Below are 142,744 nucleotides of genomic sequence, written 5' to 3' on the forward strand. Positions count from 1 at the left end.
TAAAAATGGAACATTTGGTGTTATAATGCACTGAAATCCTACGGAATGTCTAGGACTGTAATGCTCTAGAGAATCCACAGAAATGTCTAGTGGAATGTCTAGTAACTCAAGGACTATATGGACTATCCAGTATTGTAATGCTCTAGAGACCCCATGGAATGTCCAGTACTGTGTCTTCTAGAACGTCCAGTACTACCCTCTAGAGACCCCCATGTCCAGGAAGCATTGTTCCATTGTGAGGGAACTTTATGGCTCCAAGGAATACAATTTGAAATCCAACCCAGATCCCAGTTTTTACCTATTCAGTCTCCAATGGCAGTGGGTGATTTTTCTCATAGTGCTCTTGTGTCTAAAGAATTGATGGTTATAAAAATAATCTTAAGGTCCCTTCAGGCAACCGGTTCTCTGAGTCTTTAGTTTTTGGAAATTTCAAAGTGGGTGGTGACATTTAGAAGTGGCGTATATAGTTGGGCAGTGGTGGCAGCACACATCTTTAATCCCAGCAGAGTCAGGCAGATCTCTGAGTTCAAGGCCAGCCTGGTTTACGGTTCCAGGACAGACAGGGCTATACGGAGAAACCCCTGTCTTGAAAAGCAAAAACCAAATAAAAACAAAACAAAAAAAAGAAACAGCATATGTTGAGTCATATCCAGTCATTAATCTGTAACTCCTCTTCCCATTGGCTGGCTTCCCCCTTCTCTGCATTTTCTCCTCTCTGTAGAACTACAGAGCTCAGTTGTGATTCTGCAAAAACACATCCATGTAACACTTCTGCACACAGTACTTACAAACTGAATGCTTTCTCTTCTTCTCCCCCAACCCCTTTAAAAAAAAAACAAACCAGGCAGCTAGCAACAGAATGTTCTAATTTGAGAAAAGATGCAATTTGGTGAGAGTTATCAGCCCTTGTCTTTTGTGAGCCTGGCCCCATCAGCCCCTTTCTGGACCTCTGTGTGTGTGTGTGTGTGTGTGTGTGTGTGTGTACACCAACACCTTATAAAGCATAAATAACGTCTGTTCAAGGTGTTCAAATAGTTGACTTATACATTGCAAGTTGCTCCGCACTGAAAACAGTACTCTGCTTGGGTGTGGTGGTGCGTTCTGGAAGGTAACATAGGGGATAGGAGTTCAAGGCCAGTGCAGGCTGCAAAACGATACTCTATTTGGACAGCTGAGAATTGGGGATGTAGCCCAGTGGTAGAGCACTTACTTAGTCTGGAGTTTGAGCCCTACCCGCCTCACAGACCCCCCCTACCCCCCACCCCCTTCAAACCCACAACAATACAAAACAGAATTCTGTTTTTTTTCTTCTATTTACTGGAACAAGTCTCAGGATGTTGGTGAGGTGGCCCTCACGTGCCAAATCCTGCCTCAGTTTCCCGAGCAGCTAAGTTTGCATGCAGGTGTAGGCCATCTCGCCCTGCGGATTGTTTCTAAGTTTACAAAACCCTTTTTCCTACGGTCACAGGTGCTGGGGCTGGGCTTCAAAACTCATGTTGAAATGAGGTTGCCCTTCTGGCTTTCTCTTGGGAGAGGTGCGGTCACTTTAAGAGGGATTAATACTTTTCTGAGTTTGCTCTTTTGCAGACAGCATTAGTCATCCCAGGAGCGGATTGGCGCAGAGCCAGGCTGTGTCTACCCCCTCCTGCACACACCTGCATGCCCTTCCCTCTCAGGCATGTGGTGAAGCAGCTTGAAGACAGGGTGAAGCAGCTTGATGACGTCATGCCCTTGGACTTCCCAGCCTCCAGAACGGTGCACCAACACCTTTAGAAGCCCGTCTATGTTGGCATTATGAAATGATGGTGGCTCTTTTCGTTTTCGGACTTAGCAAGCTAGGAAGGCACAGCCTGGCTCTGGGCAGCAATACCTTGTTTGTGAACACTGTCCTTTACTAACTCACACACACCTTCACTTGTGTGCTTTTGGGGGATGATCTTGGCAAATAAACTGACAATACCTCAATCCACGTCTCTGAATCTGCTGTTGGGAGACCGGAGCTAAGACGACTTCCTCATCACAGACCTGCCAACACCCACCGCCTTGGGAGCAAGGGCAGAATGTTGGTCCCTCCTAGAGCCCACGGCTGCCCTTTGGTATATCTTCTGTAGTTCATACTGTTGACCCTGTTGGGTGTTCCTCCGGTTATCTCCTTTAAATCCCAATGATCTGATCAGTAGTTTATCTTTTTTTAATCTTTATATATTTATTTTGTTTTTCGAGACAGGGTTTCTCTGTGGCTTTGGAGCCTTTCCTGGAACTAGCTCTTGTAGACAGAGCTGGCCTCGAACTCACAGAGATCCGCCTGCCTCTACCTCCTGAGTGCTGGGACTAAAGGCGTGCACTACCGACCCCCGGCTTGAGCCACCAATGAACGCCTGGCTCTGGTCAGTAGTTTAAAGTGGCTTGGCCTTATCTTTGAACGATCAAAGATGTTTTCTTCTTTGACAAAGTGTCACTCTGAACATAGACTGGCCCGGAACCCTGATTGTCTTGCTTTTGCTTCTCTACAGCTGGAATCACAGGTGTACCTCCCTACTCCCTGGCCACCGTCTTCCCTTTCCCAGTGCCGAGGACACGACTCAGGGCTTTGCACATGCTTTGTGAGTGGTATGACACTGAACCGTACTGACAATCCTTCAAGAACAGATTTTCAACGTGGGGTCTTGCTGCCAAACTTACAGTATTCTCCATATGCTGTATTTCTGTGCATGGCATTGTCTCGTGCGTGACTGACAGAAATCGGAGGCTCTAAGAGGATCTGTCAATCATTTTTACCCAATTCCCCAATTCTGTGTTAAAGAACTGAAGATCCAAGAGGGCAGATATCTGTTCAGCACCTAGTCCACCAGAGAAAGGTCTCTGGCTGGTCAGCCTGCTTCTCACATTTCATCCTTATCTGAACACTGTTAGTTCAACATCTTTTCCCTTGTTAGATCCAATCGCCTTGGCTCATTAATACTTTTATTACTTATTTCTAATCAACCTACACCCTCAGTGACCTTGAGTGCTCAAATCACATGCTGTCTACTACCCTATTCTAATCTTGAAATTCCCCCCCCTTTTTTTTTTTTTTTTTTTTTTTTTTGAGGCAGGGTTTCTCTGTATTTGCTTTGGAGCCTGTCCTGGAACTCACTCAGTAGACCAGGCTGGCTTTGAACTCACAGAGATCCACCTGCCTCTGCCTCCCGAATGCTGGGGTTAAAGGCGGGCGCCACCGCAGCCCGGCTACTCCCATTCATATGCTGAAGCTTTATCTCCTCTCTACAGGTTTGTACTTGGAGATAGGTTACTTGGGGAAGTAATTAAGTGGGGGTAAGTCAGAAGAGTGGCACTAATGCCACTTAAAGATGGCCTGGAGCTTAAGACCACTTGCTGCTCTTGCTGAAGAGCCTGGCTTGGCTCCCCAGATCTGTGTCAGATGGCTTACAAAGGCCTGCAATTTCAGTTCAGGGGCACTGATGGCCTCTTCAGACACTTGCACACACATGGAGCACATACCATCAAGCAGGCAAACACACACAAAAATGCATAAAAATAAAACAAGCAAATAAAAGGTAACAAGATGAAGCCTAGAAGGCAAGGACATCGCAGAACACACTCTGTTCTCCTTAATCAGGCACCTGGGTGGATGTCTTCCAGACAGGAAAAGCCCTTAGTAAAAACTGAGTACTCAAAAACCTTCATCTTGGACACAGTCTCTAGAATTATAAGAAAATACCTTTTGTTAGGGTAGTAACCCATCTGTACGGGGTAGCTGCCAAGATCCTCAGTAGATGTCTGAAAATGAAGATAATATCTACACGCATGCTTCTGCGCGTGCTCACATACACCACACACATCATTTCCTTATCCACACCTGTGATAAACTTTAATTCAAAATGTAGGCACTGTGATTTATTAAAAGCAACAATAATAAGGTAAAACAATTATAACAACATACTGAGGTAGGTTGTGAAATTTGTTATCGTAATATTCCATTTAACATTTTTCAGACGGAAGCTGTCCTCAGGTAAAGGATGTCTCAGAAAGGAAAAGCACAATTCATGGAGGGCTACCATATGAAAGCTACCTAGCTCACGGTATTTTGCTGTGGTCACCTGAACTGATACATGGCTGTTCACTTTCAGCAAGGCCCCTACCCACAGAGCTAGAGTTTCAAGTGGAGCAGGTATAAAACTGCTCGCTTTGATCTCTGTGAGTTCCAGGCCAGCCTGCTCTTCAGATCAAGTTCCAGGACAGGCTCCAAAGCTACACAGAGAAACCCTGTCCTGAGGGAAAAAAACCAAACCAAACAAAACAAAACCAAAACTCCCCCAAAACATGCTCTGTTTACATTGGCTTTGTGTGCAAAAGCAAACATCTGGTCATTGTTATCTGGCAAACCCCATCTTGTCCTCTGTCCCTGGCAATGTGGTAGGGAGTTTAAGCACAGTTATGAGCCTCCAGGAAAGTGTCTTACCTTTCCTGTCCATGCTGCTTTCTGGAAACCCTTCAGGAGTCAGGTGTTTGGAGGTCTAGCATCCCATGACCTCTGAGGTCACCAGTCCCCACTACTCTGACCTGAGCACCTGCTCCTCCTTCATCCTCCTTATCTCTTGCCTTTATCTCGTATTTGGAAGAGGAAATAGTCTGGGAGCGAGGTTGCGGAACTGATAAATAATAGAGCTAGGGTTCAAACCCAGTTCCAGCAGGCTTCCGGTACCGTTGCTTAGTGCTCTTTCTATCTGGCGGGGATTACACTATTCTGTGCTATGGGCACTTATGAAACTGTCCTATGACCATCACTCACTGGACATTTTCCGAGGGTACCCTGTGATGCTCTTTCTGACACCCTGGGCTCTGGCTAGCCCTTTCAGTAATACACATTTCCTCGGACAGTGGAAAACGGTCTCAGTGGAGATGCTGGCCATTGCATCTCAGGACAGGCGTGGGGCACTTAGGGTAAACCTATAGTAGGATGTGGTGTCTCTGAAGTGATGGGAGGAATTTGCGTAGGTAAGAAGGAACTGGTATGAGGTAGGCTTCAATACCATGGGTCTGACGCTAACCCGTGGAAAGAACGGCTGTATTTACACAGTGATCATCTGTGCACGTTGGGGAAGGTCATTCTTCAGATTCCATTTCCCTTGAGTGTGAAGGACGACAATTAAGCGTACCCTATTATTAGTAATAATACTATGATCTGAAATTCCAGAGATGCGCACCGGTCTAGTAGTAGTTCTCTGAGTAAATTAACCTTCTCAGGTATCGGATAACTTAACACGTCACCGCTGTTGATCAAAACAAAACCATTTCAAAGCACTCATAGGCGCTGGAGAGGAGGTGCAGAAGAATAATTGCCTAGCATGTGAAAAGCCCTGAGCTAGATCCCCAGCACAGCTTCAACTGTGCACAGCTTTAATCCTACCAGGCTGGGAGAATCAGGGGTTTACGGCCATATTTACCAAACAGAGTGAGTTTAACACCAGCCTGGGCATTCCTGACACTTTGACATAAAAATCAATACACAACCGGGTGGTCATGGCACAGGAATTCTGGGCTCAGAGGCGGGCTCTGTGAGTTCCAGGACGGCCAGGGCTGTTAGTTACATGGAGAAACCCTGTCTTGAGGGGAAAAATACCCCCCCCCCAAAAACCAAAATTAGTTGTTACTGTGAATTTCCTAATAAATGCATATCAGGAGTTTTGAATACAACCTAACTTTACGATAGGGTCTCCTCAAAAATCTTAGCCGGGGCTTTGTTAGACATTCTCTGGACACAGCTGACTTGAACTTTGGGGATAGCCGGCCTGCAGAGCATCCGGCTCCTTTTCCACACTAGGCCTGTGTAAAACACTTACTAGTATTTAGTTTTTCTACTCCCAGGCTATAATGTGGCTACTGCTTAAGTCAGAAGAGTTCACGAGTGTGTGGGAAGGGAGGTAGCGGCAGACTGCCCCCAGCAATAGATGCCCACCTCTGTGAGGCTTAGCTACAGAACACGGTGGATTTTGATCTCGGTGGCACCGTGGAACACGGAGCTTAACTTCATCTGCTAACTTGCCAGGCAGGCCCATTGCAGGCCTCTTGCCTCAGATTGGCGACCTTGCAATACCACCTGGTCACTCTGGGGTATCCCGCTGGAAGGTAGCAGGGGAACACCGAACAGTTTATCTATTTATTTATGCTGGTCCGGAAAGATGTCAAGGATGACTCGATGAAGAAATAGTATGTAAGCTGGCTGGCTGGTTTCCTTTGTGCTGCAAGAAGCCTGCTTTGGTGACCCGTGGTGATGGGCAGGTACTGAGCACTGTCCTGCTTTGGATCCCAAATAGAGGGCCGGCTGGCGGGCACACACAGAAGCAAGCAACGGATTGGGGTTGCAGCGACTGTTTGGGATCCGGCCTGGCTGGCAAGCGATGCCTGGCGAATCCTCTAAGTGCAACTGCGGTGCCACGGACTGAGCGTGGAAATAAGAAAGGAAAGGGAAACACCGTGTGTGTGTGTGTGTGTGTGCACGTGCATGCACGCATGTTAACCAGCGTGTGAGTATGTGTGCATGTATGCACGTGTAACCAGCGTGAGTGTGTGTGTCTGTGTCTGTGTGAGTGTGCATGCATGAGTGTGTGTGTGCATGTGTAACCAGTGAGTGTGTGTGAGAGGTGTGTGTGCATGTGTGTGTGTGCATGCATGTGTAACCAGCGTGAGTGTGTGTGTCTGTGTGTGCATGTGTGTATGTGAGTGTGTGTGTACAAGTCTGTGTGAGTGTGTGTGTTCGTGCATGCATGTGTAACCAGCGTGAGTGTGTGTGTGAGTGTGTCTGAGCGTGCATATGTGTGTATGTGAGTGTGTGCAAGTCTGTGTGTGAGTGTGTGTGCGTGCATGCATGTGTAACCAGCATGAGTGTGTGGGTAAGTGTCTGTGTGTGTCTGAGAGTGCATATGTGTGTATGTGAGTGTGTGCAAGTCTGTGTCAGTGTGTGTGTGTGTGTGTGCATGCCTGTGTAATCAGCGCCCCAGGGCCGCCGGGCGGCGGAGAACTGTGCAGCGGAGGGTGGGAACCCGGCTCGGGCACACCCTTCCGGGCGCGGCGAGGGCGCACGGCCCTGGCCGGCTCCTCCGCGGTCTCCATTCATTGTCGGCCGAGGCAGGGGCGTTTCCCGGGGCCCGCACCTCCTCCGCGACGGCCGCGAGGGCTGCCAGCCCCACCCTGGGCCCTCCCTCCGTCCCTCCTCCCGTCCTCCCTCCCTCCCGTGCCGGCCGGGCGCCCCGCCATTGTGGCAGCCCCACCCCTGCTGCATATTCACGCGGGCGGAGAGCCGGGTTCCGCCCGCCCGCCCGATCGCCCGCTCTCGGGGCGCAGGAGGCGGAGGCGGCGGCGGGAGGGGCGCGAGCCGCTCGCTCCTCCCCGGCCGCGCCGCTCGGTGCCCCGCGTCCCCGCCCCCGCCCCCCGCGGCGGCATCTTTGTCTCGCGGCCTCGCGCTCGCTCGCCGCACTCTCCGGCGGCGCCGCGGCCGCAGCTCCGGGCGGGCCGCTCCTCCGAGGCGGGTGACGCCCGGGGCTGGGCAGGGCAGGGCAGGGCAGGGCTGGGCAGGGCTGGGGGCTGCCGGCCGCCGCGCCATGGAGTGAGCCCCGCGGCCCGCGCTCGCTGCGCCCCGAGGAGGCCGCCGCCTCCGCCTGCGCCTCCGCCGCCCTCCGCCCGCCGCCGCCGCCCTCCTGGCCGCTCTCCTGTCGCGGGCGGCGGCCGGGGAAGATGGCGAACGACTCGCCCGCCAAGAGCCTGGTGGACATCGACCTCTCGTCCCTGCGGGTGAGTGTGGCCGCGCCCTGCTGGACACGGGCGGCGGACACCCGCGGGCGCGGCGGCCCCTTTGTCTGTCTGTCCGTCTGCAGGGCGGGCGGGCGTGGGGTCGGGGTCGGGATCCGGGTCGGGATCGGGGTCGGGATCGGGATCGGGACCCGGCGGGGCCACAGCCTTTGTCCCCGCCCCGCGCGCCCCCGCCCCGCTCCGCTCCGCTCGCGGGCTGCGCACTGGGGACCCCCCGGGTTCTTCAATGCTCGTCTCCCCCCGTCCCCCTCTCTCCAGGACCCTGCTGGCATCTTTGAGCTGGTGGAAGTGGTTGGAAACGGCACCTACGGACAAGTCTACAAGGTCGGTGTGGGGGCGCCTTTGTTCCCCGCGGCGTGCGCAAACTTCGTAGGGGACCGACGGACGGACGCGTGGACGGACGGAGGGAGGGAGGGGAAGGGTGGCGAGGCCCTGACGCCTGCCCGAAGTTGGGAGAGGGGTCTCGAACGCCTGGCTTCTTCCTTTTCTTTTTCTTTCTTTCTTTTTTTTTTTTCCCCCTTCCCCTTCGCCTGTGTTCACACTGGCCTTAAAGGACCTCATTTCCTGGCTTTGAGATAAAGGAAATAAGCTACACTGTTAGGCATGCACTTTGCTGTAGCAGGATGGAAAAGGAATTTCGAGTTCAGGGATGACCAGATGAGGGTCTAGCCCCCCCTCCGCCCCTCACCCCACCCCTCCTTTTCCTCCAAATCTGGCCTGCCTGCACGCGTGTGCATTTGTTTGTGAGTTTACAGTTGGTGCAGACAGGCAGGCCCTGTCTGTGATCGCCCCTTGCTCGGCCTTCTAGAAAATTGTCATCGTGCTTGCCACAGGACTTGGCGTGGGAGAGTTTGGTGTTGCCTGCTACTGCTTTTAAAGCTCTGGCCAGCCTACCCCTCTTCTTTCTGGTGGACAGGGTTTTTTCTTGGGGGTGGGGGAGCCGGAGGAGTGTGTGCGTTTGGGTCACAGGAAGAACTACATACAGAGTGTGGGGATTATAAAATCTGGATTCCAGGAATAACCTGTGTAACAGCTGTAGAGCTGGGGGGGGGGGAGCAGAGAGGTTGCCCGGTTCCACACCCCCCACCCCAGGTCTTGTCTGGTTCTCTCTGCTTTGCCCTCCTAGCCGGGCTACAAGGGTCCTGTCTGTGCTGGTGCCCAATGTGACTTAGCCGCGTTGTGCATTCTGTTGAGTTGTTGAATGTGCTTTCGAGAGAGAGGGAGAGAGAGGGCAAGAACTTTAAATTGTCTTTTTGGTATCTTTCTTGTTACTAAACGTTTTGTGGAGGCCGTCTTTGCTGGGGTGGGGGCTCTCTAGTTGTTAGGACTGACTGGGTCAAGGTTGAGCTACAGAAGATTATCTTATGAAGGAGGGCCTTTGTGGCTCACCATGAAGAATTGTGATTGTCTCAGTGAAAATTGGGGTGGCGGTGGAAGCTGAGGCCAGATTAAGTGTGGCTTCTATTGTCCCCTTTTCTGTTGTATGAATAGGGTTCATGTGTTCCCGATTGCTTTAGCTCCCTCCCCTCTCCCCCCCACTGGGACCTGGATGGTGGTTTTGACAGGCTTGTGGTCTGAACTAGAGTCCAGTATTCTTAGGTGATCTCGAGTGAATTAGCATGTTTTGTTGGTTAACTTTTGGGGCCTGGGCCAGATTTTTGAATTATAAAGGCAGCCCTGTTAACAGGCTGCTGCTGCTGGGCCCAACTTGAGTTTGGAAGGCTTTGGAAAATTTTGGGAAAGATTGTGTTGCAACTCTCTGAGTGGCTCGTAACTGGCTTGAAGACATTCTTCCCAGATCCAGTGTTTGTTTAAGCACCGGTTGGGTTTTTTTTTTTTTTTTTTTTCTAACCCAGTTTCTCCAGCCAGATCTAAGTGGTGAGTAGTCTCTTCCAAGTGAGTTAGCCCGAGCTTGTCGTTGACCTGGTTACACAGTAGTTGGATTGTTTGTGTCTTCCAGGGTCAGCGTGGAAACTGTGGGTAGTGAAATAAACTGGAAGGCACTGGTGAATTTTAAAAGGCCAGGATGAATTAAATGGATTTTAAGAGCTGGGCTCTTAGTGCAGCGAATTTGGGCAGGTTCTGTGTTGTCTCCTTTCTCCTCCCCTTTACTTTTGACCGACCCTACCCCAAGGCTTTGCTCGGTTAGGGATACTGACCGACCCTTCCTACCCCAAGGCTTTGCTCGGTTAGGCATATGTTCTCCAGTGTTCTTGGATTCCATACACACTGTGCTGATGAAATATCCTCTATGCAAATCTAAGGAGTCGAGACATTGATGTAAAAGTTGCTTGTGATTCCTAACAAGACAGTGCTTAAGGTTTTGCCCTCTAGGCCTTCACACATCCCTGTCCCCCCCCCCCCAGGGAGTTTTCAAGCACACACAGATTTTTATAGTTCAGCTTAATAGCCCGCCATTGATTTTATTCATCCATTGATTTTATTCATCTATCGTTGTCTTCTTTCTTTTTTCCTTGAAGTCTAGATAACATTTTATTGATAAATACTTCAGTGTGTCCTCCTTCCTTTTAGACACAGTGCCATTCCACGCTTGGCTTTCTTTAGGGTGCCATGCCAATCCCAGTTCTTGCCACTGGCAGGTACATCTCCCCTAGAAATGGCATCTGCTTCCTTTTAAGTGCATACTTTCTAGATCCAGTACTGTCGCACAAAATGGTTGGGTTACTATTTAATATTTATTAACCTGTTTATTTATATTTGGTTGCTTCGCATGGGGTGGTTTTGGGATTAGGCTATTAATAGTAGAACTTGTAAAGAAAAATTTTAAGAAAAGCATTTTTTTTAGGTAAAACATTAGCTGAGTAGCTTTGAGTTCTGATTTATTTCGGTGTTGTATTTTCTACTTATATATGTGTGTATTTTTATACATATAAACACATACATATACACATATATGTATACACACATGCATGCATATATATATATATACATGGATGTATCCACACACATGCATATATATGTATACATGTATGTATCCACACATGTGGGCACACACATCTATTCATGTGTCTCTCTCTGTGTGTGTATACCCCATGTAGGGGTATGTATGTGGGTGTCATGTGGAGGGCAGAAAATTGATAATTTTCTACCTTGTATCATCACTTAAGCCCAGGGCCTGCCAGTGCAGCTAGCTTGTTCTAGGTCCCCTTGTCTCCTGCATGCTGGGATTACAGTGGGTCTCCATGACTTCATGCTTGCTCTGTAGGTGCTCTACCCCCTGAGCCACCCTGCCTATCCCTCTGTTTGTGGGAGCAGAGTAAAATAAGTGGCTCATTTATTTTGATGGTGCTGTGTTTGAGTGGGGTAAGAGGAAAGAGAGATGCCGTTGAGATCTCTTTTTTTTTTTACCTTTTTGAGGATATGCTCTGGCTTTAAAACTATTTCTAACAAGGTTGGTATGGTTTGTCTTTTCTTTAAAAGAGGAGTTAAGGTGCGGAGTGACAGACAGCCCGGCAGGCAGGGATGCTTGCTGTGTTAGTACAAGGACAAGTTCAAATCCCTAGCACCCGTGTAAAAAAAAAAAAAAAAGCAGGATCACTGTTTCTGTGGGGTTGGAGGCAGGCAGGCAGACCACTGGGGTCTGCCTTCCAGTCTAGCTCCAGATTCACTGAGAGCCCCTGTCTCCAGGGAATGAGGCAGGGTGTCACAGAGGAGGACCTCCTCTGTCTCTTCTGTCCTCTGAGTGGTGACCACAGGTACGTGAACCCAAACACACATGCAAACACTTAACACATGCACATGACATCTCTACCCCAAAGGTAAAATATATTTTTTTTTTTAAAAATTGAAAGACAATATATTTCCTTCAGAGAAATTTATTTCTAGCCTTAGGTACCCGAAGGATTGTGTGGAAAGATACTCATAAATTAAAGCTTAGAAAAATAATTTTTGGGGTACTTCCTGGGTTTAGTGAGTGTTTGCCTGCTATGAGGTGGGCCCACGGTTCTGTCCCTATGTGTGTGGTTCTGTTTGCAAGGTTCTGTTGAGAATACCATGTAAGAGAAGTATCTGTAGGAGTGGTCTGTTTATTTGCTTACTAGTTATCCACATTGGATAAATGGTGAATTTCCTTTATTTTCATCAGTTTACAGCGTGGGAGGTTAAGACCGGCCAAAGGCTTATTTCTATGTTACCTTGGGTTTTGTTTTTCCTCAGAGTATTTGGGGATTTTTGTTTTTCTTGGGTAACTACTATTATTTTGTATTTTGAGGAAAATTCTGCCTCCTTGAAGGGATTGTAATGTGTTAGAGAAGAATTCAGTAATACGCATTCCTGGTGTGTGTGTGTGTGTGTGTGTGTCTGAGAGAGAGAGAGAGAGTGTGTGTGTGTGTGTGTGTGTGTGTGTGTGTGTGTGAGAGACTCCACCAGGTACACTGTCTGAAGTCTGGGTGGCCTCAGGCAGGTACTGAGGAGGATACAGCCCCTGTTTGGAGAAGAGGTGTCAGGTAAACCCCAGGTGGCTAAGCTGGAGACTAGTTAGGCCAAAGACCTTGATGTAAGGAAGGGCGGCTAACACTGAGAGATTGCGTTTGCTAACTCTGCCCCTTCGGCTGTTTAAGAAAGGCAGAGAGGGCGGAGGGTGAGTGGGGGGCGAATGAAGGGCCAAGAGCCAAGAGTGACTTTGGGAATGGCAGTGTCAGGAAGGCATTATTTTTCTTTTGTGGGGGAGGGGATTGGAGTTGAGGAACAACCTCATTCCTTAAGCCCCGAGAAGCTGTTAAAAGGTTTTATTGGGCTAGGGGCTCCCTAGGAGTCGGGACCTTCATCGGATGATATTCTGGGAAGAACAGGTCAGATGCTTGGCCCAGGACCCGAGTCCCGAGAGGGGTGGCGAAGGTCTGAAGTAAGGCAGTGGTGGAGATCTGTATTTTACTTGGGCGGCACCTACTTTCACGAAGGCTCTTCTTCTGACTTTCAGTGGGAGTTCTCTCCACTAGATTGGGTGGGGCTCTGATGGACTGGGTAGAAGGGCTCCAGCTGATTATAATCGCTGCCCAGGGAGGGATAAAGTACCCAAGAATTGTCTGGCAAGCAGAGCGTCTCTTGTTCATTCCTGGTTGGAGGTGAAGCCACGAGGTGGGCATTGAGGGTCTGAGCGCGATGGTTCGTGAGGAGAGTGTTGTGTCAGTCAGCTGATCTGTAGCCCGAGTGGCATGTCCAGACTTGTCCTGAGACTTGGGTTTCCTTCATGCTGCAAGGATCCTGCCTGTGGGTGAGGTGAGGGTGGCAGCCTGTTGGACGGGTATTGCTGCACAGCTCCTAAGACTGTGAGCCCCAGACTAACACACGCGGTTTCCCGAAATCGGGGACATGAAAGCTTGACAGATCAGACCAGCGGGCCCTGCTCGGGTGGGATTTTAACACTTTCTGAAACACTGTAGTAAATAGGGACTCATGGACAGCTGCACACTTGTATTAACACAGTCTGAAAGTATCATCCATGCCTTTTTTGGATAACAGTGTGTTCACAAGTTGAGCCTGAAAGAACAAAGAAACATTTTTTTTTTCTTTTTTTTTTTTTAAAGGCAGTTCTCCTTTTGGAGTAATATGTCACAGCAAAGTTGTGCTGGGCTGAGGAATAGTTAAGACAAGGAGCTTCCTTCTTAGGGAGTGGAAACCATTGCTAGACTGCTTTCAAGGTGGATGCTTTAAACTGAGTTTCTGTGTGGTATTTTGTTGGTTTCTTTGCGTTTACTAGTAAGTACTTACTCAACCCACTGGTGTGGGCTGCTGCGTGACCGCCCACGCTTGGGCCCTCAGTTCTCATTTCTGTCTGTTGTATTAAGTTCACAACGTCCCTGTTTTTGTCCCTACTTTCATTTCCCCCGTCATTTACCCAGGTAAGCAGTAGGATATGTGATTGGAGAAATTCACACGTTCTGGACACAGAAAAGGCCAGGTGTTTGAGACTCAACTGTGGTGAGAGGTGCCCACTCCCGTGTGGCCACCTCTCAGGTTTATTCTCTGGCTTAGATGAAGGGGTTTAATGGACAGTGAAGTAAGTGTTCAAAAGCATAGTAGGTGGCTTCTCGGGGCCCGCGCCTAGAGTGTGTGATGGTTTCCAGGGTTTGAATTAGCGCTTATGGGTGCTTCTCACAGGGTAGACAGGTACCTAGTAGATTGTACTATGCAGAGTATCTGCAAGCAGTTGCTTTGAGAATTTACGCAGACTTTACACTGAGTGTGGTTTCTCATCTGAATGATTAGGGTTAGAGGATACCAGGGCTGCCTGTGATCAGGGTAAGGATCCCCAAGTACTTACCTCACTGTATAAGACTAGGCTGACATTGCTTTGCTCTGTTAGTAGCTAGTGCAAGGTTTGAATCAGGATAAACCGCGTACGTGGAAAGATGGCTAGGGAGAGACTGGATGAAGAAGGGCAAGGAAATGCATGCTCCTGGGTTTTAGAGTTTTACACCACTGTTTGCCAAATAGAACATGATCTGCTGTCATGGGATTGCTTCAGTACCACAGACTGCTGGTCCTGTTTGGGTTAGCAAAGTAATGATTTAGGATGCATGTTTTCCTGAACAAATTTTAAGGAGCAAAGTTGTAGGACTTAATGTTTTAAAACGAGAAAGATTTTATATATGGGGACCATTAAGGGGAGTGTAGAACTAACTTGGGGAGTCCAAGGGAAAGTGTGTAGCTGTGGTTTGTTGCAGGTGCTTACTGTACTGTTTCCTCAGGGGGCTGCCTCCAGCACAGTTCGCTGCTTGCTGTTACCGGAGACAGGGTCTCTCCGTGCAGCCCTTGGGTGGTTTGGAACGCACTGTGTAGACCAGGCTGGCCTTGAACTTGTAGATCCTTCTGCCTCTGCTTCAGTGCTGGGATTAAAGGCGTGTGCCTCTACACTGGCCAGTCGTTGCTTTTAAATGAGGCGCAGTCTTAGTTTATCTCTGTAACTCAGTCTGGCCTCAGGGTTTTCCTGCCTCAGTCTCCAGAATAGCCGGACTGCAGGAATGCCCTTACACCCAGCTGAAATGTTCTTTTTGAAATCCAGGCAGCTCAGGAACTGTCCAGTGAAACACAGTAGGAGCAGATGACTGGGAAATTGACACGGAAGACACACAGAGAGCGAGGTGCACAGTTTGCTAGAGTGCGCGTGCCGTTTCAGGAACAGTCTTGTTTTGCATCCTGGTTGGTGCACTGTCCTTTGAGATGTATGAACCTGACGGATAGGGAGTAGGGCTCTCAGCTCACCTTGCTTGGCACATTCAGAAGGCTGTTGTCAGACACCGGCAGCTGACTTCCCGCCGTGGAGAAGCCAAGCCAAGGAACCTGTGCTTCCGGCCTCGTGCTGATCGCCAGATATCGCTGATTTCTGGCATTAGGTCTCAGATATGGCTACATATGGACAAGTTATCCTGTTACATTTAAATAATTAAAAGAAAGAACCCTACGTTTGAATCATAACTTTAAAAAATAAAAAAAAACATCTGTTACTTATGATAAGGGCCTTAAAATGTATTACGTTACGAGTAAGATAGGGCTTTAAAATCCCCAGATGTTTCTTTTTCAGCAAGTGGCAGGACTATCCTGTCCTGAGAGGCATGGACTACCGGATTTCTGTCATAGCACTGAAAGTCTGCTAGTCAGTGGACAGCAGTGGCTTGGTCCGAGGGTCAGAGTTTTTGTGGGGAATGGGCTTAAGGCAGAGAGGAGGGATGTGCTGACCTTTTGGAACAAGGAAGCAGGACCCGGTTAGGGTTCTCCGTTCTGTTTTGTGATGACTGTGCTTGAAAACAAACGGTGCGCTAATTCTGCGACTCCTTCCATCATCTGGCACCCAATGTGGGGCCCAAACCCGTGCTCTGCAGACTGAGTTAGCTGCTGTGGTTCGCGCACATCCTGTGACATTTGTTGCCGCTGCTGAGCTACTGTAGTTCAAGAGCAGTTGAATACTTGGCTGTTGCTCTCGCTCCTCTCATAAGCGAGTGTGTCATCATTTGGGGGCTAAAATGATAGTTGTTTATGTTATCTGTGACTTGCAAATATTTCTATCTGTGAGCCAACTGGCATATGATATTTCCTTTTTTTTTTTTTTTTTTTAATAAAACAGTTCCCTGCCTCTTACATTGCTTTCTTATTGCTCAGTTCTCACCATTACTTTCCCATTCACATACTCTGAAAGGTTAGCCAAACGCCTAGCAAAGTACGGCCTCCCTCAGCCATTTCCCCTAATGCTGAGTACACACATTTAATTGTTGCAGATAACCTGTTCATTCCAACTTTTCCACCCTGGAGCTACCTCAGAGCTGGGCAGATAAGGCTGCCCTCCCTAGACCTGGTGTCTAGCTATGTCCTGGAGAGCCCTGTTTCTTACACGCTGAAATAGATCCTTTGTTGGTTTTCAGGAAACGGTATACGGGGTGTGAGGTTGTCAGTCACTCCAGGCTCTTAGCTCATCTTCCTCACCTCTGCCCTCTGCTTGGCCTCTGCCCTGTCTGGGGCGTCCCTTCCTCTAGGGACTAGCCCTGTGATTCGCCGTAGTATGGAGGTAGTCACCCAGCCGTGTGAGGCAAAGGACTACAGACTTAGCTGAATTCTCTCGAGTTTAGCCTTACTCGGTATGGGTTGCTTTCCAGTGGCGATGTTCTCTGGGCCCTCGAGGACAAAGCTCCTTGGCTTGCTTCAGTGCCATCTCTCCTGGCACTTGGGTGATCAATGCCCGCTCTGTCACCTTTCAGCTTTCAAAACCTGGTGGCAACGATCTGTGCCGGAGTCTCTCTCCCTCAGTCTTTCTCACTCTTCTGTTTACCGTGTGATTCTGATGAGGGTTGTATGTAGCTCATGGTGCGCGCCTGTGGCCGCCGCCACAGGGTTAACTTAACTAGGCGTAAGTGTCTGTTTTTTAAACTTGTGAATGGGCTCGGGTGTTTCTTTTCACTCAGGGCAGGCGCAGAAACAGCATGGAAACATAAGGGAAGCGGCCAGCGGTGCCTTGTGCAGGTCCTGTGCTGGCCCTGGAGGGAAGGCGAGGGTGGGGGTGGAGGGGGGGGTATGGAGGAGGAGGGGGGATGTAGGAGGAGGGAAGTGGGCAGCAGTGCATTGAGCGCCCAGGGCGGCCTGGGACAGCTTTTCAGGACAGTGAATTTGGGGATTGATTTTGAAAGGTCTGTCTCATTTTCTGTGACGTTTACCCAGGCGAAGCTTGCGTTTCAGTGACTTTTAGCTCACGTACCAGCTGAGTGACACTGAAACCGTTTTTCGTGTTTGGCTCTTTTGAATGGTGCATTTGGAAGATAGTTTTGCCCGGCATCCGGTTCTTGTTCAGAAGGCTGCCTGCTGGGATTACCTGTAGGAGAGAAGAAGAGAAAGGGACAGGAGTTTGTCTGCTTGGGTCCTTCCCATCTCCATCAGTTTAACCAAATGCCCTTTCTGGCTGACGTCTGATTCTCATGACATGGCTTTTTTTTGAGGGGAGGGCATTTGAAAGCTCCCGTTTCCTGAAATCTTTACCTTATCCACTCCTGATGTAAGGGTAAGTCATGTTCTTGAGCTGTGAGGACAGTTTCTTACTGTTCCAAAGACAGACTTTACTATCGCGGAATTCACTAGCATCAGAAACCACATTTCCCCTTCTCCGTGTTTCTTAGATTTCATTTTAGCCAGTGCCATGACTATTGTCTTCCTTTATCCCAAATAGGAGCTGTGGATTCACCAGGGCTAAAAAAATAAATAAATAAATAAATAAATAAATAAATAAAAGAACGAGGTTCAGGATATAGAGGAACAGGCCGCATTCTACTCTGGGGTCACACAGGATGACACATGTGGGTCACCTCTAACATTTGTGCACAAGCTTGCCATTGGACGAAAAATGTATCCCAAGTTAAGGAACCGATTTTCTCTGTTATGTGTGAAGGGGCGAAGTTTACTTGCTTGAAAGTTGCTTCGGAATGTTTGATGGGGGAGTAGGGGTTGTACTGCGAGTCAGGATCATGCTAAGTGAGCCACACTGGTTTTGAACTCAGGGTCCTTCTTTCTGCATTCCCCTCCTGAGCATCTGTCTGAGTGTTGGGATTATAAGCAAGCGCCAATTTGTACAACTCTACATTTAGACAGTGAAAGAATACTGTTGCTCCTCAGACTTCTTTGCCTGCCTCAGTGATGCTGTGGGATGCTCTTTGGGTAGTTACTATGTAGCTTTTGTTATAGCGGGTTTGAGATCTCGGGCCCACGATTGTTATTTGAGAAAAGACTGTGCATCAAGGGGCAGGCTCTCCTAGGGATTACCAGTGAGATGCTGGGTCCTGGGTATGGTTGAGAATGTGCCTTCAAATGGCAAACCGTTGCTGGTTCAAATCCCAGTGTGAATCTGAGGCTGTGGGTGCGTTTTCCCGTTACTCTTCTTACTCTTGGTTGTCAAGGAAAAAAAAAAAAAAAAAAAAAAAAAACCGCATCCTCAGTTCTTACCGGTGATTTAAAGGCTGAGTATTCCGTTTCTGGTTCACTGTCCGCAAGTATTTCGAGCCTGGTCAGCTGGGCGAGATCTCTTATTACTGCAATGCTTCCTGTGTGCATAGTGTGTGCCAGGCATCGTGTGGACACAATCTCTGCCATTGTGTAGCTTATAAACCCAGTGTTAGGCATAAAACGAGCAGTTTAAGAGACTGATATCATAGACCGAGTCCTGCAGAGGTCACGAGAGAACACGAGACTAACAGAACTGCATTTGTTAAGTAGATACAGTGGTGTCCACAGTAGAGATTCTTTGCATGAGGCATAGATTAGTGAGGAGAAATAGAGCCCCTCGATTCCAGAGAAGCCGTTTAGTCCGTGATTTATCTATCGTCTTGGTTAATACCAGATTGGAGGCTTGAGTTAGGAGAAAGAATGGGGAGGGGCCTACATCTGTCAGGGTGATTGATTGGCTCTCTCCCTCAGTCGGCTTTGAGCTACTGTGTCTTGGGAGCCCTTGCCTCCAACAGTGGCTCCGCTTGGGTGTGGGTTGTTTTGAGTCCTCTCTGTCAGTTATCTGCGTCAGCCTGGGCATCTCTTCAGATGTAGGTCTCGTCAGGCCTGGAATGTCCTTTGGGGAGTATTTGGGGGACCCAAAGCAGGCCATGCGTGCCCTGTACACAGAGAGGACTGCTCTGTCAAGTGCTGGCCCTCCTGATCTAAAACTGGAAAGGGGGGGCCCTCTGAGATTGGTTACAGGTTTTGGGGATAAAACCATGTACAGTTTTAAAGGTTTCTGCAGTTCCCGTTAATTATAAAAGTAAATGATTGGAAGATGGGCTTTGCAGTTCTTTTTTAAGCTGCTGTGTGCAGTTAGTTGTGGGTCATTTAATGCTGGGGTGGGGGGTAGAGAATGAGAAATCTTGCTCTGGAAGGCAGGGCTCCAGGGGGTCTGGTCACATTGCAGGACAGCCATAGTGGGGCACAGAGCTGTATCTGCTCAGCTGGCCTTCTCTTGGGTTTCAGTCTAGGATCCCAGTCCATGGAAAGAATGGTACCCAGTCCATGGTATAGCTGACATGTTGGGTGTGTCTTTGCATGCCTAGGCATGCCTAGACCTTTGTCTCCCGGGTGGTTCTAGATCTTGTCAACTTGACAGTATTGACATCACATGACTGTCTTGGTCAGTGTTCTATTGCTGTGAAGAGACACCATGGCCATAGCAACTCTTATAGAAGGAAGCATTTCATTGAGACCTGCTTACAGTTTCCAAAGTTTAGTCCATTATCCTCATGTCAGGGAACATGGTGGCCTGCATGCAGGCAGATACAGTAGCCGAGAGTTCTACATCTGGATCCCCAGGCAGCAGGAAGAGAGGCTGAGAGTTTTACATCTGGATTTGCAGGCAGCTGGAAGAGAGAGACACTGGATTTGCCTTTGGCTTTTGGAACATCAAAGCCTACCCCAGTGACATCCTCCAGCAAAGCTACAAACAAGGCCACACCTCCTAATCCTTTCAAGTAGTGCCATTCCCTGATGACCAAGCATTCGAATTTAGGAGCCTTGGAGGGGGCATTCTACTCCATGGCCCCTGATATGGCTTGTCACCATACATATCAGAATGCAAAGATGCATTCAGTCCGAGTTCAGAAGTCCCCATAGTCTGTCAGTCTCGTCATCGTTTAAATGTCCTGAGACTCACGGCAGTCTCTTTAACTGTAGCCTTCTGTGAAATCAAAATTAAAGAAGCAGATCACACGCTTCCAACACACAATGGCACAGGATAACCATTACTAGTCCAAAAGGGAGGGAAGGGGAGGGAACATTCAACCACATCGAGGCCTAAATAAAACCAGTAGGGTAAACCCCAAATTCTGCACGTCCATCCATGTCTGATGCCAGAGTGTTCTCCGGCCATCTGCAACCCCTTTCAGCTTTGTGGAGCGCACCGTATTTGTCTCTTGGGCTGGTTCCCAAGAGATTTGCAGCTCTTCTTGACAGGTGTCCTACGGCTCAGGACTCTCCAACATCTTGGGGGTCTCTAATGAAATTAGGCTCCACCTTCACAGTTTCATGCAGGGGCCTCTCTGGGTCTCCATTCAGGGGCACCCCTGACCCATGCCTGGCCCCAGCAGCTTTCTGTATTCGCAGAGGGAGAATCCATAGCTCCTTGCTTGTGTCCTTGAGTTTCGTACAGAACCATGTGGCTGAGGCTGCCAGGTCCTGCTGCTTGGTGGGCTAGAACATGGCCCTCTTGTTCAGTTACGGTCCTACCAGCTGCCTGCTGATGTTTCCTTCACCGTCTAAGCTTTTCCTTCATCTCCTTGAGCACAGGACTTGGCTCCATTACCCTTCCTGGCGTTCCTTTTCTCCTTACACTGTGTGCTTTGTAATTTTTCCTACTCAGATTTCTTCATAGATCTGCGTTTAAGACTGGCTACCGACAACCACGACTGAATCAGTACTAGGTTGTCTTGAAATCTCCTCTACCAACACCATTAGTTCAAAACTCTTCCTTTTAGCCTTAGTCAGGTTTTTTTTTTTTTTTTTTGAACAAGGGTTAAAACAGCCACATTCTTTGCCAAAACATCACAAGAATGGTGTCTAGTCACTTACTAATACTCTTTCACCTCTGTGCATTTTCTGTGTAGACTGTTGGGACTGTGGGAGTCTGTGCTGCGTATGAGTTTTTGAGGAACTGCAGAGTGTAGTTTCTCTGACACACCCACCAGTAGCATAGTAATGTATGTTTTCTCTCCCTTTTTTTGTTCATTACACACTTGCTAATGCTTGTTCTATGTCTGTTATTTTCATTATGGCCTTCATAACAAGTATGAAGTGTTATCTCGTCTGTGGTTTTGATTTGCATCTCAATGCTGACTAGTGCTGTTGAGCATGTTTTTACTTGCTTTTTGGCCCTTTGGATATTTTATGGGTATGCTTTTCAAGTTTCCTAGCTGTTGTTTAAGTTGGGTGATATGATTTCTGAATTTTCTGCCTCAGAGTTCTTTGTATACGCAGGACTGCCAGGCATACGGTGTGTGTGCAGCATCTTTCTGAATTCTGTGATTGTATTCTCATTTTGATGAAATCAGAGTTTGCCTCATTTGCTTGTGACGTTGGAGTCATATCCAGGACATTTTTTCCTAATGCACGGTTGAGAAGGTTCACTCTTGCCTTTTCTGCTTTGTTTTAAGCTTTTGGGTTCGTCTTTAATTTATGTGTGCTTCAAGTCGGGTGCATATTCACCCATTTGGACATGGATATCTGATTGAACTCCATCTCTTGAAAAGACGTTTCATCTCCCATTCCATTATTCTTCCTCACTTGCTAGAAATTAGTTGATTTAAACGTGAGAGCTGCTGGATTCTCGCTTCAGCGATTGCTTTGTGTATCCCATGCCAGCTTCACAACATCGTGGTTACCGTACCTTTGTAGTTTCTGCGGTTAGGAAGTGTGAGCTTTCTTCCTGAATAGTTATCAAAGACAGTGGACCTTGCTCTATGACATACGACACATTTTTAAGGAACGCTGTTAGCAGTTGGTATAAGTTTTTCCATTCAGTACTTGTTCCTCTCAAAATTACCATTTCGCCATTTCTGTAGACTAATATGTATTTATATAGCCAAACAAATCATGTATATAGTAGACCACCGTGTTTTGGTAAGAGGGCATCTAGAAACATCGCTAAGTTTTGCTTGCTTTACATGTACTCCAAAGAGTAATTTGATAATGTCAGTATTTCAGGTTTTTTGTTTGTTTGTTTGTTTGTTTGTTTGTTTTCCCAGTGACAGGGTTTCTCTGTGTAGCTTTGGAACTTGCTCTGTAGACCAGGCTGATCTTGAACTCACACAGATCCACCTGCCTCTGCCTCTCAAGTGCTGGGATTAAAGTCATGTGCCACCACCACCGCCCAGTGATTTCAGGATCTTAATGATCTTATAAATTATGAACCATACAGTATAAAAGAGGATAAAATATTTCAAAGAGTGGGAACCAAACCAATATCTAGATGTAAAATACCTTCAAAAAAAAAAAAAAAAAACCATGCTGTAATACATTTCCAGAATATGTACCAATTCTTTATGTAGATGACATGCCTCTCAGTGTCACAGAAGTTAGTGTGATTTGGGGTAGATCAAGGAGTGCCCATGGAACATTAAGTAATAGTTGGCTTTGATTTTTCCAAAGCCAATTAGCTCTAAATTTCTGTTAAGCCCAAATATTCAATTTGCTTAAAATATTTCCCATAGTAGGAAAAAATGTGCTTTGCTATTCCAGTGTTCCTGTGACAAATGGAAAAGTTCTTAGTCTCCCATCATCTGACCCTTACCAAAAATACCATACAAGGGGCTTCCCAGTGCAGTTGTCATCCTGAATGCCTCATGAAAAGAATAAGTTGTCTAGTAGTCTTGTCTTAATGCTCCACTCATACAATACAGAAAAACCTCAGCTCTGATCCAGAGCAGATCTAATCCAGAGCTCTAAAGAACAGTGGTGATCATCCCTCCCCCAAGACAGAGTCTTACTGTGTAGCCCTGGCTGTGCTGGAACTCTCTGTATATCAGACTTGCCTTAAACTCAAAGAGATTCATGCAACCATGCCTGGCTCTTCTCACACTTTTAAAGAATAGTTTTCATTTCATTTGTTCAGCTGCTGGTTTATAAATATTAGTAAAAGAGGAACCACCCAGAACACAGATTTCACCAAGCAACCTGTTGAATCCAAATTGCAGAGAAGGGAGTTTTTGCTAAAATGCATTTCCTTTACTGTGAAGAAACCTATGTTGAGAAATTAACTTCAGCTCTGAGAAAATGGTGGCATTTCTGTGCAACATGTAAGGAACATATTTTCTGGCATTTCAGTTAGGGTCTTTGAAGAAAATTATTTTCTCCCTACTACAGAAGTATAGGAGACTTGTTCTACACCGATCCTACATGACTGCCTACGAGACCTCTGTGGTGGTTGAAAGAAAATGGCCCTCAAAGAGAGCGGCACTGTTAGGTGTGACCTCGTTGGAGGAAGTGTGTCACTGTGGGGGTGGGCTTGGAGGACTTCTATGCTCAAATTACCACCCAGTGTCTCAGCTCACTTTCTGTTGCTTGCAAATTGTAGAACTTCTGGCTCATTCTCCGGTACCATGTCTTGCTATGATGATAATGGACTAAACCTTTGAAACTGTAAGCCATCCAAAAAGATGTTTTCCTTTATAAGGTCATGATCATGGTGTCTCTTCACAGCAATAGAAACCCCAACTAAGACAACCTCTGTCTTCCATTTATCTAAAGCTCAGAGGAAGCTGTCTTTCAGTGAAGGTCAACTCTGATGCTAGCCAACATAGGATGAAAAGTTAAAACTGCTTTCTAAGTTGTTTTGCAGACCATTCTGATTTCCATGTAAGCTCACTTAGGGTTAGGGGAAGTCTGGGAGCACATTTCCTTTGAAGGCCGATCAAAGAATGGATCTTCTGAAGACAATAGACCTTTTCCAGATTGTAAAATCCACCAGTCATGGAACTAAAATTTACCTCCTGCTATTTAAAAGAAAATCAGTTAAAAAATGCTTGTCCCCAATTTCTGTGAATTCCACTTTGTTTATTAAGAATCTTCCCCAGTCCCCACCCCTTGAGACGGTGTCTTGTTATGTTGTCCTGGCCAGCCCTGGCTAGCTTTGAACTTTAGTAAGCTCTCCAGAGCTGGGATTATTGGTGTATGGCATCATGTTTAGACTAATCCCTTGATAATTTCTCACCATGCAGAGAATGTGGTAACAATGCAAGGCCTCAAGAATGAAAAGAACGGATGGATGTGAGTAAACCTCTGGGTTCTTGGATAGCTGGAGCCACCATAACAAAATGCCTCTACCCGGGAGGCTAGACAGTAGAAACCGAAGTTTGGGATTGTGGGAAGGACGTTGCTGGTGTCTCCTGAGGCCTTTCTCCTTGCCCTATCCAGGCTCACTTTCTCTGTGTCTCCCACAACGTTTACCCTGCATGCCTCTCTGGTGTTTCTCTTAAAAGGATGCCAGTCAGATTGGACTGGGACTTCGAGTTTCAACTTATTTGCCATTGTGTTCCAAGGTACTGTAGCTTAAGACTTCCATCTAGGAATTTTGGGAGAGACTCAGTTTGGTTCATAACAACACCACCCCCCCCCCACGCCCACCCTCAAGACGGATTAGTTGCTGAGTACTAATACTTTATTCCCTGATCAATTTGGAGTTTTATTTCTTAAAATAACAAGTAACAGTAACAATAACATATAATCGGGTATGTAGCATAGTCATTTAATACGGGAATTGAATTCCAAGTGCTTATTCGGGATGATGCAGATAGAGAATTGTTGATTGACAAAGAGACGCCCTACCTGTTTAAGACAGAGAGGGTGAAAAACCACCCTCCAGACTGACTGGCCTAGCACATCATTCAGTTTTCTCATGACCATGTAGACCAGAGATTGGGCTGGGCCCACACTCAGCGTGATGGTTCGTTCTGGTGTCTGCTGTGACCTCTCGGGCAGCTGCTGGAAATCCTGTGCAGTACCATGGGGATTGGCAAAGGTCTGAGGCACCTTAGCCTTCTTCAGCCACATCAGGTTTCCCTTCGTTGTTTTTGCAGTAGTATTAAAACCACACCGACTGTGTGGGAGAGCCGATGTGAGGCGTTGAAGTGGCCTTTAAGAATGTCTTCGTTCTAGCAGAGGGTCTAGTCACCATTAACTGTACTGTTAGCACATGAGAGCTAGGAGTTTTCATCTGTCCCATTAGGTAGGGCAATAGCACAGTGACCAAATGGGCGATGAACTTCGCTTTGGTGTAGGCACTTCAGTTCATGCACGGCAGTGCTAGGCCCTGCTTTTCTTAGCTCAACAGGAAATGAGCGTGGCGCTTGGTAGGAGGAAGTCGACTCACCCAGCTGCAGTGTCCAGGTTTCTCATTAGTGGTCTAGGAGAACAAAAAAGTTGTTCTTGCTCAAAAAAAAAAAAAAAAAAAAAAAAAAATGCTGGTTTTTGAAGAGGAACTTAGGTAGATTCTGATTCGGTAGGTCTGGTTAGGCCCGGTAGTCTGCTCCTGAGTGATGCCAGAGTGATCCACACTGAATACTGAGGCACAGGAGACTGAAGTTAGCTCAAGGGTGTTGGCGGTTAGTTGTTGACTTAGGTGTTTCACTGGAGCAGAGCTAGTCCATTGTCAGTTTGGATTCAGATTGTGCAGGCTGAAGTGCCATGTCTACCACACAACTGGGTGATGTGGATACCTTGTGGCTTTTAGTGAGGATTCTAGTTTGGGGGAGGCTCTGTTGTTAGTAGAGAACAGGATATTTGAGGTTGCAGCGTCGGGCCCTTGAGTTCACAGGCGCAGGTGGGGGCTTTGTGTCTGCTCACTCAGGACCTGGGTTATAGAGATCTGGGGTCTCTCAAAGTCTTTGCTCCTGTTGGGAGTACAGATAGGTTCTGCTGCTTCTTCGCCACCCGGAGTTGGGGATGGGGTGACATTGATAGCATTAGAATTCATGATGGGCCTCAAACTCCACTTTGGTGTGTAGGGCATGTCTACAGCAGAAGTAGATGTGTGTGGGGGAGTGAATGGACAAGAGGTCTGACCTCTGAGCGAGGTGGCCGCAGAGTAGGCCCGGGGCCAGAGTGGCCTGAAAACCGTGGCAGAGCGTTTCTAGTAAAAACAGATGAGGCCATTGTGGTGGTGTGGAATAAAGCTCCAGAGGACCCGTACAGCTGTGTTCTGTCTGAGTCAGCGGGGTTGGGCAGGTATAAACACAATCAAGTGTGTAACTCAGGGAAGAAGCTTATGCAGGCCCCGCCCCCTTTCGATGATGTGCCCTTTCTTGCATCTAGGAAAGCAGTCAGGAAAAGGTGTCATTGTTAGAGTGAAAAGTTGGGATGGGAGTTGTGGGAATACGGATGTCATACAAAGCAGTGGGCAGGAGGTTAGGGTGAGCTTGATGAATGGGAGATCAGGAGAGAAAGAAGCAGGTTAAAGATTAGTCCTGCAGAGATTTGCACAGTGTGCTTAAGCATGCCCTTTGAGGGCTGATGGGTAAGCATTGCCTTTTGTGGACTCTTATGTTCAAGCTCTTGAACTACAGAGTGGTAGTTCTGGGGGAAACTTTGGGAGCCTGTATGTATTCTCTCCCCTTTTTTCTAGAAATTCCCAAGACCCAGTGCGTAGAGGGACTTGACAGAAGTCAGTGACACGCAGTGTAAATTTCCTCCTCTTCCTCACTCCCCCCGCCCTGACTGAATTATCTTTGTCTTACCACTGATAGTGTTACCTGAAATAAATTACGTTCCAGAGTTTCCAAACTCTGGTTTGGAAGTAAAGGAAAAAAAAAAAAAAAAAAAATCTACTAAGCTAAATTGAAGACTGACTAGAAATTCCTACAGTCGCTCAGTGATTTACCAAGACTGTTTCCTGTTTTGTTAAATTCATATTCACTGCTGTTTTGGATAATGTAGTTTTTGACTGTAAGTAACAGAAGATATAGCTGAATCCCAGCCAGTCACAAAAGTGGCTGTCCAGTGACACTATGACTTAGGGTTTGCTGGTCTTCATTTGTCCGTCTTAAGGATGTGGTATCTGTTATCTTAGGTGCAGATACTGTAATGTTATTTTTTTATGCTTTTTAAATATTTAAATTAGAAACAGTCTTGTTTTACATGTCAATCCCATTCCCCCTCCTTCCCATTCTCCCCTGACTCCCCCCCCAATACCCCCCTCCATCCCATCCCCTTCCTGCTCCCCTAAATGTTATTTTTATCAGTTCTCTGTTTTTTAGGCTTTGATTTCTTTTGCTTTTAAAGATTTATTTATTTTACTGTATGTACGTATGTATGTGTATCGTGTGTGGTGCTGTCTTTGCAGTCTCTTAAAATGGTTGTGAGCTACCCGTGGTCACTGGGAACAGAGCCCAGCTCCTTTGCAAGAACAGCACGGTGCTGTTAGCCATTGAGCATCCTCTTGGTCCCCTCGGTTGTGATTTCTCAAATTTTACTCATGCAACTTAATGATCTTTAGAGTAGAGCACGATAGACTGGGATGTGATCCCAGCACTTCGGACGCTGGGACAGAAGATGTGAGTTCCAGGCTAGTGTGGGCTAGTGAGACCCTGCCTGTTTCAAGCCCCTTGCCATTAATGTTTTCTTGATAGGGGAAGGATTAGTGGGTCATTTTACTGTAGGCCATTATGTAATTTGGAAAAACAAGTTGAAGTGTTTATTGCTGAACTTGGGCAGAGTTGATACAAATTTTGCAGTTTGTTGCATCAGGCAGGCCGGTCTTCAGAGAATAAGAGTTTTAAGACGATTTCCTATGATTCATAGGAAACCAAAACCAGATTTATATTTTGACCTTTCAAAGCACTGCAGTCTGTTTGAAATGCATTTAGATTTTATTATAGTGCTTTTTCTAGCACTAGTTCAGATTGTCTTAAGTTATCTGCAAGTGTAGACTTAACATTTCGGTTTTACAAGTGACGTTGGTAGCTAATTTCCGTAGTCAAGTTAGCAGGTTCAGAGTTAAAGTAAGTGTGGCTGCTGTTGGATATTGTCAATGCAGTTCACCTTTCCTTCCTAGGCCCGTGTGAGGAACCACTTTCCAGGGGATTGCTCAGGCTTGAGAAGGCAGGAGGAGGGCTGTGACTTGCCCAGGACTGAGGAGACTGCTGGGCTTGCCCTGTGAGAGGAAGTGTGATTAATGTTGAGTAGGAGACTTGTCATGAAGCTTCACGCCCCTCAGCGGGGTTTAGAACGATGTCCCCTCCCACCTCATTAAAAACAACCCGAACCTAGCAACCCATGGGCCACACAATAACCCTGCTTTCAGTGAGTCACAACCGCTCAGGTTAACTGCGCGGGGTCACCGACCCCTTTTGTAGCTCTTGAGTGCATGTCCACATCCATGTTTGTTTTTGAGTGTGGAGACTGCTGACTGCGCTTTATAGGGAGAAAGCAGTCATAAGAAATTAGAAGGGAAATTTCGGACAGAATTGCCCATGTGGCTTTGTATAGTTTGTCCAAAAGAGTTGCGGTTCTGGCTAACTGAGAACCTTTCCCCGGTACCTGGAAGCAGCAGGTCAGGGTCCTGCTTGCAGTGTGGTCAGTAGGTAGACCAGAATAGAACGGATGCCTGTGCTGCAGCCCCAGGATTCAGGGCTCCGTGGGCACTGGCATTTTTAGAAGCACTTAGATTATCTTGTAGTGCGCCGATGCTCCTAAACCCTGAGCTTCAGTCACACCTGTCAGGAGTCAGTGTTGGTGTGAGACGCCAGCGGATATTGAATTTGAAAGTCCTTACACGCACGCGCACACACACACATGCACGCATTCACGCACGAACACGGAGGGAGGAAGGGAACCGAGTGGAAGGGAACCGAGTTTGGAGCACAGCTAGGGAATAATTAGAACAAGTGGACTTTGAAGGCTGCCAGGGTGCAGTTGTTCTGAGTAGCCAGAGTAGGTGACATTAGGTCCAGCTCTAAACTGGTCTCCCAATTCAGAACACTGCTGCAGTTACACCATAGATGCTGAGGGCAAAACGTGCCTGGCGTTTCTACGCGGCGTGGGGGAAAGGGTTTCTGCTGCACAGGCCTGTGCGCATGCGGCATTGGGCAGTGTCCGCTGGCAGTTTCTTTCTTTAGCTCTTCTGCTGGAGCAGGGGTGGCGCTGTTGGGGAAAGGGCATTGACTTAGAGACGTTCACAGGTTGCTTTTGTGATCCTCAGAAGTCTGTTTGGATCCTAGACACAGCAGCGTTGACTCATCACAGTGGATGTGTGGCACCTGGCAAGCATTTTATAAAAAGCTGATGAAGTCTGATAAGAATTCTTTACCATCTTTCCTTTTAATATTATTCTGCTGATTGGTAGGGAAAAAAAAGTTACCCAAGTAAAGTAAGCTGGAGTGTCTGGAGTAGGAAAGATTGAGGGTTTGAAAATGCGTTAATTGAAAAATCCGTGCCAGGTCAAATCTTGAAAGTGTAAACAAATTGACCTGGTAGAGGTTTTTAGCTCATGTGGATCTGGAGGCCAGGAGTCAGAAGTAGCTTAGACGCAGTTAGCCATGTGGATTTGTTGTGGGTCTGGTGCTGTTCATAGAGACACATTAAAGTACCCTAACTGCTGAGCCATCTCTCCAGCCCTGAGCCCTAACTACTGAGCCATCTCTCCAGCACCGCGCCCTAACTGCTGAGCATCTCTCCAGGACCGCGCCCTAATTACTGAGCCATCTCTCCAGCCCCGAGCCCTAACTGCTGAGCCATCTCTCCAGCCCTGCGCTAGTCACTTTTGCCAAGGTTGTCTTCCCGCTCGGCTCGTTTTCTTTCTCTCTGGACTTTGAACGGCGTCTGAGTGGACGTCTTCCTGAAGCCAGCACAACGTGTACACACACACCTGTTCTCTCTGTCTTGCCGTTTCCTGTTGGCATTGCTGGGGAAAAGCTTGGATGTTCAAGCAAACACAGAATATCCCAGTTATTCCTCCATTTGGGCATGGCCAGAGGCTAGAGGACTGTTAAATCAGCGAATCCAGGCTTTATCCTGAAGCTTCAGGGCTTCTGGAGAGTTTGAAACCGAGGAGGGAGGGAGGGAGGGAGGGAGGGAGGGAGGGCCTGCCCCAGCACACTGGGTAGGATGGATGGAGCTGTGCGGCTGAGAGGACCGCTTGGGCTGCTGGGGTAGGAGCCAGGAGGAAGAGGACCATGGACCGTGGAGGTGCCTGGAAGAGCAGCGCAGAGGCAAGGCGTAGCTGCGGGCAGCCTGGGGTTTGGACACAGGAGCCAGCAGCTTTGAACCACTGCTGCTTTGCAGGTGCTTTCAGGACAGTTGATGGGATGATGATGCTTTTTCTTCAAGGAGACACCCACCCGCTTCCGGCTTTTGTTTGCTGGTGGTGTTTGCCTGTTAGACATCTCGGAAGACACCTACTTTCCGGGGCGTTTTCTCCACTGAAGCATGTTCCCATCGAGCCTGGTTTGAAAGCCAGGAGGGCAGGCCTGCCCCTGTTGCTGATGCTGTGTGGTCAGGGTCCTTCGTGTGTCTATGAAGCCCACCACAGCCATACCTTCATCTGCCTGGCTTGACTGTTCCCTAGTGCTGTGACACTCTTCTGGACACACTCTGGCTGACCCTGGTGTGGCACACGCCCACCTGGCATGCATTCCTCTTTGTTGCTGTCTCTCTAGCCTTCGGCCAGGCCCTGGTTATAAATACAGGGGTTTCGTCTATTACCATAGCACGCTTGGCACCTTCTGCAGTCTTTGATTTAGCATTAGGGAGGACTCACCACTACACCTCCTGGCTTATCACACCGCTGAATTCAGCCTCACCTGGTACGAAATCCACTTTATTGCTGATTCCTAATAACCCTGAGACGGTTTATTTGGTATGTGTTCTTCTAATTATCCTACGGAAGTAGCCCCTTTACACTGGGCTCTGCAGTGCCTGTTCTAATTTTACAGTGTCTGCGTGTTTTCGTGTCTGTGGTGGTCTTTTGGGTGCAGAATTGGTGCTTCTGACATAGTAGTCTTTGGCACCCACTGGGGTGCCACATCGAGATTTGTTGAGCAAGAGATTCCCCTTCAGAGAGGTATTTCTAAAACCGAAAGCCCGGCAGCAAACAGCTTCACCAGGCCTCTGTTCTCGCCCCCATTTTTCATTCCCCTCATTGGACGGCTGGCTCGTTTTCACTCTCTTAGTATGTGCTTGCGTGTTAGTTACCGTGAGCTGTCCACACGCAGGAAAGAAGGGACGTTGGGCAATTTGGAATCGTGGTTATGAATGTTACTCACTATGATGAGTCTGTGAAGCACAGGCGATAATGCTGCTCATAAACTCTAATCTTTGAGATTACCTGTCGTGGGGAAGAGCTGCCACTCTGACAGCTTTATGGCTGGAGAGCGAGTGTGCTTTCGTTTACTACATAGTAATAGATGGCGCCCTGCTTTGGTGAGGGGCTCGCTGCTTTCCTCTTGACTTTTAGATTAAATTGTACTGGTCACATGGTTCCAGAGAGTTTAGCAGTGTACAGCATCCCTACAAATGACTGGTGAGGCGAGGTGTTTTTCCTTCTGTTCCCTCCGCCCTGTGCTATTACTAATTGTTGTCTCATTTGATGGATCAGAGTAAGATTGGGAAACACTGAGTAGTTAGGTTTGGAGAGAGACAGCTCTGGGGTAATCTGGCAGGACTCCCCATTGTCTCATTAAACATGTTGACGAATGCTCACAGGACAGGCCCTGTACTTCCTTCCCACCCTTGAATCACTCAGGATCAGGGTCCTGTGCTTGGAGCAGGTGACTCAGATGAAGGAAAGTTTGCAAAGTAAAACTGCTCCTTAGCTTTCTTGGCCAAATTTATGAATGCCTTTCCCCGTGCTTTCTCTTCCCCGGATCACTCCGAAATCCTTGTCTCCTTTATTTCTCTCTGCACAGTCTTAGTTTTCCAGGAGTGAGTGGAAACGACAAGGGATGCCAGCATTAATATCCGTTGGCCGTGCTGTGTGGCAGGCTTTGGCAGTACTGTTTTGAGGTACAGAGAGGCCACCTAATGTGCCAGCTTTGTTCCTGCAGCTCCTCCTGTACCTGGGCTGTGGCAGAATTAGTGGAGATGGTCGGCGACCGTTGAGACTGTCTCTCTCCAAGAGGAAGCCCGGTTTCCTTCTGTAGTCTCTAAAGGACACTTCACGGGTAAAGAAAGGTGGGACCCTTGGGACTAAGGACCACATGAGTGTAGAGCTCCCTAATCCATCGGGTAATTAGAGCTACTAACAGTGCCCTCTGGGGCTTGAGTATCGGCTAAACCTGTGGGGTAGAAAGGCCGGCCTGTCTGGCATTTGACAGAGGACTGACGGGTGCTGGTCCACACTACAAGACTCTGAGCTTAACCAGCAGATGTCTCTTTAGTTTCGGTGGCTGAAGTCAGTTTGAACTGAACAGAACAGTTGGAAAAATGAGATGCTCTCCAGAGAGGCTTGTTTTTTAAAGGCCGTTGGCATCCTTCTTAATGTGTTCCCCTTTTCCTGTGCTCTGGAGTCCCCTGTTTGCATACACATTTGATAACTGCCCTTTCCTGCCCCCTTTGTGAGCCCGTGTTCTCTGTCTGTCCATATTTTAGGTTTCTGCCACCAAAGCGGTGATGACCTGGAGCCAGGAACTGAACCCAGCCAGGCAAAGGCCATTATTTTCCAGTGCCCCGTGAGGACTAGTTAGGGTACCGCACAGAGTGGTTGTGAGGGTTGCGCGCTCCTGAAGTGACCCGTGTGACGGCGTAGGTGGCAGTTGTCACTCCATGGCGCCTCCTGTAGGCCATGCGGTTGTTACTATTACACCGTGGTCCTCGTGGGGTAGAATCTGTACTTTATGATGTGGTCCAAGGCGAGGCACGTGGATGGAGCTGCTGGTAGTTCGCGGCCGATCCCATGATGACCCTTGCTGGGGATCCCTCAGAAGACAACAGAGCCTTTTGTAAACACAGTTATCTTTGTTTAGGAAACACACACCCTAAATGAAGATGACAGTCCCTGAAGATGTTCCTTTTGTTGCCTTCAGGTCACACAGCATGGATGACCCCAAAGGAAGAGCGTTGCTAAGGATGTGTGTCGTATGTACACGGAAGCGCGCTCTTCTTGATGCAGGAGTCCCGAAACTTTCCTGAGCTGCCACATGATTCTAAACACTTACAAATCTACCTTCTGGCCATTCAGTACAATTCACGAAATGAATTCAGGGCAGAGCCTCTCGCTCTCTTCTTGACATCACCTCCCAAATCCCTGTCTCTGTGGCAGTCTTGCTGTGAAGCCCACGTCACCCTGGAGCTTTGCTTTAGCCTCCTGAGGAGTGCTCAGACTGTGGGCACTAGCTACTGGGCCAGCAGGACATTGTTTTGTAGGAGTTTATATGCTGTGTACTAGGTTGGTTGGTTCATATATTCTCTCTCTCTCTCTCTCTCTCTCTCTCGTTTATATCACTGCACAGGAGTGGAGATCAGTGAACAATTTTGTGTAGGTTCCAAGGAACAAAGCCAGGTGGCCCTGTGTGGCAACAAGTGTCCTTACTGGTTGGCCCAACTTGGCGGAACTGCCAGACCAGCTCTTAGTATTTTTAACGTAAGTTTCCTGGAGGTTTTTCAACTATGTTTTTAGCAGACATGGTGTTGTATAGAACAGGACTGATTATATATATATATATGACATTTCCTTTAAAGTGGTTACATGGAATTGGCAGTGAAACCTTCATTAAAGCCCCAGAAATTAATTGCAAACTTACTCAGTTAGAGGCAGTTACTTCTTTGTTATTTATTTTAGAAGCCAGCTGTAGACGCACTGGGAGAGCTAGGCTCTGGGCCATCCCAGAGGGTCCTGCCTGCTCCCGTGTAAGAAGACGTTCTCCCTTCCCGTGCTTGGACTTGGGCTCTGTTCACACCAAAGGCAGTAGAGTGAGGGCAGCGTTATCGGAGCTTTTGGGAACACAGGTCCAGACTGAAGGCAGTGAGTTTCTTGGGAGGATAGAAAGTTCTGTCATGGCTTCAGTGCAACCTCTGTTGTTTGGGGCTCATTATCATGATGATTATTTTCTCCCGAACCATTGTATCCTGTCTCTGTTTTAGACTGTGAGTCTGGATTAGTTAGTCCACTGTGAATTTACTATCCAGTATATTCATAATTTGAAACTGTGCTTGACCTTGACGTGTACAGCAGTTACTATAGTTTTCAGGTGTGCTGAGTAGACAGGAATGTGGACATTCAAATGGGAAAATAAACATTGGAAGATCAGCCTTTAGTTTTCTCCATTTGCCCTGTGAGCATACGCAAAGCCTTTCCCGTGCTCGTGCTGAAAAAGGGTGCTGTAGGGTAAGGGAGGGAAGAAACAGGCCTGCTCGGAAACCCTTGCTAGGTTTTGTGAAGTGGAGCATGCCGTCCTGTCTCCTTTGCTGTAGCTAATCACAGAGTGAAGACGATACCAACACTGGAGTTTCTGTGGCCGGGTCCCCCTAAAAACACTCCTGTTGCTGCGGGCGATGAGACTGAGCTATAGGGGCTGTTGTCTCACCCAAGGCAAGAGAGAGTTAAACTCTCTGTGGTTCTTCAGAACTCTGGAAACACTAATGAGTGTACACCTGTAATAGATATTTTTCTCCCTTAAGGATATCACAGATTCTGTCTTAATGATGGAATTCTGACTCAGACTGAATTAGATCAAGGGCATTTTATTCTGTCTTCTTCCCCTCTGTAATTACTCAACTTTAATTTGTCATGTAAGTGTAAAAACCAAAACTGGAAACAATCATTGGCCTATGTTTTGGGACATATACTGGGTTTGTCCCCTTTTTTCAAGCATTAGCTGTGGGGTCCTTGTGATATTTATTTATTTATTTGACTCTCTGTGCCCTTACTGAATAAAAAAAAAAAAAAAAAAAAAAAAAAACAAAAGAGCCAATCATAGTAAGGTTGTGAGGATGAAGTTAAACTTAGACACCAAGCGTCTCTCAAGGCTGAATGAAATAGCCCTTAACTGCTGCTGTGCTAGACACCAGAGATAGCAAGAGAATTTGTCCACCAGTCTTGAAGAGCATGCTGTCATTCTGAGGCAGATTTACATGCCAAAAGATGAATAAACAGGAAAAGCACTCACTACTGTAGGGGTATAGTGAACATCTACTGTTTGAAGATGTTGCTGCCGGAGTTGTAAGATCTGGTCCCATGCTCCAGTGGTCCTTGCCACGTGGCCAGAAAGAAATGTAGTCTTCAAAGTCTTGTGCCCTTGAGTTGATTTCATCCTACCTCTAGAGGACATGCCATCCAGCAGACTGCGAACCTCAGCCTCTCTCTGGTCCCCTGGAATTTCTTTTGGAGGTCTCCTAGGCATGTGCCGGCATGTTCTGAGCTCGATTAGTTCAGGTCGGATGACAAGGAATTGTCCAAGGGCTCTGGGCGGGAAGCCTTTTTGGTAACCTTGGGTTCAGTGATCACTTAGGGTTGTTTCCCCTGATCCTTTGAAATTAAATTGCTTCCGCCCGCGCTTCCTGTGCCGGATTCGCTCCCCGCTCGGATCCCTCTGCTTTCTCGTCCGTTGCTGTCCCAGTCCCTTTGTTCATTTTATGTGGCTCACAGAGAGGAGTATGTGCCAACTTGGGAATGCGTTAAAGGAGTGAACACTTGCTACCCACCTTGTTACAGACAAGCAAGCGCCAACATGGCCGGTGGCACACTGAGTGTACAAAGATTTTGCTCAGTACTTGATGGCTCAATCGTGCTTTACAGGTGGCAAGCAATCTTCCTCACACTCTAGAAGTGACAGGAAGAGAGTTCTGTGACTGCAGCTCACAGGAAGGAGAGCTCTGATTGGTTGGTCATTGAGGTCAAGCGTGTACTCACGCAGGCTCCAGTTCTCAGCCATGGTAACCCACTTCCACAGATTGCTCCCCCATGTGGCAGGGCCGTGGTGAGCCCTGCATGAGGACTTGCATTTTGCTGGACAGATGATGTTGTCACCTTTATTTATGTCCCGTCTGTCCTACTTCAGATACAATAACCATTTTTTTTTTTTTACCAAGGACAAAAATATCCTAAGTCCCTTCACGCCTGTGCCAAGAATGCAGCTGATCTGGCTGCTGGGTGCAGCTCTACTGCATGTGCTGACACATAGACACGCAGTATCGGAGGCATTGTTTGTGGCCTTCACTGGTGGGCAGCGGTGGCCACTGGGACTGTGGTAGGAGCCACGTGCTGTTTAAACCTTCCTAGAGTGCACATAAGAAATGTGGAAAGAAATAGGTGAATTTGATTTTAATACTAGGTTTTGGTTAACTTATTATAGCCACAGCTGCTGCTTCATCATTTTTAAATGTCATTATTAATCAGGTAGTTTTCTTTCTAAAAAAATAAATCCACTGTATATTGTGTATTTATAGTCCCTTTCCTGCCTTCCCAAAGCTCAGTAGCCCCCTGCGGATAGGCAGAGCAGATTTAGGGAACTTAACCTTACCTTACTTCTCGGCTTTTTGGCAAAAATTGAGGGTTGTGAGAAATTGATTTATAATTGAAATTTGTGTTTTTTTTTTTTTTTTTAACTCAATGGATTTTAGATAGTAGATTTGCAGATTTGCCCTTTGGCTGCTCTGGAGCATTGAGCTGCCGTTTGTGTTGGGGGGCCGGAACACGTCTGAGTTCTTTGTGCGTGTGCAGAGTGCGTGGTGCTAGGGAGTACTGCTAGCTCGACCAGGTAGCTCTGCCGTCCTTGGAAAAGGCCCGCCCACTTCATATCCTGGGTGCGGAGCAAATCCTTCATAGAAACTCGAGATTTCTGGTCTGAAGTGTGTTGTTGTCGAAACAGACGTGCTATTCCCAACTCCCGCCGGCTAACAAAACATTTCTGTGTTGCCACCCTTTCTCCCAGACACATTTTGAAGTTGGCATCCCACAGGAAGAGTTGGCTCTGAGGGTGTAGGACGGAACCAGCTAGCAAATCTAACAGCTTGGTTTTGTGTTGTTTCTGTGCACTTCAGTTAGGTCAGGAATGGCCTGTATTTCCCTGGGTCTGAGGAGTGTGATGCCATGAACTTGGTCCTCCCTAGAAGGGCATAGGCATCTCAGAGCTAGAATAATTAAAGACTTCTCTAAAGGAGCAGGTATTCCCAACTTCTAATTAGGAAAGTCTGTACTGGGTATGACTGCAAATTAAAGCAGCTCAGCTGGAAAAGGAGTCTAGATGGCGCTGCCCAACAGCCTTGTTTATTTCTCCTTTTTCCAGACAGTTATTTTTCCTTCCTGAGCTTTATATAGGGATTGGAGAAGCTGCTGCCGTACAAAGTTACCAGAACACAACCAAAGCTCCCAAATGTTATTTCACTACAGGTTGTGCCTGTGTTGGGACAAGAAGCAGGCTTTGATGAACCTTTGCAGGCTTTAAAAATAACCGACTAGGCTTGGGGTAGACTAGTCTCGCTGTGGCCATTTAAAAAAATGATGCCTGTGAAGAAATGCTTTGGAGACACTTGGGAAACTTGGAGCAGTTGATAATAACTTTGCCATTAGCCTCAGAGGAACACAAGTACTTGAAATGTCTCTAGCATATTGGTATGTTGGGCATAATTGTAATGTATTTTCCATCTGTTCAAAGGAGCAGCCACACCCTGAGGCTGTGGGTGTAAAGCAGTGTCATAGTGATTTACTGAGTATCCCAGAGAATTTCAGTAGGCTTTGCACATAAACCTCTACCTTGCTTTTTGGCTTCTGAGTAGTCTAAACATTTTAAGTAAAGCTGTTGAGAGCGCGTTCCATACCCTAAAAATGTAGCTATGGATGGGTATGGGCTGTAGTAGACTCGGAAGGGACATGCTTCTGATAAACAAGCAAAGCAAAGCAAAACAACTCCACTGTCCTGCGTTGGAATCAGAGTTGCTTACTGTGAGGGTGAACTTACTGAATCTTTCATTTGTCCATGCAACTTCTGTTTGTCCCTCTGGACCCTGAACTGAGAATAGGAGGAGACTCCATTTAGAAATAATGTGTGTGTGTGTGCGTGCATACGTGCGTGGGGTGTGTGTGTGTGTGTGTGTGTGTGTGTGTGTGTGTGCGTGTGTGCGTGTGTGCGTGCGGTGTGTGTGTGTGGGGGGCAGAAGTGGGCATCTGGACTCTTCCTCAGTTGCTTCCCACCTTATTTTTGAGACACAGTTTTTGTTCTCGATTTTATTGACCTTGGAACTTGCTGACATTAGCCTGGCTAGCCAGCAATCCCTAGGGACCCCCTGTCTCCTGCCTCCCCAGTGCTGGGACTACGTGTGTGTGCTGCCACACCAGGAATCGTGTGTGGGCTGGGCCTCTGAACTCGGTGTCTCCCACCTTCATGAGCTGCCTTCTCCGTCCCTCTTCCCGCCATTTTGGTATTGTAGCTGTCTCCAGGGCAGCCAGCTTGGCTATAACCCTGACAAAAGCCGTGACAAGTGCCGTAGTACCGTGCCCTTGCGTCGCTTGAGTCCCAAAACCTTGGCTAGGGACACCGGGGGGATGAAGACATGGCAGACACAGGGCACAGACAGCTGGGATGCGGTGGTCTGGGCCTCCTGGAGAAGCTCCAGCACTCCGAGGCGCAGTGTGTGTGTCATATGGATCTATCTGAACGGGGAAGTGGGGTATTGCATGCAGCTGGGAAAGGATAAACAACAAAGCGGGGCTACTTAATCTCTATAGGACCGGTGTCTGTCAGGGGCTGTTTCAGGCTGTAAACCTCAGGGCGGGGAGCTTCGAGGGACATCTTCTGCACTCAGTCAGCATTTGCACTCGGATCCAAGGAAGGCTTTGCCAGTCCATGTCAAGGACATGGCTAAGCTCACGTCGACGCACATCCACTCAAGACTTCACTTGCGCCCGTTGGTGACATGCCACTTTCACTTTGCTGACAGTGTCCTGGAAGTGTGGCAGGGCTTTAATAATAGTGTTTGAGTCATGAGTAAGCAGCCCTGCGAGAGATCCCTGTATACTGTAGGGATGCATACGCTGTTATCGGCGTCAACGAAGTCAACGAAGACGTAGACTGGAGAAATAGGGAACTTGAGTGGGCGTATGAAGCAGAGCACCGCCCTCCCCAGATGCTGTTCTGGTCCTTCCTCTTTCCCGGCATGCTTATCCGGTGGAGAGCTATGACCCGAAGAGTGGTCCTTTCCTGCTTCCTAATTATTACAGCAAATAGCATCGCCCTTAGACCTCATCTGTGAGTGCAGTGTCTCTGCTGGGAATGGCCGTCAGGCACATTGCTTACTCCACTTACAGGATGTGGCCTCTGCGCTTCTGTATGGAGCAGACAGTATGGTGAAGTAAGCAGGCATAGAGCATCATTCCACAGTAGGTGGCGAAGCAGATGGTAGTTTCGTGTAGACATCGGAGGGTTGGTAGAGATCTGACTGCTGTCCCCAACAGAATTTAGAGGCCTTAACTGTGTGTGCGCTGTTTTAGTTGGGCTCCCTGGGTTTGCATAAGTCTCATGCTTCTGTACCCATGGGAGGTAGGAGAACTGGGTGTTGAGGTGGGCAGCAGGGTATAGATGACTGGATGGGCGGGCGGGAAAGAGTTGAGGTGACAGGGTATGGAAGGGAACATACACTTGTAACTCAGAAAGTTTCTTTAAATGTCATTTCATACACTGAAATCTTCGCCCCTTGGACACCACCAGTGGCTAAATTTAGTGGGCGCCGTGTATCACAGCCAGCACGTGTCCCGTGCCCTTATATACTCAAGCTGCCTTGTTTCCTTTCTGTTTTGTCTCAGTTCGGGCCCAGAGGGGCCAGCATAGCGCTCATCACTGAGCAGGCTGAGCGTCCCTGCTTCTTTGGTAGTGTTTTGTGTTTTGTGAGTAGCTTCCCCTCTGCACCTGACCTTGGTGCTGAGTCACGTGAGCACTGCTGGGCACCAGAGAGGGTGCTCCGGTGCCGTCGCTCGATTTTCCGGTTAGGTTTTCCCTTGGAGCCACTCCCCCTGTTCAGAATTTGAAAGGTTGACACGCACAAGTCAAAGTATAGGAAGCCTGGTCTGTGAGTCAGGGAGACTAGTGGCATGGATAGGGTCACCCCGGGCCGCACGGGTTTGAGTTTCTAAGGCTGTGCCTGCACTGTCCCCGCTTGCCTCGCTCTGAGCAGTTCACTCAGTGATTCATGTGCCCATCTGAAAGGGGCAATTACATCATTGGTTCATTCTTGGCTGAGGAGGAGATGCCACTCCCCTTATTAACCTGAATTTTCTCATGATCACAGCCATGTGGCAGAAGCTCCTCGGTGTTAGACAGTTCAGGAGGGAGACGGACGGGATGATCTGGAAGGTTCGCACTGGGTAGGCATCCGGCCAGCACTCTGATGTGCATATCTGTTGGAGGTGTTGTATTCTCAGTGAGCTGAAGAGAACATGGGAATCTGAGTAAAGCTGACTTACCTGTGTGTGATGGATGACTCAGCTTGAAAGGCGCTGTCTTGGGATTCAAGGTTGTTCTGCTCAATAGTACTCACAGTTTCCAGCTAAATCCATGGCCCGTGTCTGTGTCTGTCTACAAAACCATGGACAACTGAAGCGCCCCTGTCCTATTTTTCCTGTGCCGGGTTCTGCCCATAGAGAGCATTGGCAGCCTTGTACTGATAGAGTCATGGCACCAAGTGCAGAACAGACCATGGGACAATTCAGGCTCTGTCTGCGTGGTAAATTATAACAGTAGCCCTTACTGTGTGCCCTGTGCTTGCTAGGCATTATAGAGCATGCTTGTACTTAATGCCGTTCCATGCATTCTTCAGATACTTTGTTGTCCATGTCTTAGGTGATGAAATTTAGGCTTAGAGCTGTTTATGAAATTTGCCCCGAGTTCTTGCAGAGCTCGTCGGTGGCAGAGTTGTGGTTTGAGGTCTTTGTTTGAAATAAGAGCTTTTGAATGTGCTCTGGTGTTTTTGCACACAAACATTTTCATCGTGCTGCCTGGAGGAGGTTATGGAAATGCATTTCCTGGAGAACTTAGCAAAATAGGGTGGGCAGACATCTTTTTTTTTTTTTTTTTTTTTTTTTTGCTGAGAAGCTGAAATAAGAGAAGTAGTTGATACAAAGGCCTCATCTGGCTCTGATCTACGAAGCACGGTTCTAGTGATTTCAACAGGTGGTGCGTAAACCATGTTTAGCATTTTCCTGAGTTTCATTTCCAGGCATTTTGTCTACAAGTATTCACTCACCAAGTCTCATTTAACCCAGTAAGAACATTCCCAGACTTTAATCCCATTTCTAACAATGTTCCCTGTAGAAATGGCCAGCACTCGAAGGTGTTTTGCTGTGGATTTAATGGGATGTGTTTTTTATAAAGTTCCCTTCACTGTTGTGGTGTAAAGAGTGAAATTACCTGCAGGATTTACTCCTTAGCAGGGCATCTTGTCTCCTGTCCCCTGTGTGTGTGTGGGGGGGAGGGGGAGGGAGGGTGGGGGAGGGGGAGGGAGGGTGGGGGAGGGGGTAGGGAGCTCCGTATCCTTTCAGGGATCACTGGTGCTCAGCTCTTACCACTCTCCTGCAGAAGGGGGTCCTAGTACAATTGAAGGCAGGTTCTAGGATGATTAGCTGGCCCAGCATGGCATTGGGGTTTCTTTCTCTCAAGGGGAAAGGGCTCAGAGAGTGATATCCCCGCCCTTCCTTTGTTTTTGGTTAGATATCTATGCACATGGCCTTTGTTTTCTCACTATGGGAAAGAGTCTTGTGCAGGGCACCAGTTAACAGTAAATGCATTTTAATGCTCTCATGTCCCTGTCACATGCAGGAACTAGGGAGAACTAGAATTAAGTTTATATCAAACTTCAAGTTGAATTAAAGCCCTCAGAGAATGCTGTGTGACAGTTAAGCTGGCGTTTAGTTGGTAGTCAAACCAGCAGCTAGCCCAGTGCTGGAAAGGGAGAGCCTTCTTTTGTTTTATGTGTTTTCAGGAGGGTTGGAAAGGGTTTCCAGAAGAAGGCCATACGGCGTAGTAACATTAACGAGAGACTGGCCGTCAAATAGTGTGTTCTGTCTCAAGAGTGAGCAGCAGGGTTAAATGTGTTTGTTTGCATTTGTGCGTTGCTGTTGGGAAAGAATAAAGGTGAATATTTCCCGCTTAGAGTAACCCATTGAAGGTAGTTGGGGGTATAGACAGCTGCTCTTTTTTACATTGTACTAAGGAAAGTTACTGAGGAATTTGCCTCTGCTAAATGTGTGGACCATGAATAACTTAAAATGACAGGGTTTTGTTAGATGTTTTCTAAAAAATGGAATTTATTTTGAAGATTTTGTTTCAAGTAGAGAAAATTCTGTATACTGGTCTAAAATTCATAAAGGTTTTCTTGTAGGCTTCATAGAAAAGGCTTTTGTCTGTTGTGTACACAGAATTCACATGACCAGGACTAGGGAATAAGTAAGTACTTAAACCACAACACTGTCCTGTCTTCTCGATCCTGTTTATTTCCCACCCTGTCCTTTCCTGACTTCAAGAATCTGCTGGATGAAAAGTCTGGAGAAGCCAGTGCTGGCCTAGGACACAGTTGGAGGGGGCCGAGAATGTCATTTCTACCAGAATAAGTGTCTGGTCCCTAGTGTAGTGTCCATCCATGCAATCCGTAGCTGAGCTTGGCCTCCTTCCCTGTTCAGTGTGGGTCCTTGTTGTTAGACAGGACAGACTGTATAAAGAAGTATTTGTGTTCCACTAAGAAGTGTGTATCTCAAGGGTGACCCCAGCTGAGACTCCTAGCAATAATGGAGAGGGTGGCAGTACTGGCCTTCTCCTGTAATCAAATTGGCGGGCGATTACCCTAATTGTCATCAGAGAGCCTTTATCCAGTAACTGATGGAAGCAGATGCAGAGACCCACAGCCAACTTCCGGGAGTCCAGTTGATGAGAGCAGGCTGTGGCCCGTGGGTGGAGGGGTCATCAAGATCATGGTCCGTACTCTGTGCGACAGCGAGGGAGGCGTCACAGGACTGACCTGTGTGTGTGGGTGACGGTTGTGTAGCTTCGTCTGTCTGTGGGACCCTTAGCAGTGGGATCGGGACCTGTCTCTGGCACATGATCTGGCTTTTTGGAACCTATGCCCTATGATGGGCTGCCTCTCCCAGCAAGGGGAGGAGCTTGACTCACTATGCTTTGTTGACTCACCATGCTTTGTTGACTCCCATGGGAGGCCTGCCCCTTTCTGAATGGAGACAGGAAGAGGAGTGGATGATGGATGAGAGGGGAGGGGAGGGAACAGGAAGACAGGAGGAGGGAGGGGAAACTGTGGTTGGTATGTAAAATAAATGAAAAACATTAATAAAAAAAGAAGTGTGTATCTTACAGGAATGTTGGCCATACTTTTGTGCATGTAGGAAACCTTACCCATAGCCAGATTCTCACTGTAAGTTTGATAAACCAGGACAAGAGCCAGTTATTTTCTTTAGATAACTTTTAGATAAAGTTGTTTGTTCTAATACGCTCATAATTAATTTATATTTTGAGGGGTAGTTTTTGAGGAACGAGAGCCATATGAAAGGACTTAGAACTGAATCTTGTGTGTTAACATAGGAGTAAATACCTGTGTCCTCATTAGTCACTGGCCTTTTCATTATTAGTAGTCACGGAAGATTTGATTGTGCCTGCTCTTGGTTTTGTACAGTAGGAAAGAGGCATTAAAATGCAACTCACCACTTTTGTTGGGAGCGAAAATGTTTGCACTGTGAACATTTCGGAGCTTTGAGTCCTACAGGTACTTCATAAAATAACATTAGCGTTTTTCCTTAGTTGACTTCAGAGAGGCAGGAAGTAAATCCACATAGGGTTGCATTTCCTCTTCCTGCTTGCTGTGCTGGGAAGGGGCTGTCTGGCGGGCTTTCCCAAGTTCAGGGCTAGCTCATCACACTGTTGGGAGCGCGCTGTGTGCCCGTGATTTCTGTGCTGTACATGAAACACAGCAACGCCGTGAATGCTGCTGTCTCGGAGAGGTAGTGCTAGCTAGCTTGGCCTTTTTGTATTGTTTTTGTAGGTTGTGTCAACGAGGTTTAAAGCAAGCTTAATTAAGTGAGCAACTCTTGAGCAGAAAGGCATGCTGTCTTTCTGCCTACATATCAAGAGCAGGACAATGGATACCACCCCTCTCTGCGTCTAACCATCTTTATTTCAGGGGGCCTCGAAGATGTCTGCGATTGTAGTTTCTCAGAGCCTCCTGCAGGGTTTCAGTGAGGGCATAAAGAACAGTTGTAGCTGACAGGGAGACACCATCTAGTCCAGCCTGTTGTTTGTAGCCGGGAAAACCGACACCCATCCTATAGGGCCAGTGATGCTTTACGTTGCTAGGGACAGGATTGAACCCTGGCCTGTGTCCTGCCTGTTCCAGGTCATCTTTATCATGGCTGTACCATACATATTACCATAGTGGCCTCTATTAGAAGTACAGCACTGTGTGAGTTACTTTGACTTCATCTGGTAATAGTGAAGCTGTGTAGTCTTATCACCATTGTTATTTCATGGAGAACACAGAGATGCAGGGCTTCCGTCCTTCCTAGGGTTTCTCAACTGTTGACACCACTTCAGAAGTATTTGTGCGTAGCTTTGAGATGGAAGGTAAGAGAGAGGAAGAGCATAGGCCACAAAGAACCTTCCACACTTAGTTAATGTAGTCAAGTGGCACCGGAAACTCACTGACTACTGTTTGACGGGTGCTTTTGATACAATGTCACGTTCTATTTTTAGTTCATCCCCTTTTGGCAACTCTAGAATACTTGTTACAAGTTTCAGAAATACTGTACATAAACTGTTTCTGTCTGTTCCTCTATGCAGACTGAAAACACCATCCTACTGTGGTAAACGGAATTTATAGCATATTTCAGGATTTTTATTCAGATGTCTTAGTTAAGGTTTCTATTGCTGTGGCAAAACACCCAAACGTAAGTTGGGGAGGAAAGGGTTTATTTAGCTTGCACTTACACAGCACTGTTCATCACTGAAGGAAGTCAGGACAGGAACCTGGGGGCAGGAGCTGATGCATAGGCCATGGCTTGCTTTCCCCTGGCTTGCTCAGCCTACTTCCTTATAGAACTCAGGACCATCATCCCAGGGATGGCCCCACCCACCCTGGGCTGGGCCCTCCCCCAGTGATCACTAATTGAGAAAATGCCTTACAGCTGAATCTCATCAAGGCATTTCCTCAACTGAGGCTCATTCCTCCCTGATGACTAGCTTGTGTTAAGTTGACACACAAAACCAGCCAGTACAGCTGTGTTTCCTTCCATGACAATCGATAACGGACTGAACCTCTGAACTATAAGCCAGTCCCTAATTAAATGTTTTCCTTTATAGGAGTTGCAGTGGTCTCCTCATAGCAATAGAAACCCTAATGATGACAGTCATATTCCATTGGATTTAATCATAGAACCCATTGTTCTGGAAGATGGTAAATCAGAGAGATTTTTTTTGTGTGATGTGGTTGTGGTGATAAGGCAGTCTTACATCCTTTTTGGAAAAGGGATGGCATAGAGGGTCTTAAGGACACCACGTCCCAGGTTTCAGGCTGGCTGCCCACTCACTTTCCCCTTGGTGTCCATAGTCCTGAGTTCCTATAGCTTTGCCTCAGGTGCTTTTCCTCGTGTGAGGAAGCAGCTGGCCAGAAGAAAGGGAGGAAAGGTTTGGGAAATTCAGCCAGTGTCAGGGTTAGAGGCTTTAGAAATGACCACACATCTCGTCAGCTTGTTCTCAAGTTAAACAGCAGTCAGTCTCCTTCTGGGACTCCCTGCTATAAAAAAGGGTCGCTGTTTTATTTAGGCTTTCTTATTTCAGTGTCAGTAGATTGAAAAGGCTCATTAAACCATATTAAACATCTTCCCCGTGTGAACAAAATTTGCTGCCTTTGGTTTCCTTGGACACTTTTCTCCTAGAAAGAGCTCTTTAGCTGTTTCTTCTTTTGAAGACCTCTTGCATAATACCATCTCTTTGGCATTTCCTTCAAGCTTGCAGATTTCCTAAGAGGACAGAGGGGGAGGGAGAAAGAGAGACCATGTAACTTGAGTATTTTAACTCCTCACTCCCCCCTCCCACTGTGTTTTGTGTCCATGTTCTCATACTGTGTAGGACCTTTTGCCGACTCCCAGACATAATGATAACAGCACCATATTAACTGGGTAAAATAACACAGTCAGGTAAAATGGAAGTAAAGCGTGGTTAGAAAAATACAGCTGAAGCCCTCGTCCTTTAACTAGATGAGTCAAAAGAATCCTTTGTCTCGTCTTAGACACAGGCTCACAGTGTAGCTGAGTGTGGCCTTGAACTACTGATCTTTCTGCCTCTACTGCTGAGTGCCGGCTGGGGTTATATGTATCTCCTACTCAAAGAACCAATTGATCTTATCATTGGGATTGCTAAGTCTTCTGGCAGCAAAATGTTCAGGCGATAACAGATGTTAAAGCAGCGTTTGTCCTTTACCGATGCACTATAAACATCAGGTATCCCTGATGGAGAAGCTGCTCTTTTCTGCTTTTCAAAACACTTCATTTCAAGATCATGTGAGTGACGATTCTAGGATTTTTTTTTCTTTTATGATTGTGCACACCGTGATAGCTTGGCTTTTTACGGTGACATAAATGAGGCATTGCTTAAGTAGTCCTGTTTGTGTGTCTGGCATTATTGCAGGTGCCACACCTGCCATCTGCATTGAGTTCATGCTGCATGGGTCTGGATTTAGGACGGCCGGGTGCAGGGCAGTCATGGCAGGGAAGCTCTGGGTGAGGGCCTCCTCCTCCCCACCGTGGTGAAGTCCCTTGACTGTGCCCGATTCAGCAGGTCTGTGGAGGTCGGGCAACTTCGCCTCTTTTAGTTTGTTTTTTTGGCTGGAAAAACAGAACCAGGAGCTCCTGCCAGGCAGCAATTGTCAGGGTTAGGGAGTACGTGATGGGAAGTGAACTTTTAAGTAGACACGCTGCAAACGGCGATGCTACGGCCCGTGATGGCTTTAACGCCAGGGCGTGGCGTTCTTCATCTTAAGGGTCTGGAAGAAGTGTTCGTCCGGAGTATGTAACATGGTGTCGCAACTTGATGTGACGCTTGATCTCCCCTGGCTTCAGCTTGGCAAGTTGTCCGCGGCTGGCACAGGTACAGGGTTGGTGCTGTCCTCTTCCTTCTGTTTCTTTCCCTCTGGGCAGTGAGGGTTTTCCTCCCTTGTGTTGACTTGAATGCTTAGGATTGAGAACACCAGAGGCGTTTTTTCAAAGGAGGCATTTCTGAATAGAGTCTCTGTCTGGCCGAGGTACTCCCATCCAACTGAGTACAGAGGTAGTTTTGATGCCATCTGCTGAGTTGTCAGCTCTTGCAGAGGTGACGCAGCTGAAGTGGTGCAGGGGGATGATTAAGGGCACAGCCATCTAAATGGGAGCCCTTTAACAAAAGTCTGGCAATAGACGTAATTTCCTCATTCTAAATTCGTTTGGAGAGGTTCCCCCCACCACCACCAAGCACGTGGTTCACAAAGCTGCCCTGTTGTCTCAGGGGGGCTAGCAGAGGGCTGAGGGGTTCTCGGACTCAATACAAATTCCCTCCTCTTGGGCCCTTCTTGCTTGGCCCTCCTTCTGTGTAAGTGGAAGGAGGAGGAGAGGAAAGGATTGTGGGAAGCAGTGATTTCTTTTATGCCGGTCCTCAGCAGTTGCTTTGGATGGATAGTGACTGGGTATGTACAGTAATGAATTTTAGTGGCTACCACGAATGGAAAGGTGACATGTGGCTGTTGTTTGATAGGTAGCTAGCTGTTACACGAGGAAGAGAGGCCGGAACAGTATAGAGACAGAAATTCAAATAGCATTCTTAGACACCTGCTTTGGATTGACACCAGGTACCTGGGAGCCTAAATGCACTTAACCACAGCATATGGCTCCAGAGAAGAATCCAGTAAGGATAGGAGAGGCATAACTTCCTGAACATTCCCACTTCAGCAAATGGATGGGGTCCCAGTTCTTAGAGCTGGGATCAGGGTTGGTTCATGGTATCGCCATTTTGAAAAGAGTAAAAACCCAATCCCCTCAATCAGGTGACTTTGATACTATGTAATGAATTCTTGGATCCTTTTCTGCTTTGTTGGATGTAGTTTTTCCAGGGTTTTTTGGTGGTTGAGTTGGCGGGTCTTATAAAATTTTCACCCAGTTCATTTGTCCTGGATACAGAAGAATCCGAGTGGTATCCAGAATGTGCACAAGTGCCCAGAATGTGCACAAGTGCCCAGAATGTGCACAAGTGCCCAGAATGTGCACAAGTGCTCAGAATGTGCACAAGTGCCCAGAATGTGCACAAGTGCCCAGAATGTGCACAAGTGCCCAGAATGTGCACAAGTGCCCAGAATGTGCACAAGTGCCCAGAATGTGCACAAGTGCCCAGAATGTGCACAAGTGCCCAGAATGTGCACAAGTGCCCAGAATGTGCACAAGTGCCCAGAATGTGCACAAGTGCTCAGAATGTGCACAAGTAGTCTTGTGTTTTCCAGCCAGAGGAGTTGGCTGAAGCAAACTTGTCTAGAGTTTTTAAACTGGTAACATTCAGTTTAAATAGACTGGAAAACACAAGATTTCTATAGGAATCAAAGACTCGGAATTACACAGTATTCTGGTGTGAATGAATCTGTGAAAGAGTTGGAAATATACCTTAGCCTAAGAAGAACTCTCTGGATACGTTTACAGTATAATTTAACAAAACAGCAGAACTAAGGTGTGCCAGCCCAAGGCTGAGGATGGAGCGCTGTGAGGTTTTTGTCTGAGCTCACAGGAATAGACTCTGGCCTTTCTGTTACCGCTTTTATTTGCCATGAGGAGCTGTTGTGACATGGTTTTATGTACATGGGGAGTTCTGTGGGTTTGATGCGCCTTAAAGAGGGTTTGTTTCACACACTTAGAAATGCTGTTTGCTCAGATAAGAGAACATTAACACTAACAAAAACTATGTAGTTTTATGCACTACACATATAGCATACATATATAGTTTATATATAGCGCATAAAACTGTACCTTTCATTTAAAAAAAAAAAAAGAATGTGCTGCAGTGCAGTATCGCATAATTATTTGTGAGACATTGTATACCAGTTGAATCTTCCTTCAAAATCCATGCCTCAATTTATTAGAAAGGCCATTTTATACCGAGTGTCCAGTTACTGGAAATTTAACCTTAGCTTAAGCACTGTGTTGCAGTCCAAGTCTTTCTTTGCTTTTGAGCTCAAATTTACATTGGTACAATGAGGTGAGAACACTTAGTCTCCCCCGACCATTAAGTGGCTGTTAACAGTGACCCGGTGTGTGTGATGTCTGTGTGGATGCGGGTGAACACTTGTGAGTTTGAAAGTATATGGATTCGAAGGTGGCATATCCATTTGCATTGTATACGTTTTGAAATATATTTTAATGCTATCCAGAGAACTAGCTGTAGGATTAGTTTTTCAGTGTTAACTACACAATGACTATATGTGCTTTAAAGGCCTTAGATTGTTGTAAAGCAGACGGACGACTTTTCTGTTTAAATTTGTCACTCATAACCCAAACTCATATCCGCAGGACCCTGACTTCTGTGGTTGTGGCTCATTCACTTCTCTTACCCTTACTAATATTTCTTTTTTTTTTTTGTTCTTGTAGTCTCTCACTTACGGGGCTTGTAGGTGAAAAGATCTTAGATCAGGGTGTTGATGTGAGTACTTAAGTATAGTTAGCAGCACAGCAGCACTGTGGAAGCAAGAGCTGCTGTCCATAGAGTGTTCTTAACAATATTAATTGGAATCTAACGGGGGTAAACTTCTTCTGGCCAAGAGAACAAATGTATCAACACAGGTAACATAAGAGAACAGCCCAGTAAATTCAAATCATGGAACTTCCTATGAGGAAGCTTCTCTGCTGTATTAGTTACTGTGGCTCTGACCACCCACTTGACCAGCAGGGAAGTGTTTATCTTGGCTCGCAGTTTAAGAAGGGCTATGGTCTCTGGTGGTAGGTAATGTGTGCTGGCAGGAGAGTGAGCTATTTATTTATACCGTATTTATAGTTAGCAAGCAGAAAATGGAAAGAAACTGATGCTCTGGGCTCACCTTTAGTGACATACTCGGTCTGGCAAATCTCCAGCTCCAAAGGGTTTACAACCTTCCCAGATAACGCTCCCAGCTGGGGACCAAAGGGTCAAACACACCTTGTGTGTGGAGGGAGAGATTTCACATTCAGTGTGTGTGTGTGTGTGTGTGTGTGTGTGTGTGTGTGCGCGCGTGTGTGTATAGATTTCACCTTCACAGTGGGGGGGGGGAGGTCTCACCTTCACAGTCAAAAGAGTAATCGGGAAAGATTGTTTAGAAGCAGTCTAAAGTATAGGGTGTGAGAGAGTATTTACTGGGTGACATCTGGTCACCACTGTTCTCAGCTGTGAGAGTGTATCTGAAAACTGCTGTTACGTCCCTTTTGGATTTTGGAAAGGGCTGTTTTCATGTCTCTGTCTTGAGGCAGTCTGTTGCAGTTACCTATCTTATTAGAAGGAATAGATCAGTAATGTTACTGTTAGCAGGTGTGTAATCTAGGTATTAAACCATCAGGTAGTCATTGCATAAGGCCATTACGTTAAAGGAATGGATTCATTCCTTTAACAGAATTTCTCGTCACATTACCTTTAGCTTAATTTTAAAAGCCTAAACAAAACTGGACCCATGCTGTGGCCCAGGGCATGGGAAGTTCTAGCTGTTTCTCTTGGTCTTTGAGCAGCCTCACGGACTGCTCCCTCCTGTGGGCCCACGGTCCCATTTTGACTGTTTCTGGGCAAAATTTCTCCTTTGGCCAGTAAATTTAACTAATGTAGCTTCCTAGTGTTCTGTGCTGCAAGAATCTTTGACATGGAAAATAGATTTGACTGATTTACTTATTTATTTTTTAACCTCTTTCTGAGTGATAGGGTGAAGCTGTCCAGGGGAAGAGGGTGGTGGGCATGTAGAGTTAGCAGTCGTCAGTCAGCCAAGGAGTTAATTTTTGCCTTAAGATAAGCAAGGACATAAATGACCTAAAGCTGGATGTCAGAAAGGTTCTGGAGGCCTGGAGCAGGGCCTGGCTCTCAGTCATGACATGGCCTTGGCCCCTCCCCTGTCTTCCCCATAGTGTAAATACACAGGAGCAGGATTGATTGGGTAGTTTGGGAGGGAATAAACCTTAAGCCTCTTACTACCAGCTGTTTTCAGATTTAGAGCCTTCTCAGAATCGAGGGTTGTCTTTTAAGTTGGATGTTGGTTGTGTTTCCCTAATTTTGTGTCCTGTTTTGGCGTCTTTATCTTCATTTCCCTTTATTTTTCCTGTACTAGGAGATTGTGTTTTTAAACTCTGCTTGTATGGGCCAGGCTGCTCCTTCGAAGGGGAAGGGATGCTTCCAGAAGGGGAGCAGCGGGCACATGGTCTGCCCTGAAGAGAAAATGCTACAGAGGTGTGTCTGGACTCTCCTCTACAAGCTGACTCCATAGGCTGTAATTTAACCTGTTCTTAGCGCCGTCCCCCCCCCCCCCCCCCAGGCTTGCTCTGGCGCCTTGGCATCCTCAGACTCCGGGAAGCACAGCTCGGGCGCTTTTTCGGTGTGAGCCAGTGTCACCTTTGGCGGGCCACCTCCCACTGTTTCTTCGGGGCTGCAGCTGGCTCAGGGCAGCCTCCTGCCGGACAGAGATGCTGCTGCCTTCTAACCAGGGCTGAAGGGAGGAGGAAGGCAGGGTGTCTTGCCTTTAATGATTAGGTAGGAAAGTTGCTGATACAGTTGCTGTGACACACGCTGCTTTTATTCTCCCACAGGCCACACTGCCTTCCTTCTGCGTGTGGTGGCAGTCCCGTGTAAAGCTATTTATGAACTTTATTTCGAAAAACTAGGCGAAACAGATTTCCTTAATTTTTTCCCCCCCGTAATGGTTACTTGTGTACTTTCCCTTGACACATACCTTATTACTGCAATTGTGTAAGCCGTTTAACTCCATTACTGTCTTAATCACCATCATAGCAATGTCTCTTACACGTACACTCACTCACACACATATTTTTGAGCCAGCATTCTCATGTGTAGGAGAGGCCTGGCCTCAGGATCCCTGTATCTAGCACACTGTCCTAACTGCTGGGATGACAGACATGCACCACCACACCTGGCTCAGTGTTTACCGAACGAAAATATTACATTGTAAAGCTGTGGCAATGCAAACCATGTGATTGGCAACCGCTTGCCTTCCTCCTGGCCTTGTTTCTGAAGAAGAGGGTTAGGGCTCAGTGTTCTCCTTTGGCCATCTTCATTACATCAAAGTGAGCTAACCGGGGTCCTTGGCTGTGTGTCTGGCAGTCAGTTATAGGAGCTAAAATGGTTATAATAGGCAGTTACGCTGGGCAGACAACTGATACCGGGTGGCGTGAAGTTGTGACCAGGACCCAGCTGAATGTTGATTGCATATACGTCGTTCATATTGCTGTTTTCCTCTGATTCCTGTGATGAATCAAGAGCCATTTGAAAGTGGGAAGAGCCGTAGGCACACTTGCCCCGTACTAGGTGGCCCGGGTGAGCTCAGTAGGTTCCTCCCTGAGCTTAGCTTTCTAAGCATAGTATGGCATGGCAGGGCCAGGCCTCCGGTAGAACCAACCGCCTTCACCCTGAGATTGTTTCTTGGCTGGTTCAGTGCGCATTGAAAGGACATTGACCAGTGAAATGGTCAGGCGTGGCCCCGATGGGGACCGGAGGAGCGCAGACACGTAATGGCGTCCAGGCCCCCAGCCGTCATTCAGAACCATTCCATGTCCTTGTCTCACCAGAAGGGCAAATCGTCTCTCGGTTTATGGCCTCAGGGTGAAATTTAATGAATTTTGCAAAGATTCTCATAGAGTATTAAATTAGAAACGCACTTACCCATTAAATAGAGCAAAACCATTAAAGTAACTGTTTCCGCAAAGACTCTGTTCTTTTAAGTTGAGGACAGTTGTGGCGTACTTCCCAGGGACCTGGGTGGCATTACTTTATGTTTCCATGTAAAGAGGAGGAAGGAAAGTTGCAGCAGACATTCGTCCCAGCTTTACTTAAAGGTGTAGGTGCCCAGTGTGGGGGAGGCTGGTGATGGGAGCCTAGGCTGCTCACCTCCTTCCAAGCGGTATCCTAGCCTGACCGGTACAGTTGACTGATTTGCATTGTGTTTTCAGAAGAGTGTGGACATTCATGTTGATGTAGGGCAGTGTTTACAGACGGTTCATGTTCTGTGTGCATCACCAGACCTCCAAGGACGTCACTCAAGAGTCCAGCACTGCGGTAGGAGCTCTGCCTGTACTGGTTCGATAGTTTCCCATCTAACTCTTCCTTTTGAATTTCTCGAGTGACAGTGTAAAAAGAACAGGAAAAAAGAGATGATGCCAAGGAACATTCTCTGAGTACATGTGTGTGTGTCTCTCGAGGGGCCCTCACTGAGCGGATGTGTCTGTCTGTCTGTCTATCTGGAGGGCCCCTCGCTGAGCGGATGTGCCTGTCTGTCTTGAGGAGCCCTCACTGGAAAAAAGGAAGAGAACCCAGGGCCGAGGCACTGGGTTCTGAGTTATTGCTGCTTCAGTTCAGCTACTTAAGAAACTGTCAAGTAAAAGTGGCTCCAGTTTTCTTGTGTGTGCAAGTCTGAATAGGGCTCTTAACCATGTATGAATTGTCGAATCTATGGTCAGAACTACAGGTCTGAATAGGGCTGTTAACCATGTGTGAATTGTCGAATCTATGGTCAGAACTCACCCATCTCCCTAAACCCTTCCTTCCTGTGTTCTATCTTCCTTTGATTTCTCTCCCTCCCTCCCTCCCTCCCTCCCTCCCTCCCTCTCTCCCTCTCTCCCTCCGTGTTTCCTGTGAAGAAGTTGTATCTCAGTGAGCTCATCCCTAGATGGTCTGCTGAAGGAGGCACTGCTTATATCCAGTTGCCTGGGGACCTAGAAGGAAAAGTCATCTGAGGGTTTGAAGGGTCTGGTTCCTGTTGCGATTGTATATACAAAGGTTTGTTTACAGGCCACCGCCTGGGTGTCTCTTTTTTTTATTATTTGCTGATTTCCCGCTGTGTGCAGGCCTGGACTGGCATTGGGCTGAGAGCTTAGAGTGCAGTAATCTCCATGGTTCACCATCTTTTCTCTCCCATCCTTCTCCCCAGTAAATAGCCTGGTGAAAGGAGGTGGCCATCCCTACAGTTTGCCCGTGTCTGACGGTTTTCTGGTTTTGCTCCCGGTCCGTATGCATGGTAGATTAGTGTGGTCCAAACAGTGAGAGCAGGAAAGGACCCAAGGCTCTCAGAAGTCTCACATTGGCTCCTGTTTCTTGATTCCTTCTTGTCTGTTCAGCACCTGCCTGTTCCGTGCACCCAGAAGACAACCGTACATCTTACTAGCTGTGATACAATATCCAACTTACTGCAATGCGTGATAGTGTTTGGGGGAATCTTACAACTTTTCTGTATTGAGAATTTGGGATTTGGTGCTACATACTGAAGCTGCTCTGTGTCTTTATCCGTGACTGGGAGGGTGCTGGAGCTGCTGCTGGCTTAAGAGGGCAGCACCCAGAGGCAGTTCTCGGCTCACGTTTAGATGGGCATCATCCCCCGGGCCTCGCCTCCTAAGACACCAAATTTGACAAGAGCTTTAACATGGTGACTGTTTCGGAAGAAGAAATTTAGTGGGAGAAGGAAAGGAAGGCAGAGATGGTAATGGGGAGGGAATATGCCCAAAGTTCATGATACACCTGAACAAAAATGTTGCAAAACTTACTGCTTTGTACATATACTATTAACGTTTCAAAAATTATGTAACTCCCTGGTTTTTGTGATAGTCAGCAAAAAAGGCAAAACTATCACACCACTACTCACCCTCTGAACAACAGATAAGCTGCAGGAAATGTGATGTCCAATCTAGTCAAGGAATTGCCAGGGAGAAGACCCCGCTATTGGTGTTTAGAGAATAGTTTCTGATTTCAGGAACCTTCAGGAAGCACCTTAATATGGTGCCAGGGGACTATGAAATGGGAGATGTATAGCCAAAACAAGCCAGCATGGCGTCTTTTAATATTTATGCTAGTGAGCTTTTGGTCCTGTTATTCAGCAGCTGAGTCTGTGCCTTCATAGCCCACGGAACCACATGTAAATAATCACACAGAGGTGTACACCATCAGTTACTTTAAAAATGATTTTTTTTTTTCCCTCCTCTGATTTTTTTGCCTCTCTGATTCACTGACTCCATAAGCTGTATACCTGTGTCTGGGCTCAGGAGCAGTGCTTTTTACAGAGGCAACGGTTTGCAAACCTTAACTGAAGGTTCCGTTGGTGGTAAGTAGAAACCCACGGGCGGGTCAGCGTGGTCTTTTGTCTTTTGATAGTGTCTGAACTGCTGATTGATGCTTTATCCCCTAAGCCAATGGGACATGTTTACCCTGAGTGCCTTAGTGATGGTTGAACTTCCGCTTCAGCATCACGGTGATGTTGTGGCTGTTAACGTCACAAAATGAAGTATGCTATAATGTCACAAGGGAGAAACATGTGGAAACTTGTTGTGTGAGGAGAAATGCTCCAGTCCTGTTTGGTCGTTTATTCTGGACAGATGGTTACCATTATAGTAAATAGTTCTTACTAAAATTCATGGGTGGACGGTAGTAGACAGTACCTGTTTGTGTGCTCATGGGGCCGGAGGTCTGTATTAGGTGTCTTCCTCAACTCATCTCCACCTTATTTATTTATAGTTTTTATAACCGGGTCTCACTGATCCAGGAGCTCACCGATTGGCCAGTCTGTCTGGGCAGGGGACCCTGGGATCATCCTGTGTCTGTCGTCAGTGCTAGTGTTCGCTAGCTGTCTGCGATGGCCAGCTTTTTACATGGGTGCTGGGGGTCTGAACTCATTACCCATTTCCTATCCTGAACCCCCAGGATTTATTCTTTTTTTGAGAGTCACTATGTGGAGCTGGAACTCCCCGTCAACCAAGGTGTCCCCCCTCCCTCCAATCTCTTGAGTGCTAGAACGAAAGGCATTCCCCAATGCATCAGGACAGAATATGAGTTTGAGGTTTAGCATGAACAGATTGACTATTTACATACCTGTGAATGTATATTTCCTGTAACGTTATCCGTAGGTTTGCATGTAGTAAAGAGTGGAGAGCTTTTCACGCGAGTGAGGGAAGGGAATGATGGTACCGGTCGTGGCGGTCAGAAATAAATTCCCATTGTTCTAGTCCCTAAAGCAAGCATTCTCGCAAGACGATCGAGACACATACTCATTCGGTACTTACACGATGGGGAATGACAGTAGAGAAATATTAAAAGGCATTTTCTGTATAGACCTGTTGAGTTTCTTCCCCACAGGCAGCCAAGAGTCTTGACTGAGCGGGTATCTTAGGCAGCGTTCCTTAGTGTTGGATGGCACCTGACATACACTGTATAGAGTCCTCATGCTCATGCTGCGTGTGTCCAGAGCCCGGGCTGCAGGGAACCCTCACGAGGCCAGAAGCACCTGCAGTCACGTGTTAAGAGTTTTCAATTAAGTTTTTGTCTTTGCATGGTCAGAGTTTTTACTGTTGCCTATTTATTTTTTTATGGTCCCATATTTAATTGTGCGTCCTTTATCGGGTCCGAACCCACAGTTTAGGAAGCTGTGTTTTGAGGCAATTTCTAAATGACAGAACAAATATGTAGAGCCCGGATGACTAGACAGGCCATTTGCTGGGTGTAGCAATCCCCTGATGTGATCTGATTGCAAGGACTGGGTAGTAAGTACTTGGTGTCCATAATCATTTCCCTGCGCCATTAGGAAAAGCATCTTGATGGAATTCAAGGTTTAGAAAGTTTCTAATCCAGATTGGTCCCTTAAAGAAAATGTGGTAGGTAGTGTATTAAGTTTTTGTTCTTCGCTAACTCCGCTGTGAAGGGCGTGGCCTAAGGCTGTCATCTTTCTGCCTGTTTGGGCTGCTTCACTGTTACCCTCAGTTAGCAGTTTCTTTAGTGTTTTAGGTTGAGTGGTTTTTGCCTAAGGAAGGTGTGATTTGATAGTGAGATTGTTAATCTTGAGAGTGTTCTGTATTTTTTTTTTTTTTAATTAATAAAACACAAGTTCTGACTGGTCTCAATACTCTAGTGTACCTTATGTCCACTTGATACACTGGTTGGTCTTGGGCCATGGAGAAGCAACAAGCAATGTTAGTTGTAGTAAGTAGAAACTGTGGGATGAGATGTGGTAAGGCGTGAGCCTGCCCGTTGTTCGCCATGTATCGCGGGCTAGTGATGAGACCTGCACATTCACGGCTCAGGGTGCGTGCGCGCCTGCCGCCCTGTCCCTGCCGTCCTGCAGGGAGATGTCAGAACGTCTCTCTGTTTTCTCCTTGCTCCCAACCATCTCCTAAGCCCCGATACGCTTCCTCACATGGCTCACAGTGCGGTCTGGCGGCCGGCCGTGTTATTTCATTTACTTACCTTTTTAGACACTTCCTGTCGAGTCCAGTCTTGAGTGGTTTTGAGGGTGGAGCCAGCTAACCTGGTCTCTCTCTCTGCCTCTGGGATGGAAGGGTGGATGGAGTGGGCATCACACTGTCTAGTGACAGGCCCAGGCAGGAGGATCAGGAATTTGAGATTAGCCCAGGTCTCCTGAGACCTTGTCTCAAAAAAAAAAAAAACAAAAAACAAAAAAAACAAAACCCAACTAACCAAACAAACTTCTTGGTCACAGTCTCTATACTCCCTGTGTTGACTGTAGGAAGATTCTTAAAAAGGACATCTATTATAATTTGGGAAATCAGGTAGTTACTACTGGGATTCCACTAGGAAGATGCAGCCACCCATTCATGGCTTCATTCACTTATTTCTTATTTATTGGCCATTGAAGGAAAGGTTGATGTATAGACAAACACATTACGTATGTCGTTTGAAGGGCTGGAGAGATGGCTTTGGTTTGGTTCTCAGTGCCCACATAGTGGCTCACAGCCCTGTACCTGCAGTTCTGGAGGGATCTGACGCTCTATTCTGGCTTCTTGGGCTCTTGCGTGCATATAGTGTATGCAAACGTACACAGGCACGCACATACCCACATACGGTTGACGACAGAGTATTTTAAGAATGTTGGAGACAATGATACATTAAAAAAAAGAGTTGATATTTTACGGGGAAAGAGGTGCTGTGTGAGAAACTTCAGCCGTTCTGTTAGCACGACTGTCCAGAATGTTGGTATTAACTAGTCTCTCCTTTCTGTTTCTTCAGGGTCGACATGTTAAAACAGGTCAGCTGGCGGCCATCAAGGTTATGGATGTCACCGAGGTAAGGTTGGATCACACATGCTTACGAAGAGATTGTTACTTTAAAGTTACTCCTGCCATGTTTGGAGATTCCAGTCACTTGAGCCCATGTCTCTCCTGTGGCATTTGGTGCTCAGGGTCCGGCGGCTGGCCCGTTGACATACTTGAGCTGTTGTAGATGGTACCCAAGTAACCAAGTCAGTAGTATTTGCTTAATTTTTTTTTTTTTTTAAAAAAAACAACCAACCCAAAATACCTCCCCTCCATCTGAGTGATGTCATTGTTGGCCATGAAATGAACTGTAATGGGAAACATCTTCACTGATAGGAAAGATTGGAGGAGGGATCGTGGAGGTCACATGAACAGAGATTGAAGGGAAAAATCTTCCCCTAGGGTATCAGTCCACACCTGTGCCAGGTTTCCCCCACAACAGGAGAAGAAAACGTTTAGTCAAGTTCCCAGAGATTGGAAAAAGAAACATCTGTTAGACTGTTGTAGATTGCTGGCAGGATTTAGCGGCAGAAGATCGTTCTCAGAATGTCCAATGAGGATTCAGTGTGCAGCCTACATGGGGAAATGGCACTCGCTGAGCCACTCAAAATGTAAGCGCACACATGCGCACACACTGGTGAGTGCCTGTGTGTGCGTGCGTGCGTCCGAGAGTGCGCACTTATTTAGTAAAATAGAAATAGGTTGTGCTGCATCGTAAGCACACACACATAGAGCAGCGGGAGCTTCAGCAGAGCCATCAGGGTAAGTTTGGTTCGAATTAAACTTCTCCAGGATTGCTGTGTCACAGATGTGTTCTTAGCAGCTCTTGTGCAGTTTAAAAAGCGTCTTTAGAACAATTCCCCTCATTGAGTGGTGGGGGGGGGCACATCTTTTAATCCTAGCACCCAGGAGACAGAGTCAGGCAGATCTCTTGAGTTCGAGGCCAGCCTGGTCTACAGTGTGAGTTCAAGGACAGCCAGGGCTACGGGAGAGAGAGAGAGAGAGAGAGAGAGAGAGAGAGAGAGAGAGAGAGAAATATTATGTAACAGATGGATGAAGTGGGGTGTCTTCTGTGTTCTTGTTAATTTCATGATTTAAAAAAAAAACAAAAACCAAAAACAAAAATAAATACCATTGAAAAGAAGAATGGCCTCCAGAGTTTGTTTCTTATTATCTCAAGATTTACACTCCCTTTCTCCAGATAGCCAAGGACGGAGTCTTAAGTGACATCATTTTACTGACAGAGCTGTCTCCTCAGCCTCAGATGCTCTCTTGGTAGAGGCCATAAGCCTTAGAGTGGTCAGCTGGCTCTCGGCCCCATTCTGTGTCTAATTTTAGTCTGCAAAACTGTAAGCAGAAGCCATAGTTCTTTGGTGCCATATTTTAGCCCAGAGTGTAGTGTAGTTTCATAGAAAGACGACCCGTTGAACATGCAGTGTGCAGCCTGTGTTCCTTAGAGGGTTGCTTTGTCTTATTGACGTGTTGGTCAGTGTAGGCTTGAATGTGGATGCAATTGTTCTGCCTGTGCGCGTGTGTACGTACGTGTGTGTGTGTGTGTGTGTGTGTGTGTGTGTGTGTGTCCCATCCATCCGTCCTGCTTCTTTCTAGGTGCTGTGAGTCCTGATCTTAGGCTCTGTGTCTTTCTTCATCCTCCTGGGCAGCTAGTGGCTCCGAGGGTGTTGGCCCATTGTGGTTTGTTGCAGCCATCCCTGTTCTGGGCCGGCTCCCTTGTTCTGATTCAGTTTCTGCTAGGAAGCAGGACGCCAGTGTGGACATGGAAATTGAAAATGCTGTGTCAGTGGGCGGGAGAATGCTTTCAGAAGTCTGACAAGGAAAGTGACAGGATCTGACCATTCTTCTTATACTTCATGCTTATTGCTGGTTGGAGGAGGAGAGCTGGGCAGATTTCAGTGTGATGGTACCCTTTCTACTTAGGAATTGAAGGTGGTAATGGCCTTTTATGGTCTTGACTGGGATATTCATTTGAGCTTATTTGCTTACATTTTATTCTATAAACCAATATGTACTCTTGCCCTCCCCCACTACCTCCCTCCTTCCCTCCTCCCTCCCTCCCCCTCCGCCCCCCCTCCCTCCCTCCTTTCCTCCCTCCCTGATGATGGTGACAGACTTAATTTTCCTTTGATGCAGAAACCCAGCCCTGCTGGGCCCGTATTTAGAATGTAGACATGGGATAGTAGGTGGTCTTCTTTCTGATGAGTGTGTTCTGTTTCTTGTCTCCTGTGAGAGTTCCAGTTTTAAGACAATTGCTCTGACTTGGCCAACTTGAGGAGACTCCAGACAAACCCTTCTTACCATATGTTTTGCTTTATGGCCATGCAGAGTGCCAGGAGAGGGTCTCCGGAGAGAGATGGCTGTGTTGTTAGGGAGTGGCATCCCTTGTTTGCTGGCAGAAGGAGAGCAACATCGTGTTCTGAGACTCTTCTCCCAGACCTGGCTTCCAGAGAGTTCCACTGCCTCCTGTCTCCTTGTTTGTACTGCCCCCATGGCTCTAGAATAGAGGGAGAAAAAGGAACTGAAGAACCTAATCTGAAGTCGGCGAGCTGCTTTTAGACCAAGTCGAAATGTGTGTATAAGGCTGCGCTGGAGCTCTGTAGTATGATTCGTCATCAAACAGCGTTTCAATCACTTACCTTTCTAATCATCTAAGGTAGAAGTCTTTTTCTTCTACTTTAAATGATTGGTGTGGAGCTTTCTTGCAGTACTGCATAGGGTCATGAGGTAGTTAAAGTAGTAGACTTAAGTAAGGTAGCACCAATCTCTTTTCAAAACTTCCAAAGTTTTATTTTGTCTGTCCATTTGAACTGGATCGTGCTAACCCTGTAAAAGTTTGTTTTTCTATCCAGCAAAATCTCACATCTTAAACAGTTGTAGTACATCTTGTAAAACCACACTGGAAAGGACAGCTGTTCTCTGATCAGATACACACAGTGCTCAGTATCAACAGGGGTGTGCAGTGTGTTCAGAAACTACTCTGGGACGCAGTCGAGGGAGTGGCCCCAGGAGGGTTGATGGTAGTGGCGCCCTCTGGTGTAACACTGTTGCGCAGGACCAGCATCAACCGTGCCTGAGTACAGTCCGGGATCTTCCCTACCAGTTGTCTGTAGATGATACGCATCTTCCCTGTTTCTCTCTGAGAAGGAACGCCTGCAGGTTTTTATGTGTCATTGATTCAAATTGTTACTCACTGTCAGCAAGAGGGTTAGCCTACCCGGCCGTGGGGAAGAAAGGGGTCACACTGGCATTGGCTGAATTGGCCTGTGGCGTCCTCGCTCCATCCTCGTGGTTCATCGGGGCAGTAAGCTGATGGATGGGGGGAAGGATATTTCCATGCTAACCCTGTTTATAATTTACAACTCCCGGGTGGCCTCACCTGCTAGGAATGGATCTCCTGTCTTGGGTGGAAGGAGTTGGCCGGTGTTATATATTTATGCGCGTGTGCGTGTGCGTGTGCGTGTGCGTGTGTGTGTGTGTAGAGACCATACTTTTGAAAGGAAGCAACGTGGGGGATGATGTATGCGGGAGGGATCTTAGGAAAGAAAGAGAACGGAGAAATGAAATAATTATAGTTTACTTAAAATTAAATTAAGAATCTTTGTTTACTAACACTTGCAGAATCAGAATTAGGAAATCATTATGTTGCTGCTTCCGGTACGAGCTATCTTATGGTTCTCATGGTATCTGGACTTTGGTTCAGTCTTGCCTTGTTAGCAGTTAATACACAACAAAAATTATTTAGTCAAAAATGCTGTGGCTTAGCATATTAAGTTTAAGGAGGGTTTCTCGCCTAAGTGTGATAGAATGTTTTTGTTTTAAATCTTGGTGCTGCTTGCCTCTGATCCCAGCAAGGTTGTGGGTTCCAGGCCAGCCTGTTCTTCATAGTGAGATTGTAGCCTGGTAAACAGAAGTCACGGTTGTACTCTCCCAGGTGGGTGGAGACAGATGACTTGTGGGATTTTTTTTTTTTTGTCATCTTCTGGAGGCCTTGAAGCATATGTAAATCATCTTGTTTTAATGTAGTACACCACATCAGCATATGTAAATCATCTTGTTTTAATGTAGCACACCACTTCAGACCAGGTGGCTCTTACGATGTTTAAGGAGTGTGTGCCTAACAAGGGAAGTAGATTATTGGTAGTTTGCCCACCTCTTCTTCCATGAGCTTTTATGCTCTCTTATCTTTGCCTGGCTTTTAGTTAGAGCCAGGCTACACCAATTCTACCTTCTTGATTTCACAATAGTTTATACTTCCATATTCTTGACTTTGGGGGGGGTGTCCAGCTAATTACCATTAATTGCGGATTGGGTCAGCACCTAGTTGATGACTAATTTCGCTCCACTGCTGAGACCCTAGCTTTCAAAGCCCCGTGAGATGCTGTTGTCCAGTTGTGTTTATGCAGTATGAACTATTCCTTTTTCTGTGAGCGCTGGTTTTTCTTCACGGCTGCCTTTTAAAGTGATTTCTTGATGGTGGTGCTCTGCTGCAACCAGAGAAGGCTCCACATCCTCTGGCTTCCTCCGTACACAGGTATCTCTTCTCTGAACGTCTGTGTGTGTGGTTGCTGCAGATTCTCCAGACTCGCTGCTCTAACCCCTGAGCTCACAGGTTCCTCTCGCTGCATCTGAGTCCCCTGCTCTTGGTTAGTCTAGACCCTCTCCCAAGGCAGGAAACTTTGCCCATCATTGCCTGGTGTCTTAACCTCTTCAGGATTTGTCAAATTTTGATTGTTTAGGCAGGAGGGGAAATCATCTGGCAGAAGTCCCTTTAATTTTTTCTGAATGGAGATACTTCTCAGAGTATAACCTTTATCTGAGCATGCCAAGTAAGTAAGCAGGAGCTCCTGCGATCTGAGGTCACTGGCTGGCCAGTGCGAGACGCACACATAATAATGGCTGCTCATCACTCCCTTGTAGCCACTCTCTCGGATCTGTTTGTCGGGCTTAAGCAACACTATTCAGTGCACAGAGGATTCTTTTCTTTGTTGTAGTATGTAGTATGGGGAGATTGGTGGAATTCACCGCTGGCATAGACCAGTGTCTGGGTGGCCTGAAGCTATATCCCAACAAGGGAGCTCTGGCCGTCAGAGAAGTGAAGGCCGGATGATGAGCATCTCCCTCTCTTCCTACTGGCTTTTGCAAACTGCTCATCTTAGGTCATGGTCTGTATGGGGCGTCAAGAAGCAACAAGCCCGAGGCCTAGTGCCTGTAGCCAGTCCTAGCCAGGTTGAGCAGTTGTTTAAGCTTGCCAGTAACCCTACAACATTAGGTGTGACAGACAGAGGATGGGAGACACTCACGGAGGCCCACCGTAAGAACTGACAGCCCTCTCGGGCCGCACGCCTGCCCCATAAACCATTATTGTTATTGTTGTTGTTGTTATTTTCGGAATTAGTTAAATATTACATGGCCATGTAGGAAGTTAGGAGGTCAAAGAAGAAACTAACGTAGAGATAGTCTTTAACAGAATCCTCTCCTCCCTCTTCCTCCTTTTCTCTACGTGTACTTATTTAACCCTGTTTATAAACATTGTGCACATTTACATTGTGGATGGACAGGCACATTTTGTTGCCAAGGTCATAACTGCTTGGCTAGCTTCTGGGTGTTTTTAGATTTTGGATTCCTGTGTGTGTGTGTGTGTGTGTGTGTGTGTGTGTGTGTGTGTGTGTGTGTGTTTGGTTTCGTTATAATTTAAAAGTTTGGGTCTTTAAAAATGTGGAAGGATAATCACAGTTTGGGTTTGGAAATAAATTTGAACTCTTTTGAGGTTGTATCATTGAAAATACTTACACCCATGGTATTTAGAGCTGACCATGGTACCTGGATGTTGACTTGAAGCTTTGGAACAATCTAGTAGTGCAGGGACCTAAAACAAATGTGTTTTGTTGTCCTTGACGATGTGGCTTTGTCCCGGAGCTGTGCTTTGGGCCTCTGATTTCATGGTCTCATTCATGGGAGCCCCGATCCTCCAAGGCTGCTCACAGATGAGTGATGTGCCCCAAAAGGAAAGGGCTCTGCTCTCGGTGTTATTTATTTTTAGTTGCAGTCTTGTCTGTCTCATTCATTATTCCATGGTGTTACTAGTTTCACTTTGTTTTGAATCCATTGCTGATAACCAGGTGACTAGTGAGGTCTGATTGAAGCAGTCAGCAAGGAAGGGACAGACTTCGTGAGGCAGAGGGTGTTGGACCCTGACTGAGGGTTGTTCTCACTACATGTTCTCATTACATGTGCTATTGAGCAAAGAAGAGCTTCAAGGCCAAGGCCATTCCTAGAAGAAGCACACTGAGTCAGTAAAGTGTGACTTTAATATTAATACAAGATGGCTCGAGAGAGTGTTTTTCTCCTATGTCTTGAGCAAGCGTTTGTGAGTATATGATTTGCACTTCGGTTACAGTATTTTTCATGAGTTTTTTTTACTGTAATATTGAGTGATTGGGATGAGGATTGATTTTGAAGACTGCCATTCTTATGACATGATCCCATAATTTAATTTTGTTCCAAAATGTATCCTGTTCTAGAATATTCTTTCATTTACATATTTGTGGAATGGTGAATTTAAGATGAGTAACTTTTACGTGTGAACCCAATTAAACTTAATTGATTCCGTGCTACCTTTAACTTGACTTGTGTTGAGTGAAAATACACTCAGGACTCTGTAAGCAACTGTAAATTGTTCTTAAGAAGCAGCCACGTCTTTCAAGTATATCTGAGTGCCGAAATCCTCCAGAGAGGCTATGTCTCTCTTTGTCAGCCCTTCTACTCAGCTTCACAAAGGCTATTAGTTACCCCTCTATTTGTTCAGCTGTCAATAGCTGACGTTTAATTTTGTAAGGAAGCAGGCGGAAAGATGGTAGACTCAAAACATCTCTCAGGCCTCCCGGACCACATCCGAGCATCTCTGAGGTCTGCCTGTCTCTGACCAGACAGTACTGCCATCAGGGGCTCGAGAGAGGACTTGAACAGTAAGAGTTGGAAGCAACATTTTAAGGGAACACAAAAATGCTGGAGTTGTTACCACGGTGGCAGAGCTCTTACCTCGCATACCCAAGGAAGGCACTGCAAACAAACTCCACTGAAGGGGGCATTAAAAGACACAATACCCTCCCTGCCTACATGCTCAGATGGTGAGGTGGGCCGTGCTTTTTGTCTGACTCGTTTACAACCATAGCTGCTTGTGCAAATTAGTGCTGTGCAGATGTTGGCTTCTCCCAGCCCCCTGTCCTCTGATAGCCAGGGAGCCAACTGCAAGCTCATCTGCCCTCAGAGCCCAGCTCCAGACAAAGACCTTTACTGTGAGAATTGCTCCTGTTGGTCAGAAGCCAAAATGCTAATTGGCACCAGCTGCATTAACTCACTGAGTGGGGGTCAGCAGCTGCCTCACCATTGGAGGAGAGCAGAAGAGAGCCCTCTTCACGAACTCTGCTCCAAGAAGCCCTCACCCCATCCTTGAGATCCTCCTATTTGTGATCATCTTGGCTCCCCTGAAGTGGGGTATGAAGGACACAGTAATTTGGACTGAAAACTAGACACGTGGGATGATGTGTAAACTTTGTCTGTGTAGCTTTGTCAGTTCAATTATTTGTTTAAATGTCAGCCCCAAATCTGTTCATTGCTGAATCTTCTTTTAAAAGGTGTTTACTTCGGTGGTGCTAAGTGTGTCCCTATTACATGTTGAAATAAGACTCCCAATTTAATGTTTTAAGGAAACAGTTATTTATTTTATACATGTGTGTGTTTCACCTTTATATATGTCTGTGTACCACATGCATGCCTGCTCCCCATGGAGGCCAGAAAAGTGTTCGATCCTCTTGGAACTGGCATTTTAGATTAGATGGTTGTGAGCCTCTGTGTGGGTGCTGGGTACAATCTTTGGAAGAGCAGCCACTGCTCTTAACTACTGAGCCATCCCTCCAGCCCGCAAACTTGCTTTAAACTAATGATTAAAGGGAAATTGGAACTTAAAACTCGGTTCATGATAGCTGTAATCTAAAGGCAATGTAGAATATTGCATGCTAAGTATTAGTCCTAAGATTCTAGTTGCAATTGGCTCAAAGCCCATTGGCAAATCTGTATTTCTGATGCTTTTTCCTCCAAGGCTAGGCCTTTATAATAAGTCACTAAATGACAATAACCGGTGCTAAATGTTTTTTTTTTTTTTTAATTAGACGTGTAGTATCATTTGTTTTAAAATTGTAAAATCAACGGAAATAATGTTTCGAGTATCTATTACATTACATCACATCACCCTAAAACAGTACTTTGGAAAGGAGACCACAATTTCCTCTCTGTATTCTTTGTACTCTAGCTTCTTATGGCTTAGGACTTGACTACTCAAGACCTCTAGGGTATATTTTGGCAAGTCAGTGAATGTGATCACTTTATCTCTCTAGGTGATGTTTCAGTCCTATAGAAATGCTACTGTTAAATTTGATTGCACTTAAGGTCTTGTATTTCATTGACTCTGAGATGTAACCCAGTTTCTCTTTTTGAGATGAGGAGTCCCATTACATAGTCCACAAAATTCCATAGTCTCCCAGATGCTGGGATCCCAGCCCCCTCCAGCCCAGTTTTGAAGGCGTCACAGTGTGATGGTGCAGCATGGTTACAGAACACAACAATGTGTTTTTGTCTGGACGTGTTTAGAATGAGCACAAGCAATGCCATGAAAATCTACCAATCATATTTCTCAGTGTAGATACTCAGCATTTTCCGGCCAGTGGATAGTACTGAATTTAAGCTCTTAACAACTCCAGGGTATGCGCTTGTTTTTTAATCAGTGGGTTATGGAACTGTTAAGTACCTTTGAAGTTTTTTTTTGACTTCTTCAAGTGATGAACAGCTAGGGCACAGGTAGTCAGATGGTTTTGATTCTTAATTACTCTTCAGGGAGCTGCTCACAGGAGACTTGGGCAGCGTTTGTTCTCTGCCAGGAAGTAAAACCCGTGGACTAGTAGGGTGGGATAAAAAAACCACGAGAGGGGGAGTGGAAGAGAGTGAGGAGTGAGGGATATTGGGTAAACATGTCTCTAAACCAGGACAGTTCACATAGCGGTGAAGTGAGGGTTGGCCGGTTGCACTTTACAACAGAGTTAACGTTTTAACTCTTCCCTACTGTTAAAGGCATTCCTTAGTTTTGCACATCTATTCTCTTTAAAGACAGAGTCTCATGTATACCCTAGCCTGCAGTTCTGTGTGTAGACTAAGCTGGCCTCAAAGGGCTTGAATTTAAGGCATGCACCATCACATCTGGGTATGTGCTCTTTTTTTCTAATACTTCTATATGTTTATAGATTTTGTTTTTTATTTAAATAAAAAGGATCAGATCTTTAGTTTCTGTTGTGATCCCCTAGCTACAGCTAATGTAAGGGACAGTGGATGTTTGGTTCTTTGGAGCATGTGTTTAGCTATGGGCCTTGTTCCAGAGACGGCATTAGATGGCTTTGAAAGCAGGCCCCAAATGTTACGTGCCAACAAGCTCACCATCTTCTCATGTCTCATGTAAACTATTCTGTACATACGGGTGTACATGTATAGATAAAGGACACAATTAAAGCCTTTCTATGAATCTAGAGTTCTTAGTTTTGTTAGGTTAGGGACCTATTTCTTTCTGCCTTTGTTAAATATTATTCCTTTATTGTCTTAATATATAGTTACTCTGAAGAAAGATTAAGATAGAAGCCTTTTTTCTATATTGATCGGGTTGAATGCTAGTTTGGTGTAGAATTAAGACAGTCACCACAATCATAATTATGGAAAAGATAAGCAATCGGTATGAGTTTCTTCTGTACAGGGCTCAGAGGAGAAGCCTTGTACGGCCTATGTGTGGTCACATGCTATGTGCGGTCACATGACCCTGCTGCGTTGTTGACAACCGTCTCCTTTGGGAGTTGCAAAATATTCTGTAACATCCCAGTATGTGGTGGTGACACTGGGTCTGCCATCCTTAAACTCACTGCTTCAAGATGACTTTATATCTTCTTAGACGTTTGATTTCTGAAGCAGAATGTATAACTGAAGTTGTAATTAATGTTTTCCTTTTCCCATTTCTTTTGATCTTTAATGTCTAATTAATGATAGCTGTCTTTTACCTTAAGGTATAGTAGTGAGTGATAAAGCGTATATTTTTCTTCTTTAAGGCTTTAAGAGAGCTTCTATAGATGCTAGCCTAAAGCAGTTGATGTCTTCAGACTTTGTTCCGGTACACACACACGTGTGTGTACTCTCCTGTGCTCCGCAGAACATACATGTACACACAGCTGTATATATTTCTCGGATCGTTCCACGAGAAGGGAAGAGTGTCAATGTAGAGTGGGTGTATTTGTGCAGAAATCTAAGGAAGTTGAAGCAATGGAGTACATAAGAAATTTTTAGAGATTTAATCATGAATTTTACCTAGAGAACTTACACTGTATTACCATGAGCGCTCTACACACACAGACACACACACGTTTTTTTTCTCGCTTTAGTTCTAAGTTTCCTTCATTTGGATGATACTTAGAGCTTCCTTAACCTGCCCTCTTACAGGAAGCTTGAACGTGTGTGCAGCAGCAGAATAAAATGTCCATGCTGGTTGATGTTCGCCCCCAAGTGTGGGGAGAGAGGGGGAGACTAAGACTCCTTGCCCTTTGATACTCACTGGGCAACTTACGGAAGAAGTTTTGTGCCTGTTTGCCCACCTGTCCTCTTCCTCCCCCTCGGGTCTTTCCCCAGGGCCTCTTTCTCTCCTGCAGCTCAGCTTACTAAGGTGACAGCAGGCATAAAGGAGATCTTAGTCTGAAACAACCTGTGTGTAGGAGGTTGCCCCCACCCCACCAAAACCGTGTACACCGCCCCCTGAAGTCACGTGTCGTCGTCTGTCCAAAACTTTTCTTACGTGTATTCATAAATGTTCCTAAGGAGGAGATTCCCTTCCATCGTGGTGTGGGGCTGGGGTGCTGTTTCTTCCACTGGAGCTAACCGTCTCCCAGAGAAGCGGAGTAAATAAATAGCCCGAGGTCTCACTTCCACAGGTGTGAGCTGAGGATGAAGGGAGTGTTTTGCTTTCTGTTTGCTTGCTCTGGAGGAAATCAGATCGGTCAGAAGCCACATGGTTTTTTGTTTGTTTGTTTCCTCTTAAGGATGAAGAGGAAGAAATCAAACTGGAGATAAATATGCTGAAGAAATATTCTCATCATAGAAACATTGCAACGTATTATGGTGCTTTCATTAAGAAGAGCCCTCCAGGACACGATGACCAGCTCTGGGTAGGAAGACATTGGCAAGCATTTGGTGTGGTTTCTGTCTGTGGTTAGTGTGATAAGGGAATTAAGGGCTTCACAGGGGGCGTGGAGAAAGAAAGTAAAACAAAAGGAAACCGAAGGGCTCCTTATCCTTATCCTACAGCTAGCTGTACTGTGGCCAGGAATGAGAGGCCATTTTACAGAAAGCTGTTTGGTAGAAAGCTCCAGAAAGTGTGGTATTGTCAGTCATTTGTTAGTAACATTAATGGTAGTCGTTAATTATGAACAGGAAATTCCAGGGAAATTTCTTGAACCAACACATTCAACCTTTTAAAAAAAAAATTATATATTTATTTTCAAAATGATGGCTGGAAGGCTGCTACCTGTGTGAGTTGCATGAGTTAAATTGAAGGTGTTGAATTTATAAGGCAAGAAGCTAGGTTGATAGCTTTTCCTAATGGTTTTATAGAGGCTAATGTAGGAAACATGAGAGAGGAAGACTTCGGTAGAATGGATGGCCCAGAGGCAGATCTGCACAGTCATAGCGGCTGGTGTGTGACAGATGTCAGAGACCCACAGCTGAGAACAGCTTCTAGGACAAATGACTCTGGGGGACTCACTCGAGAGTGGAGCTAGATTGCTGTCTCTCATCACACACACACACACACACACACACACACACACACACACACAGAAACAGATCACAGGACTCAGTGTGAGTTCTAAAACTGAAACTGTTAAGAGGGAACATAGGGAACACTGATAGGCATAGGCAAGAATTTTCTGGAAAGGACCCCGTAGTTCAGGAAATACTACCAACAGTTGACAGATGGAATTTGTCACAAGATTAAAAAGTTCTCCAGAACAAAGGAAACAATCAGGTGGAGAGCTGGTTTATAGAGGGAAGAAATTCTTTTCTGGTTATGTATCTGATGCAGGATTAATATCTAGAATGTATTTTTAAAAGTCATAAAACCAAACAACCCAGTCAGAAGATGGGGTAGTGATCAGACAGGCCTCAAATGAAGCACATAAACCGACAAATGCCACAAAGGTGTCCTTAGCCATCAAGGAGAAGCAGTCACAAGTATCCTCGAGGGCCTGGCCAAGGGAACTAATACTCATAGCTGCAAGGGTGTAAATTGTACGGCCACGGTGGAAGTCCTCAGAAAACTAAATCGAGAAATGCCTGTGACCCAGCTACACCACTTGTAAGTACCCAACCGAGTATGACCGGCTGCTTAGATACCTACACATACATACGTGTTGTTTGCAGCACTGTTCACAAGAGCCACGTTTGTAGCCAGGCTGACTGGTACCCACCAGCAGATGAATGGATAAAGAGAACGCAGTATATACACACTGGACTTCTGTTCAGGCACAAAGAAGGATCGACACACATCACGTGCCGGAAAATGGATGTAACTGGAGGCCACCCAATACAGAGAGATGTGTATTGTATGATTTTTCATAATTGTAGGTCCTGCGATTACTTACTAATAAAATAAAATCACACACACACACACACACACACACACACTCTGTCAAAAACAACAGCAAAAATGGGGGCCAGTACGTGAGTCCGTCCATTGTCCTTCATACACATGTGTATATGTGTGCATTCTCACATTCATAAAAATACACATGAAAACGTCCTCTGACGTACGGCACACACGTACTGCGTTAGTTTAAGTTTCCGTCACTGTGTTAAAACACCAACAAAAGCAGTTAGGAGGAGAAAGGGATTTATTGTGGTGTTCAGCGCCAGAGTCTACCATGATGGGGAGTGGTGGCTGCCGGGGAGCCTGAGGGCCGCCGGGGTCCTCAGCCCTGCAACACAGAGGCAAAAGGAAGTAGGGTCAGTTTACAAAACCTGCAAGCCTGCCACCAGTGACGCATTTCCTCCAGCAAGACTCCACTTCCTAAATGTTTCCTAACCTTCCCACCGGCCGGGAAGGAAGTGTACATGAGCCTGTGGGGGTCAATCAGAGTAAAACACGGACGTCCAGACTAGAAAGAGGTGGGGGAGAGGGAAGGAGGACGAAGAGAGAAAGAGGTGAACGGTTATTTTATTGCCTACATCCAGTCATAATTGAAATTTCGCAATACTTCAGCTCATTTTCTAGGAGGTTTACAAGTGTAATTGGTAATATGCTTAGCAGGTTCAGATATTTTCGAAACTATGAGGTTGCTTAGAAGTACCACTTCCCTTTTGGTTTAAAGTCAGCTAATAGGAAATATGGAATAATTTGAAGATCATGGCCTATAAAAAGCAACGGTTAAGGAGGAACTTCTGGAATGCTGATTCTGGTTGTTTGGTAGTGATGACCAGAAAGGGGAAAAAAAAAAATCTCTCTTAGAGGGAGGAACACTCCAGCATTTCCACCTAGCCCGCGCATGCTCAGTTTCCTGGACTATGAATATACTCTCTGGAGAGACCATGGTGAATATACTGTGTAAAGCAGCCCGTCTTGACTTGGATGTTCCCGCCATGATCATGCCCGTGGCTAGGTGTTGTATTGAGGGAAGTAGGGGACAGGACTGTGTGTTTTGGATGTGTTCTCAGCCTGGCCTGTGATTGGTTCAATCTGTCTTGTCTGCCCTGTAGCTTGTCATGGAGTTCTGTGGGGCTGGGTCCATCACAGACCTTGTGAAGAACACCAAAGGCAACACCCTCAAAGAAGACTGGATTGCTTACATCTCCAGAGAAATCCTCAGGGTAAGGAAAGGGAGCAAAGTGTCATATTCCGACCTTCAGCTGAATTCCCAGTGTGTCTTTGTATTGGTTCTACATAGAGATGATTATCTATTTTGATAGCCAAGGATTTTCTGTACCTCATTAGTAGTTTAGATCATGGTTTGAAACTTTCCACTCTGTGAAAAGGTTGCTTTAAAAGAAAAAAGAATGTAGCACTTTTTACCTGAGGGCTTGGCTTGTGTGGTTGGAAAACACTTGAAACAATTTGCTGTGTGCAGAACGTGCAGACCTTGTCATGACTACATAAATAACGCAGTGTAATACCCACCCCATGACCTAAAGAAGAGCATGTGGCCAGGCAGTGGTGGCACACGCCTTTAATCCCAGCACTCCAAGGCAGAGGAAGGTGGATCTCTGAGAGTTCGAGGCCAGCCTGGTCCTCAGAGTGAGTTCCAGGACAGGCTCTAAAGCTACAGAGAAACCCTGCCGTAACTGTGAGAAGACAGGGCTGGAGGAAGTTGGTGCAAGTTGCAAGTTAGAAAACAGAAGTGGACTGAAGAAATAGAAATAAAAGCTCTGTGGGGATGAAGTGTGTTTTCCTCCTACCTCTTGAGAGACTTGCTGGTCTTGTTCTAGACACAAGGGCATCAGAAAGTGCTCTATGCCGGGAGTATTTGTATTCTTAGGGGAGATGGTTTTTTATTCCTACACAGGGCTGTTCTGGTGGCAGAATTATTTTATACCTGGATGGTAGTGGGGTGTATCAGCATTTAACAGTTGTTCCCCTGGATGGAACTAGCTCGAATAAGTTCACAGGGTAGAGGTTTGGCGTGGGAAAGGAGCTATCCTGTACGCAAATAGCACAAATTATAGCAGAAAAAGTATAGATGGCCATCCAACACTCGTGTCATAGCCCAGCTAGAAGATGGTTATAATCATCCCAGAGGGAAACCCCGCCCACTGCTGGGGGGGGGGTAAGGCTGACAGAGCCTTCCTGGGAATGCGCCAAGGGTGTATTTTATGTTCTAAATGTGGATTTACGAAAACGCGAACCACGTGTGCACCTTACTGTAAAAGGGAGCTCTCGACTGTGTACTTAGACGGGGACTGGGTCTGCTGTCCTTTGCAGGGGCTGGCACATCTCCATATCCACCACGTCATTCACCGAGACATCAAGGGGCAGAATGTGCTGCTGACCGAGAACGCGGAGGTGAAACTTGGTACGTACGTACGTAGCTAGACGTTACTCTGTTGATGTCTGCTTTTTCTTTCCCATCGCCCCTGTCCCATGCTTATGTGGTCCACTCTGCCCGGATAGAACAGCCAGACGGAGTTTTTTAATTTTTTGTTTGAGGGAGGGGGGCTCTTACAAAGGAAAACATTTAATCGGGGCTGGATTACAGTTTAGAGGGGAGCATGCAGGCAGGGCTGGTGCTGGAGAGAGAGAGTTGAGGTTATGTTTAGAGGAGGCTGGGCCTGGCTTGTACCCTAGTGACATAATTCCCTCCACAAGGCCACCCCTCCTAGTAGTACCATTCCTTTTGTACGTATGGGGGCCGTTTTATTCAAACCTTTTCCCAAAAGTCTAAGCCGCAGAGGTTGCTTTTCAAAGGTCCACATGGCTGCTGTCTTCATTGGTGCTGGTGCTAACTGGTTATCTGTGGATGCTCTGCCTTGGAGGAAGCCTCCTTAGGGCACAGCTGGAGCACACGCACTGCCCTTGCCCGGACTGCCTTGGTGCCGTGTGTCCATGCACTGACCTCATGACACTGAGGCTGTGATACCCCTCAGTCGATACCCCAGCTGTCAGTTGCTGATGCTTAACCACGTTTCTAGAAAGCTTAATTCGTCTCTGTGTCCTGATTTTGTTGTGTGTTTTGAGGCCCAGTCAGCCAGTAAGCCCTGGACTTGTTCTGTGCACAGAGGTGACGCCTGCCGATTGTGCGGCCCCTCTGTGGACCCCGGTGTGTGAGCTGCTCTGCTCTTTGCCCTTCTGCTGCTATGGTGGGGGCCAAATGCTGACAGGCAAACATCCAGCACGCGGGATTTTAGCCAGCTCTGCCTCCCATCTCTTAACTTTCTTGTAGGCCCGTCATTAAATTCATAGAAAGTAGACTGAAGTCCCAGCTGTTCTGGGGAGTGAGTGAGTGTGTGTGTGTGTGTGTGTGTGTGTGTGTGTGTGTGTGTGTGTGTGTGCATGCGTGCAGGTGTAGGTATAGACACCTCTGCACGTGGTGCAAGTTGCACAGCTCACGTGTGGAGCTCACAGAGTAACTGTTCCTTCCATCCTCCTTGACGTAGGATCCAGGAAAGGACCTCAGGTCCCTGGGTTTGTGCAGTGACTTCCTTTATCTGCTGAGCCATCTCACTGGCCTCTGCGTGTGCTCATGGTTCTGTTTATTTAGTACAGTATGGTGTTAGCCTGGGGCCTGTGTGCAGAACCAGCTCTGAAAGCGGGGAAGGCAAGAATCTCGGAAACATTCTCACGCTAACCTGGCGCCTTTCACTTCACCCCCCCCCCCCAAAAAAAAAAAACCCCAGAAAACAAAAAAACACACATGCCTTACAGAGCTAATCCGGGCCGCCCTTAGGTCTGTGCTCCTAAACTTGGGGCTTTCTTTAATTTGCACTTGTTTTTGACACACGTACAGACCTTACCGTTGTCCTGTAGTAGGCCCTCTGCTGGTCCCCTCCGGTTCTTCTGGACTGGCACAGTTTCTTGCACTGCGGTCCGGGTGTTGTTGCGCCGAGATGGGCCCTGCTTTCCGGGGCTGCCTGCCTGCGCCCTGCGTTCTGCAGTTGACAGCACGGGGCTGTGTGTGTTCAGTGTGACTCATCACAGTTCTCTTCTGCTTTGTTAATTGTGCTCTGCGTTTCCTTCCTCAGTTGACTTTGGTGTGAGTGCTCAGCTGGACAGGACGGTTGGACGGAGAAATACGTTCATAGGCACACCCTACTGGATGGCCCCTGAGGTCATTGCCTGTGATGAGAACCCAGACGCCACCTATGACTACAGAGTAAGAGGCACCTGCCCTTCTGAGCCATCCTCGGGCCTTAGCATTGCAGAGTACCGGGGGCTTACGTGAGGGGAATTGCACGTCCCTTGTACCTACTGGGTTTCAGTGAGAAATACACAGACCCTGTTGAATTTAGGCTTTGCAAGCCTGACTAGCAGTGCTGACTTGGTGTTTTGTTGCTGGTGAGCTCAGTGAGGATACGCTGTACACAGACAGCCAGGCCCAGAGCTTCTCCTCACCAGCCAGCCAGGTGTCCCTTCCCCAGTGGCCTTTTTAGCTTGAAGAATGCACTAGGATCAGATACGGTTTCTTTTTAATCTGTCAAAACTTACAGTAGCGTCCTCTGAAATTTTGCAGCGTTCTTGTGTGACAGGTTGTGTAACTTCTCTTAGTTATACAAATAAACAGACGTGCTTAGAGAGTGACCCCTAGGGACTTGAAACCGTAATGCAGCTTTTTAAATCCAGGCATAAAACCCATACTTAATAATCTGATTCAGGTCGACTGTGTTATTGTTTTATTTTTAACAAAATGGAATGTTTGCTTTAGTGGTTATTGTGCCTGTTAACGGAGTTAAAATTGAGTTCATGATGACTTGTTCCCCCACGTGTCTACATTAAATACCCAGCTAATGAGGACTAATCTAAATCATTGCTCCACATGCTCTTCCTCTTAATTTGGAGTATGCAAAATGTACTGCAGACATTATGGTTTTCTACCATTAATGTATACCTAAAATTTGAGAGTAATCATGTTGAAGTAAATGACAATACATAATTCCCTGGGGCTGGAGAGATAATGACTTCCAGCAAAATTTGTCTTTGTTCACCTGAAGAATGCTTTTATTTCATTTGTATGACTGTCCAGGAATATATAAATAGGTATCTAGAACATTCTCTTTTGTTTTTGCAGAGTGACCTTTGGTCTTGTGGTATCACAGCCATCGAGATGGCAGAAGGTGCCCCCCGTGAGTAACTTTCTTCACTTTGAGTTCGTTTCTTCTGTGTAACCTGATTGCATGTAAGAATCTAAGTGCTGCTGGGCAGAACCTTGCCTGGCAGCGCGAGCGGATGAAGGACTCGCCAAGAGGGGATTCTTGGGAACCAGGGTTACCTTCCAGGGTTCTCAAGGTCTGTAGCCTGTTCATATGCGGGACCTGAAATTAATAAGGGCTAATGTTTTTCTTTCTTTCTTACATTTAAAAAATACTGTTGGAAACAGGCCCCTGTTCTTTAAAAGGTTTTTTTTTTCTCTTATTTTGACTTTACAAATTGAGATATTATCTTTTATTTGTGAGATTATTTTTTTGGTGAAGATTTGAGTTTGCTTTTCCTTGGGTTAAGTCAGTGAATTGATCAATTATGAAACTGATATTTTTTAGGGCTGTAATAGAAATGTAGAGAAAATAAGGGTGGGAAACATACCCAGCATTTTCTCCTGCTGGTCCGCTTTAGCAAGGGGTGCACAGAGACTGCGTACGTAGATGTTGGATAAATACTTGTTGAATGAATGAGAAGATGTTTACAGTTACTAGTCAGCTGCAATGCAGAAGTTGTGTCCCTTACGTTTCTGTATATGTTACGGAGGCAGGGGACCTGTTGCTGGCTCGTTTGTCTCAATGTTCTCTCACACTGCGATACTGTGTCTGCCAGTCTGGTCCCCGTTCCCAGCTGCCCGGCGCGTTTCTCCTGAAAACGTGCCTCCTTTGTTGCGACATGCTCTAGTGGTCGTGACTGCTGAGTTCAGCTTTCTTGGAGTGAGTTGGTGAATACAGGCAGTGTTGACACCACGATGGCTTTCTCTTCCTGCCGACACTAGCTGTAGTAACACAGCGTTGTGTGGAGACTCTGAGTGCCGAACTGTTAGGCGCTGCTCTGTCTGAAATACTGAAGGCCTTCACACACCGACCGTTCTGACCCTTAGGCCCACCTTAGGGAAGCAGCCGTTTTCATTAGAATCTTAAAAGGTGACTTCATTGTTCCGTCCTTTTAAATTTGAGTTACCACCCATCCTTGATTCGGGTAAATGCCCATGGTCTGTTTGAAGTTGTGAATAACTGATTTTCTCCTTATACCTTGCTGTTTTTAAATGAGTAATTCAAGGTATGGCCTGGGGTTCATAACAAACATCCCGGCTGCTTGACATTCTCGGCAGCTGGACAGTGGGGTAGAGTATTTGAAATTACGTGCGAATGGACCCTGGAAGAGCGATTAAGTAAGTGCCTTACTGACAAACATCTCCTTTCCACAGCGCTCTGTGACATGCATCCAATGAGAGCATTGTTTCTCATTCCCAGAAACCCTCCTCCCAGGCTGAAGTCAAAAAAATGGTAAGCGGTGGGTGAGCCCCCCTCCCTCCCTCCCTCCCTCCCTCCCTCCCTCCCTCCCTCCCTTCCTCCTGAGTAAAGGTGGAAGGAGAGAAATGAATCCATGGAGTTGTCCCAACTTTCACACACGCGTGTATGCACACACATCTTTTCTCTGTCTCACATTCATTTTTTTCCCAAAAGATTTGTTATATGTAGTGTTCTGCCTGCATGTGCACCTGCAGGCCAGCAGAGGGCACCATACTATTACAGATGGTTGTGAGCGACCATGTGGTTGCTGGGAATTGAACTCGGGTCCTCTGGAAGAGCAGCCAGTGCTCTTAACCTCTGGGCCATCTTTCCAGCCCCATACATACATTTTTCAATGTTCTAACCAGAGGTAGGGCTAGGGATGTGTTTTCATGCACTGGACCAGGACTGGGAAAAGGCCAAAGCTCTGAAGTGACTGTTGTCACACATGTCGGTGACAAGTTATTCTGAAGCTCCTCCCCTTTCTGCCTTTGCCCATCAAGCACTGGGACCTGATGAGGCAACCCAGCGCAAAGCTGCTTGAAGTTTCAGTAGGCTCAAGGCGTCTGCATTCCCCACTGAAGCAGGCCCGCCTTTTGCTCACCTCTGAATCTGTGTTTGCTTTCTGGATACCAGACAGCATCCTCCATCTGTGCTCCTGCAATGTGGGGACCGCTCTGTCCAGCCGCGCGCGTGCGCATGTGTGTGTGTGTCCTGCCACTGCGCCCGCCCCACCCCAGTGAAGCCCTCCCTCTCTTCCCTTGCCGATTCCACCTCCATGATGTCGTGGGCAACGAGTAACATTAGGCTGAAACTCTTCCTTTGCGCCTGGCTTCTTTGACAGCTGTTTCCGATACAGTTTTAGCGGCGTGCTGCAAGCGTAACGCCGCGGTAGCATCCCTGCTCCTGTGCCCTCAGCCGTGAGCTCCCGTGTGGTCCCCCAGCGTGACTGCGAGGACAGCAGGCTCGTCGGCGCTTCGACTGCTGTCCACAGCTTGGCTTTTGCAGCAGAACAACTCTGACGGTGTGTCTCACTTCCTCTCACAGGTCAAAGAAGTTTTTCAGCTTTATAGAAGGCTGCCTGGTGAAGAATTACATGCAGAGGCCCTCTACGGAGCAGCTTTTGAAGCACCCTTTCATAAGGGATCAGCCGAATGAGAGGCAGGTTCGGATCCAGCTGAAGGATCACATAGACCGGACGAGGAAGAAGAGAGGAGAGAAAGGTATTACAGCTCCTTCCAGCTCCGCGTCTTTCCTGTTACCCACCGAGTACTTTTAAAAGGGTTTAAGCCGGTGTAAAAGGGTCCGTCCTGACGATTTTAAACCCTGGGTGGTGGTGGTTGTTTCTGACCCTGCATTACCTTGCCCGCCCGTCCCTCTGTGCCCTTCCGTCCTCACACCCTCTTCCGCATCCCTGCCTGCCACATGTCTTACTTCTGTCTGCCTACGTGCAAGCGTAAGGCCTCAGTGAGTTAGTGCTCCTCCACAGCCAGCCGCTCCGGGTCCCGCCTTCCCACGCTGACACACACGCGCACACAGCATGCAGTTACGGTTTTTCTGCCACTACGGTGCTCTGTCGCCGTGACCGACATTCCCAGGTGTAGCCTTCCTGTTAGAATTAACTGGTTTGGCTACTCAGAGCCTTCTGTTTCATATGAGTTTTTGGATTTTTTTTTTTTTTAAGCAGGGATATGTTTTTTTATGTAGTGTTATTTTCAAGGGACTTAAAGTTTTCTTGGTAAAGGCTTTTTTCACTTCCTTGGATAGATGTATTTCTGAATACTTTTATTTCTTCTTAGTAAGTTTGCAACTTTGACTTATTTTTATTCCTTTTGTGTCCTATTGCTTTACGTGGATGGGACTGGAAACCCTATATTGGTGTCTAGATTTTAGAGAATATGTTTGGTTTTCCCCCCATCTGGTACCTTAAACATGTTTTTTTTCTGTAGGTTTGTCGTATGTAGTTTTTAGTATTTGGAGGTGTCTTGTTTTGTGCTCCTAATTTCTTTAGGACTTGCATTCATTCATTCATTCATTCATTCATTCATTCATTCATTCGTGGTGGGGAATTCACTATAGCTCAATCTGCATATTTACTTATTCTGTCTTAGCCTCCCACGTGCTGGAATTACGGGTGTGAGCCATAACGCCAGGCTCTTCAGGGTTTTTTCTCATTAAGACGTGTTTACCTTTGTCCAGTGCCTTTCTGCATGGGAGCTCTGTCCTGACGTTTACTTATGTCATGTATTATTACATTTGTTCATTTGCACAGCTTTGCATCCCTGAGATGAAACCACTTGGGTGTGGCATGTAGTCTTAATATATTCTGGAATACAGTTGGGAAACTTTTCCACGCAGTGCTCCTTAGAGAATTGTTCTTTTCTCGTTCTCTTTATTCCGTTTTGCTGGCGGGGTCCTATTGGTTTCATAGAGTGAGTTTGGTAGAGTCTCCCCTTCTTTTTGATGGGATGGTGAGGGTATTGGTGTTCGATCCTTCTCAAAAGTTTGGTACCAGCCTGCGGTGTGTCTGCACCGGTCCGTCTGTCCTTGTCTTTGAGACTTACATCCCTGCTGCAGTCCTGTGCCGGTTAATGACGTGTTTACATTGTTTGCGTGCTTGCATCCTACAGACTGAACTGTGGTTCATTGTAGGCCTTTACAATGGGTCCATTCCTCTCCTCTTCCTACCTTTCGGAATGTAAGTTTCAAAGCATTCTCTAATGGCCTTTCTTGGATTTCATTGGAATCTGTGGTTAAAAATTTGCTTTTCATCTTTATTTGTATTAGTTTGGGTTTTCTCTCTGTTTTTGTTAGGTAAGTAGGACTGGGTCAGTCTTGTTCATCTTTGCACAGGACTAGATCTTCTGATTGATTGATTGTGTATTCTCTCCGTGTCTGTCTCTGTTCTCATGTTAATTTCTTGTGACGTGCTGGGTTTTGTTTTGGTTTCTCGCATTTCTAGAGCTTTACTTGAGGTCTCTGACTTTGTTTTTTGAGACAAGGTTTCTCTCTATTGCTTCGGAGCCTGTCCTGGAACACGCTCTGTAGACCAGGCTGGCCTCGAACTCACAAAGATCCACCTGCCTCTGCCTCCCGAGTGCTGGGATTAAAGGGGTGCGCCACCGCTGCCCATCGAGATCTCTGATTTTTTAGTGTGGTCACTTACCGTAATAAGCTTCTCTCTTAGGACTCTCTGGGCCGTACACAGAGGGTCAGTAGAGTTCTATCTTTCCCATCTGCTTCCTTCCGAAGTGGGCTGTTAGGGAGCTGAGGTTTCCTTGACTGTTGATTACTACCGGTATTCCACTGTGGTCTGGTAAGGTAAAGGGGATTCCTTTCCTGTCTACTTGATTCTACCTATCTGTGTGTTGAGGCTTGTTTTGCGGCGTATAGTGTGATCAAGTTTAGATAAGCGTTTCTGTATGAAGATGGAATAACCTGTAAGTATTGCTAAGCCCCATTGAGCGTTGGTGTAGTTCAGTCCTAAGTATGTGTGTCGATTTTTAGTTTGGAAGAACTACCTACACGTGACGGTCGAGTGCTGACATCTACTGCTGTCTTGTCAGGGTGTTTGCAACCTTTCTCGTCTTTCGCTATTAGCTTTAGGAAATCGGCAGCCTCTTTGACGAATGAGCCTTTACAGTTGTTACAGGATTTGGTGAATTAATCAGTCCCTTCTTGCAGTACCTCTGCGCCACTGTGCCGGATGCAGCAATCGCTCTGCTTGGTCAGCTGGTGTCCAGGTCCTGGCTCAAGTTTTGTACATCTTTGCTTGCTAAGTGTGTTTCTTAGAGGCCACAGACAGTGATGCTGTGCTTTAATTCAGTCAGTTTCCATCTTTTTATCGGTAAGGTAATGCTGTTTTCACTTAGACTCATTATTGAGAGTATTGCTAGCCCCTGAGGTTTTCCTGGCTGGTATTCTGGTTGGTTGGATCGTTAGTTTTTCTTTGCTCCTCCCCTCTTAGGGGTTAGGATTAGGGGTTTTCTGTTTTGCTGTGTTGCACACAACTGATATATTTTTCCCCCCAGACTTCTGAGTCTGGCTTGTTCTTCAGTTCCTTCCATGAGTGTATTCTTTCCATTGTTCTTGTGAACGAGACTTCTTCTCTGTGCAGACCTTCCTCTTTAAGAATTTCCTGCCCTGCCTCTTGAAAGGCATTCACTTTCCATGAATTGTTTTACTTTGTGTTTGCCTTGGCATATCCTTTATTCTCTATGAAGACTTAAAGATAGTCTCCCTGGGCACATCAGTCTTAGTGGGCGGTTAATTCTTTTCAAGGTATGATATATATTATTCCATGCTTGCTTGGCTCTTCGGGCAGCGGACGAAGGATCTGATGCTGTTCTGAGATTTCTGCCTTTGTTGTAACTTGGCTTTTTCCCGTAGAGCTGTGGTATTTCTTCTTTGTTTTGGGTCTCATCTGGGCATATCTGTTTGGGGTTCTAAATACTTCTTGTTTGTGGATGTCCATTTGTTTCGTTTGCTTGAGGTATTTTCTGCCATTTTGTTGACTAAATTACTTGTGAATTTTAACTTTATCCCGGCTCTCTCTAAAACCCCATGGTTGAGGCCACGCCCTCAAAGAAAAATCATATACCCTTCCTTAGTCATCCCCCCCCCCCAGCAGCTGCGGACTACCTGTTGCTCTTCAGTAAGGGGCGGAGTCCGCAGAGCACCTCCCCGCCTCTGCCAGCATTTTGGCTGGAGCGATCTTGTCCGTGTCCGTACCGTTAGCCACAGCTGCAGTGACTTCATGAATGCAGCAGCGTGTCACTTCCGGGGACCCCGGTTCACGGCAGTCGTCCCCCCCCCCCAGGGCCGTTCTTTCCTCCTCCCCTTCGGTGGCTGATGTTTCACGGGAGCGTTCGATCTGTTGCTGCTGCAAAGCGCATGCCTAATGCTTCCTTTTATTTCCATCTCCATTTGGCAAAGCTTTCTTCTCCCTTGCCACCCTCCGCGGAAGCTCGGATGTGAGAGTAATTTGTTTGGTTGCGGTCTTGGTTTCCTTGGTTAAATTCAGTAGTAGTTAAGTTTTTATTTGTGTCTCTCTACTTACCTGCCCTCTCTTTGTGTCATCTGTGTATGTGTCTCGTCTGTTTATATTTGTTGCCATAATCAGTGTCTTTGTGAATATGCTGGTGCTGTTGTCTTTCGTGTGAGTACTCTCTCACAGAAAATCCCACAGGTGAGAAAAGCTGAGTGCGGCCAGCTCAGGGAATTTACTGCCATCGATGAGGGAAGTTGGCATCACTTCTCCTGTGCAAGTCCTTCTCCGAAATGCCGCCGCCTCACAGAGCATCTGAGTTAGTCATGGTGCCTCTGGGAACGATTGCCTGTACAGACAGGTGCAGTCAGGGATTGTCAACTCTCCAGTTTCTGTTGTCCTTGTCTTTTAGACGAAACCGAGTATGAATACAGTGGGAGTGAGGAGGAAGAGGAGGAAGTACCCGAACAGGAAGGAGAGCCAAGGTAATCGCTGCCTTATAAACCGCCGGGCGCCACGGGCGCCAGCATTTCACAGGGCTCCGGGAGTAACAGAGAGGAGGCTTGATTTCTGCCCTCGCGGTAGATTTCTATGAGCAGCTCCCCACTCCAAACTGTTACCTCGCTGCTGTTGGTTAGTTTTTAGTCTGCGGAAGTAACTGCTGCTGACATGGAGTGCTCCCGGAGGAGGCACAGGGGTGCCAGTCTTCCGCCAGCCAGAGCAGGCAGGCCTGCTCGCAAAGAAGCATCCCGCTCATGATGAAACTGCCATAGGACCTCTGTGGAAGCCTTTCCCCAGAGCTTCGTTTCCTTCCCCACTGCACACATGATTACAGCATTTGGTCTCCTCTGTTAGGGAGGATTCTATGTTTTGGTGTAGCTCTGTCTTCCCAGAGTGTAGCGAAGTCAAGCACAAGGCTGGCAGAGAAAAGAAAGGATTTACTTTTTTTATATTTTTACTTTAGTAGTGAGTTTGCCTGACAGCCATTCTGGCTGGCCTTACCTATGGTTGAGAACAGAACAACAAAAAGAAGTAATCGTTGCGACCCATGGAAGCCATTTGTTGGAAATGAGAGTTTGAAGAGGGACGTGACGTTTTACTAAAGAAATCTTAGGGTAACTTAAACAGATCTGAGTCCGTTTGTAACTACGGTTTTCAGAGAAGTTAGAATTGCTTTTAGAGACTGGAATGGCTCATGTAAGATGCACGGTGACGTATGCAGTAAAAGGATTCAAGGAGAAGAGTGTGCTAGCTGGATTTCTGTGCAACACCCACTCACAAGGCCTGCCTGGGCCCCTCCCCCCATAAACAGCGGCAGGGAATTCAGGCAGGCTTGATGCTGTCCAGGTGAAAATGAAGGGAAATAATGCTGAGCACCGCTCAGTGCCGTTCTCCTTTGTAATGATGGAAAATAAGAGCATTGACGGTGAGCGCAGCCTTATTGATGCGAGAGCCCCGTGTGAAATGCTTACTACGCGTCTAGCGCGAAGGTTACTAAATGGTAAAGGGTGATGCGAACCCTCTGAGCCGCGGGCACACTTGTCCTGGTGGGCACGCTGGTTAAAACTCGTGGGCTCAGCTCTCACTAAGAGACCTGGGCACAGACGAGGAATAGGGTGCGCTCGCTGCTGGCTCCTTCAGAGGCCAAGGTGATACGTGACGCCCTGACAGCCCTCTTCGTCCCCGCAGTTCCATCGTCAACGTGCCTGGAGAGTCGACTCTGCGACGGGATTTCCTACGACTGCAGCAGGAGAACAAGGAACGTTCTGAGGCTCTGCGGAGGCAGCAGCTTCTGCAGGAGCAGCAGCTCCGGGAGCAGGAGGAGTATAAGAGGCAGCTGCTGGCCGAGAGGCAGAAACGGATCGAGCAGCAGAAGGAACAGAGGCGGCGGCTGGAAGAGGTAGAAAGCAGCCACCTTGGCCTTTTGCATACCCATATTCACGCGCGTTGGTAGCCAGACACCCCAGCTGGCTTGTTGAGGCAAATGGCAACCAGGTAACCGGAACGGGCCCTGCTGTAGCAATGCAGAGACCTTCTGAAGGAGAGCTTGCGCTTTGTTTGGACTGGCATGTTTCACCTTCCTTGAGGACCTGCCTGACACTTAACTTACTGTGAGATGCAGAATTCCGTTGTCCTGAAGGTGGCACTAGACCAGCTTTCTGTAGTGTTTCCGCTCTGCTCAAGGTGACTTGCTCACTCACGCTTCACCTAATTTCTTCGCCGTTCTTGGCTTTTGGGTCTTGATTTCATATTTTTCTGACACTGAAGACTTTTTCATAAGAAAAACACTGTTCTCTAACTTTGGGGTGGATTTAAGAGTAATAAATCCAGTCCAGGAGATGATTCCATGGATTTAGATCCTTGCTACCACGCCTGATCCCCAGGTCCTACGTAGCATGTAGAGAGAGTAAACTCTAGCAGGGTTTCCTCTGACCTCCACACCTGTGCTGGGAGGTGCACATGCGTACATCCCCAACTACATACATCCCCATATGCACATACATCCCCCACATGCATACAACCCCACATACATACACAATACATGTACTTTTTTAAAAAAGGAGTAAGAAGCTCAGAAAACACAGTATTTCCTAAGGTTAGTTTTATTCTGTGGCAGGCAAGAGGCAAGTACAGTTTACACCATGTTCGTTTAAGCCATTAATATTCTCAGCGTTGGTGATGTAATTACTTATAGGTTGTTTTTTATTTTAATTCACAGAAATGTATTTTTCCTTGTAATTCACTTGAGAATCAAGTGTTTTTGGTTTTCCTTTCCTTGACTGCCCTCTACTTAATGTCCTACCTCCCCTAACTTCTCATTCATTATTTGTTTCCATTTGATTTGGACATCTGTTTTCCACCTTTATCGTCTGTAATGACATTTCCAGTGGGATCTAGTTTAAGTAACTAAACATGCTGTTGCCTAGGTCATGTAGCAGTGTGTGTTGGCATGGTGTCCTTGAATAGCCTGTGGGTTTCTTCATGGAACCCAGTGTGTGTCTCTCACTAAGGGGGGGATATGTAAATGGTAAGCTAGAACTTTCATGGTGAAAAATCATTAAGTGTGTGTACGGCTTGTAAAAATTCACTTGCAGGTCTCTGTAAAGCTATTTCTTAAGAGTTTTCTCTCTGTTGTGTGAACAGCCTGGAAAAGTAGAGAGTGTGGAGCTTACTGAAGGTGCTGGAATGAGCGGCTCCATCTACCACATCTAAAACTTTCTGTGACATTCTCAGGGATGTGGCAGAGGTGACCCTTTGGGGCTGTAATATCTAGAGTGTGTTTGTAACCTGAGCAGTGACAGGGTCTTTCAGGCTGTAGCGAGGAGAGCTGCCTGCCGATCAAGGTTTTGGGGTCATTTTGTTTCACTGAATAGATAGATACCTAGTAGGTTAGGGATGCCTGCTTTACATGTACTCATAGTCTGCCAGTTGACGATCTAGTGTAAAATCACACTCCAGGCCACCTTTGGCATCTTAGACATGGGAGAGGGACTGGAGAGATGCTTTAGTGATTAAGTCTACCCTTACTTGTGTTCTTGCAGAGGACTCCAGATGTGGTTCCTAGCGTGCACATTGGCTCGCAGCCATTCATAACTCCATGGTCACCAAGCACACGTGTGTTACACATACATACATGAAGGCTAAACACTCATTTGGTATGGAAATCGAAGGGGTGGATTAGATCAAAACATATGCATGTATGAAATTCTCCAACAGTAAAAAGCAAACCATACAAATAGAGCTAGGCGCGGGAATAGCAAGTGTTTTCCCAAATAGAATCCACTTGTTGGGATTCTGGGAGGTCTAGTAGCTTCTTTTCCTTAATCGGAGCCAGTTCTAAGCATTGTTTGTATCCCACGTCCCAAAAAGGTAGTTTGGGAATCTTTGAGGTTGAGGTGTTTGTTGCCTTTTCAATAAAAGACTATGTCAGGCCTTTCCTTCCTTCCTTCCTTCCTTCCTTCCTTCCTTCCTTCCTTCCTTCCTTCCTTCCTTCCTTTTAATAAAAATTCCTGTTATAAACAGTGTAGGTGGCGATAACCCAGCCTCATTCATGAGATGAGTAAATGTTGGGTTAGCAAGATGGCTCAGTGGTAAAGGTGCTTGCCCTCTGCGCTGATGGCCTAAGGTGAAATCCCTGGGACCCACTTGTCAGAAGGAGAAAACTGACTCTTCCAGGTGGTCCTCTGGCTATGTGTGCCCTGTGGTGGCGTGCTGCTCACATGGCCATACTAAGTTAAAGTCCTTTAAAGAGAAAAAGAAAAAAACAAAGCCTAAATGATTTTCTAAATGGTTGCTAAGCAAAAGATGCTTAGAAATGAGGGTTAAGGGAACCACGAGTCCCCGCTTTTTTGACACCTGCCAAAAAACTAGCCTCGCTGCAGCTAGGTTTGTCCCCTTCCTTCCTCATCTTCCGGGAGTGCTCATGAGCCACGGCCTAGCTAGCTAGGTCCCAGCTGCTCTGCCTCCTCTTCGCTGCTGTCTGGAAACAAAGATGCAGCAATCCCCTGAGAGGGAGTCAGACAGAGCTCATCCTGGAGCCAAATATGGGTGATCCTGGCCACACGCTGCCTCAAATACCCTCAACCAGCGTGGTAACGGCCTAACAAAGGCGTCTGTGTCAGGAAGTCTTCATTGCTTTGCTAAGGAAAGCCGGCTTCTCAGCCCAGGTGCTGCCAAAGCTCTCTGGTGACCTCCTAACCTTGAGGTTGGTGGAAGCAAGAGGAGGGGAGGGCGTGCTGAGTCCACACAGGCCAGTCTCTTCACTAACGCTCTGGGCTCCTCCCTGCTGCTTGTTTCCTCTTCCTGTCTGTGCACACCGCGCTGGGATACTCACTTCTGTGAGTGTTTACAATGTAATTTCTTCTCCATGCTCTCCTGCTCATCCCTGGGGATGTGATGTGCTCCGCTGTGACTCTGGGGCCGGGATTGCGTTCCTCAGCAAGGGTGGGGCACGGAGTGCACCGTGCTTTGGTAGAGTTTTTCCTCTCTGGGGAAGATACTTGGACTATCCCAGTTTGGAGGGTTGGGTAGAAGTGAATAAATTAAAAGCAAAAGAAAGTGAGAGAAAAGAAATTTCCTTTGTGAAGTGGGGTTAGCATTAGACACAGTTTCTCAGTGAGAATTAACGAGCCAACATGTGTCTGCTGTGTTTTTTGGCTCGGAGATCATAGATGGGAAAAGTTGAATTCCTTTCGTCAGATTTTTCAGAAACTTTCCACACATTTCAAAGGAATAAGAGCCATTTCCTCACTTGAGCTCACATACAAAAGGCCATTGTTTTGTAAGTCATTAGCATCTGACATCAGGGATCCTTGGTGCTGCCTTTTCAGGGCAGCATTCCCGCAGCATTCCCGGGGACCTGCAGCATTCCTGCATCATTCCCGCAGTATTCCCACGGACCTGCAGTATTCCCACAGTATGCCCACAGCATTCCCACAGTATTCCCGGCGACCTGCAACATTCCTGCAGTATTCCCGGCGACCTGCAGCATTCCCGCAGCATTCCCAGGGACCTGCAGCATTCCCGCAGCATTCCCGCGGACCCGCAGTCAGTTCCCCAAAGCTAAGGCCTTACTTTCTGTCCAGTCAGCGGTGGCTCAGTTGTTTTCCAGACAGTGGCTGCCTTGTTTATAAGAACCTCTTGTAGGTTCTTGAATGTTCTTTTGACATGCAGTCTTGCGGTTTTAGCTTCAGTTAAATTTTGTGAAGAGTTTAGTTCGGCAAACATTGGTATCTGAAGATGGGGGTTTTCTTTGGGGAAAATTCAGTCATTTTTTTGTCTTCTATAAGGTGACCAGAACTGAACGTGAGATGCTGAGTACAGTTACAGCTGTTTTCTCTAGGATGCATGCGCTTGGTATGAGGGTCAGGCTTAATAAAAAATACAACACACAGGGAGGATGATGTGAGCTCAGTAGTGGTTGAGCATCGCCTGGCATGCTTGGAGTCAATATATATATATATATATATATATATATATATATATATATATATACACACACACACACACACACATATATACACACACACACACACATACATATATATATATATCATGTATTCTCACAAAGGTGATTTACACATGGAAGGGGGAAGGGGCTAAATATAATCATACTTTCAAAGAACTTAAATCCCTAAAAAGGGATTTCATTTGAAACTAAGGAAAAAAAAAAATGCCTTTTGGGAGCTGTCAGTCAGCAGTTGAGGTTTTTTTTTAAAGGAGGTATTATTTTAGGTGTTCACCTGCATGCGTATCTGTGGGCTGTGTGCATACAGTGTCACAGTGGCCAGGAGAAAGCATCAAGTCCTCTGGGATTGGAGTTACAGGTACAGTCATAAGTCACCCTGTGGGTGCTGGGAACTGAACCTGAATCCTCTGTAAGAGAAACTGGTGCTCTTTCACTGAGAAATCTCTCAACAGTGATTGAAACATTAAACTGTTATAAAAACCAGAGACAAGAAGGAGAGAGAGGACTGAATGTGGAAATTAGGTAGTGCGTTGGAAGCAATAACGGGTAGGGCTAAAAGCAAGGTTTGTTGGAGGAAAATACAGAGAGACACAAAGACACAGAGCTTGTCAGATTCCCTCGAGTCGGATACTGTTCTCCGAGAGCAGGCGCGTCTTCTGCGGGAAGAGGAACAAGAGAGGTCCGGCATGAGGCATAACTGAGCACAGAGACTACAGAAGGCATGTTCAGTACGCATGTTAGTGTGGCGCCAGCATGCTCACCTTAGGAGTTCACACACTTGGTGCAGCCTCACCTTTCCAAGTGTTCTTTCTTTCCCACAGTCTTTCCCCAGACTTTGCAGGTGGGGGGGTGCGTTCCCAGAATATTATAAAGTTCCTTCCTGAAGACCCCTGGCCAGTGCAAAGAAGTTAAATCTGTGAGGTGCGGTCAGGACTGAGGTTGTCCGTCTGTGCGTGCACAGAGTACTTGCCTTGTATCGAGAGGACGCACTCAGCCAAGACCACAAACGCTGAGGAGCGTCTCCATGTGCAAGAGGGGACTTTGCCTTCCACATGCAAGGCCCCTGATTTGGTCCCCAACAACAGAACCAAGGATTTTGAAGGGAATGGGACAGAGAAGTGCAGAGAAACTCATCTCCTGTGTAAAACGCGCTTAACTACACATTTGTACAAAAGTGGGTTACCCGCATGACGGCAGAATATTCAAAAACTAAGACTCCCGAAGTGTTTTAAAACTCTCAGACAATAGGAAAAGAAGAAAAGACAAGTTGTTGGCAAAAGAAAACAATGGACCCAGGAGTCCCACCTTGCTTCAGCAGACATTCAAGGCATCCGTGTGATAGGGAGAACATACAGAAAATGGTGAAAGGCACTTTCCACAAACTGAGAAATACACATTTCTGTCAGGCGTGTGCTGCCATTCCCGCACTCAGGAGAATGAGGCCGGAGGATTGGAAATCCAGAGCGGCCTGGGCCGCAAAAATCAAAACCCAACAGGCACAAGTTCCTGAATTGAAAGACGCATTACACACACAAGGAGGAACAGACCCTCCCCGTGTTGAAGACAGAAAGGAGATCCTACAAGCTACAGAGCAGGGAGGTTTGTGTTCCTCTTCCAAGAATCGAGAGTCAGTGGTCTCTGAGTGCTGAATGTTAAGGGGGGCTTCTCGGAAAGTCTGTAGGGGCATTGTTTTCTTAGCTATAGTCTTCTGTTGAGAAATAAAGGTTTTTTAGATATGTACAGGTTCTTAAGCTTTTTTTTCCGCTTTTCTTCATGAAACGGCGTAGGGAATGTGTCCCTGGAAATAAGGGAAATCCCATTGCGTGTGAAAACAGATTCTCGGAAAGTTGGTGGATTTAAAAACGGAGGCAGGAAGAGAGTGGAGCACAGGGACAGCCATTTGGGGGAAGTGGCTGTGTTATCTCTTGCTGTACACTGTGTGCTTGTCTAGAGCAGGCTGAGTCTACGGAGTTGGTTGTCTCTCTGCCTGTCAGTGGGGTGCTGGGTGTCATATACTTACAGAGTAAGCTTTAGAGCGGCTGTTCCATCGGAGGCTTTTTGGCTGGTAACATTGGACACGTCATTTTATTTTTCTGAGCCTTTTTTCTGTACAGTAGGAATGAGATAAATGTTAGGTATTTACAAAGTCGGGGCATAGACGCTCACACATGCTCGTTGGTAGCTTTGAGATACTTCTAGCAACAATAGTGGTGCCTACTTTCTTTGGTGCCAATTTCTCTTTTTTATTTGTGTGTTTTTTTGTTTTGTTTTCCTTCATGAATGCTTTTATTTTTTAGTTTTTGTTGTTGTTTTTGTTTTTTGTTTTTTTCCCTACCTTGAATCATTTCTTTCTCTCGTTCTGATTTAAGAGTAGGCAGTGAGCGTGACTGCCATCAAAGTGGAAAACCAGACCCTTTAAGGACTCAGAAGCGTTACACCTGTGACCGGTGGTCAAGGGGCAGCTGCTGAGGGCACGGCCCATGCAGGATAACCGTCCCGTAGCGGATGGTGCAGGAGCTTTGCCTCACTGACACCTCCTGGTCCCTGGCAGCAGGTCAGAGGACCACAGCTGGCAGGCAGGCCCCCGCTAACCACACTGCACCCTTCGCCTTCTTCTCAGCAACAAAGGCGAGAGCGAGAAGCCAGGAGGCAGCAGGAGCGGGAGCAGCGGAGACGGGAGCAAGAAGAGAAGAGGCGTCTGGAGGAGCTGGAGAGGCGGCGGAAAGAGGAAGAAGAGAGGAGGAGGGCCGAGGAGGAGAAGAGGCGAGTGGAACGGGAGCAGGTTAGTTCACAAAGGACGCTAAAGCAGCGTCTGCCGCCGCCGCCGCACCGATCGGGGCCCGGGAACCCAAGGACGCGCACACACACGCACGCACGCACGCGCACACACACACACACACAGACACACACACACACGCGCGCACACACACACGCGCCCTCTTCCCGGCCTTCTCCAGGGACGCATACACATGGCATACAAACATCCACGCAGGCAGAACGCTCATAAATATGAAGTACAAATAAGTCTTAAGGACCTTTAAAATGCCTGTGACTGGCGGATACCCTGTACTTGAAGGAGTTCTTTAATCCGTTTCACCCTATCTTAATAATTCTCTGTTAAACGTTCTGTATGGAGTACACTTTGCATTCCCACGCAAATGTTGTATATGTCATATTCTCTGTGTTCAGTGTATGGGAGAGGCTTTGCGGTTTGGATAGCATATGATCTACACACACACACACACACACCCTTGAATTTTAAAGGAAGAACATTAATAAGGATAGTAACTTGATCTTTCAAGTTGGGATTTGATTCTGGATTTATTTTGTTTGTTTGATAAATATATATATATCATATACATATAATATATGTATAATTATGTATAATGTATGTATGTATATATATATAATTTAAGATTCAGATTCCCTTCCACAGACAGCTGAGGCTGCATGTCCATCACAAAGGCACTGAGTGGCTTCACGTGATCTTGGCGAGTCGGGGAGTGGTTATAAGCCATTGTTCTCTGTTGTCTAGTATTCTCCTGACCAGAACTATTGGTTACCGTAAGCATCTGCCCAGCTAGTGTCTTTAGCTCTGTACTTCACGGCATGTGCCGTGGAATGGGGGCTGGTCAGTAGGAACAGAACCTAATTCCATGGAGCAGTTTTCCTTTGTGCTAGGTGGGTAGTTTTGTTTAATGTGCAGGTGGTGGTGTTTATTTTCCTGTTTAAAAAGGCTTCCTGTAAAATGCTCTTACTCCAGAGTGTCATCTCATATGTAGCTCACGGAAGGCTGAACGTGTGCAGGGGTCACACGGCTCGTCTCTGACGGGACTGGGTTAAGGGTCTCCTGATCGTTTTGTCCAGATAGAATGTGCACAACTTCAAGTTTCAGTATTTCCCACCTCTCACTTAACCCCTTCTCCCAAACTGGAGCTTGAGCGGAGGGCTTCAAGCATGTCAACTTAGCATCATCGCGCTTTACATGTGATTTCATCGCGCTTTACATGTGATTTCCGCTCCCACTATGTGCAGACTGGCCATTTCCTCCCCTGACATCAGTCTGTCCACGCACGGTACTTACCCTTCACACTACAGCTTTTCTGGGTACCTTAGGAATCATTAGCAAAAGCATAAATTGTGTTTGTTTTTGTGGTTTTTTTTTTTTTTTTTTTTTTTTTTTACTTTGTCTTGTTTGGGTTTTTGTTTTCAAAAAATTGCTGAACTGTGGTTCTTTAATGATGCCTTATAAGCAGATTATTAACCTACAGCGTCCCTTGATCCCAGTCAAGCTCCTGTTTCTGTGGAGTCTGTCATCGTACAAGGAAGACACCCTCCTTTAGAGTTCTGTGTGATGACATCTCCTACAGCGGTGCTGAGACACTGACATTTCTGTCACTGGGATGTCTTAGACTCCCTGCACTTCACCAGACAGCTCGAAGCCTTTGCGAAAGCCCTCAGCAAGAGATTTGTTTGTAGAGTAGGTGTTCACTCCTTGGTGAGGTCGCCATGACGCTTACTGGAGTAGCTCTTGTCGCGCACACGGGTGGCTCTGGTGGAGTAGTTCTTGTTGCGCACACTGGTGGCTTGCGCACACGGGTGGCTCTGATGGAGCAGCTCTTGTCACGCACACGGGTGGCTCGGATGCTTTCCTTCTGGGTGTACTGACCGCTGGGTGATCTCTGTGTGACAGGAGTACATCAGGCGGCAGCTAGAGGAGGAGCAGCGGCATCTGGAAGCCCTACAACAGCAGCTGCTCCAGGAGCAGGCCATGCTACTGGTAACGCCCCGCCTCTGTCCCATTCCCTAGCCACAGGGCCTCTGTCCCTCCCCCAAGTTGGCCAGCGGCGGAGACTATCAGGCTTCTCTGGTTTTTCCCTGGCAGTTGGGTTCTAGAGAAGATGTCCTCTGTGGTCACACTACCAAGCACAGTGTAAACGGGCCTTTGTTTACCGTTAGTAAGCTAACTGCTCTTGCTTGGTAGCTGCCCATCAAGTTTTAAACAGAACTTGGCATTCGGTGAATGTGAAAACACGTTGTCGGGCTCACCACGCATGCCACAGGATTTTTGCTGAGTATGTGTGTGCATACCACTGACTCTGACGCTTAATTGAATCCTTTTAGTCTGCAGTGGTGTTGCAGTTAGCAAACGCTGTCAAATTTTACACAGGTAACATGCTATTTAAAACCCCAGCCACTTGCCATGCTCTTATACAAGAGAGCAAAGTGCAGTTTAACCAGACAAAAGTCGAGAAGGGACCCCGAGAAGAGGTGAGCTCGCCTCGGTCCCCAGATTCAGTGTCACCCTCTCCCTCTCCAAGGAGTGCCGCTGGAGGGAGATGGAGGAGCACCGGCAGGCAGAGAGGCTCCAGAGACAGTTGCAACAAGAACAAGCCTATCTCCTGTCTCTACAGCACGACCACAGGAGGCCGCACCCGCAGCAGCCGCCGCCGCAGCAGCCGCAGCAGGATAGGGGCAAGCAAAGCTATCATGCTCCAGAGCCCAAGCCTCACTACGACCCTGCTGAGAGAGCTCGGGAGGTATCTATCTTCTTTCAGTTGTTGCTTAGATGTTGGTCCCTCGGGACCGTTGAGAGCCGGCGAGCCTCGAATGCCAGAATGGACCAGTGAAGCCGCCCTTGTCTTTGTATGTGGATGCCTCGGTTAACAAATGTTAGAAGCGGAAGTACACGAAGGAATGCTTGGCCCCAGCATGAGGGAAGTGTTGGTCTGGTGTGAGGGAGAACTGGCCCTTTAGCCCGATTTCTTCTCGGATCACGTGGTGGTGCATGGGGCCTCAGGCTAGGATGCAGCCAGAAAAAAAAAAAAAAAACGGACTTGGATGCTTCCTGAGCCCTGAGCGGTTCCGGCCTTCACAGGCAGGAGAGTGTTCAGGGTAGAGAAACTGGGCACTGAGGCTACTTAGAGGCTGCTTTGCTTCATTTTCGCTTCCATGGTTTCTAAAACTCCTCTGTCAAATCTTAGCCCTGCCTTACGCCTCCCCCTGCTACCTCTCCCTTTTCACACAGCTGAAGAAAGCAGCCTTCCCCCTCGGCCGTCCTGCGTTCTAGACGTTCTTCTTCGTCTCTGCTTTCCCTACTAACACGGAGCTATCTGTGTGTGCTTTAATTCTCTGATGCAGGTGGAAGATAGATTTAGAAAGACTAACCACCGCTCCCCTGAAGCCCAGTCTAAGCAAACAGGCAGAGGATTGGAGCCGCCGGTGCCTTCCCGATCAGAGTCTTTTTCCAATGGCAACTCCGAGTCTGTGCACCCTGCCCTGCAGAGACCCGCAGAGCCACAGGTAGCAACAGCAGCCTTTGCTGTGCTGAGGACGCGCAGGTTGGCTCGCTGGGCCGCAGGGAAAGAGAAGAGAGCAGCTGTAGCAGTGTAGCTAATTTAGAATATGCATTCAGTTGGAGGGAAAAGAGGGCTGTGACTTTTTTCTTTTCTTAAGATGTCTGTTCAACTCATCAGGAATACCTCTAGCTGGTTATTTTATCCCCCCTTCCTTAACTGAGATGCGAAGCCCCTTTCCTCTTAAACAAATGCTTTTTCACTGGGGCTTTAGAAAACTGGTTTTCTTGTGTAAGCGTTATTTGAAGGGAGGCAGAAGGTCTTCTTCCGGACGTTTTTAAAGTAAGTGCTTTACCCTGTGGTCCCCAGCTCCCCTGGAGGACCCTTGGAGGCTGAAGATGCCAGAATTCTCTTTTCTTGGCTGAAAATATAGATTTTTCTGCAAAAGTCGTTTTTTTTTTTTTTTTTTTTTCCCCTCCCTAAGATTCACAAACACTTCAAGATTGACAACAGGCTGTGGCCAGTGGGTTAAATATTGATTTCCTGGAAGAGGTCAGGTCTGTACCATATTCTGCCTTATATGAGTGGTCAGAAGAGAAGCTGTCTGTACAGGAAAGTAGATGGCGGAGATGTCGCAGGCTCAGTGTCAGCCTTGACTCTTACTATCTCTCTCCCTGAAGATGGTGTTTCTCCACACTGCTCTGCCCTGCAGCCTGCCTCAGACAGAGCCCAAGCTTCCCCGACCTTGTCCCCTAGGACGAAAGGTGATAGTTTCCGAGACGGACATTTGAGTGTGCTTCACTATAACAAATCCCCCTGCTGCTGTGACAAGGAGCCCCGAGGAGCGGATCTGAGGCTCAGTGTGTGGGGTGGGGGCTAGGCGGGCTCAGGAGCAGAGAACTCCAGAGGATAAAACACAGATCCAAGGGCAGAAGGTTGGCTGCCACTCTCCCCTAAGCCTGGCGCTTGCTTCCTGGTGAGAGGCATCTTACACACACAAGACAGTGAAACCCAGCCCAAGGGACAGGCCTACCTCAGAGCAGCGGACTTGAAGAGTTCCTGAGCTACGTGGGCCCACTTTTATTTCTTGTGTGTAGAATAGTCTCTCTTCCTCCTTTGCTGAAACATGCTCTGGGCCTAGCAAGTACCCGTGAATTGTCTCAGAGGGAAATTGTCTCATGTGACACCTAACATTGAGTCCCACTTACTGTCCCTCGGTTACACGTTCATCTGCAGGCTTTCCTAGTGAACATTTAAAATACTTTAGTACTATGAAATTGTACCAAAACTAGGATTATTTGGACCTGCTTATGAGCCATAGAGATTGTATCTAAATGGGGGTTTAGCTCCAGGTTATATCTGCAGAGGTCAAGCAAGCTAGGACTGCATCTTTTCAGCTTGCACGAAGTACACTAATTAGTATAGAGCTAGCATTATGAGAAGAGAGCTTATTGAATATATTTCATAGATTTTGGGGTGGTGGTGGTGGTTCGAGACAGGGTTTCTCTGTGTAGCTTTGGAGGCTGTCCTGGAACTCGCTCTGTAGACCAGGCTGGCCTTGAACTCACAGAGATCCACCTACCTCTGTCTCCCGAGTGCTGGGGTTAAAGGCGCGAGCCACCACCGCCCGGCTATTTCATAGGTTTTTTTTCTTGAGAGAATGTTTTTTTTAAAGCGACTGAATAAATGCACTTGGCATTCATTTGTCACTTTCCTGAGTTCTCAGTTGGAAAGCACATTCTGACACTGGCTGGGTGGCGCCCATTGGATTTTTTTCTCTAAAGAAATTTTCATCCCACCTTTTTTTCATAATTAATAGAAGATTAGCAGGAAAGAAGAACAAACTATGGGTGTGTTTCTAGAGTTGGTTGCTCTTACGTTACTCTGCTGCTGTCTCCGTGTGTCCTGATGTCCTCAGCCGGCTTCTGGGACTCTGGGTCTGTGAGGGTGGTGGAGAGGGGAGGCGTTCAGTGTAGCAGAGATCCGTCCTGCGGTTTCCACCTCTGGGCTGACGCGATGCGCATGTGGTGCTCTCCTCCTGTGGGGTCTGCAAACACTGCGGTCGCTGCTGTTTCCTCTGATTGTACATTACATTTTCTCTCCCCTCTTCGTCAGAGTGTAACTAGTTTGCTGCTCCATGCCTGCCCCTGCGCTGCCCCGATTCCTGATTCGCACTTCATTTCTGCTAGTTCTCGTTTTGGATTTAGCGTTGACCAGAAAAGCTGGTTGTATGCAGAACGCATTGAATGTTTTGTGTTTTGTTCTCTTGTAAGGTACAATGGCCTCACCTGGCATCTCTCAAGAACAATGTTTCCCCTGTCTCGAGATCCCATTCCTTCAGTGACCCTTCTCCTCCCAAATTCGCACACCACCATCTTCGTTCTCAGGACCCATGTCCACCTTCCCGCAGTGAGGTGCTCAGTCAAAGCTCTGACTCTAAGTCGGAGGTACCCGACCCCACCCAAAAGGCTTGGTCTAGATCAGACAGTGACGAGGTGCCTCCAAGGGTAAGGAGCAGAGAGACAGATGTGTGCTGCTTTTTCTTTTTTACTTTAAAACGTATTATTTACCGTGATAATTATGTGTGTGGTGAGTTCACCAGACTTAAAGGGGCAGTGAAATTTCAAAGTAACTTTTTATGGAGGGAAAAGCATTCCATACTTAGGCAGTTACATGTAGCCAATGGTCAACTAGCTTTTTAATGTTGACTGGCTTTAAGAATAAGTTAATTAAAAAAAAAAAATTAAGAGGGGGGCTGGAGAGATGGCTCTGAGGTTAAGAGCACTGGTTGCTCTTCTAGAGGTCCTGTGTTCAATTCCCAGCACCCACATGGTGGCTCACAACCATCTGTAATGAGTTCTGGCGCCCTCTTCTGGCCTGCAGGCATGCATGCAGACAGAACACCGTATACATACTAAATAAATAAATCTTTTTAAAATTTTTAAGAGAAAAATTGTAGTAAGCAGCATGCTTCTAAAATAAATAGAATTGTAAATTTATACAGAACTTAACCCATTATTATGTTCAGATAAAGTCTTACGAGACAAAAAAAATAAACAAAATGATTTTTTTATTTTAAAGTTGAGTGTTTTGTAATTAATAGCAAAATGAAATTAAAAGGTATATTCTAGTGTGGTTTTTTTTCCCCCCCTCCACTTGAAGTTTGCTTTCTCTGAATATTTCCTTGCTTCTTTTGCCAGCCTTTGCTTCCTGCTAATCTTTTTGTAGACCATTGTTTGGTTTCTTTGAGCTTATTTCTTGATTCTCACATTATCTCAGCAAAGTGCTGTTGTGCGTTCCCTGCCACCAGCTTCAGTCCAAGCATCATTTCAGTGTTGCAGGAGTGTAGAGATTGTGCGGGCTCTCTGGATCAGTGCAGGACAAGGGTGGGCAGGGAGGGATGAGCTCAGTGCTGGGCGTGCCGGCCTGGGGGGCGGGGTGGGGGCTGTGAGAATGTGCTTTGAAGAGAAGAGCTTCCTTGCTTAACTCATATTTTCAGTTTTAACTGCTGTGTTCTCCTACCTGAAGGTTCCTGTGAGAACAACATCTCGTTCACCTGTCTTATCCCGTCGGGACTCCCCACTGCAGGGCACCGGGCAGCAAAATAGCCAGGCAGGACAGAGGAACTCTACCAGGTAACAAAAGAAGGGCGCGGACTGACGTGCTGTGCAGGCGCAGTCTCTGTTGTCTGTCTTCCTAAATGTGCTCTTCCCGCCACGGAAGCTTTAGACAAAAGTCATGATGTGTTCCTGTGTGTGTGTGTGTGTGTACGTGCACGCACACCCTCACTAGTGTAAATAACAACAAATTGACTTGTAGTAAAAAGGAAATTTGAATCTCGGTATGTAATGACATGGAAATATCTCTGTAGAGAATGGACACATTGGAGATAGGTTCTGAGAAACTTATAATTTGAGGGGGCTTTAGTCTAGGAGGAATCGTGAAGGTATGGACTAGTGTAAAAGTAACAGCAGCGTCAGCATTACAGCAGTCTGGAGTAGGCTGGTAAGCGAGTCACATGGCATCGCTGCTGGGTTTGGGGGGGGGGGGCTTTGCATGACACGGGAACTGTTAGCCACACAAGGCTAAGCAGGAATTTAACTGAATCAAAAGGAAATAAAATTAGCACTTCACCTCCTTGGTAGGGCGTCAGCCATGTCTCAAGTGCTGATAATAGCTCTGATGTTAGATCAGATGTGTTTCATGTCCAGCTATACGTTGGCATTGGCCTGGAGATTATCATTAAGTATTTGAGAATTTGTTCATCACTGAACCTGCCGCTCTGGAAACATTGGTATAGTTATAAGTGGCTAAGGCGGATGATAGTCCAGAATCTACAGACAGCCGTTTTATGCCAATGACCACAGAGGACTGGCATGGTGTCCAGGACACAGGTTTTCCCCAGCAGATGTGTGCTGTGGGTCTGGTCTTAGCAGGAAAGCTTCCCCCGCAATCTCAGACAGAAGAACGGGCCGTGGACATTTGGGCGTGGAGCTGTTACAAGTGAACAAGGGCAACCTAGATGGGGAGAAGTTTCTGGGTAATTACCGAAGTGACGTTTATTTCCGATCAAGAGTTGCGTCTCTGATTAAGACAGAGACAGCTGTAGCTCCAGACTCTGCCTGCAGCCCCCCCCTCACCCATAACCTGTTTCGGTAACAAGATGCTGTCCTCGCTATGATAACTCCGAACAAGCTCTGCCCCAACGTGTGTTAAATGCTGTTTGTAATCTTTCTGTCCTCCCCACATTCCACATCGTGTCCACGTTTATGCCGCCATGTAGTGGGATGACCCTGTTCTCTCTTCTTTTCTAACAGCAGTATTGAGCCCCGGCTCCTGTGGGAGAGAGTGGAGAAACTGGTCCCCAGGCCAGGCAGTGGCAGCTCCTCGGGGTCCAGCAACTCAGGATCCCAACCTGGTTCCCATCCGGGGTCTCAGAGCGGCTCTGGTGAACGCTTCAGAGTGAGATGTAGGCTATCTCTCCTGCACGCTTTCTCTGGGAACAGTGGCTATAATTAGTGATTAGAAGACCTCCATGTGTAAAACAGGAGACCTGGGTTTGCATATAGCTGCAGTTCACAGATGATGCTTGGACGTCGATTGCTCCTAAATTGTCATTAGTAGTCCCGATAATGCTACTCAGAGAACGGTAGCTTCACACATACCTAGCACCTCGAGCACTTTGCAGTAGCGTGCAATTAAATAAAGTGAATTAGCTAAGTGCCTAAGCTGGGGTTTGAACACATTTCTTCCAGGTTGGGTGCTGAGGCCTGTGCTGTCATCAGTAGGTATTATTGATGACAGTAGTTGGAAACTGTCTTGATTGTGTCCTATGCGCTTAGGAGCATCCACGAAACAGATGCAGGATTTTAAGTAAGGCATCAGAAAGGCTTCCAGAGTGTCCCCAGGTCCTGTCTTATTTTCACCTGAGGTTCAGACTCCACAGGGACCTGGCTATTAATGGGGTCAGCAGAAGTCAGCAGGGAGAAGTTGGCAGCTGGTGGATGGGGGCGAGGCTGGGGCAGCTTATGATATGCATATATCTGATTTTGCTTTCGTTGTGTCTTGAACTTAACAGCATCATCTAAGTCTGAAGGCTCTCCATCTCAGCGTCTTGAAAATGTAGCCAAAAAGCCCGAAGATAAAAAAGAAGTATTTCGACCTCTCAAGCCTGCTGTAAGGGCTGGGAACCATCAGTCTGTCTGACGCCCGAGTGATCCGTTTGTCGCTCAGCTAAAGCGCTAGGGGTGTGGGGTGCGCTCAGGAGGTTCCAAGTTCAGTCTCTAGAAAAAAAGAAGAAAGACAACGTGATTGAGAAAGAAGCCTGCAGTGGTTTGACTTTTGTGTGGCCCTTACCCGGAGTGAGGACGTAGAGGGAATGGCCCATACCAGGATGCATTTGTGGGTTCTCCCTTAGGCATCTCACTTCTGAAGTCCCTAGTGGGGCTTATACTTTATGTCCAGCCCTCTTTACAGAGAAGTTCAGAACAAAAATGCAGTTTTATTTGAGAGGCATTTTAAAGGAAATGCGTGCTTTATGGTCATACTAATAAGTAAAAGCTAAAAGCGCCCCCTACATACACACACACACACACACACACACACACACACACACTCATACACACTCTCTGCTGGACACATGAGCCTTGTTTTCTATGAGTTTGGCATTTACAGTACTGGCTTTCAGAATGAACTGTGTAAATCAGCTCCCCCCCCACACACACACACCCCGTTGCTTGAGAACTAACTGCCTTTGCTTTCTGGAATGGTGGTGATGGCTGCCCCTTCCCTCCTTGTTAGAGTAATTATTTACGTGACTGTGGGTGGTTGTGGATGTAACCATGTTGGAGTTTCCGTTTCCTGCCTGAACTGACTTCTGGACTTTCCCCCTCCCCTTTTTTCTGCTCTCTCTTTCTCCGCCGCGTGCCTCGTCAACGGTGGCCTCCCTCGCTACCTCCATGACCTGCTGTGTCCTGAAGGGTGAAGTGGTAAGCCCTAACTCTGGCAAGTCTAGCTCCAGCAATGCTCTCTGCCTCTTAACTTGGCTTGAATTTGAACTCTGCCCTCAACTTGCCTTACTGTTTTGTAGACTTTACAAACTGAACTTTTACAGGAATCAGCTGTCTGAGCAGATAAAACATGCTCCAGACACTTACTGTTATCGCTCACCTCTTTAAGCGCCTGCTTTAAAACCGCCTTTTTGCCTCAGATAATTAACAGGGTGTAGTGAGCTCAAACTTGGTCCCCAATATTTCACAGGCTCAAGTTAAAAACAAAGTGTACTCTTAATGCATAAAAGAAAAAAAAAAAAAAAAAAACTAAACTAGAAATGCTCCTGAAATAGAAAGGGACAAACAGCTGTATTGTACTTGGTTTCCTTTTTTAAATACCATTGCTTTTAGATAAAATTCCCAAGTAGAACAGTGAATTTGCACTCTGCATGTAAATGGAGAAATTAGATTTAACACATTGATCAGAATCTTAGAATATCTCAGCAGAGTAAATAGAAATGAAGCCAGGTTTTAGTAAGTTCTCCTTCAGTCACATTCAGTAGCCACATTACAGGGAATGTGGGTACACCTCGAAGGAAGGCAAGTGGGAAACTACCCAGCCTATTGCTGTGGCATGCGGCGGATCAGACTTTCCCCCTGTGAATGCCCCTAGCTCGGGGGTGGTAGTTACTCATGGGGAAGTTAGGGGTGGTTCTTTGGTACCACCACTCCACTGTCTGTGGACTCGGGGTCCTTCATGAAATGAGAAGGAAAGGAACTCAGTTACGTTAACTCAGATCTGTGTAGTTGGAGGCCGGTATTCTAAAGAAATGGTATCTTCGCAGCAAAGGCCGGCCCTGTCTCTAGACTTACAGACATAAAATTTTCCTTTCTATTTGAAAGCAGAGTACTGCCAGCTTATTGTAAGCAGATCGCTGTATTGTGGTTGCCTATGACATCTGCCCTTTTCTATCAAAAGCAACACAAACCCCTTCATCTGAAACACAAATCTCCACGAGTAGCTTATCCCGGTACCGTCTGTGACACGGACCGCGGTTACTTACTGGCGGTTAACCTGAAAAGCTTTTCACCTGTGTCCTCTTTGCCCCCCCCACCCACCCCCCTCCTAATCCTCTTTTCCATCCCGTGTCTCAGGACTTGACTGCGTTGGCCAAAGAGCTTCGAGCAGTGGACGATGTCCGCCCCCCTCACAAAGTGACAGACTACTCCTCCTCCAGCGAGGACTCTGGGACCACGGATGAGGAGGAAGAGGATGTGGAGCAGGAAGGGGCTGATGATTCCACGTCGGGACCAGAGGACACCAGAGCAGTGTCAGTGCTCGCTGTCTTAGCAGACGAGAGTCTGACGCTGGGCCTTCTTTCCGCTGAGCCTTCTGCCCTGACACTGCCCAGAAGTCTGATGTAGTTTTCATGGACTCAGTAGAATGTAGCTTACACACACACAGTCTCTCTCTCTCTGTGTGTCTCTGTCTCTCTCCCTCCCCCCTCTCTGTTCCCCCCTCTCTCCCTTACACACACACACACACACACACACACACACACACAGTCTCTCTCTCTGTGTGTCTCTGTCTCTCTCCCTCCCCCCTCTCTGTTCCCCCCTCTCTCCCTTACACACACACACACAGTCTCTCTCTCTGTGTGTCTCTGTCTCTCTCCCTCCCCTTTTTAGTGTAATTAGGAAGAAGTATTCATTCTAATGTTTTGCTTAAGAACAAAATGAACTGCAGAGAACTCTGTCCAAGGGATAAAGCCAAACCCTTGCAGCCCTAGAGGAAACGCATGCCCGCTGCCGCCTCTCACCTCACGGCTTTGAGCGGACAACGAGGTTCGGCTTGCCATCCTTGACTTGGGGACTTTGTCTCCACAGGTCATCTCTGAATCTGAGCAACGGTGAAACAGAATCCGTGAAAACTATGATTGTTCATGATGATGTCGAAAGCGAGCCAGCCATGACGCCGTCCAAGGAGGGCACCCTGATCGTCCGCCAGGTACCTGTGTCCCTCTCTCCTGTCGTCAGAGGCTGAGCGTCTCCTGTAGTCATTAACCCACTTGCTCATTCACCCACTCATGCTGCTTTACATTGTCATCTGTTTCCGTGTTAACACAACTCTGAGGGTAGGGTGTCCTGGGCCAGGGAGGTAGGTGAGTGCTGCATGCCACGAAGGTAGGCAGAGGTCTTCACCCCACCTTGCCTCTCCCCTGCATGCCTGTGGCAGCCTTCATCCAAGCACCGTGCCGAGTCTCACAGTGTGGGTTGGAGTGGTGGAAAAGCCACAGGGAGGCCTACAGAGGCTCACAGAGGGAAGGCGCAGATCTGGAGCCCACAAGAGGGCCACCAGGAGGCTCCGCTGGGGCATCTGGCCCTAAGTGTCTGCAGCAGGAGCGGGGCATGAGAATGATCATCTCTGTTTGTGATGCAAGATGTGTTCCGTTTGGACCATGATGTCTCATAACTGTCTGTTCATTCTTAGATTTATCTCAGGCATAGGCTCCTCACTGGAGTAGGAACAGGGCGCTCTCTGGACCTTGGGGGTTCGCCCTGAGTGTTTCATGCCACAGCAGTGTACTTGGATGGAAAGTAGGGAGAACAAGAGAAGTCCAGGGTTCAGAGAAACCACGGGGCACTTTCTAGAGGCGGTTTAGACAGATTTACAAAGAGAGCGAGCGAGGGGGTGGTCTCCCACGCTGTTGCAGGCGAACCCGGTGGAACACTGGCCACTTGCATTTGGTTGCATTGGGTATTTTGGGTTCAAGTGGCTCTAGCTGGACCTTTGGCAAGGCGGTTCGAGGGATTCCGGCTGATCCCCTTGGATTTTCGTTGGTAATTTAACAGCCTGAGAAGTCAACACAGCACCTCGAACAAAGCAGTTATCGGTAGGGCCGTCAGCAGTGCTTGAGCGAGACCAGTGTGCCTGTTTTTTCTACAGAGTACAGTTGACCAAAAGCGTGCCAGCCATCCTGAGAGCAATGGCTTTGCGGGTCGCATTCACCTCTTGCCAGATCTCTTACAGCAAAGCCATTCCTCCTCCACCTCCTCCACCTCCTCCTCCCCATCCTCCAGCCAGCCGACACCCACCATGTCCCCACAGACACCCCAGGACAAGCTCACTGCTAATGAGGTATGTCTCACACCACAAGCTGGCTGCTTTCCTGGGGTTAGACCAGCACTGCCTAGGAGCTAGTTTGCAAAGAAGCCCTTCCCACAAACCCTGTCTCCCTCCTCCACCCCAACCCCTCCTGCTTCTCTGTCATCTGCCCTCCTCCCCAGCCCCAAGTAACATGCTCAGATCTGCATACAAATCCCTAACCCTAGATGGATTGATCCCCCCGAAACTTGCCAGTTCACTGTCTACTCTCCCTAGATAAGTATAGTTGCATGGCTTGCTTTATTCTGTTCGTTTCCATTTTTATATATATATAAGTAAATAAAACGATTGCTGTGTTCTCAGATCCATTCCGTATTTGGCATGAAACCCTTGTAGTCATCTGTGGAAATTGCCTTTTCATTTTTTTTTGTCCGGTTTGTAAAATACAGGAGAAAGTGACTGCAGAGGCTTATTAGCCTTACTTGCACAAGCTTGTCTTGTGTGGTAATCTTCCAACAGGCATTGATTGTGTTTTGGTTACTGGTTTCGTTTGTTCGGTTTGGGGAGGGGTTGGATGTTGCTTGATGACTTTGGTTTCCACCAACCCTCTTAAAGGGATCTTTTCCCCTTGACAGTCACATGTACTCAGGGTTTAAGATGTCGTCAAGTGTGCTTTATGGGGGGAGACCTAGAAAGGTATGATGCTAAGCAAGGAAGGACAAAGGTCTGAGCTTTCTTCTAATTTAGAATTCTGTATCGGGAGTCCTGTGTGCTCATGGCATAGCTCTGCTGGGTCATAGGTGGGTGAGCCTTCATTCTTTAAATAAGTCATGCCAAGCGCAGTGGCAGAGCCCACCCTGAACACTTGCTTAATTAAACACGTGAGATTCAACTTCTCGGGTTCTGGGACGTACTGAGTCCATTTGTTTCGTAGTTGAGAGAGGCTTTTAGTTTCAGCCAGTCTTGTCAAGTAAGACTTGATTGGCCACTGGGCAGCCGCCGTATGAGAAAAGTCTCCTTCTGAGGACAGAACCAGGCGATACTTTCTGAGCAAATTTGGCCATGATTGGTGGGCAGGGAGAGAAAGAACCCTGCGAGGTGGCACTTTGTCAGGCGGGGAATCTTCGGCTGGCATGGGCTGTAGGACGTGGTGGATTTCAGTACCCCACAGAGGAAGCAAATGGAGGAGAGGCCCTCGATGATGGAAGGTCCTCTGTCCCGAGACCTGTGCTTACACTGCTGTGCATTTCCCACACACACTCCATCTTACTGTATGTAACCCTTAACTCACTAAACTGGCAAGTTTTCCTGTTTGGTTTTAATCATCATTGCATTTCCACTTAACAATTTGTTTCACTTTCTTTGTGAGCTTCTTGTTTATTTGTTTTAATTTCTGGTTTTAAGTTACATTATTAACACCGGTGCTTCTAAAAGATCAGAAGGCCATGCCTGTCGTCATCTGTGTGTTTGCTAATGAGCCCCTGTTGTGTGGTGGGGGCTTAATGGTGATGTAGTGTTCCGGAAGAGGCTCGATTTAAAATAAATAACAAAAGATAGAAGCGTTTGTCCATACTCTGTCCCGGTAGGATAGTAGATCACACTGATCACCTACCTACCATAGTAGACAGGAGATCATACCAGTATTTCCTATTACAGTAGAAAGCAGGCCATAGCAGGAGTCTATCACAGTACATAGAGATCACAGCAACAGTCTATCGAAGTAGTGGTCACACCAGGAGTCTCTCACAGTAGATAGTAGATTACATCTTTATTATTGTTTTTAGTAGTAGTAGTGTGTAAAGTAAATTCAGAAAGTGCTGAATTGATGTTAAGACATTTCAGATGCTATGTAAGAATTTCCATCCATTTTGTCAGAGCTGGCCATGAAGCTATGTTTTCATTGGCCGGGTGCGCCATGTCAAGGGAGAGATACAGTTGGAATGCCCGCTGGGCCTTCTGGGGGATGGTGTAGGAAGAGAAGGGCTTGGATTGGGAAATGGTGCTGCGTATGTAAGGGACTGAAATGGTCTTTGATGTTCACGTTTTAAATGTCTCTTATATTAATGAAATTGAAATTTACATTGCAGACTCAATCCGCTAGTAGCACACTCCAGAAACACAAATCTTCCTCCTCCTTTACACCTTTTATAGACCCCAGGTTACTACAGATTTCTCCATCTAGTGGAACGACAGTTACTTCCGTGGGTAAGTACAGCAGCAGCAGCAAGGGAAGCAGCAGACAGAAGGGCCTGATGCCCTGTGTAGCTCCCCAAGTGGCTTGGGCATGCATGGTTGCTGGTGCAGACCTTTGCTTAGGAGTCCACCCCGTCTTGCTGCCTGCAGCAGTGAACCTCATAGTCAGTTTCCATGTCCGTTTTATAGAGTGCCTTTTCTTTGGAAAGGTGTCAGTCACAGCATGTGGGTGTTTATTTATCTGGGGCATACTGAGGGAGTGAGGCAGCTGTGTATTCTGTGCACTGAAGGTAAGATTAAAATGTACTATGTTTCAGTGGGATTTTCCTGTGACGGAATGAGACCAGAAGCCATAAGGCAAGATCCTACTCGGAAAGGCTCAGTGGTCAATGTGAACCCCACAAACACTAGACCACAGAGCGACACCCCCGAGATTCGTAAATACAAGAAGAGGTTTAACTCGGAGATCCTGTGTGCTGCCTTATGGGGTAGGTATCTCCCTGCTGTCGGAGTCTGTGGTTTTATTCGGAAGAACAGATTTGTCACCGTTTGAGGGACGAACGATTCCTGTGGTCCCTGTGCCATGCCTTCAGTTCAGCTGAGTGTGTGTTAATGGAACAGAGTGCTTGTGTGTGAGTGGCTCTGTCATGTCAGCAGTAGGACGTTGGGAAGGGTCCGTTTCTCCGCATAAGGATGGATGAACAGTGAGGAGGAGGAGGAGGCAGGAGTTGGCCCTGAGCATGGGAAGAATGAAGTTAAAATCTTGCGCTTACCTTTTTGTCTGGGACTTTCTTTCACCGGCTTCCAAACGAGACTCTAGAAGCAGTCGTCAGGGGCCACTGTCGCCCTGGCTTGTCTTACGTGTGTGTCCTCAGGGTCTGCTGCACACGCCGGTGTGCCTTCTCCGAGTCCAGCTTCCATCCTGCCCTTGTCCTGACATCTAGTGCCGTGGTTTGTGCTCTGCTTTCAAAGTGCCCATAGCGTGTCCTCCTCCCTGAGACCCCAGCCGCCACATCGCCTGCAGTAGAACACCAGCCGCCCTCTCTACCCCAGCCTCTCGTGATCCTCTCTCTGTTTTTGGGAGAAATGACTGAGGCTGAACAAGGGCTCAACTTTTACCTTTAGAGCCCTACAGCGTCCCCAGCCCCAGCTCTCACTTGCCTGCCTCTGAAGCTCCTACTCAGCCCTCAACCGAGGGCCTTTAAAGAGCTGTCACCTGACTGTTGGGTCAGGACCCGAGCTGTGTTCATATGGTTGTAACAGGATAAATAAATAAAAGAACCAGAGACTGATGGTATTGGGGTTCAGGCTTTAAGCGGAAGAAGAGCAGCCGGCCACTAGCTCTTACCTCTACCTCAGCTCAGATGAAAGGGCCGATCCTCAGACTCCAGCTTCACTGCTGCTCACATGCAGACTGCTGTGCTCCTCCTCATCGCGGCCAGAGACTGATCTCAGACCGAATGCCTCTACCTTTTATAACTCTCAAATCCTGGGAGTACTCTTGGGATTCAGAGATCATCTGCCTCTGAACCCTGAGCCCTGGGATTAAAGGTGTGTGCCTGGCTTCTATGGCTAACTAGTATGGCCGCTTTGTTATTTTGATCTCCAGTGGCTTGAATGAATAAACAATGTGTCGCCATATATGGTCATACAACAAAGACTTTATTATCTGTCTAGATCAGTGGTTCTAACCCTAAGGGTCACAACCTCTTTTGGGGTCAGGTGCGGTCTGCTTTCAGTACAAGTCTGTAGTGTCTGGAAGAGTAAGGGAGTAAAGCCTTGCGGTGGGAGCCACTGCTTCTGAGCTGTCGCCTAGCATAGGTGGGCAGCAACCGCAGTGTCCATGGGACACGCAGACACTTCCTGACTAGGAGCAAGCAGTCCACCAGTGTGGTCGGTCGGCAAGGCGCGGGGGAAGGTCCACTGCTCTGACATTCTCACGCAGTGGAAAGGTAAAGAAACAGTGCAGTTGTTTCCTGGTGGTGGGAACTGGTAGAGACCAGCTGGTAAGCCGGTGGAGATTCCGGAGGCGTGCTTTCTCTGCAAGTCACTTATAAGTTTGCCGGCTGTGAGGCTGTGCTATCAGATGATGGTCTTTTCAAGTATCTAATGTGGTCCGATTTGTAAAACTCAAGAAATAGTGAGTCCACAATACCACCGGGACTGAAGGATGCTGGGAACAGGTAAAGTGATGGGGCTTCCTCAGTCCATTTCCAAACCTAAGTAAACGTCACTGTCTTTCCTAGGCGGCAGGGATCAGTTGCTTTAACCTGACTGTTCTGAGCATTGCTTTCTGAACAAAGGAAGCTATCGTCCTTTCAAAGTAGAGAATGTTTTCCTCTCCTTATGGTAGAGCTCCATGCTGGCACAACCTAAAACGTAGGCCACTCTGTGTTCTTGAAACAGGAGTGAATCTGCTAGTCGGCACAGAGAGTGGTCTGATGCTCTTGGACAGAAGTGGCCAAGGGAAAGTGTATCCTCTGATCAACCGAAGACGGTTCCAGCAAATGGATGTTCTCGAGGGCCTGAATGTCCTGGTGACAATATCTGGTAAGTGTCTTGTGAAGCAGAACCTGTGACCTATCGCTCGTAGTGTGTCTAGCCTTACATACTGGGCCCAGCACCTTCTGGAACTTCTGGCTAAGGGAGGTACGGAGACAGTTGATGATGTCAGAGAGGGTAGATAGCCACTTCATGCGGACAGCTGCCCCTGTTACTGACACCCTTTCTATGTGGGGCACACTGTTGGTATACTGTTTGTATCTGTCAGTAAGGATATGCAGTTATTAATTAAAACATGTAGTTTATATTGCTGTAGCGAGCACTGGCTTGGTGTTCTATATACTGTGATGCGTTTATTCCATTATTCTGTCAATCTAGTTTGGGTGCCCTAAGAAAGTGCTGTCTGTACTTCCTCCTGAGCCCCTGGTGACAGCTGACCACCTTTTTGGTGACTTCACTATTCTAGAATGTCATATCACTGGATTCATATAGCACTAACTTTGTATGACTGTTTGTCTATCATAATTCACGGGCCGACACCTTCTCTTTGGCAATAATTTATTTTTGTGAAACACCGAAGGCTTGCAACCAGATCCACTTCAGTCCACAGCATTCCGATTATTGGTTCACTGTGGTGCGTGCAGCTATTTCTAGGTCCTTTTATTTACTCCACTAGTTGATTTGTCCTCTCTTTTGCTAATGACCACATGTACAGCGAGCCTTGACATCAATAACTGTTCAAAACCTTTGTTTTCATTTCGGTATTGTGTTTGCCACGTCGCTGCTTGACGACTGGATGTAAACTTAGAGTGTGTTTATAATATGCATGGATAGCTTGGCTGCGGTTTGGCTTAGAATTGCATAGAATCTGTAATTCAAGCTGGGAAGAACTGACAGTGACTTTTTCTGTCCATGAACCCAAAATATTTCTTCGACAAATAGATCTTTAAAAGTGTTATTTTGTGAGATTTGTGCCTATTTTATTTCTTTAGTTAATATGAATAATATTAATTTCAATTTCTATTTTTTTTTTTTTTTTTTGGCTGTTGGTATATAGGAAAGTTATCAACTTTTATGTAATAGGCTTGCTATCCAAAAGCATCACTGTAATTGTCTCCATGGCTTTCCCAGACGGGACTGTCTCCAGCACCTTCACATGGTCAGCTATTTGGAAGTTCATTTAACTCTGGGATTCTGGTCTCTCTTGTATTTATCTTGTTAGGCAAAAAGGATAAGTTACGTGTCTACTATTTATCCTGGTTAAGAAATAAAATACTACATAATGACCCAGAAGTTGAGAAGAAGCAAGGTTGGACCACGGTGGGCGATTTGGAAGGATGTGTACACTATAAAGTTGGTAAGCTCTCAGGGAGTCATAGTGTTTTGTTTCTTCAGCTTAAGTAGTTCTGTCTTAAATTATGTGCCCTTTGATGGTCAGGTCTCGTCTAGATGTCTTACTGTGTTGTTCTCATCCATAGTACAGCGCAGTTTGTGTTTCTGCTCACTCTGTCCCCCGCCTTCCCTGGCCTTTCACCTCATTGACAATGCTCCTTCTCCTCTGTAAGGTGTGATTCTAAGTAACCTCTGAGTGAGGGCTACCACACTAAACCTTTGATTCCTCTACCCTTTAGGCTCTTGTTTAGAGTAGGAGGCCCTTAGCAGTCACTAAGAGGACATTTGAGAATATTTAACTGGCAATTTGGAGCTACCGTGTTCCGTTTTATAAATGACTGTGGCTGGCTAATTGTTGTTTCTTGACAACTGTTTTGTAATTGTCATTTTCCTCCCTTGGAACATTCAGTGATTCTTACAAAGCTGGCTAACAAAATCCAAACAAAGTTCTGTTGCATTTGAGAAAAATGAAGGGCGCTGATTAGAAATACATGGGAAGTGAGGGATCGTAACAAAGTTACACTTCTAAGGACTTCCTAGAATGTGGCTGGTTAGAAATACATGGGAAGTGAGGGATCGTAACAAAGTTACACTTCTAAGGACTTCCTAGAATGTGGCTGGTTAGAAATACATGGGAAGTAAGGGATCGTAACAAAGTTACACTTCTAAGGACTTCGTAGAATGTGGCTGGTTAAAAGTGCTGGTTAGAAATACACGGGAAGTCAGGGACTGTAACAGAGTTACACTTCTAAGGACTTCCTAGAATGTGGCTGGTTAAGGTTGGAGACTTCCTTGAATGCTGACTTGTGCTCGTATATTTTACCAAGGCAGAGACTATCTGCAGTTGTTTTGCCCACCTCCTCCAGGATATTGTAATCTGGGACATTGTCATTTTTGTCTACAGTGCCAGCTCACTGGTTAATAATTATTACAAGAGTCATATTATTTGGAATGCTTCTAAGTTTCCACCAAGAGCAGGAGGCTAAAATACAGTTAGTTAGTGTTAGCAATCTTTAATGGAGTTCCTTTGTGGCACCAGTACCTCTTCAGTGTCAATAGCTGTGGTACTCTTTACGGAGTGTTAGCTGTACGCATAGGACAATAGCCATCATTCCAGGAAAAGTCTATTAACAGCGTTCACTGGACAGCCACTTAAAGTCCCGTGTATGACTTTTGAACATTTGACAGTGTGAGGCCTTTAGCAAAGCTGAGTCATCACAAGTCCTCACACCCACAGTTAATCGAGTAGCTGTGTGGTGTTAGTTCATGTGGTACAGATACCACATGTGCTCAGGACACACAGGGACCTGGATAGCTGTGAAAGAGTGTGAGAGTTTCATTGTTCACACAGCGTTTATTCCTTTGCTCCTTTCACGGTCCTGTCCCTGTGAGTCCCTTGTCACGCTGTTACCATTGTGTAGTAATGGTGAGTCCCCCAGTCCTTAGGGCGGGCTGCTCTTGGTAATAAAGTACTTAGAATCTAAGACATTAGGATCGTCAGCTAACCCATTCATTGTTACTTTAGAATTGATTGAGCTAGAAAATGAATTATACACCGAAGAATTAGAAAAGCAGAGTGTGTGGCTTGGGCTCTCTATTTCCCATCTAAACTCCTTGCTCTTTGGATGAACAATAAAAGCATATTTTATAATGTTTGCAAATGACAGCTAAAAGAATTTATGGCTCTGTGTCAATACTGATAGTATTTCTCTTGATTTTTTTTTTATGTTTGTTTCAGTAAAATATGAAAGAATAAAATTTCTGGTAATTGCTTTGAAGAGTTCTGTGGAAGTGTATGCGTGGGCACCGAAGCCATATCACAAATTTATGGCCTTTAAGGTAAAACCACCAGTTTTAAATGGACTAAAGTCTAAACAGTTAATATAAAGCTATATATTCTGTCAAACAAAAAGCTATATATAACATATTAGGCATGCATAAATATTTTCTAAGTTCTCAGGTGATCATTTTGCCCAAATGGTACTCACATGCTCCCTTAAAACGTAGATCTTCAGCTGGGAGATGGTGGTGCACACCTTTAATCCCAGCACTCAGTGGGCAAAAGCAGGTGGGTCCCTGCAAGTCTGCGGCCAGGCTGGTCTATAGAACGAGCTGCAGGACAGCCAGAGCTACACAGAGAAACCCTGTCCTGAAAATCCAACATGATGATGATGATGATGATGATGATGATGATGAAAAGAGATAGGTGTGATGAAGACCCAGATACATCGTTAAAAGGGCTTAACAAATTCTGTTGTAAAAGTGGATGTATTTAGTGCAGTACAGTTTAAAAACTAAGTAATAGGCTGGGTGTGATAATGGATGCCAGAGAGCCTGAGGCAGGAGGATTATTGTGGAGTCAAGACCAACCAGGTGTACATAGCAACACCCTATCTCAAAACAAAGAACAACAACAAAACAAAAACAATAAGTTACAGAGATTATTAATGATATAACAATTGATATTACACAGTAAATGGAAGAAGGGGATATCTACAGTATGGTCCTGTTTTTATTTGAATTTAAAAAAAAAAAAGAAAACCACTGTCATTTAACAGGATCTTGATATTTGCAGTAAGATGGTATCCCCATTCTGCATGCAGTTTGGGTGAACTAATAATGTTTGTGCAAACTCTGGGCTGTTTTGGTTGTGAGTTCACATGTACTCGTAATTAGTCTTGTATTCTCTTCCAGCGCATGTGGTTAGAGGTAGTACACTGGACATGATGCTTCATACTGCCTCAGCTTCCACACCCCAAATGCAGAGAACTAACAGTCATTGTTCTGTGCACAGTTTTAGTAATTTATTTTTGGGATTGCCCTAAATCCAATGTACAAAATTCTTAATTAAAATCGACACTGCTCTAGCATTAGATAAAAATACCAGCTGTTTCTATTTTGAGACATAGAACCTTAAGAACAGTCCAGGAACATTTTAGTAGAGGACAAGCAACAACATATGTGCTCTAAAACGATAGCATTTAAAGTAAGTTTGATATAGTTTGTTGAAAGAGGAAGTATCAATTCCTCGGTGAATCAAAGTCGGTAGGGTTAGCATTTTTGCTAAACCTAGTATTACTGAATAAAGATAGCAATTAGAGCAATTAGAGAATTACTTAGATTGTCTTTTGGGATCTAGTAGTCGTATTCCTACATGCCAAGTGCTGTGCATGTTGCTCTGTAAGCATTACCTTACTTTCCTATTCCAGTTCACTGTCCTAGCCCTGTAAGCTGTGCTGACAGGAAGGAAGGAAGGACGGACGGCTCACGGGCCGTCGCGTTGTCTGTAGCCCCCGTAGTAACAGCCCCCGTCAGATTCCCGGTGGTATTGCTCTCGCTGCTACTCATTCCGCTGCTGTGCTGTGCCTAGTCCTTGTTGACTTTGCACGTATTCTAATCAAGACACAGGACAGGACAGAGCACCCTCTTGCTAGGTAGGGAAGTGTCTTCCAGCTGTCAGTTAATGCCTGCAGCCAGCTTCTCATCTGATACTGTAAGCTTGTCTTCCTGCTTCTGTCTTGATTATCTCTGTAGTCATTTGGAGAACTGGTACATAAGCCATTACTGGTGGATCTCACTGTTGAGGAAGGCCAGAGATTGAAAGTGATCTATGGATCCTGTGCTGGATTCCATGCGGTTGATGTGGATTCGGGCTCAGTCTATGACATTTATCTACCAACACACGTAAGAAAGACCCCACACTCTATGGTTGGTTGATTGGCTTCACTTGTTTTGACTTTACCCTTTACTCTGCTTAGTGAACTAACACAAGCAGGGTTCCCTCATTTCCCCCCATGGTGTAGGGTGAGTATGTAAGTGAAGCGCCATTTTTCAGTAGCATCGTGTTTCAGGAACAGTAGAAATCTGCTTTCCTGGCTCTGTGAAGGCCTTCTGAAGACCGTTGAGCACTCGCTTTGACTAACACGGGAAGGAGTTGGGACAGTTGCTGTCAGACTAGAACACCATGGGTTGGGAATGTCTCTGAAACGAGTCTGCTATCGAGTTATGTTCCTAGAGACTCAAACGTGTGAGTCAGTGAACCTGTAAAGGGTAGACTTGGGGTTGTATGTTGCATGGATTTCCCAAGATTCCTACTTTCTGTGCCAGGGGTACAGCAGTACTTATTGCATTCTCTAGGCAGTCTTACTGAGCACTTTGACGGGGCTGGAGATAACCACAAGCATGCTCCCTTGTCTCTCTCCTCTAGATTCAGTGCAGCATCAAACCCCATGCAATCATTATTCTTCCCAACACGGATGGAATGGAGCTTCTGGTGTGCTATGAAGACGAGGGGGTTTATGTAAACACATATGGAAGGATCACCAAGGACGTGGTTCTGCAGTGGGGAGAGATGCCCACATCTGTAGGTAGGGTGCGTCATGGCGAGGCATTTGTGAGAGGAGCCCACCAAGACCACATCTGTTTATTGTACTAGCTTGCATGCCAATCATACTTTCGGTTATTTATTGGTTATCAGCAGAAGGGAGAAGAAGTTAACACATAATCCAAGTAATTCTTGGGTACTTTTAAGAGCTGTGCTATTGCTAGGTCCCGTTTGACTCTTATTAATTTATCCATATAAAATAGGGCAGATTTGGTTCCCCTCCCCCCCCCGACCCATTTGTGTGGGGTGAAGCAAGTCAGAAAGAAATGTGGTTTGCTCTTGATAGTGGCAGACCCTCAGTTAAACACCCTCTTGCGTGGTCTTCTGCTTTGTACCCAGGAACAGGGGCTGGGGTTTGACTTTTCCGTGGCTTTATGTTTACATCCCTAAACTGTGTGCTTCCTTACACCCTCTCTCGGCTGGGTTCTGAAACACGTACACTGACCCACACACCATGGCTATTCCCAAAAGCTGCAGAAAGGTCTAGGGAAAATCAGTTCTTTCAACTGTTGGCTCGTATGACTCCTTCCCGTGATAGACGAGGCCCATTGGCACATTCCCTCACTCTTGGGTCCATGTTGTAAATGAACCCAGGCCGGGTGCATCGGAGATGGGCCTTCAGTGATTGAACACATGCCTAGCCCCAAGGCAGGGCCCCTGGAAAACCAAGCTCCCCCCAGTCCCCAGTCCAGGCACTCGGGTAGATGGTGTGTATGTGTGTCAGAAACGTCTGGTTGATCTTCCTCTATGTTAACACTTTTTTTTCTCCTCTTCTCTAAAAGCATATATCCGATCGAATCAGACAATGGGCTGGGGAGAGAAGGCGATAGAAATACGATCTGTGGAAACTGGCCACTTGGATGGTGTATTTATGCACAAAAGGGCTCAAAGACTAAAATTCTTATGTGAACGTAATGACAAGGTAATGTTTCCTTATGGCTTCTGTGTAGCTGGGATTTTTTTTTTTTTTTTTTTTAAGAGTGGCTTATTCTTCATGGTATTGGCGGTGAATTTCCTTGCGGTTCTAATAGATTCTAAAATAAATTAATTAAGGAAAGATTCTGACTTGCTCTTTAGGCATACCCTGGTGGTGGGCACCACGGGGCAGCGAACGGCCTGCTAACTGCCCTCTCTGGTTATTTGCAGGTGTTCTTTGCCTCCGTTCGGTCTGGTGGCAGCAGTCAGGTTTATTTCATGACCTTGGGCAGGACTTCTCTTCTGAGCTGGTAGAGGCAATGTCAGCTGGGATCACTGACCCCCGGAGTCGTCAAGACCCTGAGAACTTGGAATTCCTTGCAACTGGAGCTCAGAGCTGCGCGGGTGCAGCCGGGACAGCTGTGTATGCAGGCCCCTTGCGTGTTGGGTCCTCTCCCCTCCTTCCTACACTTTTCGCCAGTTTATTCCCATTCGCTTCTTTTCCTTACTCAAAAATAAATCAAGGCTGCATCGCAGCCGGTGCTGTTTAGACTTTACCATCGGTGCTAGGAGTGTTTGGGGATGAGCAGCAGGCCAGGAAGGGCGCCTTTCTACAGCTCCAGGATTCCTTGTCTCTGAGTGACTCTGGCCTGTGGGTGTCTGAAGGCTGTGATGAGCACACCATCAGATGTTGGCAGTGGGCACAAGGAGGTAAAAAGTGGCGTGAGAAGCAGCTTGCTGAAGCAGAGAACAGATTTAATATAGTAACATTAACAATGTATTTAATTGACATTTCTTTTTTTTTTTTTTTTTTTTTTTTTTTGTAATGTGACAATATGTGGACAAAGAAGAAGGTGCAGGTTTAAGAAGTTAATATTTATAAAATGTGAAAGACACAGTTACTAGGATAACTTTTTGTGGGTGGGGCTTAGGTGGGCGGGGCGGGTTAAGGGGGTCCCATTTTGTTTCTTTGAAATGTTTTGGAGGGGGTTGTCCTGGCCAAGAGCACAGTCATTTTCCTGTGCACCAAGTTTTGCCTAAATTGTGCAGATGGTTCTTTAAAAAAAAGAGAGAGACTGAGAGAGAAAGAAAAAGAAAAACGCGTGCATCTTGTTCATTGGCCAGAACTTGGTCGTGTGACAGGGTTAGCAACTGCCTCTGCTAAAGGTTTAATTTCTGTTTAAGCCTGGAAGAGCGACAGTGGACCTCACCACAGTCTGCACCTGCAGTCAGAAAAAAAGTCAACTTTCCTGTGGGGGGGTGGTGTTGTTGTTTTGCTTTTTGCCTACCTCATTGTTTTTAATGCATTGAGAGGTGATTTAGCTTACGGATTTGGCAGAAAACATTAATTGCTTAATTTAACCTTAATACCAAAAGCATCCGGCTGAAGTTTGACTGACTTTGTCACAAGTCTGATCAGGTACAAGGAAAACTGTCTGTGAAGGCGTGGACACTGGCCTCGTGGGAAGCAGGCTGCTGTCTCCACCAGGTTCGCGATAGTGGTTGGTGGGCAGCCTTCAGCAGTCACCAACACATGAGATGCCATCGTCTCAACTGGAATTTGGTAGCAGGCAGGTGGTCACGTTTGAGTAGTCACACAAACTGTTCATTGTTTCAGGAACCTTTTTTTTTGGGGGGGTGAGGGTTTGTCCCTTTTTCTAAAAAATGCAATGCACTAAAACTATTTTAAGAATGTAGTTAATTCTGCTTATTCATAAAGATGGCAACCCCCGTGTTTCAGGTGTAATATCGAAGCCCTGGCTTTTCTTCTTTCCTCGCTTGCTCTCTCGTTCAGTTTTTTGTTTTTGTTTTCTTTTTTTTAAACTAATTTTTCTTTACAAATATGTCTGTGACATTTGTAATAAATGTCTTGTAATAATTTGCTTCACGGTTTCATGGTCATCCCTACACCCCCTCTGAGGATGCTGGCGTCTCAGTGAAGAAGCCACGCTGAGCCCTGGCCCCGCCATCTCTCTGTGAGTGGAGCTCGCAGGGGCTGTGTGCTTCATCCCCAGACAGAAGCTTGTTGTTTCAAAGGTTTGGTCCTGCTCTGTGGTTAGCTTTCTTTTACAGCGTGATGCATCTCTCCCCAGTCCCATGTAACAGTTCTCTGTGTCTAGTGCCATGCCTGTCCCATCGGTCCCATCCGGACACCACCCATCATTCTCTTGCTCCTGGTATAGTAGTTTTGTGAACAGCTCGAGTCTAGTAAAGATAATGGTTGGTTATAAATGCCAACAAAGTGGGTCACAAAACTCTAGCAGCCTTACTCTTTGAGGTAAAAGGAGGTAAAAATAGTTTACCATCGGAAAGAAACACGGTGTTTCTCCCCTAGTTGTGGCTAACAAAGCTATTCAGGTGGTGGCAGCCGCTTTCCCCCCGGGTTTGGAATGCTGTGAGGGGTGAGCACGTGACTTTGAAGAAACCTCAAGCCTCAAATACCAAGGAGCAAGAAGTCATGGAGCAGGTCACTGTCCACCTTACTTCTGTGTCCCAGGACACCACTGTCACAGTCCAGCGCCCAGGCTGCCAGCTCTGTCTTTAGTGACGGGTGGCAAATACTTCAAACATATGGTGCTGGAATTATTCATATCTAGAACTTAACCACGGGGGTGGGGGTGGGCTCCCAGCCCCAGTGTGCACCCCTCAGTTGACCCAGACCTCTTCCGTGACCAATCTGATTGAAACAGAACAGGAGCAGCTGTCCCCTCTGTCGTCTGGCCGTCCCTTCTCCGGCTTGACACCTGGCAGACCAAGTGTAGATTGAGTTATACAAGTTAACTCGGGGGTGGGCTGCTGTGACTCCGTACGTATTTGTTTAGGACACTCCCTTTCGTTTTTTGTTTTTTTACAAAACTACAGAACAGTATTAAGGTGACACACTGGTCTGTGTGGGCCATGGAGCTGCTGTGGGAGTGATCCATCCGCACAGTACCACCATGCCCGGGTGTGTCTAGGGCCAGCCAGAGCTTCAGTGCCTTTCTGTGCATTAGTCGGAGGAGCCTCCTCTGTGCTGAGCGAAGCGTGGTACGCACATTTACGTGGGAGGACATGTTTACAGAAAGGGTTTGTTGTACTGATGTGCCTCCCAGCTGCCATTTACTTCTAAGTGACTTCTGTGGGCTCTTGGGTTTCTAGCTTAGGTGTAGCACACTTCAGGACCTGGTAATCCCCGATGTCACCAGTTATGCTGAGTAATAATAATAACAGGTGAGAAGGTGCGTTAACTTTACTAGTCATGAAGCTGGGCGGGCTATGACAAGTACGCAGCCTGTGCTTTTTCTCTTTTTTGCAGTGCTAACTTGTCTGCTGTTATACAAATTATTGTTCCCCCCTACCTTACTTTCCTAAATAAAGTGAAAATAATTTCTACTTGAGTGTGTCCTGACCCTTTAGACGCTTCTCTGCCTCCCCGCCATCAGGCCCATCCAGGCCACAACAGGTTCCCACATCCTGCTGTCCCTGGGCGATTGCTGAAGGACAGCTACGAAAGTAGCAGACACGCACAGACTTCAGGAGTTAGGTGGAAAGTTCATCTCGCGTCGCTAGGGTGAAAACGAGAGCGAAGGAAATTGGATCCTTGCGTGTCTAAATAGGCCTGCCGAGGTGGCTCAGTTGTTAGTAGCGTTTGCTATCCCAGTAGGACCAGAGTTGGGCTCAGCGTCCACACACATCGGGCAGCTCATAGCTAACTCCAGCTCCAGGGGAGCTGTACCCTCCTTCTTTTGGGCCGCACGTGGAAGACACATGGCACACACACAAATGGAAAGCAATCTTTTTAAAAACGTAAAGTAGCATGTTCCCAGTGAGACGTAAAGTAGCCCTTTCTGGGTTGGTGCTTAAATGCTGTCTTGGGTACAGTAGCTAGCTCCAAGACGAGAGAGAGTAAAGCAGTAAGAGCCTTGGCCGCCAGGTGATGCAAGGTTTATCCTGCTTGCGGCTGGTAGCCAATTAGGCATTAAAAAAAAGTCTGATGGCATCGTCTTGGACTATTAGTGAATTTCCCTCTTCTAGCTCCACCCCCATGCCCATCCCCACCCCAGGTTGAGAGTTCGCAGGGGTGAGGGGTGGGCGAGCTAGAAGTTACTGGAATTAAGCTTGGCCTCTTAGCTGAGATGTGGTTGAGTTGCTTGCTTCCGTGGTGTAACCACTTTTAAAGAATGACATCTCCACACTCCCCTTGGCAGGAGCAGATGGGGCGCTTTGCAAAGTGGCTGAGAAACAGAGTTGGCAGAAGTAGTGACCACAATTTTCTTAGGTGAGAAGACCAGTGCATTGGAACACTAGGCTCTCAAGCCTGGCCATTTCTCCTGGCCTCTCAAGGTTAATCTGTTCTTTATAATGAGAATGAAATAAAAATTGATGTTAATCCTGGGTAAGTCCTGCCTTGGTGCAGTGTGGTGGTGAGCTGCGCTGGTCCAGCCAGGTCTGAGGAGAGGTAGAGTACCCCGCCAGGCCGGGTGAGGCCGGTGCAATGGTTCGGATCCTCTTGGTTGTCAGCTTGATACACCTGGAAAGATGGGGAAGCATTTGAAACCTGCCTCTGTCAAATGGGCCTGTGGCCATGTCTGTGGGCATTTTCTTAGATGCTAACTGGTGCAGAGGAGCCCAGCACGTTGGGGCCAATACCACCCCTAGACAGATGGTCCTAGGTTGCATAACTGGCAGAAGCATCGAGCAATCCGGAGTCGCCCGCCCCCCCTGGATTCTGCTTCAGTTCCTGCATCCGGGTTCTTTCCCAGTTTGTGATCCGGAAACACAGATGAAAGAAAACCTTTTCTCCCTCCGACTTGGTTGGTGTTTTACCACAGCGACAGGGAAGCAAACTAGAACTGCCAGTCTGTACATTTGAGGCCAGGGCCCTTTTCCCCTGGGTCCCCAGTTGGAGTTGCCATGGCAACACTGAAGGCTCTCCCTGACTGGTCTCCAAGGGATTTGAGTTTGGTCTAGCCCTTTTTCATTTGTTCGATCATTCTGCGTGGGATTGCTTTTTCTTGTTTCCAAGAGATCTTCATTTCTGGTTTTATCCAAAGGGTAGAAGTCTGGCAAGGTGTCCACGTTAAGAGCTAGGGCAAGCATGTCCTGTCCCTTGAGTTCGCAGAGCCCACCTAGACCAGTGTTAACCGATCTCCCTCAGTAAATGGTACGGAATACTGTCTTGACACTCAGATCATACGGTTCATCCAACGCAAAGCGCGTAGGTCGGTGGTCTTTGTCCAGGCCTCCCACGCACTTCTGCCGTTATCTCCTGGTAACAGGCAACCTCTTGCCTCCTGGTCATGTTCAGTTTGCCTCCTCCGTATTCATGGATCCCAGCATTCACGCTGTGGCCCTTTGCCTTCAGTGTTCAGGCCATCCTCCTGTAGCGTGCGCTAGTAGTTAATACGGTTTTTATTGGCGCTCTTGGTTCTTGATCTTGTCCAAAGTGCCTGCCTTCATCTTCACGGCTGATTGCCTAAACCCCAGCTCACAAGGCTTCACTCAAGGAGAGATACAGGGTTACTCTGTCACTCCAACGCCATCCTAGATTTCTAGGGTGTGTTTCCAGGTTCAGAAACCAAATGGTCCTTTCCTCCCTAAGTAATCCTGCTGCTATAAACATCAGGTTCCTTGTAGATTGAATCCAGGGGTCACAATTTAGAACAAAGGCCATCTGGAAGCTACCATCTGCAGTCTGGCCCTGCCTATTGTGGACAGTCGGTGGACAGGGCCTCAATTGTCCCATGTATTACTGGCATAGAGGATACTTCCTTGGTATCTGAAGGACTAGTTGTCCCCACACCTTCCTTAGCAGGGTACATCATTGAGTAAGTTCTGGGAACTTAGTGGTTTTCGGTCAAGTTGAGCAACCCCTATGTGCTGAGCCGTCTTCAGGGGAAACTGACCTAAAGGGTGCCCTGGAATAGTGATCACTGCTGTAGAGACTAAAATAAAGCCCCTAGTCTCGGTGCACACGCAGCCTTGTGTGCGTATGCGTGTGTGTCCATGTATTTGTACATGCATGCACATGAATAAATAGAGAGGTCCTTGTCAATTGCTCTCCACCTTATTTTTGGTTTTGAGTCTAACCTTTAACAGCTGAGCCATCTCTCCCACTTATTTTTGAGAGTCTAAACCTGTATGTAGCTTCGCTGATTGGATTAGATTGACTGGCCTGCTCTCAAGCTTCGGGGGTTACCATCTCCTTCTCTCTAGAGCTGTGACCATGAGTGCATGCCTTTGTGCCTCGATTTTTACATGTGTGCTGGGAACGCCGATCCTCATACTTGCCTGCAAGGGGTGTGCCAACTGAGCCCCCCCCCCAGCCCCTGAAGATTTGTACTTTTATTAAACTACAGTAGCATGTGGCTTCCTGAAAAGTCGGTTTGAGTTTGGATTGCCTGGATCAAACGAGAGATGATACTCCCAGGCTGCACTTCCGTGAACTCCCGCTAAGGGATCTGGACGCACATCAGCCTTGTTACAGGAGTGCCGGCCAGCTGCAAGGAGCCCTCAGCCAGTGCCAGCAAAAGTTGGTTAAGATAAGGGAAGTAATTAGAAATAATTATGTAAGCTGGAGATGCTCGGCTGATGAGACCATCCTATCTTGCCTCCTGGGTAGTAGCAGAGCCAGCAATACAGCTGCTATTCTAGGCCCTGAGCACTTTTAAAAGTGCCTTCTCAACCTGGGCAAGAGGAGACTGACTCTCAACACCAGGCTTGACTATTTGAAGAGCTATCAGTACAGGAGCTAGATGGGAACATTAGCAGAAGAGGACACAGAAACGGGACAGGATTAGCCTCAGTATGAAGGGACAATTAGAGTTTGGGAGATTAAACAGGCAACTGGTGGCTGGTCAGGCTTTGTGCCTCTGAGAGGAGCCTGAGGTCCCTTTGGTGACCAGCTGCCTGCCTGAAGTAGTTAGTGCCCAGTATGTTCAAGGGAAGTAGGTAGTCCGTAGTAACTTGACAACATTTGGGGTCTTCATACAAAGTGACTGAAGATCTTTGTAGAGGTGAAGGGACTCACAAATGGGGATGAGGCACCATACTGGAGGCTTGCTCTGGGTACACCGAAATGGAGTCAGCAGCAGCAGAGGTGGTGGCTTCCTCCAGCTCCCTCTCCACAGCCCGTGGAAACTGTAAACTGTAGAAATAATAGAGACTAGAGAGACGGCTTTTGTGGTAGACCTGAGTTCAGTTCCTTGTACTCAGATCAGTTGACTGACAATGCCCTGTAACTCCAGTTCCAGGGGCATCTGACGCCATGCACGCACCCACTGAAAAGAGTCTAAAACTGTACACATCTTCTTGCTTCAATAACTATACACACAGACAGACAGACAGACGTGTTTTGTCTGCATGTATGTCTGTGTGCTTTGGAGGTCAGAAAGGGTGTCAGATCCCCATGGACTTCATTTATAGATAGCTGTAAGTGGCCAGATGGTTGCTGGGAATTGAACTATGATCTTAAATTTAAATTTTATGCTCTGGCAAAGTAACCTCTGTTACTGTACTGAGTATGTTTTCTAAGCAAAAGTCTGGTCAGTCGGAGAATTGAAGGTTCTCTCCTTGTCCACCATTAGCCTCTCTATCTCCCTAGGTAACTTTTAAAAATTAATTTGAGAGCCAAGGGTGGTGGCACATCCCTGTAATCCCAGCACTTAGGAGGCTGGGACAGGGAAATCAAATGTTAGGCTGTCCTGCCCTAGCATGAGTTAAAGACCGTCCTGGGAAATTTAGTAAGAGCTTCTCTCAAAAAGTCAGCACACACACATAAGCCAGGTTTCTTTCTAACTCATAAAAACAAAAACAAGCAAATGTATTTGTGTCGTCATAGCCACTCCTTCTGACCTCCCTTTCATGCTCAAGCAGTAATTCATCTCAGAGCATCCCATGACCTTATGAAGGAACTTTGCAATAACTGGCTTTAATGAGATAAGATTTAAGTAGACCTCAGTGGATTCCTTATGTCCAGGCAGATGAATGCTAATCGTGCATCACTCACCACAGCCTCCTTTGTGACATTCATCATCCCAGAAAGTCCCTTCCTAGGTCCCTATGAAAACCGTTAGTGTATTATTCTCCGTATAGTCTGTGGTCAAATGTGTGACCTCTATACCACTGAAAGGGGACATTTCTGGTGTGAATGTGACTAGCCTTTCCCAGTGTTCTGATGACTCTTTAAACCGTGGTAAATAGTTTAACTACATTTTCCCTGATTTTCAGCGTGTTCTTCCTCCTAGAATGTTGAACAAAAGGTTAAGAAGATATCTTTATCTGGTCTACCTGATCTTCAATCTTGCTTTCTGGATTGAAGATGTAAAATACAACCCTCTTTTCCTACAAAAATTCCTTGTAGACCACCACAGCTTCCTCCCTTCCTAGATGAGTTGCTATCTAGGACTTGGCCAGATCTCAGTCTCAGATTCCCTTCTGTGATTGCTGTTCTTCTCCTTACCTGGGTTAGATGTTTTCTGGATTTCATTTCCTTCTCTCTTTTGTTTTCCTTCCTTATTTTCTTGAAAAACATCATTGAGCAACTTCCTCAACAGAGTTTGTGGGAAGAAACCTTTACAGATTCTGAAAATGTTCATGTTCATCCTGTGTCTCATAATTGGTAGGTTTTTTTTTTGGGGGGGGGAAGGAGTAAAATTCTATATTGACCCAAGTTTCTTTCAGATTCCATTGTGTTCTGTCATTTGATTATTGCTCATTTTAAGACGTGTGTGGATATCATCCTGCTCTTTGATGCTTGAAAGTTTTCCCTGTTCTAGTTTCCGTTTCTATTGCTGCGATAAAATACTCTGACAAAAAGCAAGTTAGAGAAGAGTTTATTTCAGGTTACATTTTCAGGTTATAGTCCACGATTGCAGGGAAATCAAGGTATCGGGAACTTGAAACAGCTGGCCACATCGTCCACAAATAGCAGAGAAAAATGGATGCTTGCTTGCTTGCTTGCTTATGCCTAACTTCTCTTTCCCATTCATACAGTTCCGTTGCCACCCACGGGGGACTGTAGCGTCCCACATCTCAGGACATGCCCACCAGGTGCAGACCGTCCCCGATGAGACTGTGACCCTGGGTGTGTCAGGTTGACAGTTAAAGCTAATCTTCACACCCCTGTAGAAGCATTGCGGGTTTTCCCCTTTACTGTTGGTGTTCATTCTGTGTTTAATCATTGGACTTAAAAGCATATGGTACATTAAGAGACCCTTTCATTCTGTAAGCAAGCTGATGCTTGTTTTCTCCACTGCTTTTGCTAACTCCAACAGGTGACCAGATCTACCTGATAAATTGACGCTTACTTTGTCTTTTTTTTTTTTTTTTTTTTTTTTTTTTTAATTAAAGACTTGGTTGTGTTGTTTTGGAATATCTTCACCTTAACTTATCTACTGACTTTGCTTTCATGTTGGCCAATGCTATTTAAACTCTGGTAAAAATATTAAGCATTGACAGAGGGCATGCTCCCAACTACTGGCAACAACAATAAGGGGTTTTGGTTTTTTGGTGTTTTGTTTTTGTTTTTTGTTTTGTTTGTTTTTTGGTTGTTGTTGCTTTTGGTTTTTCGAGACAGGGTTTCTCTGTATTGTTTTGGAGACTGTCCTAGAGCTAGCTCTGTAGACCAGGCTGGCCTCGAACTCACAGAGATCGTCCTGCCTCTGCCTCTGCCTCCTGAGTGATGGGATTAAAGGCGTGCACCATCAACGCCTGGCAACAATAGGTGTTTTAAAATGATTAAGACAGATCTACATGAAAGCAAGGCTAGCAAGCAGGAGAGTCAATGTTCTTTAGTCTTGAGAGGCTTATTTGAAAATAGTGCCTTAGAAAATAGGTTGGAGACAGAAGCTGATGAGCTGGGGGTTTTGTAGTCACTGGGAGGCAAAAACATGGATGTTAGGTCTTCGTTCTTAGAAAGCCAACTCTTAGAAATCTTATACTAAAAGGAGAAGCCAATTGAGATGAACCAAGATATTGTTCTGTTTTCCTCGTGTAACATCTGACTTAATGGGCAGCGTGAATTCAACACTCTAAGAAGATGAAACAAGGATGCAGGACTCTGATAGTCCCGTGAGTCTGAGAGACAAATATTCCAGTGGCCTGCTCACTAAGCGGGACCCTGGAAAAACCCCAGACTCCCTATGAGACCATAGAAGGACTGGGTTACACTCTAGGATTAGGGGCAAACCTGAAAAAAAGAGCCTTCCCAAATGCTAAAATGGCCAGTTTCAAATTAGACCCATGCAGTACCAGACAGTTTCCTTTAACTCCAACTGCATGCCAAAAAGCAAAAGAGATTCTCTGTGGAGAAAGACAACTTTAGAAAATCTCTAATTATAGCTATAATATTCAGCATGCAATAAAAATTATCAGTTATCCTCAGGAAGGAATACATATAAATTCAGGAAAATACACTGTGTCAAAGATATCAGATATCAGAGTTACCTTGGAACATTTATGGTCTGGTTTAAGAAAATCAGACTAGAATGTTCTATATAGAGCTGGGGTCAATGAAGTAGACTCATGGGAATTTTGAACAACTGATAAAAGCTTTACTTTAGAGGCTTTGCAGATGACACTTTGCTGGAAGTCATGGTAAACCCTATGTTCTTCAGTATCGAGGCAGACAAGGTTCTGAGCAATCGAGAGAAATGATTTGGATATAAGAGTTCTTTCACAGAATTACTCTAGGAGCCATGTGCTGGGGTGTCAGCTTCACACACCGTAATGACACTGGAGGCAATTCCATCTATGCACAGAAATTTGAGGATGAAAATTTCATCCCAAAGCATCCAGATCCTGGCATCTTGTCCATGGTGAATGCTGGACCGAAACACCAATGAACAAATCTAGTAGACTGTTACAGAATGATGCTCCTCGGCAGAGCCTGCCTGCAAAAATTCATCACAGCTGAGCTTGTTAGCTGCTAATATTCCTCATAGACAAGGAACCTCACTTGAGTGTTCAGTTTTTCCTCCCAACCATTTGTATGCAATTCTGCCCTAAGAGCTTGTTCCTCTGGGGCTCAAGGGGAGTGCTGGGCACACAGGATGGGGAAGGTTAATTTCCTGAGACTGTATCTAGGCAGCTATGGGGAAGCCATCACCCATGCTGGATGTAGACTTCCTGGCAACTTCAGTCACCCATGCTCTGTAAGTAAGCCTAAGAAACTAATCGATTCCCCAAGATAACTTTGGTAGAATTGAACTTTGGTTTGTAGTTGGGGGGTCTTACAAAGAAGGGAATAGATCTTTATATCGTTTTCTCTCAAATTCCCCGAAGAAATTCAAGCAACACGCAAAACTAAAACAATCAGAAAAAAAAAACGTCCAGCCATAAAAAGGAAGTTTAAGCACATGTAAATAGATTGCAAAAGCAGATAGGGACATGAAGCAAGGTGGGATTACGCCAGCTACAGAACGACAATCACTGTGTGATTTCATTCATATGAGCTCCCTAGCTCATTCAATTCAGAAAGACAGAAGTAGAATTATGGCTTCCAGAAACTGAGCAAAGAATATAGAAGTTTCATATTTGCAATACTAAAAGAATCATGGAGGTGGGTTTGTGCATGTGTGCACACACATGCGGCATTTGTGTATTGTGTCCTCTCCTATTCTTTTCCAACGTAACACTGAGACAAAGTCATGGTTAAGTGTTGTTAAATCTATTATCGTATGTGTCATAGGATATTAAAAGAGTAAGTATTCCTTGTGGGATTTTGCCAACTAATCTTGGGGGAGAATCGTGCATTTTGGTTGCATGTAGAATAGTTATGCTAGGTGGAATTATGACTTTGTTACTGTCTCCATTTGGACATAGGGAGGTGTGGTAGGCTTTCATGATGACAAGGGGTTTACTTGTAGTAGTTAATATTGACTGCTGCTTTGATGGGATCTTGAGGCACCGAGAAGACATGCCCAGGGCCATACTGTGAAGGCATGGTAGAAGGGGCGGAGAACTGAATGGGGTGACACCTTCTTAGAGGCAACCTAGATAGAGAGCGGTTTGAGGAAACATCAGTGCTGCCTGGCTGCCTGTCATTGCTTTTTGCTGGTGAGTATATCTACTCTTTGCTGACATCGGGTTGCAACTTCCAGCATACACCAAAACCCAGCAACTTTCCAGGAATCCTCCATCCAGGTCTTTAGACCAGACTGTGACTGCTGGGGTATGGAGCTTCACAGACTGAGAAGTTACAGGGTACTCACCCTCTTCCCTGTGCAAACAGCCATTGTTGGACTACCCAGCCCCTATAGATTATAAACTATTCTAGTGAGTCCCCTTTAGCAATATATTTATATCTATCCATTCTGTACCTGAGATAATCAACTTTAAAAAAGTAGAAAAGTTTACTTGGCTTCACCATGGTTTTGGAGGCGTCAGCCTGTGGCTGCTTTGCAGCTTGTGATGAGGTGACATGTCATCATGACCGTATGACAGAGACGACTGCTCACCTCATGGTCAGTCAAGTGGACACCAGATGAGCCATTACACAGCATCCCTACAACCCTACAAATGGATCCTCAAGACCTCTCCTCAAACCAGGTTGTCATCTCAACGCAGGGCTCTACAGGTGGTCCCTTGACTTCTGCCAAGCCAGCACACAATTTTCAGCTTTATTGTGGGCTGAAAACGTTACTCACCGGACAGAAACTGTGCTTGGAATTTTGATCTTTTCTCCATATTGAATAACTCACGGAATCTGTTTGACTTTCAGAGAGCTGTGCTTTGGAGTTCTGGTTGGTTACTTTCCATGCCTACTTCACAGCCTCTCCCACGATTCTAGAAGGGAGCAGTGAGCTTCAGTCCCATCCAAGTGGTCACCACAGTCTTGAGAGTTTGACAGGTGAGAATCTGCAGTAACTGAGCTGCTAAGCTGTGGTGGTCAGGATGCTAGGCATATTAATCACACAGACCCAGGACATTTTCAGCTTACTTTACAATGGGTCACATTGCAATCCTATGGCGAATCAAGGCACACGTATACACAGTTCGTGGTCTGTTTGTACTTGATTCCCATTGTCAACACAGACACACAACCTCCCTTGTCACTTTGCCCCGGACCCTGCAATATAAAGTGTGGAGTCTCTCTCTTCTGCTATTGTGGGCATCCTTTCTTTGCAGTATTCTTGAGTCAAGACTCTCATTAACTGGATCGTCTAACTTCCCTGTAGCTATTATTACTGGGCAAAGAATGGTCTTGAAACCAAATGACTCAAAATAAAGATGCTGATGATTTCTTGTGGTTTCATGGGACATCTGGGTGCTTCGTGGCCCTGTGGGCTGGCTCAGCTAAGAGCCTGGCCAGCTGGAACGGCATGGTGTTGAAGTCTTTCTTCGTGTGGTTCTTCACTTTCCAGCAGGCCAGCACGAGTTTGCTCACATGCTGGTCCCAGGAACAACAGTGTTTTACAGTTTTGGTTGTGAGCCTAGCCTTTAGAACAGCTGAACCGTCTCTCCAGCCCCACCCGTGACTCCTGAGACTCGGCTTTGGAAGTCTCTGGTGGCCTCTGCCATGTGCTATGCTCAAATCCAGACAGTTGGGACAACAAGTTAATGCAAGACAACAACAGAGAAGAGAGAGGAAGGACATCGAGGACAAGAGATCGTTCTGGTTAGGATAGGCTGCAAGGACCGACCAGACCGAATAATGAGGAAAATAGAGAGAGATGCAGATCCTTTGTCTTGTGGTGTTTTGGTTCCCTATTCATACTCAGTCAAAATGTGCACATTCACTGTTTGGTTGCTTCTCCAAATCTACCTTGGCTGGCATAAACTGGGCATACCTTCCCTTAGGATGCACAGAAGACAAATGTTTGAGTCCCGAAATAGCTGTGTACAGTAACCCCATGATTTAGTGTAGTGGCTGCCCCACACAGGAGAAACCAGCAGTGCTATTTAGCCTTTGAGCTTTGGGGTCATGATTGGAGGGTGCACCCAAAATGGAGCTTCGGGAGAAACTGTAATATGGTAGTCCACTCACGGTGTGGCATATCACTACTGGTTGCTGAGGGGGGGTGCATCCTGCCTCCGCATTGCTCAACACGAAACTGGTTTATCAGCTGTTTGCTGTTAGTGATGGCAGAAGGGACTGGACAGTGGCTGCGGTAACCCTTTGTCTCCCAGACCCTGGGGGAATGGACCACAGGCTCTAATGTTCTTTCTGTCTAGGCCAGCAGCCCCCATAAACACCAGGCTACTCACACTTTATAGCTCAGCTTCCTTAGGTAGGCAAGGAAAGGTAAAGCTTGGGAAGGCAAATAGGAGTCAGCGATGGCTTGGTAACCAGGGCCCCTTTACTGCATAGGAACATTTTTTCGTCTTCCGCCTGCCTCAAAAGGTAGACTCAAAGGGTTGACATCTTGGTAAGGGTAGGCTCCCATTAAGCAGGGTGTTCTGTGGAGAGACGGTTTCTAGGGGTGCGGCTGCTAGGGAAGGACAGGCTACTCAAGAATCAGTTGCTGTCGTCGGTGTAGGCGAACGGAGTGTAAGCTGGTGAGTTGGAGCCTGGCTCACAGGGCCTTTAGCAGAGAACAGCCCCCCCCCCCAGTCCCCAGAGAACAGCCGCCCCCCCACCCTGTCCCAAGCCCTCCAAGGTCACCTTAAGGTCATCTCACCCGGCCTCTCATTTGTCAAAAGGAGGCACACAGAGAGGCTGTGACTTATATCTAGTGCTGTCCAGGGCTTCTGAGTCCTCACTCCCTCCAGTGAAAGCCAAAGGCTCCTTCACAGCTGGAGAGCTGCCTTCCCTTCCTTCCCTTTCCTTCCCTTCTCTTCCTTTCCCTCCCCTCCCCTCCCCTCCCCTTAAGGTAATGGGCTAAAATAGAGCCCACGGACTTTTTGTGCCTTGAGGCACTGAGGGCTCACATCTGTGGCCACTCTTGAGGTTCCCTGCATCCTGCTGTCTTAAAGAGCAGGGTCGGCTGCCCAGCTTGCCCTTAGCCAATGAGAACTCAAGCTGGGGAGGCTGCTGATGACAGGAAGTGGAAGGGGAGTGGGGTTGCCCCCCAGAGCGCAGTGGACTCTGCTGCCTCTTCCGGCCAGAGCCCTGCCCTGGCAGCCTCTCTGGGGGAGGCAGCATTTGCTCAGAGAACTCCCTGCTGGGGGCCTCCTCTTGCGTGCTAGAAAGGCCTGTGAACCCATCCCAGAGTCAAAGGAATTCAGGGGCCCCTGAGCCAGCTGTCTACCCAGGGCTGAGTTTCCCAGGACCCCTGGCACAACCTCTCCCCTGGAGCTGGGAATTAATCGGTGGCCACCTGCGCTCTGTTATCTGCATTTCATAACGTGTTTCTGTTTCGCAGAAGTCAACTGCACACTGTTTTCCCAAGCAAGCAGAGGAGTTCTGGCAGGCTCCTTCACAGGCACTCTGCAGTTGGGAAATCCCTGTGTGCAAACAGCCCGTCTTTCAACACAAACCAGGAATGCTGTCTTCCCTTCTGCATATTCGGTGGCTCACATCTACTCAGGGGCCCTGCTGTGGCCCTGTCCCACACACTGGCCAGGAGACAGCATGCAGGCTGCGTCGCCTGGGAGTGTCCGGGCCTCTGTCAGGCCAGCTCAGCCTCCACACTTTCAAAGTGGACACAAAGCACAGGACATGCTAACTTCACCAATGAAACGGTATCTGTGACGTACATGATTCCCTGCTCGCTGGTTCTGTTTTCAGACTCCCCCACAAAAGCCTCGGAGTGTCCAGCTGCCCACGCCTTGGGGCCCCTTGTGGACCTGAGGAGGGTTGCTCACTGTAGCAACCACACAGGAGACTCGGCCAAGAGTATCGATCTGTAGGAGGTGCTGGGCTCGGCTGAGATCCAGGGGCCTTATCACACCCACAGAATGCCCTCGTGGGGTCATGGATATTGAACAAGAACAGAGACATGTGCACGTGACTCCATCCACCCCTTCCTCAAAACAGGCCTGGAAGGGACTAGGAAGTTTGTCAGGGTGGTTAAGAGGCCTATTGCAAGATGCAGGGACCAATCCCCTCCACTGGTAACATTTTCTACAAAATCTCTTCTGGATGTCTAAAAAAAAAAAAAGTAGACTGTGGCAGTGGATCCACTCAGGGGACAAGAGAATTGGACGCTTTGGAAAAACGCACTGTTTTCTAGGATGTGCACAGTCCCGGAGGACTCCGAGACAGAGTCACATGTCGCTCAGGCCTAGTATCCAACTCAAACTCACTAGATAGCCAAGGGTCACCTTGAATTTCTAGACATGTTGCCTTCATGCCCTGAGTGTCGGGGTTACAATAATTGCACCAAGAAATCTGGCCCAGGAGCACATCCTGGGGCAGGGACTGACTCACTGATGGTGCTTACCCCGCCGGACCCTGAACCTAAGAAGCGCAGTCAGGCGTCCCCGGCTGACTGCAGGAGATGCTCTTGCCTAAGGAGAGGTGAAATTACATTACAGGGGTCACAGCTAGAGGTGATAAGATGGGAGGTTTTCCAAAAGGGACAGGAGTACTTCCACAGTGAGGACCAGGTCCAGGGGAGGGAACACCTGGGTAAAACCCTTTTAAAATCTCCATTCCCCTCTCTTGCCTGACCTCCTGAGGGTCAAAGGGGAGGAGGCTGAAGAGTGCGCAGGGCAGAGGTGGCCAGGCTGGCCTGGCTAGGGTGGTGTGAGCGTGTGCATGCACGTGCAGTGGAAATTTCCAGGCTCCTCTTCACTGAGTCACTTTGGGATCCTGCCCATCAGTGGGATGGCATCCATGTCGTGCCTGCCTGCCTCCACAGGTGGTCTTGTAGCTAATGGGCAGGGCTTACCCTACTTGCCCTTCAGGGAGTGAGGCATGGAGGGCAAGGCAAGACACAGCCCCAAGGTTGAAACATGAACACATCTCTGCCCCTCCTAGGCTAGCTCAGGTGCCAGGGTGAAATCTTGACTCCGCCGCATTGTGCAACCCTGGTTTATTTTCTCTCTGTGTAGCACGCTTTAAGTGAACAGCTGGACTGCATAAGTTGGCTCCGGAAAGACACTCATGTTTAGCTTGTGGCTTCATGTCAGGTCACGGGCCTCTCGCAGCCCCGCCTCAGCTAGTCTCCAGATGCAACGGCCCAGCTTTAAGAGAGCTGTGTCCTGTGGTCTGCTATGGCCTCTGGGAATCAGCTTTGAGAAGCTGCATTGAGGAAGTACTTCCGTGCCTCTCCATAGAAGCTGGGAGCTAGCAACAGGCTGACATGGATTTTACATAAGCCTCTTAGGAAAGAAAAGGTCTCAGAAGAAAAATCGCTAAACTCCTTGGAGGCTCTGTAGTCCTGTCCCCCAGGTCCTGGCTCCCTGGGGCCGCTATCTCTTTCTCTGAGTAATCTTGGGTTAATTCATAAGTGATGTAGAGAGGGGCATTCAGCACTTACGAGATCGTCCGTGTACTGCACTGGGCCAGGGTGGGAACTCGAGACCTAACAGGTGGGATGCAGCTGCTGGCATCCTTGGGATTCAAGACACTGCTGTACAGGTCATAAGATCTATAGGAGACTCACATGGGCAGATTCCTGGCATTTCCACACGGGAAGAGCCCAGGGTGGGCTGGGTCTAGATGGTTACTTCCCAACAATGGCAGGGTCTGGAGGACGAGGAAGAGGCGCCAGACACAGGCACCATGGAAAGGGACACTGTCCTTTGAGTCAGCAAAGCCACCTTGCCACCTGAGAGGTGGCTGATCCCAAGGACACTCCCTGAAGTAGACAAGGCTTCACAATATTTAGGAGGGGATGCACACACAAAGGAGCGTGTAAAATCACAAGAGGCCCACGTTAGTGACCGCACAGTACTGTCATTAAAGCAGTTGGGAGTCCTCTGGGACTGTGCACATCCTAGAAAACTGGGTTTTCCAAAGCATCCAATTCTCTTGTCCCCTGAGTGGGTCCACTGCCACAGTCTACTTTTTAGTTTATTTATTTTTTTTTAAAAGACATCCAGAAGAGATTTTGTAGAAAATGTTACCACCAACCTTCTCTGCTCCAACACGCCCAGAGGTCATGGGTCTGTGCTCGCTCTGTGCTGACAGGTGACATCATTCACAGAGCACAGGGCATGCAAAATGCTTCACCGCGTCTCACCGGCAGGCTGCCCGTGTTCCTGTGACGTCCTTACTTTATGTCTAAAGGGACCGATATGTACCCCAAGTGAAAGAGGTGTCCACAGGCCCCGTTCTCAGGCTTGCTCCGACTGCTCTTCCTGGAAGGGTTTTAGGCCTGTGGGTGGTAGAGGCCAGCTGGATTCTCCTTTTGTTTCTATATAATGCTTGGCGTAGCATCGACGCTGTGCGAAGTGAGTTTAGGGCTGTGATTTTTCTGAGACGAGTTCTTACGGGGATATGAAGAAATGAATTTTTAATCATTATTGTCTTCATAAACGGTTGGGCACTGACTGAATATATTTATTATGCCAAAAGCTATGGGTGTCATCTATGAATTCTCTGCTTCAATTCGACGGACCACTGTAATGTAGGTACCAACTAGGACCCTGACTCACGGTAGAAAACTGGTGTGTCTGGAGTGTTAGAGCTGAGGCTCACGGGGCTGAGCTCAAACCCAACCAGCTCCTTGCTTGTTGTCTACCTCTTATACTAAAAAGAAGCTCCTTATGTAAGCTCATTTTTGCTCCCAATCCCTTCCACTGTTATGGTAAGAAGAAAGGTGATCTTGTATGGGGAATAGCATCAGACATGTGTTAAACCTGACAATCTAGAGGAGACAAGACCGAATACATGATTGTCCAATTAAAGCGAGTTGTATTTTGGTGTGCACCCAGGAGTTGCCAGCTGGATGTCTCGCCCTAAGCCAGGATTTGAGAGAGCAGCCTCTTCTGGCCTCTTGAAAGTCCCTTTCATAGAAGAGATGAGGTGTTCACAGGGTAAGAGAGTTGGCTGTTATACCTTGCTAAAAGGATATAATGGAAAGGGAAGGAACAAAGGCAGGGCTATACATCGTGTGAATGGGGTTGCAAGCAGCTTGCCCTAGATATCAGAACTAAGAAACGGGAACCAGTCTTAAATACAAATGGAGCCCTTAACTTGCAAGGACCTGACACAGGGCAAATAGGAACTTCTTTAATAACAAGCAGATACCTTAACCTCCCCGGGACAGACAGGAACTCCTCCTCCTCCTTCTTTTTTTTCCAAGACAGGGTTTCTCTCTGTAGCCCTGGCTGTCTTTGAACTTGATTTGTAAACCAGGCTGGACTCAAACTCACAGAGATCCTCCTGCCTCTGCCTCCCGAGCGCTGGGATTAAAGGCATGCAGACAGGAATTTCTTAATCACGAATAGAAACGTTCGTTTGCAAGGGCTTGACGTAGGACAGACGGTAACTTTAACTGTCCTAAGTGCCAACGGAACTCTTAACCTGCAAGACGTATCGTTTCAGTTTTGGTCTCACACATAAATGACACTTTGATTGTATTTATGTTTGGGTTTTCATTTTCAACCATTTCTCAGAGATCCCTCACAGACTCCTTGTAATCTGAGCTGAATTAGACCGGTGAGCTGGTCAGAGAGGGTCTTGCTGTGTTTTGAGAAGATTCGTAGAGGCTGCGAGAGAACGAGATATGGAGACAATGTTAGCTCTTAGTGCTTAGCTCTCTTCTGCATCTGTGTGCCCTAAGACAAGCGAGGGGCAGGCGTTAGGGCTGGGGCCTCGAAGCGGTATGAGTAAGAGGTCAGTCAAAGAAAACGTTCATTTCCTATTGGACAACCGTGATGGTGTTTGGCCCGGTTGATAAGATACACAAGAATGAAAGGGGCAGTGTCTAGAGCAGTGGTTCCCAAGCTTCCGAACGCTGCGACCCTTTGACACACTTCCTCATGTTGTGGTGAGCCCCATTCATAACATTATTTTGTTGCTACTCCATAACTGTCATTTTGCTACTGTTATGAATCTTAGTGCAAACATCTGATGTGCAGGATATCTGATATGTGATTCCCCCATGAAAAGGCCGCTGTACCCCCAAAGGGTGAGCCTGCCACAGAGCTGCCACAGTGCGGAGCAGGCTGGGGCAGAGGTGGTTTTACGAACACAGAGGCCACACCAGATCCCTTCAGTCTTCTGGAAGAGTTGCTGGAGATGTTCCTCAGAGTGTCCGGACTGGTTATAGCCCACCATGTGTCAAGTTCTGTTTCTGTGTGTGGTCTGACCTTGTCTGTCTTTGTGTTCACGGTTTCACCCCCTCACCTGCACGGGAGACCCAACTGGACTGGGTTTTAACCTGGAAAGACTCAGATGGAGAAGGGCAAAGGGAGAAAGGACAGAGCCCATGTTCCCGTTGACAAAAACACCCATCCTGTGCCTTTCTAAGCTGGATCACCTGATGGGAGATGTCATTCTGTAAATATGTTTCTCTTATTGGTTAATGGATAAAGCAGTGTTGGCCAATAGGAGAGCAAGATGGGCGGGACTAGGAGGATTTGAGGAAGTGGTAGGGAGATTCAAGATGGAGGACACAGAGAGAAGAATGCCTGGCCCTCTCTCCGGTAAGATAAGACCACGTGGAAATACTTAGATTAATAGAAATGGGTTAATAATTAAGACAGAGCTTGCCGATAAGAAACTAGTAACTGGCCAACAGCGTTATATCTAATACAGCATCTGTGTGTGTTATTTGGGGCTGGCGCGGCCATGAGCCCAGATCAGTGGGAAACAACTCCTAACAATCACCAGAGCCAATGTCTTGAAGGTGCAATTGCTGCTGCCATGTGTAACTGAAGTTAGTGGGTTTTTTGTTTTGTTTGTTTTGGGGACATACCACCCAGCTCCTTCCCCCCCCCCCCCCAATACGTGGAGACTTATTCTGACTTAGGAATGCTTGGCTTGTTTCTAGCCAGCTTTTCTAACTTTCATTAACCCTTTTCCTTTGGGCTTTTTACCTTTCTTTATTCTATATGTCTTTCTTCTCTTCTTACTCCATGGGGCTGTGTGTCTGTGTGTCTGTGTGTCTCTGTGTGTCTGTGTGTGTTTGTGTGTGTGTCTGTGTGTCTGTGTGTGTGTGTGGCTGGTCCCTGGTGTTCTCCTCTCCTCCTTTGCTTGATCCCTTCCTCTCCTCTCTTCTCTTGAGCCTACATTTCTCCTCCTGTTTATTTTCTCAGGCCTCCAGTTCTACCCATTTCTCTCTCCTGCCTAGCTATTGGCCGTTCAGCCCTTTATGAGACAAATCAGGTGTTTGAGACAGGCAAAGTAACACAGCTTCACAGAGTTAAACAAATGCAGCGTGAAAGAATGCAACACAGCTTTGCATCATTAAACAAATATTCCACAGCGTAAACATCTGTGACACATCTTAAAAGAATATTTCACAATATGTAGCCGTTGACTGGCATGTGACTCGGTGTCTTCCATGGCCGTTCCCGATGCCCCGGGAAATCAGTCCCCCTTCTTGTCCTGTTTTTCCACAATACTTTTCTCATATAAACCCATGCCATTTGGACCTCTCCTCTGAGCCAGCTACATCTGCTTGCAACCCTCAGGTCATTCAGAAAAGAAATCGTTAGTACATGTTAGCTTCCGCGGTTTTAACTCGTTTAAAAAAATATCTGTTAAGGCAGCAGTGTGCGTACAGGAGTCAGATGTCTACAGGGGTGCCCCTGGAGGCCACCTACAAACCGGGGCTATGGGGTTGAGCTTCTCTCCAGCTTGAGTACCTCTGGTTGAGGGATTGGGGGGTCTGGGAGTGCCCAGGGCTGGATTTAGTTTGATGTATCAGAATTAAGAAATGTAAGGTTTTCTGCATCCAAACACTGTGGAGCAAGCTGCATTTGGGAAGCTGCTCTGGGCTTGCAAAATTGTGGAGAATGCGTTTACAGTGATTCACTTTCCAGTCGACTAGCAGGCATGGGAGAGCCTAAGACAGCATGGTTGTAGCGCAAAATCTTCCCAATATATAAAGGACTCAATCTCCACAAGCTGGAAATCCTTCCATGAGGAGGAATGGCATGCCTGGATGATGTGAGGGAGGTAATCATGGACAGACCAGGCCTTTGTGCCTGACTTCTGTTATATACATGGGCTGACTGGATTGGGGGCCCGAAGCTTTTCAGGCTTTTTAAGTGAATTATCAGTCCAGGATTTTTTTTTTTTTTTTTTTTTTTTTTTTTTTTTGCAGAGAATGACTTGCTATCCTTTCTAGGAGGGCTGGAACAATGGCTACTTGGCTCATCTTAGATCCTGGAGCAATGGCAGCATGGGGGGCCAAGGAATCATGATGCTGAGGTAATACCCCAGGGTTTTGAGGATGCACTGTTCCAGGGGCTGGCTAGTTAATGAGGACTTTTGAGCATGCCAAAACACCCCTGGCCACTTAGAAAGGCTGTTTTAGCGCTTAAGAAATCAGGCATGATTTTGGCAGCCTGGGCTGGAGTTAGGGACTTAGATTTACTGGGGATTGTTTTTTTTTGTTTTTTTTTTTTTTTTTTTTTTTTTTTTTTTTTTGGTCTTCACATGTAAAAGTACTGAATCTGAAGAAGAAGCAATGGCTGGGGAAATTTATATAAGACAGAATTCTGACCCAGGCCTGCAGCACCCAATCCAGGACACACCCATTGTCTGCAGTGCAGAGTCAAGCCTGCACAGGGCGTTAAGAACAAGGAAACCAAAAGATGCCTCTAACAACTGCCGCCTAAGGGGCTCCAGACAACAGCTGACAGCTCTGGCAGCTTCCCGTTTACAACCAATGGAAGGAAGGTTAGCACCAACAGGGAGCAATCACACGAACTGCCCGCGTCCAGTTTACCACACACAGCACCCCAGGCCAGCAGCTGGTGCTTCCCCTGCCCTCCAGGAGACTCCCCACTGCCATCTATCTGCCTATTCAATCTGCCCGATCTCAGGCGACAGGGGCTGATTTGCTGGCTCGCTCTCTCATTTGGCCGCCTTTATTTCCACAGAATGAGGACTCTGAGCAAAGAAGAGACAGGCCAACCTGGGGCGTGCCTGGCTCTGTGCTCCACCAAGTCCCGAAACGACAGAAGCAAGGGGGAGGAAGGGTTGTCACAGTAAGAATTGTCGGGAAACGTGGACAGGCATGCCTAAGCGTTCCGTGATTGCTGAATTCCAAGAAACTGGGGCCCACTGAGTCCGTGGCATCGGCGACCACGGTTCTTTCTGTTCTCCTCTTAATGATGTGAGCTCTCAGGTCACAAATTACGGTGCTTGTGTGTGTGTGTGTGTGTGTGTGTGTGTGTGTGTGTGCGCTCCCAAGTGGCCAACCTTAGAGCTTGCAGAGTTCTCAGACCTGGCTGAGGAGACCGGTACCATCATTGCATATGCCCACTCTGGTGGGGGGCGGTAGGTGCTGACGTCCCGGAGTTAGGCGTCCGAGACCTGGGAGGGAGCAGTATCAGTATCAGGTGCTTTCAAAAGTTCATGGGCTGGAGTTTTTTTTTTTTTTTTAAACTGATTTTGGTAGATTTGTGTGTTGTAGGTGGGTTTTTGGTCAGGACCTCAATCAGCTCTGTTCCGACAGCCGTTCTCCAAATAACCACTCAAACAAAGACTTAGTATTAATTATAAATGCTCAGCCGATAGCTCAGGCTTATTACTACCTAGCTTTACAGCTTAAATTAACCCATTTTTATTAATCTATGTGCTGCCTCAAGGCCCGTAGTTCTCTGCCTCTTTTGCATATGTCCTGCTTCCTTTCTGTTTAGCGGGCGACTCCTCTGACTCCGCCCTACTTCTTCCCAGCATCCTCTCTGCCCTGAAAAACCCTGTCTGATTATTTCACAGCAGTGTGCCCATACTTTCACAGCTTAACTTGGTAGATTAAGCTGGTGGCCATCTTTCATTTGCATAACAACATAGAGCCTGTTTGTGTTGTCCAGAGGGTGCTATGCATTTGCTTGCACAGATGAAGTGCACAGTCTCCTCCTTTGCCTTAGCATTTGCACGCACAACATAACAGGGGCTGCCTATAACCTGGGGCCGTGCAAGGACCTTAGGAGTGGGGTGTGGAGGGAGAGTGAGGCTTGGGGATGGTCTCAGTGGCTCTTCCATGGAGTCCAGAGAGAAGACCTTAAGGCCTGATGATGAGCCAAGGAATCCTGGCACTTGAGGGCTGTGCTGTGTTTCAGCCTAGACATCATTTCCGTATGACTTTACGCCTTGAAAAGCATGGCAAGAGTAGTAAACAGGGCCCTTATAGAATTCAACCAGATTCTCCGAATATCTGTCAATATTTTATTATATCGACACTTTCTTTTTCTATCCCTTGTACCCTGTGCATGCATTAATTAGTACTTCTCCTGAATCATTGAAAGAGAAGACTAGGCATATCTTCTATTCATATACATACATATATACATACTTACATATACATACACACAGAGACATCTGGGGATCAACTCCCTGACACATGAACTGCTTTCAGGGAACAAAATATGTCCAAACTGCACGGTGACATTAAAGTCATAAAGTATATAATGCCACAGGTGACAGCCAGCGAAGATGGCTCAGTAAAGGGGTCATCGAGGCTCTTAAGAAGGTCACACTTATCTCAGCCACGACAAACCGAACGCCAGAGTGGGTATTTGTTGGTGAAATGGCAGCCTACCCAGGCCATGGTTTGAGCTGGAATCGGGCTCTCACTTCTGAGACTTTGAAACGAGGGAGCTGTGTCTGCCCTTGCTCTCAGGACACAGGGACCCTGTAGAGACAAAGGTCTGCATTTTCAATCCAGCCTGGTCACTTTTCTCGTTGGAGAAAACTGGTTGGCACTGGATTCTAACCATCCTAATGCAGGTTTGCCTTTTGCCTCAAAGGACTATGTCACGTACTGGTTATCTGCAGAGTAGGGGCTCCAGGGAAGGTCTGGGCCTGTGGTCAGTAGTTAGCACAGCTAAGGTCAGCAGAATGATGGTTAGAGTAGCCATCCTGAGGCTGGGCCTATGTCCTCAGAGCAACATTTTGATTTGACAGCCGAGGAGCCCACTATGGGCTCCACTCCACTGAACCCCAACTTTTGATCAGATTCTGATCATGTTGCCCTGTGAAAAGTTGGTGCAGTCAGGGGCATCCTGGGAACATAAGAACCCTTGTCATCTCAGGACAGACTGTGCGGACCCTGATATGGACAGGACAAAGAGACTTAGTCCTGCTGGTGTGTGTGGTAGCTGGTGGCCCGGAGTCTCCTGGCCGTCAGCCTCAACCAGGACGGGGAGGGGCCCTGGTGCTCTGACATCTCGGCTCGATCCATGCATCCAGAGCCACCAGCTGTTACTTCAGCATTGTGAGTCTCACCAACCACAGAAACGGGCAGAATGAGGAAAAGGACAGCCCACATGCACCCACAGTTTGTAAATTGGGGGGGGGGGTTGGTAGGTAAGGGAGCAGGGATCAGCTGTGGGCAGCTAACAGGCGTTGTTAGCTTGAGAGGGGCTCAGACGTAGGAGAGGGGGAGGGATGTGCGTCCCAAGGTGCTCCGGGGAGCAATTCTTTTCCTGTCCTTATGGAACAACATGACTTGGCTTTGCTGACTCAGGCTTTTTGTTACCTTGACAAGATGAGTGACTATTACTCACTGTCCGGAGGCCTGGGCCATCGAGACCTGGTGCATGCAGCTTGAAACGAGTGAACGAATGTAGTAAGCAGTGCCTAGGACACATGAACACGGGGAGGGAAATCCTGAGCTCTGTCCACAGACCAGGTATCTGTAAGAGTGCTCTGTCTCCTTAGGGAACTGGCTCCCAGGGCCAGGCACAGATATCCAGCGCGCACCGGGTATCTCTAGAGGAGAGAATGGACGCCATTCCCCTCTCTATCACCCTGCATCTCTTACTCCTTCACCCTCCACAAGTGCCACAGCCTGTGTCCTGGCATCTGCTTTTACTTCACCAAGGTGCCAGGCCTTGGATGCCTGTGGCGAGCTGTAAGGCAGAAGCAGGTCCAGGCCTGAGCTGGGAGTGCAGAAAAGCAGGGACAGGGCTGGGAGCTGGCAAGGTTGACATGACCCGCAGCCAGCAGCTCCAGGCTCCCTAAACTTGGGCCCTGCAGCTTAGAACAGTGCTTGTGCACACAAGTGAGAGCCAAGACCCAAGAGCTGAGGCAGGGCCGTGTCTTGCTAGGATTCCCCTGGCGACAGCTGGCTTGTGTTCTTGTGTCCCTGTAGCTCAGGCTGGGACTTTGAGACCCCTGTGTTTATTAGTCTGTATGAGCTCCGCAGAAGGTGCTCACGTCACTGGGAGTTTTCCTATGTGCCCAGCCTTTTCAGCTGTCAGTTTTTTTGTTTTGGTTTTTAAATCCTAAAACAACTGCTACAGAGAATATTATTGTCTCCACACCGCAGGACAGCACGCTGAGGTATACAGGGTAAGCCACGTGTCCAGCTACTGTCGCAGTTTGAATGTAATCGGCCTCCATCATCTCACAGTGGTACTATTAGGAGGCGTGGCCTTGTTGGAGTGGGTGTGGCCTTGTTGGAGGAAGTGTGTCACAGTGAGGGTGGGCTTTGAGGTTTCCTATGCTCAGGATACTGCCCGGTATTACAGTTGACTTCCTGTGGCCTGCAAAGACACAGCTCCTCCTCCAGCGCCTGCCTGAATGCTACCATGCTCCCCGCCATGATGGTGATGATGATAATGGACTGGACCTCTGAAACTGTAAGTGAGCCCTCCTCAATCCAGTGTTTCCTTATTAGAGTGGTGGTCAGTCTCTCTCTATAGCGCTATCTAAGACTACTTTCTATAGCTTCACATTCGCCCTTTGACTCCATAAGCCAAGCGGGTGCTTAGAAACTTTTTTCTTTGGGGGGGGGGAGCTCGAGCTATGAGATGGCTCAGTAGTTAATACCGCTTTTCCAGACCACCCTAGGATGCTTCCCAGTACCCACGTCAGGCAGCTCAGAGCTTCCTGTAACCTGAGCTCCAGTAGATACAACATCCCACTCTCACCTTTGAAGCTCCTGCACACACATGGTATATATATCCTCACGCAGACAGGCACACATACACATATTTAAAAAAAAAAAATCTGGAGGCTGCAGGGATGGCAGAGCAGTTAACAGTGCTTGCTGCTGCTCTGTCAGAGGACCTGGAATCAGTCTCCAGTACCCCATGTTGGGGAGTTCACAATTGCCTGTAACTCTAGCTCTAGTGGATCTAACGCCCTCTTCTGGCTACCACAGGCACCCACACACGCAAATAAATAATAATAAAAAAATTAACATTCAGAAGATCTATAAACGCTAGGCAAGCTGGGGCTGTTGGTAACTCCTTTTGTTCACGGGGCCTGTCATTTTTCAGGGTGACTCTCTAATGCCTGCAGTGAAGATGCATTGAG

The 142,744-nt window shown here is 47.0% G+C and overlaps 1 protein-coding gene across 28 annotated transcripts; it reads left to right on the forward strand.

The window, feature by feature from the left end:
• The first annotated feature begins 7,590 nt into the window (after positions 1-7,590).
• On the forward strand, positions 7,591-116,048 carry Map4k4 (mitogen-activated protein kinase kinase kinase kinase 4). Of its 28 annotated transcripts, none has more exons than XM_051204475.1 (32): positions 7,591-7,791; positions 8,068-8,133; positions 57,945-58,001; positions 69,106-69,231; positions 71,816-71,926; positions 73,035-73,125; positions 74,792-74,922; positions 75,835-75,889; positions 77,173-77,251; positions 78,305-78,480; positions 82,657-82,729; positions 83,934-84,144; positions 90,833-90,994; positions 92,906-92,992; positions 93,534-93,752; positions 94,354-94,515; positions 96,782-97,015; positions 98,037-98,143; positions 99,326-99,477; positions 100,087-100,184; positions 102,155-102,330; positions 102,887-103,007; positions 103,947-104,138; positions 106,193-106,310; positions 106,616-106,786; positions 108,705-108,848; positions 110,023-110,157; positions 111,931-112,031; positions 113,727-113,900; positions 114,400-114,559; positions 115,359-115,498; positions 115,723-116,048. In XM_051204475.1, exons 1-32 carry the CDS (start codon positions 7,735-7,737, stop codon positions 115,804-115,806), a joined length of 4,170 nt encoding a protein of 1,389 aa, XP_051060432.1. In that variant the 5' UTR covers positions 7,591-7,734; the 3' UTR covers positions 115,807-116,048. The 28 variants fall into 28 exon arrangements, with proteins under 28 accessions (XP_051060432.1, XP_051060437.1, XP_051060434.1 ...); XM_051204477.1 differs by having other exon boundaries at positions 7,592-7,791; positions 93,627-93,752; XM_051204476.1 differs by having other exon boundaries at positions 7,593-7,791; positions 113,727-113,876.
• The last annotated feature ends 26,696 nt before the right edge of the window (positions 116,049-142,744 follow it).

The sequence above is a fragment of the Phodopus roborovskii genome, unplaced genomic scaffold, assembly GCF_943737965.1.
Source record: "Phodopus roborovskii unplaced genomic scaffold, PHOROB, whole genome shotgun sequence".
Taxonomy (NCBI): Eukaryota; Metazoa; Chordata; class Mammalia; order Rodentia; family Cricetidae; genus Phodopus; species Phodopus roborovskii.

Coding starts and splice junctions, on each gene's coding strand:
- Map4k4 (XM_051204475.1), top strand. CDS start 7,735: ATGGCGAACGACTCGCCCGCCAAGAGCCTGGTGGACATCGACCTCTCG. Junction 8,134..57,944: donor CCTACGGACAAGTCTACAAG/GTCGGTGTGGGG, acceptor CTGTTTCTTCAG/GGTCGACATGTTAAAACAGG. Junction 98,144..99,325: donor GGACAGAGGAACTCTACCAG/GTAACAAAAGAA, acceptor CTTTTCTAACAG/CAGTATTGAGCCCCGGCTCC.